General features: G+C 48.1%; 1 protein-coding gene across 1 annotated transcript; it reads left to right on the top strand.

Annotated features, from left to right (window-relative positions):
* Positions 1-881: 881 nt before the first annotated feature.
* On the top strand, positions 882-81,563 carry LOC135572548 (uncharacterized). Its single transcript, XM_065020684.1, has 2 exons — positions 882-998; positions 81,031-81,563. The coding sequence occupies exons 1-2, from the start codon at positions 882-884 to the stop codon at positions 81,511-81,513; spliced, it is 600 nt and encodes a 199-aa protein (XP_064876756.1). The 3' UTR covers positions 81,514-81,563.
* The last annotated feature ends 40,860 nt before the right edge of the window (positions 81,564-122,423 follow it).

Raw genomic sequence — 122,423 nt, 5'->3', positions numbered from 1 at the left:
GACACAGACACAGAAACAGAGAGAGAGACAGAGACAGACAGACACAGAGACAGAGCCAGACAGACAGAGAGAGAGACACAGAAACAGAGACAGACAAAGAGAGAGAGACAGACACAGAAAGAGTGACAGACACAGGTAGACAGGCAGACAGACACAGCCACAGAGAGAGAGAGAGGGGGGGGGGGGACAGACAGACATAGAAACAGGGACAGACAGAGACAGACACAGAAACAGCCAGACAGCCAGCCAGCCAGACAGACAGACAGACAGACAGACAGACAGACTGTGCAGAAGATCTAGATGCTGCTGTAGGCTCTCCTTGGTTGGGGACAGAAGCACCAGATCATCAGCAAACAGTAGACATTTGACTTCAGATTCTAGTAGGGTAAGACCGGGTGTTGCATACTGTTCTAGTGCCCTGCCCTATTTGTTTTTTTTTGCCAATTTTAACCGCACACTTGATGTTTGTGTACATGTATTTTATGATGTCATATGCTTTTCCCCCAACACCACTTTCCATCAGTTTGTATAGCAGGCCCTCATGCCAAATTGAGTCAAACGCTTTTTTGAAATCAACAAAGCATGAGAAGACTGCCTTTGTTTTGTTTTGTTTGTTTGTCAATTAGGGTGTGCAGGGTGAATAAGTGGTCTGTGTAACGAGTGTACTGACAGTCAGGAAGCAAGTTCAGGGAGTGAGTGTTTTAAGAACTAAACACAACTAAATACAAAACAAGAAACACGACCAACGCACAGACATTAAACTGGAACAGAAACCATAACGCCTGGGGAAGGAACCAAAGGAAGTGACATACATAAGGAAAGTAAATCAGGGAGGTGATGGAGTCCAGGGTGAGTCTAATGACGCGCAGGTGTTCGTAACGATGGTGACAGGTGTGCGCCATAACGAGCAGCCTGGTGACCTAGAGGCCGGAGAGGGAGCACACGTGACAGTCTGTCAAGAGGATTTTTCCAAGGTTTCTGTTGATGCATATCCCACGGTAGTTATTGGGGTCAAATTTGTCTCCACTTTTGTGGAACGGGGAGGATCAGTCCTTGGTTCCAAATATTGGGGAAGATGCCAGAGCCAATTGGAATTTGTGGTCTTTATATTTTATAATTTCATTTAGGATTCCATCAACCCTACAGGCCATTTTAGGTTGGAGGGTTTGTATTTTGTCCTGTATTTCATTCAATGTAATTGGAGAATCCAGTGGGTTCTGGTCGTCTTTATTTAATAGTTGATTCTAAGATTTGTATTTGATCATGTATATGTGTTTGCTGTTTGTTATTTGTTATAAAACCCAAAAGGTTGGAGAAGTGGTTTATCCATACATCTCCCTACTGGATAGAAACTCTTTGTGTTGTTGTTTGTCCTTTGTTATAGGACCCAAAAGGTTGGAGAAGTGGTTTATCCATACATCTCCCTACTGGATAGAAACTCTTTGTGTTGCTGTTTGTTCTTTGTTATAGAACCCAAAAGGTTGGAGAAGTGGTTTATCCATACATCACCCTACTGGATAGAAACTCTTTGTGTTGCTGTTTGTTATTTGTTATAGAACCCAAAAGGTTTGTTTATCCATACATCACCCTACTATAGAAACTCTTTGTGTTGCTGTTTGTTCTTTGTTATAGAACCCAAAAGGTTGGAGAAGTGGTTTATCCATACATCACCCTACTGGATAGAAACTCTTTGTGTTGCTGTTTGTTCTTTGTTATAGAACCCAAAAGGTTGGAGAAGTGGTTTATCCATACATCACCCTACTGGATAGAAACTCTTTGTGTTGCTGTTTGTTCTTTGTTATAGAACCCAAAAAAAGGTTGGAGAAGTGGTTTATCCAGGTTACATCATCCCTATTGGATAGAAACTCTTTGTGTTGCTGTTTGTTCTTTGTTATAGAACCCAAAAGGTTGGAGAAGTGGTTTATCCATACATCTCCCTACTGGATAGAAACTCTTTGTGTTGCTGTTTGTTCTTTGTTATAGAACCCAAAAGGTTGGAGAAGTGGTTTATCCATACATCTCCCTACTGGATAGAAACTCTTTGTGTTGCTGTTTGTTCTTTGTTATAGAACCCAAAAGGTTGGAGAAGTGGTTTATCCATACATCACCCTACTGGATAGAAACTCTTTGTGTTGCTGTTTGTTCTTTGTTATAGAACCCAAAAGGTTGGAGAAGTGGTTTATCCATACATCTCCCTACTGGATAGAAACTCTTTGTGTTGTTGTTTGTTCTTTGTTATAAAACCCAAAAGGTTGGAGAAGTGGTTTATCCATACATCTCCCTACTGGATAGAAACTCTTTGTGTTTGCTGTTTGTTCTTTGTTATAGAACCCAAAAGGTTGGAGAAGTGGTTTATCCATACATCTCCCTACTGGATAGAAACTCTTTGTGTTGCTGTTTGTCCTTTGTTATAGGACCCAAAAGGTTGGAGAAGTGGTTTATCCATACATCTCCCTATTGGATATAAACTCTTTGTGTTGTTGTTTGTTCTTTGTTATAAAACCCAAAAGGTTGGAGAAGTGGTTTATCCATACATCTCCCTACTGGATAGAAACTCTTTGTGTTGCTGTTTGTTATTTGTTATAGAACCCAAAAGGTTGGAGAAGTGGTTTATCCATACATCTCCCTACTGGATAGAAACTCTTTGTGTTGTTGTTTGTTCAGAGTTTTACAGTTTTCCCAGAAGTGGTTAGATTCTATGGATTCTTCAATTACATTGAGCTGATTTCTGACGTGCTGTTCCTTCTTTTTCCGTAGTGTATTTCTGTATTGTTTTAGTGATTCACCTTAGTGAAGTTGGCTTAGGTTTTCTCTGTCTCTATATTTTTGGTTGATAGGTTTCTCAATTTCTTTCTTAGGTTTTTGCATTCTTCATCAAACCATTTGTCATTGTTGTTCATTTTCTTAGGTTGTCTGCTTGATTTGATAGGAAAACTGAGAGGTCAAATATACTGTTTAGGTTTTTCACTGCCAAGTTTACACCTTCACTATTACAGTGAAACATTTTGTCCAGGAAATTGTCTAGGAGGGATTTAATTTGTTGTTGCCCAATAGTTTTGTGGTGGATTTCCACACTACATTCCTTCCACCTATAGCATTTCTTAATATTATTCCATTCCTTTGGCTTTAATGCTTCATGATTGAGCATAGCTCTGTTCGAGTAGAGTGTGATTTTGCTGTGATCTGATAGGGGTGTGAACGCTCTAACAGACTCTGGGTTGAGGTCAGTGATAAAGTAGTCTACAGTACTACTGCCAAGAGATGAGCTGTAGGTGCACCTACCCTAGGAGTCCCCTCCAAGCCGACCATTGACTATCTACATACCCAGCGTCTGACAGAGCTGCAGGAGTTGGAACCCGTTTTTGTTGCTTATGTTGTCATTTTAGTTTTTATTTTATTTCACCTTTATTTAACCAGGTAGGCAAGTTGAGAACAAGTTCTCATTTACAATTGCGACCAGGCCAAGATAAAGCAAAGCAGTTCGACACATACAACAACACAGAGTTACACATGGAGTAAAACAAACATACAGTCAATAATACAGTAGAAAAAATAAGTCTATATACGAAGTGAGCAAATGAGGTAAGATAAGGGAGGTAAAGGCAAAAAAAGGCCATGGTGGCAAAGTAAATACAATATAGCAAGTAAAGCACTGGAATGGTATATTTGCAGTGGAAGAATGTGCAAAGTAGAAATAAAAATAATGGGGTGCAAAGGAGCAAAATAAATAAATAAATACAGTAGGGGAAGAGGTAGTTGTTTGGGCTAAATTATAGATGGGCTATGTACAGGTGCAGTAATCTGTAAGATGCTCTGACAGCTGGTGCTTATAGCTAGTGAGGGAGATAAGTGTTTCCAGTTTCAGAGATGTTTGTACTTCGTGCCAGTCATTGGCAGCAGAGAACTGGAAGGAGAGGCGGCCAAAGGAAGAATTGGTTTTGGGGGTGACCAGAGAGATATACCTGCTGGAGCGCAGGTGGGTGCTGCTATGGTGACCAGCGAGGTGAGATAAGGGGGACTTTACCTAGCAGGGTCTTGTAGATGACCTGGAGCCAGTGGGTTTGGTGACAAGTATGAAGCGAGGGCCAGCCAACGAGAGCGTACAGGTCGCAGTGGTGGGTAGTATATGGGGCTTTGGTGACAAAACGGATGGCACTGTGATAGACTGCATCCAATTTATTGAGTAGGGCATTGGAGGATATTTTGTAAATGACATCGCCGAAGTCGAGGATCGGTAGGATGGTCAGTTTTACGAGGGTATGTTTGGCAGCATGAGTGAAGGATGCTTTGTTGCGAAATAGGAAGACAATTCTAGATTTAACTTTGGATTGGAGATGTTTGATGTGAGTCTGGAAGGAGAGTTTACAGTCTAACCAGACACCTAGGTATTTGTAGTTGTCATAGTTGTCATAGAAATGCTGTCACCTCCAGGTAGGTGTTTGTGCCCCTGTGTGCTGAGGGTGTCGGGTTCTTGTCCAGTTCTGGCATTTAGTTCGCCACAGACTAGTACATGTATCTGGCCTGGAAATTGTTGATCTCCCCCTCTAGGATGGAGAAGCTGTCATCGTTAATAAAGTATGGGGATTCTAGTGGGAGGATATAGGTAGCACACGAGGACATTCTTCTCTGTTGAGATCATTTCCTTATTCATTTCTAGTCAGATGTAAAATGTTCCTGTTTTTTGACAAATTGAATAGAGTGAGTTAGGTCTGCTCTATACCAAATGATCATACCCCTTGAGTCTCTTCCCTGTTTCACACCTGGTAGTTTGGTGAATGGGACTACCAGCTCTCTGTTACCTAGAGGGCAACCAGTAGGTCTGTCTCTTTTACACCAGGTTTCTTAGGATGTAGGATGACAATGTCTGTATTTCCATTTCTTTGATGAAGTCTGTGTTCCTGCTCTTCAGGCAAAGGCAGATGACCTCAGACCTTGTATATTCCAGGATGAGATAGTAAAAGCGTTGTGTTCCATAGTGTCTAGTGTTGTTTTTGTGTGGTTTAGGCCTGGACCATCACAGTAGGTGTGAGAAGAGCATGTCGAGCCTCTGATACATACCTCATAAGTCGCAGGATGGGGCTTGGTAGAGTGTAATAGTGGGGGTTGGGCCTGTTGCTCTGCTCGCTGCCTGGGCATACACACCACCAGCCCGTCTGTGGCACACATGTCAACTCACAGGAGCATATTCATGAATATTTAACAGGCTTCAGTCTGCATGTGCTCTATTTATGTCACCCCAGCGTCTCGTGAGTTGGGAGGAGGGCAGGGGGCTGATGGAAAGGGAAGACATGGTGGGGGTTGTGTGTGTGTGTGTGTGTGTGTGTGTGTGTGTGTGACACTTTCTGCATTTTGAAAGTTCTGTGTCTTAAACTGTATTGTTGATATGCAAAAATGTGTGGGTCTGTAACCACAGTGGTCTAATGAAACAATGACCAAAAGCGTGTTTCTGAGTGGTATTTTTGTTTAGTAACCTGACACACTCACTCACACAGCAGAGAGAGCAGAGAAGGTGTCGGAGTTTCGCACTTTCCACTACAGTGCATGATGGGTAAAACGCTCTCACATCCCTGCTGCTATTCACAGGTACTAGCACACACACACACACACACACACACACACACATACACATACACATACACATACACATACACATACACATACACATACACATACACACACACATACACACACACACACACAGAGACACACAACACACACACACACACACACATACATACATACACACACACAGAGAGACACACAACACGCACACATACACCTCAACCAGAAACCGTGGATTGATGGCAGCATTCGTGCAAAACTGAGAGCTCGAACCACTGCTTTTAATCAGGGTAAGGCGACCGGAAACATGACCGAATACAAACAGTGTAGCTATTCCCTCCGCAAGGCAATCAAACAAGCTAAGCGTCAGTATAGAGACAAAGTAGAGTCACAATTCAACGGCTCAGACACGAGAGGTATGTGGCAGGGTCTACAGTCAATAACGGACTACAAAAAGAAAACCAGTCCCGTCGCAGACACCGATGTCTTACTCCCAGACAGACTAAACAACTTCTTTGCTCGCTTTGAGTACAATACAGTGCACTGACACGGCCCGCGACCAAAACCTGCGGGCTGTATCACCGCCTGGTACGGCAACTGCTCCGGCCACAACCGTAAGGCTCTCCAGAGGGCAGTGAGGTCTGCACAATGCATCCCCGATGGCAAACTACCTGCCCTCCAGGACACCTACACCACCTGATGTCACAGGAAGGCCAAAAAGATCATCAAGGACAACAACCACCCGAATCTCTGCCTGTTCCCCTCGCTATCATCTAGAAGGTGAGGTCAGTACAGGTGCATCAAAGCGGGGACCGAGAAGCTGTTTTTCAGTCTCTATCTCAAGGCCATCAGACTGTTAAACAGCCATCACTAACATTGAGTGGCTTCTGCCAACATACAGACTCAATCTCTAGCCACTTTTATAATTAACATTTGGATGCAATAAATGTATCACTAGTCACTTAAACACTGCCACTTTATATAATGTTTACATACCCTACATTACTCATCTCATATGTATATACTGTACTCTATACCATCTACTGCATCTTGCCTATGCTGCGCGGCCATCGCTCATCCATATATTTATATGTACATATTCTTATTCATTCCTTTACACTTGTGTGTATAAGGTAGTTGTTGTGAAATTGTTAGATTACTTGTTAGATATTACTGCACGACCTGAACTAGAAGCATAGGCAATTCGCTACACTATCATTAACATCTGCTAACCATGTGTATGTGACCAATACAATTTGATTTGATTTGGTACAGGCAGTTTTTGCCGATGCAGAAAGCCATGTTAATTCTTCTTTGGGTCTACGAGCTTTTGTTCCTATGGTGTGTGTGTGTGTGTGTGTATGTGCATTTCTTCTCCTGTGGGTTATGGTCTTCTGTACCAGAGACGTCTGGAAACCAGAGCCCTCAACACAATGCTGTTCAAGATGTGTGCATTGAAGCGTTCAACATTGTCCCCCTTTGAAAATGCGCCACTTCCTGACACCAAGCGAAATGAGCACGTGACACGTTGTGGCAAAAACCGTGAGGATACACTGTGACTCTTGCAAGCTTTTTATGTTACAGAACATTCTAGAACTACTTAGCCACTGAAGAAATTAACTGCTCTGGTGAATGCAGAATGGACAAATCATTCTGGGGCCTGTATGCTTCCATGCACCTATGTAATTGCAATTTTTTTAATGTGCCCCAGCAATAGAGGTGGTGATACACACACACACACACACACACACACACACACACACACACACACACACACACACACACAGTACAAAGCAACACACACACACACACTCTTCCCCTATCCCATTCATCCCCACAGCCTCTTAGCACTTCAGCGCTAGCTGTGCAGCGAGGCCGCATGGCACACCACAGCTACACTCATTACTCCATGATTATGCAGAGGAGTGGGGGAAATCAAAGATGTTATTGTAGATGAGTGAGTCCTAAGTGTCCCAGCCTCCCTGTATCTGCCAGGGATGATTAGAAAACGTGTTCCTCTATCTCGCAATAATCACATTCTCTCTTTGTTAGCCTGGGTTGGATGTCTCAGAATGAATTTCTTTGATGGACAGCTGTCGAGTCTTATCTCGGGGTTAACAGATCCCTCCCTTCATTATATATGCATGACGGGGGTGGCGACCATGTTGGGAAGGGATGAGTAAGAGAGGTAACAGATTGACATGCTCATTTAGATCTGGAGAGGTGAGAACGAGGAGTGGGTTGATATCCAGTCAGTATATTCAGTGAGAGAAGGAATGGATGTCAAATAGAACGGGGAGAATGATCTTCTATTCTCTTCCACATCCTCTCTGTTTCCGCCTTTCAATCGCTGTGCAACTACCTTGCATTCACCACAAACTTAGAGATACGTTGAGGATAAGTCAGAGATGAGTCGGATATGAGTCAGAGATAAGTCAGAGGTGAGTCGGATATGAGTCAGAGATAAGTTAGAGATGAGTCGGATATGAGTCCGAGATAAGTCAGAGATAAGTCAGAGATAAGTCGGAGGTAACCTTTTCAGTTTAATAATAGTGACAGGAATAACATTGGGGGTTCAATAAGCAATGCAATTAAGGAGTACTGAGCAACAGAGTCAACAGTCAGAGAGAAAATCCAAAATAACTGAAAACTTTACCAGAACCTCTGGATGAGACTTTGAATGGAAGTCCAAGTGAAAGGAAATATACAATCCAACAGAAAAACATGTATATAAACAAATCCCAGGCATTAAGGCTGTGTTCACATCTGGTCATTTCGTAAATACCAGAATATGACTGGTGGGAAACTCATCTATCATCCCCGTGCTCCGAGTTTCCCACTTGCTCAACTCTTTGAGAGACCGAAAACATGGCGGCAAACATGGCGGCATCTTCAGCAGTTGTTGTTTACGGTAAAAACACAATACAAATTCTTGAAAAAATGTATTCTGTTCATCTTCCTTTTGATTTAGAGAGCAAATCTGGATGTATTTTCTGAAAGCAATCTATTAATATTGTTTTTGAAAACTATAATTTGATTACAAGCATGATAGCTATACTTTAGTTTTTTGTTGACACAGCTTGTTGGTAATTAGCCAATCAGCATTTCTCAATGAGTTCAAAGCGCATGAATGCATTCAACTGGTAATTACCAGCTTCCCACTTGGTTATGAATGCAGCATAATTCAAGATGGCGTCTGTGGTTTGGACTCGCCTCTAACCACACCCATACCTGCAACCTTAAAGGGCTACTGCTTCATAGGCAATGATCAACACAATACAGTTTGTTAACATATTTTTGGCCAAGTATACACACTGTTTTCAGAGTTCCACATTTCATAAATGTTTCAGTTTTCTTTTAGGGGAAATGTTGTGTTTTATTCCACTTTATTCTTTCATAGTAACATGTTACAGCTGATTGTGTACACACACACACACACACAGCAGCTGTCTTCCCTCTAGTTATGGCCTATAGGGCCCTTGTAATGTCAGTAGGAAATCCATTTGGGGAGAATCTGGAGGGTGGAGGAGAGAACCAGAAGAAGGAAGAAAAGAGAAGGAAGAGAAGAGAAGACAAGAGAAGAAGAGAGGAGAAGAAGACAAGAGAAGAAGAGAGGAGAAGAAGACAAGAGAAGAAGAGAGGAGAAGAAGACAAGAGAAGAAGACAAGAGATGAAGACAAGAGAAGAAGAGAGGAGAAGAAGACAAGAGAAGAAGAGAGGAGAAGAAGACAAGAGGATTGGAGAAGAAGAGAGGAGAAGAAGACAAGAGGAGAGGATAAGAAGAGAGGAGAAGAAGACAAGAGAAGAAGAGAGGAGAAGACAAGAGAAGAAGAGAGGGCTCCGGGCAGCCGAGCGGAAATGGAGGAAAACTCGCCTCCCTGCGGACCTGGCATCCTTTCACTCCCTCCTCTCTACATTTTCCTCTTCTCTCTCTGCTGCTAAAGCTACTTTCTACCACTCTAAATTCCAAGCATCTGCCTCTAACCCTAGGAAGCTCTTTGCCACCTTCTCCTCCCTCCTGAATCCTCCTCCCCCTCCCCCCCTCCTCCCTCTCTGCAGATGACTTCGTCAACCATTTTGAAAACATTTACATCATTTACATTTACATTTAAGTCATTTAGCAGACTGCTCTTACCCAGAGCTCTGGGACGGACACAATGGAGTTGTCAACCCCGTGATGGCGAGATCATGAAGTCCTTTGAGCAGCTCCGTCTTGCCGGAGTTCAGCTTGAGGTGTGTCATCACACTGATATGTCTGACCTCAGAGCCCTGGGGACACCAGTGGTGAATGGAGTTGCCACGCCACCTGGTGACCTGTCAGGTAGGACGCAATCCACCTGTGAAGGAGGATCTGATGGGCAGTATTTCCCGGGAGGATGAGAGCAGAGGAGAGTCACGGAATTAGCTGGAGAGAGAGGAGGGGATAGGGTCCTCTCTCTCCAGATGAAATCTCAGTCTTGGAACAGCCACTTTACAATAGTGCATCTAGGTCTTTTCCAGGGGAGGGGAGAGAAGATTAACTTTTATCCTATCCTAGGTATCATCCTGAAAGAGGTGGGGTTTCAGGTGTCTCCGGGAAGGTGAGTGATTGACTCCCTTCTGTCCTGGCGTCGTGAGGGAGTTTGTTCCACCATTCAAGGGGGCCAGACCAGTGAGCGAACATCCTGTCTTCCTCAGTCTCCAAAACAGAGAGGGAGGAGGGGGGAGGGAGGCGATTCAGAGCAGGCCAGGGTCCGCAGTGCCCTTGTTTGGGTGTAGGGCCTCTCAGAGCCTGGAGGTAGTGAGGTGCCGTTCCCCTCACAGCTCCGTGATGCAAGCAAATCAGTCTTGTAGCGGGTTTCACTGGAGACTGGAGAGTGCATTCAACTGAGACTTGGGATCAGGGAGGCGCTCCGCACTGCTACGGGCTAACTCTCTCTCCTCTGCTCTCATCCTTCTAGACCTATCGGCTGCCTTCGATACTGTGAACCATCAGATCTTCCTCTCCACCCTCTCCGAGTTGGGCATCTCCGGGAGATGACAAGTGCCTGGATTAGGACCTGCGCCCTCCCTGACAGGTCGCTCCTACCAGGTGGCGTCCAAAGCGATGAACCTGTCCCGTCTCCACCACGTGCTCTCACCACTGGTGTCCCCAGGGCTCTGTTCAGGCCCTCTCCTAAGGTTCTTACACTCTGTCACTTGGCTCTGTCATAACCTCACATGGTCTCTCCTATCATTGTCCTCCCGGCAGGAACACACAATTCATCTTTCCTTTCCCCCTTTGAGGTGACCAGGATCCGTCATCGCATCACTGCATGTCTGGCAGACATATCAGTGTGGATGACGGATCACCACCTCAAGCTGAACCTCGGCAAGACGGAGCTGCTCTTCCTCCCGGGAAGGACTGCCCGTTCCATGATCTCGCCATCACGGTTGACAACTCCATTTTGTCCTCCTCCCAGAGCGCTAAGAACCTTGGCGTGATCCTGGACAACACCCTGTCGTTCTCAACTAACATCAAGGCGGTGGCCCGTTCCTGTAGGTTCATGCTCTACAACACAGAGCCAACGACCCTGCCTCACACAGGAAGTGGCGCAGGTCCTAATCCAGGCACTTGTCATCTCCCGTCTGGATTACTGCAACTCGCTGTTGGCTGGGCTCCCTGCCTGTGCCATTAAACCCCTACAACTCATCCAGAACGGCAGCCCGTCTGGTGTTCAACCTTCCCAAGTTCTCTCACGTCACCCCGCTCCTCCGCTCTCTCCACTGGCTTCCAGTTGAAGCAGCATCCGTTACAAGACCATGGTGCTTGCCTACGGAGCTGTGAGGAGAACGGCACCTCAGTACCTCCAGGCTCTGATCAGGCCCTACACCCAAACAAGGGCACTGCGTTCATCCACTGGCCTGCTCGCCTCCCTACCACTGAGGAAGTACAGTTCCCGCTCAGCCCAGTCAAAACTGTTCGCTGCTCTGGCCCCCAATGGTGGAACAAACTCCCTCACGACGCCAGGACAGCGGATCAATCACCACCTTCCGGAGACACCTGAAACCCCACCTCTTTAAGGAATACCTAGGATAGGATAAAGTAATCCCTCTCACCCCCCTTAAAAGATTTAGATGCACTATTGTAAAGTGGCTGTTCCACTGGATGTCATAAGGTGAATGCACCAATTTGTAAGTCGCTCTGGATAAGAGCGTCTGCTAAATGACTTAAATGTAAAATGTAAATGAGAAGACAAGAGAAGAAGAGAGGAGAAGAAGAGAGGAGAAGACAAGAGAAGAAGAGAGGAGAAGAAGACAAGAGAAGAAGAGAGGAGAAGAAGACAAGAGAAGAACATTTACATTTAAGTCATTTAGCAGACGCTCTTATCCAGAGCGACTTACAAATTGGTGCGTTCACCTTAGAGAGGAGAAGAAGACAAGAGAAGAAGAGAGGAGGAGAAGACAAGAGAAGAAGAGAGGAGGAGAAGACAAGAGAAGAGAGGAGAAGAAGACAAGAGAAGAAGAGAGGAGAAGAGAGGAGAAGAAGACAAGAGAAGAAGAGAGGAGGAGAAGACAAGAGAAGAAGAGAGGAGAAGAAGAAGTAATGGAAGAATGTCTTCCCTCTCTCTGTAACACTGACCGTCTATATGATGGGAGTTAAGCCTCTACTCTTATCAATGGGCTGCTACATCCCAGCCTTTTTGCATTGGCAGAACATGAAACACTGTTGTGTGGAAGAGAACCATACATACATTGAACCAGCGACCGTCACTATCTAATCCAAACACGATGCCTGGTTCATATATATTTATAAAGCAGTACAAGGTGAGATTTAAAGGTGGGGCAGCTTGTTCCCAGGGGCACACACACACACACACAGAGAGATCTGCATCAGTAATCCCTCTTAAGTGACGGCTGCAGGTTAAGTGTCAATTTGTATGCATTTCCCTGCGCCTTATGCTTCCTCTTCCCACCACACTCGTCCATGGCAACCATACTTTATTGCAGCTGACAGGGGCCTCATCCCTTTAGCCTTTAATCCAGATTTACATTCAGCACATCCACTTTGTATCCCAACAAAGGTATTAACGTCCCCCCAATGCAAATAACATCCACTTTAATGTGCCCTGGGAGGCATAGGGAGACTAGTCCTTTTAGTCGTTGTGGCATTGGCTACATGGGTAAGACCCATAGACAGTCTGAAGGTGTTAGCTACATGGGTAAGGCCCATAGACAGTCTGAAGGTGTTAGCTACATGGGTAAGGCCCATAGACAGTCTGAAGGCATTGGCTACATGGGTAAGACCCATAGACAGTCTGAAGGCATTGGCTACATGGGTAAGACCCATAGACAGTCTGAAGGCATTGGCTACATGGGTAAGACCCAAAGACAGTCTGAAGGCATTGGCTACATGGGTAAGACCCATAGACAGTCTGAAGGCATTGGCTACATGGGTAAGACCCATAGACCGTCTGAAGGCATTGGCTACATGGGTAAGACCCATAGACAGTCTGATGGCATTAGCTACATGGGTAAGACCCATAGACAGTCTGAAGGCATTAGCTACATGGGTAAAACCATTAGAGAGTCTGAAGGCATTAGCTACATGGGTAAGACCCATAGACAGTCTAAAAGGCATTAGCTACATGGGTAAGGCCCATAGACAGTCTGAAGGTGTTAGCTACATGGGTACAACCATTAGACAGTCTGAAGGTGTTAGCTACATGGGTAAGACCCATAGACAGTCTGAAGGTGTTAGCTACATGGGTAAGGCCCATAGACAGTCTGAAGGTGTTAGCTACATGGGTAAGGCCCATAGACAGTCTGAAGATGTTAGCTACATGGGTAAGGCCCATACACAGTCTGAAGGTGTTAGCTACATGGGTAAGGCCCATAGACAGTCTGAAGGTCTTAGCTACATGGGTAAAACCATTAGACAGTCTGAAGGTGTTAGCTACATGGGTAAGGCCCATAGACAGTCTGAAGGCGGTAGCTACATGGGTAAGGCCCATAGACAGTCTGAAGGCGTTAGCTACATGGGTAAAACCATAGACAGTCTGAAGGCGTTAGCTACATGGGTAAAACCATAGACAGTCTGAAGGCGTTAGCTACATGGGTAAACCCATAGACAGTCTGAAGGTGTTTACATGGGTAATGGGACAAGGCCCATAGACAGTCTGAAGGTGTTAGCTACATGGGTAAGGCCCATAGACAGTCTGAAGGCGTTAGCTACATGGGTAAGGCCCATAGACAGTCTGAAGGCGTTAGCTACATGGGTAAGGCCCATAGACAGTCTGAAGGTGTTAGCTACATGGGTAAGCCCATAGACCCATAGACAGTCTGAAGACAGTTAGCTACATGGGTAAGGCCCATAGACAGTCTGAAGGCGTTAGCTACATGGGTAAGGCCCATAGACAGTCTGAAGGCGTTAGCTACATGGGTAGTCTGAAGGCCTACATAGACAGTCTGAAGGCGTTAGCTACATGGGTAAACCCATAGACAGTCTGAAGGCGTTAGCTACATGGGTAAGACCCAGACAGTCTGAAGTGGGTAAGGCCCATAGAAGGCGTTAGCTACATGGGTAAAACCCATAGACAGTCTGAAGGTGTTAGCTACATGGGTAAGGGACAGTCTACATGGGACCCATAGACAGTCTGAAGGTGTTAGCTACATGGGTAAACCCATAGACAGTCTGAAGGCATTAGCTACATGGGTAAGGCCCATAGACAGTCTGAAGGCGTTAGCTACATGGGTAAGGCCCATAGACAGTCTGAAGGCGTTAGCTACATGGGTAAAACCATAGACAGTCTGAAGGTGTTAGCTACATGGGTAAGACCCATAGACAGTCTGAAGGCGTTAGCTACATGGGTAAGGCCCATAGACAGTCTGAAGGCGTTAGCTACATGGGTAAGGCCCATAGACAGTCTGAAGGTGTTAGCTACATGGGTAAAACCATTAGACAGTCTGAAGGTGTTAGCTACATGGGTAAGGCCCATAGACAGTCTGAAGGTGTTAGCTACATGGGTAAGGCCCATAGACAGTCTGAAGGTGTTAGCTACATGGGTAAGGCCCATAGACAGTCTGAAGGTGTTAGCTACATGGGTAAGGCCCATAGACAGTCTGAAGGTGTTAGCTACATGGGTAAGGCCCATAGACAGTCTGAAGGCGTTAGCTACATGGGTAAAACCATAGACAGTCTGAAGGTGTTAGCTACATGGGTAAGGCCCATAGACAGTCTGAAGGTGTTAGCTACATGGGTAAGGCCCATAGACAGTCTGAAGGTGTTAGCTACATGGGTAAGGCCCATAGACAGTCTGAAGGCGTTAGCTACATGGGTAAGGCCCATAGACAGTCTGAAGGCGTTAGCTACATGGGTAAGGCCCATAGACAGTCTGAAGGTGTTAGCTACATGGGTAAGACCCATAGACAGTCTGAAGGTGTTAGCTACATGGGTAAGGCCCATAGACAGTCTGAAGGCGTTAGCTACATGGGTAAGGCCCATAGACAGTCTGAAGGTGTTAGCTACATGGGTAAGGCCCATAGACAGTCTGAAGGCGTTAGCTACATGGGTAAGGCCCATAGACAGTCTGAAGGCGTTAGCTACATGGGTAAGGCCCATAGACAGTCTGAAGGTGTTAGCTACATGGGTAAAACCATTAGACAGTCTGAAGGTGTTAGCTACATGGGTAAGGCCCATAGACAGTCTGAAGGGGTACAGGCCCATAGACAGTCTGAAGGTGTTAGCTACATGGGTAAGGCCCATAGACAGTCTGAAGGTGTTAGCTACATGGGTAAGGCCCATAGACAGTCTGAAGGCGTTAGCTACATGGGTAAGGCCCATAGACAGTCTGAAGGTGTTAGCTACATGGGTAAAACCATAGACAGTCTGAAGGTGTTAGCTACATGGGTAAGGCCCATAGACAGTCTGAAGGCGTTAGCTACATGGGTAAAACCATAGACAGTCTGAAGGTGTTAGCTACATGGGTAAGGCCCATAGACAGTCTGAAGGCGTTAGCTACATGGGTAAGGCCCATAGACAGTCTGAAGGCGTTAGCTACATGGGTAAGGCCCATAGACAGTCTGAAGGCGTTAGCTACATGGGTAAGGCCCATAGACAGTCTGAAGGCGTTAGCTACATGGGTAAAACCATAGACAGTCTGAAGGTGTTAGCTACATGGGTAAGGCCCATAGACAGTCTGAAGGCGTTAGCTACATGGGTAAGGCCCATAGACAGTCTGAAGGCGTTAGCTACATGGGTAAAACCATAGACAGTCTGAAGGCGTTAGCTACATGGGTAAAACCATAGACAGTCTGAAGGCGTTAGCTACATGGGTAAAACCATAGACAGTCTGAAGGCATTAGCTACATGGGTAAGGCCCATAGACAGTCTGAAGGCGTTAGCTACATGGGTAAAACCATAGACAGTCTGAAGGTGTTAGCTACATGGGTAAACCATAGACAGTCTGAAGGTGTTAGCTACATGGGTAAACCCATAGACAGTCTGAAGGTGTTAGACAGTCATGGGTAAGGTAAGGCCCATAGACAGTCTGAAGGCCCATAGACAGTTAGCTACATGGGTAAGGCCCATAGACAGTCTGAAGGTGTTAGCTACATGGGTAAGGCCCATAGACAGTCTGAAGGTGTTAGCTACATGGGTAAGGCCCATAGACAGTCTGAAGGCGTTAGCTACATGGGTAAAACCATAGACAGTCTGAAGGTGTTAGCTACATGGGTAAGGCCCATAGACAGTCTGAAGGCGTTAGCTACATGGGTAAGGCCCATAGACAGTCTGAAGGCGTTAGCTACATGGGTAAAACCATAGACAGTCTGAAGGTGTTAGCTACATGGGTAAGGCCCATAGACAGTCTGAAGGTGTTAGCTACATGGGTAAGGCCCATAGACAGTCTGAAGGCGTTAGCTACATGGGTAAGGCCCATAGACAGTCTGAAGGTGTTAGCTACATGGGTAAGGCCCATAGACAGTCTGAAGGTGTTAGCTACATGGGTAAGGCCCATAGACAGTCTGAAGGCATTAGCTACATGGGTAAAAGGCCCATAGACAGTCTGAAGGTGTTAGCTACATGGGTAAACCCATAGACAGTCTGAAGGTGGGTTAGCTACATGGGTAAACCCAGCTACATGGGTAAGACCCATAGACAGTCTGAAGGCATTAGCTACATGGGTAAAACCATTAGAGAGTCTGAAGGCATTAGCTACATGGGTAAGACCCATAGACAGTCTGAAGGCATTAGCTACATGGGTAAGGCCCATAGACAGTCTGAAGGTGTTAGCTACATGGGTACAACCATTAGACAGTCTGAAGGTGTTAGCTACATGGGTAAGACCCATAGACAGTCTGAAGGTGTTAGCTACATGGGTAAGGCCCATAGACAGTCTGAAGGTGTTAGCTACATGGGTAAGGCCCATAGACAGTCTGAAGGTGTTAGCTACATGGGTAAGGCCCATAGACAGTCTGAAGGTGTTAGCTACATGGGTAAGGCCCATAGACAGTCTGAAGGTGTTAGCTACATGGGTAAAAGGCCCATAGACAGTCTGAAGGTGTTAGCTACATGGGTAAGGCCCATAGACAGTCTGAAGGCGTTAGCTACATGGGTAAAACCATAGACAGTCTGAAGGCGTTAGCTACATGGGTAAAGACACCATGGGTAAGGCCCAGTCTGAAGGTGTTAGCTACATGGGTAAGGCCCATAGACAGTCTGAAGGTGTTAGCTACATGGGTAAGGCCCATAGACAGTCTGAAGGTGTTAGCGTTACATGGCTAAGGCCCATGGGTAAGGCCCATAGACAGTCTGAAGGTGTTAGCTACATGGGTAAAACCATAGACAGTCTGAAGGTGTTAGCTACATGGGTAAGGCCCATAGACAGTCTGAAGGCGTTAGCTACATGGGTAAGGCCCATAGACAGTCTGAAGGCGTTAGCTACATGGGTAAGGCCCATAGACAGTCTGAAGGTGTTAGCTACATGGGTAAGGCCCATAGACAGTCTGAAGGTGTTAGCTACATGGGTAAAACCATTAGACAGTCTGAAGGTGTTAGCTACATGGGTAAGGCCCATAGACAGTCTGAAGGTGTTAGCTACATGGGTAAGGCCTACATGGGTAATAGACAGTCTGAAGGTGTTAGCTACATGGGTAAAACCATTAGACAGTCTGAAGGTGTTAGCTAGTCTGAAGGTGTTAGCTACCATGGGTAAGGCCCATAGACAGTCTGAAGGTGTTAGCTACATGGGTAAGGCCCATAGACAGTCTGAAGGCGTTAGCTACATGGGTAAAACCATAGACAGTCTGAAGGTGTTAGCTACATGGGTAAGGCCCATAGACAGTCTGAAGGCGTTAGCTACATGGGTAAGGCCCATAGACAGTCTGACATGGGGTTAGCTACATGGGTAAAACCATAGACAGTCTGAAGGTGTTAGCTACATGGGTAAGGCCCATAGACAGTCTAAAGGCGTTAGCTACATGGGTAAGGCCCATAGACAGTCTGAAGGCGTTAGCTACATGGGTAAGGCCCATAGACAGTCTGAAGGCGTTAGCTACATGGGTAAAACCATAGACAGTCTGAAGGCGTTAGCTACATGGGTAAAACCATAGACAGTCTGAAGGTTAGCTACATTAGCTAGTCATGGGTAAGGCCCATAGACAGTCTGAAGGCGTTAGCTACATGGGTAAGGCCCATAGACAGTCTGAAGGTGTTAGCTATGGGTAAGGCCCATAGACAGTCTGAAGGTGTTAGCTACATGGGTAAGGCCCATAGACAGTCTGAAGGCAGTTAGCTACATGGGTAAACCCATAGACAGTCTGAAGGTGTTAGCTACATGGGTAAGGCCCATAGACAGTCTGAAGTGTTTAGCTACATGGGTAAGACCCATAGACAGTCTGAAGGCATGGGTTAGCTACATGGGTAAGACCCATAGACAGTCTGAAGGTGTTAGCTACATGGGTAAGGCCCATAGACAGTCTGAAGGTGTTAGCTACATGGGTAAAACCATTAGACAGTCTGAAGGCGTTAGCTACATGGGTAAAACCATAGACAGTCTGAAGGCGTTAGCTACATGGGTAAAACCATAGACAGTCTGAAGGTGTTAGCTACATGGGTAAAACCATTAGACAGTCTGAAGGTGTTAGCTACATGGGTAAGACCCATAGACAGTCTGAAGGTGTTAGCTACATGGGTAAGGCCCATAGACAGTCTGAAGGTGTTAGCTACATGGGTGAAGGCCCATAGACAGTCTGAAGGTGTTAGCTACATGGGTAAGGCCCATAGACAGTCTGAAGGTGTTAGCTACATGGGTAAGGCCCATAGACAGTCTGAAGGCGTTAGCTACATGGGTAAAACCATAGACAGTCTGAAGGTGTTAGCTACATGGGTAAGGCCCATAGACAGTCTGAAGGCGTTAGCTACATGGGTAAGGCCCATAGACAGTCTGAAGGTTAGCTACATGGGTAAACCCATAGACAGTCTGAAGGTGTTAGCTACATGGGTAACATGGGTAAAACCATAGACAGTCTGAAGGTGTTAGCTACATGGGTAAGGCCCATAGACAGTCTGAAGGCGTTAGCTACATGGGTAAGGCCCATAGACAGTCTGAAGGCATTAGCTACATGGGTAAGGCCCATAGACAGTCTGAAGGTGTTAGCTACATGGGTAAGGCCCATAGACAGTCTGAAGGCGTTAGCTACATGGGTAAGGCCCATAGACAGTCTGAAGGCGTTAGCTACATGGGTAAAACCATAGACAGTCTGAAGGTGTTAGCTACATGGGTAAGGCCCATAGACAGTCTGAAGGTGTTAGCTACATGGGTAAGGCCCATAGACAGTCTGAAGGTGTTAGCTACATGGGTAAAACCATTAGACAGTCTGAAGGTGTTAGCTACATGGGTAAGGCCCATAGACAGTCTGAAGGCGTTAGCTACATGGGTAAGGCCCATAGACAGTCTGAAGGCGTTAGCTACATGGGTAAAACCATAGACAGTCTGAAGTTAGCTACATGGGTTAGACAGTCTGAAGGTGTTAGCTACATGGGTAAGGCCCATAAACAGTCTGAAGGTGTTAGCTACATGGGTAAGGCCCATAGACAGTCTGAAGGCGTTAGCTACATGGGTAAAACCATAGACAGTCTGAAGGTGTTAGCCACATGGGTAAGGCCCATAGACAGTCTGAAGGCGTTAGCTACATGGGTAAGGCCCATAGACAGTCTGAAGGCGTTAGCTACATGGGTAAGACCCATAGACAGTCTGAAGGCGTTAGCTACATGGGTAAAACCATAGACAGTCTGAAGGCGTTAGCTACATGGGTAAAACCATAGACAGTCTGAAGGCATTAGCTACATGGGTAAGGCCCATAGACAGTCTGAAGGCGTTAGCTACATGGGTAAAACCATAGACAGTCTGAAGGTGTTAGCTACATGGGTAAGGCCCATAGACAGTCTGAAGGCGTTAGCTACATGGGTAAGGCCCATAGACAGTCTGAAGGCGTTAGCTACATGGGTAAGGTAAGGCCCATAGACAGTCTGAAGGTGTTAGCTACATGGGTAAAACCATAGACAGTCTGAAGGTGTTAGCTACATGGGTAAAGGCCCATAGACAGTCTGAAGGCGTTAGCTACATGGGTAAGGCCCATAGACAGTCTGAAGGCAGTTAGCTACATGGGTAAAACCATAGACAGTCTGAAGGTGTTAGCTACATGGGTAAGGCCCATAGACAGTCTGAAGGCGTTAGCTACATGGGTAAGGCCCATAGACAGTCTGAAGGCGTTAGCTACATGGGTAAAACCATAGACAGTCTGAAGGTGTTAGCTACATGGGTAAGGCCCATAGACAGTCTGAAGGCGTTAGCTACATGGGTAAGGCCCATAGACAGTCTGAAGGCGTTAGCTACATGGGTAAGGCCCATAGACAGTCTGAAGGCGTTAGCTACATGGGTAAGGCCCATAGACAGTCTGAAGGCGTTAGCTACATGGGTAAGGCCCATAGACAGTCTGAAGGCGTTAGCTACATGGGTAAGGCCCATAGACAGTCTGAAGGTGTTAGCTACATGGGTAAGGCCCATAGACAGTCTGAAGGTGTTAGCTACATGGGTAAGGCCCATAGACAGTCTGAAGGCGTTAGCTACATGGGTAAGGCCCATAGACAGTCTGAAGGTGTTAGCTACATGGGTAAAACCATTAGACAGTCTGAAGGTGTTAGCTACATGGGTAAGGCCCATAGACAGTCTGAAGGTGTTAGCTACATGGGTAAGGCCCATAGACAGTCTGAAGGTGTTAGCTACATGGGTAAGGCCCATAGACAGTCTGAAGGTGTTAGCTACATGGGTAAGGCCCATAGACAGTCTGAAGGTGTTAGCTACATGGGTAAGGCCCATAGACAGTCTGAAGGTGTTAGCTACATGGGTAAAACCATAGACAGTCTGAAGGTGTTAGCTACATGGGTAAGGCCCATAGACAGTCTGAAGGCGTTAGCTACATGGGTAAGGCCCATAGACAGTCTGAAGGCGTTAGCTACATGGGTAAAACCATAGACAGTCTGAAGGCGTTAGCTACATGGGTAAAACCATAGACAGTCTGAAGGCGTTAGCTACATGGGTAAACCCATAGACAGTCTGAAGGTGTTAGCTACATGGGTAAGGCCCATAGACAGTCTGAAGGTGTTAGCTACATGGGTAAGGCCCATAGACAGTCTGAAGGTGTTAGCTACATGGGTAAGGCCCATAGACAGTCTGAAGGCGTTAGCTACATGGGTAAGGCCCATAGACAGTCTGAAGGTGTTAGCTACATGGGTAAGGCCCATAGACAGTCTGAAGGCGCTACATGGGTAAGGCCCATAGACAGTCTGAAGGCGTTAGCTACATGGGTAAGGCCCATAGACAGTCTGAAGGTGTTAGCTACATGGGTAAGGCCCATAGACAGTCTGAAGGCGTTAGCTACATGGGTAAGGCCCATAGACAGTCTGAAGGCGTTAGCTACATGGGTAAGGCCCATAGACAGTCTGAAGGCGTTAGCTACATGGGTAAGGCCCATAGACAGTCTGAAGGCGTTAGCTACATGGGTAAAACCATAGACAGTCTGAAGGTGTTAGCTACATGGGTAAAACCATTAGACAGTCTGAAGGTGTTAGCTACATGGGTAAGGCCCATAGACAGTCTGAAGGTGTTAGCTACATGGGTAAAACCATTAGACAGTCTGAAGGTGTTAGCTACATGGGTAAGGCCCATAGACAGTCTGAAGGTGTTAGCTACATGGGTAAAACCATTAGACAGTCTGAAGGTGTTAGCTACATGGGTAAGGCCCATAAACAGTCTGAAGGTGTTAGCTACATGGGTAAGGCCCATAGACAGTCTGAAGGCGTTAGCTACTACCATGAAGGGGTAAAGACCCATAGACAGTCTGAAGGTGTTAGCTACATAGTAAAACCAGTCTGAGCTACAGGCGTTAGCTACATGGGTAAGTCTGAAGGTGCCCATAGACAGTCTGAAGGCGTTAGGTGTTAGCTACATGGGTAAATGGGTAAAACCATAGACAGTCTGAAGGCGTTAGCTACATGGTTAGACAAAACCATAGACAGTCTATGGGACAGTCTGAAGGCGTTAGCTACATGGGTTAGACAGCTACATGGGTAAAAACCCCAGTCTTAAGACAGTCTAGCCATAAAACCATAGACAGTAAAGTTAGTCATCACCACCTTCCGGAGACACCTGAAACCCCACCTCTTTAAGGAATACTACATGGATAAAGTTAAAAGATTTAAGATGCACTACTGTTCCACTGGATGTCATAAGGTGAGTGCACCAATTTGTAAGTCGCTCTGGATAAGAGCGTCTGCTAAATGACTTAAATGTAAATGTAAATGTACATGGGTAAGGCCCATAGACAGTCTGAAGGCGTTAGCTACATGGGTAAAACCATAGACAGTCTGAAGGCGTTAGCTACATGGGTAAAACCATAGACAGTCTGAAGGCGTTAGCTACATGGGTAAAACCATAGACAGTCTGAAGGCGTTAGCTACATGGGTAAAACCATAGACAGTCTGAAGGCGTTAGCTACATGGGTAAAACCATAGACAGTCTGAAGGTGTTAGCTACATGGGTAAGGCCCATAGACAGTCTGAAGGCGTTAGCTACATGGGTAAGGCCCATAGACAGTCTGAAGGCGTTAGCTACATGGGTAAGACCCATAGACAGTCTGAAGGCATTAGCTACATGGGTAAAACCATTAGAGAATCTGAAGGCATTAGCTACATGGGTAAGACCCATAGACAGTCTGAAGGCATTAGCTACATGGGTAAGGCCCATAGACAGTCTGAAGGTGTTCAAATCAAATCAAATCAAATGTTATTTGTCACATACACATGGTTAGCAGATGTTAATGCGAGTGTAGCGAAATGCTTGTGCTTCTAGTTCCGACAATGCAGTGATAACCAACAAGTAATCTAACTAACAATTCCAAAACTACTGGCTTATACACAGTGTAAGGGGATAAGGAATATGTACATAAGGATATATGAATGAGTGATGGTACAGAGCAGCATACAATAGATGGTATCGAGTACAGTATATACATAAGCGATGAGTATGTAGACAAAGTAAACAAAGTGGCATAGTTAAAGTGGCTAGTGACATAAGAATGCAGTCGATGATCTAGAGTACAGTATATACATATGCATATGAGATGAATAATGTAGGGTAAGTAACATTATATAAGGTAGCATTGTTTAAAGTGGCTAGTGATATATTTACATCATTTCCCATCAATTCCCATTATTAAAGTGGCTGGAGTTGGGTCAGTGTCAATGACAGTGTGTTGGCAGCAGCCACTCAATGTTAGTGGTGGCTGTTTAACAGTCTGATGGCCTTGAGATAGAAGCTGTTTTTCAGTCTCTCGGTCCCAGCTTTGATGCACCTGTACTGACCTCGCCTTCTGGATGATAGCGGGGTGAACAGGCAGTGGTTCGGGTGGTTGATGTCCTTGATGATCTTTATGGCCTTCCTGTAACATCGGGTGGTGTAGGTGTCCTGGAGGGCAGGTAGTTTGCCCCGGTGATGCGTTGTGCAGACCTCACTACCCTCTGGAGAGCCTTACGGTTGAGGGCGGAGCAGTTGCCGTACCAGGCGGTGATACAGCCCGCCAGGATGCTCTCGATTGTGCATCTGTAGAAGTTTGTGAGTGCTTTTGGTGACAAGCCGAATTTCTTCAGCCTCCTGAGGTTGAAGAGGCGCTGCTGCGCCTTCTTCACGACGCTGTCAGTCTGAGTGGACCAATTCAGTTTGTCTGTGATGTGTATGCCGAGGAACTTAAAACTTGCTACCCTCTCCACTACTGATCCATCGATGTCTGATAGGGGGTGTTCCCTCTGCTGTTTCCTGAAGTCCACAATCATCTCCTTAGTTTTGTTGACGTTGAGTGTGAGGTTATTTTCCTGACACCACACTCCGAGGGCCCTCACCTCCTCCCTGTAGGCCGTCTGTCGTTGTTGGTAATCAAGCCTACCACTGTTGTGTAAGTCCCATAAACTTGATGATTGAGTTGGAGGCGTGCATGGCCCACGCAGTCGTGGGTGAACAGGGAGTACAGGAGAGGGCTCAGAACGCACCCTTGTGGGGCCCCGTGTTGAGGATCAGCGGGGAGGAGATGTTGTTGCCTACCCTCACCACCTGGGGGCGGCCCGTCAGGAAGTCCAGTACCCAGTTGCACAGGGCGGGGTCGAGACCCAGGGTGGAGGGTACTATGGTGTTGAATGCCGAGCTGTAGTCGATGAACAGCATTCTCACATAGGTATTCCTCTTGTCCAGGTGGGTTAGGGCAGTGTGCAGTGTGGTTGAGATTGCATCGTCTGTGGACCTATTTGGGCTGTAAGCAAATTGGAGTGGGTCTAGGGTGTCAGGTAGGGTGGAGGTGATATGGTCCTTGACTAGTCTCTCAAAGCACTTCATGATGACGGAAGTGAGTGCTACGGGCGGTAAAAGTCGTTTAGCTCAGTTACCTTAGCTTTCTTGGGAACAGGAACAATGGTGGCCCTCTTGAAGCATGTGGGAACAGCAACTGGTATAGGGATGGATTGAATATGTCCGTAAACACAGCCACAGTCATGCTCTGAGGCGCGGCTGGGGATGCCGTCTGGGGGCAGCCTTGCAGAGGGTTAACACGTTTAAATGTCTTACTCACCTCGGCTGCACATGTTTTCGTTGCAGGCCGTAAAGTGGCACTGTATTGTCCTCAAAGCGGGCAAAAGTTATTTAGTCTGCCTGGGAGCAAGACATCCTGGTCCGTGACTGGGCTGGGTTTCTTCTTGTAGTCCGCGATTGACTGTAGACCCTGCCACATGCCTATTGTGTCTGAGCCATTGAATTGAGATTCCACTTTGTCTCTGTACTGACCGCTTAGCTTGTTTAATAGCCTTGCGGAGGGAATAGCTGCATTGTTTATATTCGGACATATTACCAGACACCTTGCCCTGATTAAAAGCACGCTTTCAGTTTCATGCGAATGCTGCCATCAATCCACGGTTTCTGGTTTGGGAATGTTTTTATCGTTGCTATGGGAACGACATCTTCGAAGCACGTTCTAATGGCACAGAATCAGCGTTCGTCAATATTTCCATCTGACGCAAAACGAAACATGTCCCAGTCCACGTGATGGAAGCAGTCTTGGAGTGTGGAGTCAGCTTGGTCTGACCAGCGTTGGACAGACCTCAGCGTGGGAGCCTCTTGTTTTAGTTTCTGCCTGTAGGCAGGGATCAGCAAAATGGAGTCGTGGTCAGCTTTTCCGATGTCCCAGTCCGACAGTCTGGGGGCGGGGCAGGGCCTTATATAGGCAGGGCGTCGCGGAAGTTAGAGTAACAATGATCCAAGGTTTTACCACCCCTGGTTGCGCAATCGATATGCTGGTAAAATTTAGGAGTCTTGTTTTCAGATTAGCTTTGTTAAAATCCCCAGCTACAATGAATGCAGCCTCCGGAAAAATGGTTTCCAGTTTGCAAAGAGTTAAATAAAGTTGGTTCAGAGCCATCGATGTGTCTGCTTGGGGGTTATATACGGCTGTGATTATAATCGAGGAGAATTCTCTTGAAGATAATGCGGTCTACATTTGATTGTGAGGAATTCTAAATCAGGTGAACAGAAGGATTTGAGTTCCTGTATGTTTCCTTCATCACACCATGTCTCGTTAGTCATGAGGCATACGCCCCCGCCACTCTTCTTACCAGAAAGATGTTTGTTTCTGTGGCGCGATGCGTGGAGAAACCCGTTGGCTGCATCGCATCGGATAGCGTCTTCAGTAAGCCATGTTTCTGTGAAGCAGAGAACGTTGCAGTCTCTGATGTCCCTCTGGAATGCTACCCTTGCTCGGATTTCGTCAACCTTGTTGTCAAGAGACTGGACATTGGCAAGAAGAATGCTGGGGAGTGGTGCGCGATGTGCCCTTTTTGAGTCTGACCAGAACACCGCCTCGTTTCCCTCTTTTTCGGAGTCGTTTCCTTGGGGCTGCATGCGATCCATTCCGTTGTCCTGTTGTAAGGCAGAACACCGGAGGCGTCCAAAACATATTCTTGGTCGTACTGATGGTGAGTTGGCACTGATCTTATATTCAGTAGTTCTTCTCGACTGTATGGGTAATGAAAGGCGACCTGGGGTACTACTGTAAGAAATAACACGTAAAAAAAAAAAACTGCATAGTTTCTAGGAAGCGTTAGCTACATGGGTAAGGCGGCCATCTCAGTCGGTGCCGGAAGTTATATGTTAGCTACATGGGTACAACCATTAGACAGTCTGAAGGTGTTAGCTACATGGGTAAGGCCCATAGACAGTCTGAAGGTGTTAGCTACATGGGTAAAACCATAGACAGTCTGAAGGTGTTAGCTACATGGGTAAGGCCCATAGACAGTCTGAAGGCGTTAGCTACATGGGTAAGGCCCATAGACAGTCTGAAGGCGTTAGCTACATGGGTAAAACCATAGACAGTCTGAAGGCGTTAGCTACATGGGTAAAACCATAGACAGTCTGAAGGTGTTAGCTACATGGGTAAGGCCCATAGACAGTCTGAAGGTGTTAGCTACATGGGTAAGACCCATAGACAGTCTGAAGGCGTTAGCTACATGGGTAAGACCCATAGACAGTCTGAAGGTGTTAGCTACATGGGTAAGACCCATAGACAGTCTGAAGGCATTAGCTACATGGGTAAGGCCCATAGACAGTCTGAAGGCGTTAGCTACATGGGTAAGGCCCATAGACAGTCTGAAGGCGTTAGCTACATGGGTAAGACCCATAGACAGCATTAGCTACATGGGTAAGGCCCATAGACAGTGCTGAAGGTGTTAGCTACATGGGTAAAACCATAGACAGTCTGAAGGTGTTAGCTACATGGGTAAACCCATAGACAGTCTGAAGGTGTTAGCTACATGGGTCTAAGTTAGCCCATAGACAGTCTGAAGGTGTTAGCTACATGGGTAAAACCATAGACAGTCTGAAGGTGTTAGCTACATGGGTAAAGGCCCATAGACAGTCTGAAGGTGTTAGCTACATGGGTAAGGTCCCATAGACAGTCTGAAGGTGTTAGCTACATGGGTAAGGCCCATAGACAGTCTGAAGGTGTTAGCTACATGGGTAAGGCCCATAGACAGTCTGAAGGTGTTAGCATGGGTTAGACAGTCTACATGGGTAAGGCCCATAGACAGTCTGAAGGCGTTAGCTACATGGGTAAAACCATAGACAGTCTGAAGGCGTTAGCTACATGGGTAAAACCATAGACAGTCTGAAGGTGTTAGCTACATGGGTAAAACCCATAGACAGTCTGAAGGTGTTTACATGGGCTACAAGGCCCATAGACAGTCTGAAGGCGTTAGCATGGGTAAACCATGGGTAAAACCATTAGACAGTCTGAAGGTGTTAGCTACATAAGGCCCATAGACAGTCTAATGGGTAAGGCCCCAGTCTAGACAGTCTGAAGGCGTTAGCTACATGGGTAAAACCATAGACAGTCTGAAGGCGTTAGCTACATGGGTAAAACCCATAGACAGTCTGAAGGTGTTAGCTACTAGACAGTCTGAAGGGTTAGCTACCCATAGACAGTCTGAAGGTGTTAGCTACATGGGTAAGGCCCATAGACAGTCTGAAGGCGTTAGCTACATGGGTAAGGCCCATAGACAGTCTGAAGGCGTTAGCTACATGGGTAAAACCATAGACAGTCTGAAGGCGTTAGCTACATGGGTAAGGCCCATAGACAGTCTGAAGCTACATGGGTAAGGCCCATAGACAGTCTGAAGGTGTTAGCTACATGGGTAAGGCCCATAGACAGTCTGAAGGTGTTAGCTACATGGGTAAGGCCCATAGACAGTCTGACAGGTGTTAGCTACATGGGTAAGGCCCATAGACAGTCTGAAGGTGTTAGCTACATGGGTAAAACCATAGACAGTCTGAAGGTGTTAGCTACATGGGTAAAACCATAGACAGACAGTCTGAAGGTGTTAGCTACATGGGTAAAGACAGTCAGGTGTTAGACAGTCATAGACAGTCTGAAGGTGTTAGCTACATGGGTAAAACCATAGACAGTCTGAAGGCGTTAGCTACATGGGTAAGGCCCATAGACAGTCTGAAGGCGTTAGCTACATGGGTAAGGCCCATAGACAGTCTGAAGGCGTTAGCTACATGGGTAAGACAGTCTGAAGGTGTTAGCCATGGGTAAGGCCCATAGACAGTCTGAAGGTGTTAGCTACATGGGTAAGGCCCATAGACAGTCTGAAGGTGTTAGCTACATGGGTAAAACCATAGACAGTCTGAAGGTGTTAGCTACATGGGTAAGGCCCATAGACAGTCTGAAGGTGTTAGCTACATGGGTAAAACCATAGACAGTCTGAAGGTGTTAGCTACATGGGTAAGGCTGAAGGTGTTAGCTACATAGACAGTCTGAAGGTGTTAGCTACATGGGTAAGGCCCATAGACAGTCTGAAGGCGTTAGCTACATGGGTAAAACCATAGACAGTCTGAAGGTGTTAGCTACATGGGTAAGCCCATAGACAGTCTGAAGGCGTTAGCTACATGGGTAAAACCATAGACAGTCTGAAGGTGTTAGCTACATGGGTAAAACCATTAGACAGTCTGAAGGTGTTAGCTACATGGGTAAGGCCCATAGACAGTCTGAAGGCGTTAGCTACATGGGTAAACCCATAGACAGTCTGAAGGTGTTAGCTACATGGGTAAAACCATTAGACAGTCTGAAGGCAGTCTGAAGGTGTTAGCTACATGGGTAAGCCCATAGACAGTCTGAAGGGCTACATGGGTAAGCCCATAGACAGTCTGAAGGGTAATGGGGCCCATAGACAGTCTGAAGGCGTTAGCTACATGGGTAAAACCATAGACAGTCAGTCTGAAGGTGTTAGCTACATGGGTAAGGCCCATAGACAGTCTGAAGGTTAGTTAAGGCCCATAGACAGTCTGAAGGCGTTAGCTACATGGGTAAGGCCCATAGACAGTCTGAAGGCGTTAGCTACATGGGTAAAACCAGTCTAGACAGTCTGAAGGCAGTTAGCTACATGGGTAAAACCATAGACAGTCTGAAGGTGTTAGCTACATGGGTAAGGCCCATAGACAGTCTGAAGGCGTTAGCTACATGGGTAAGGCCCATAGACAGTCTGAAGGTGTTAGCTACATGGGTAAGGCCCATAGACAGTCTGAAGGTGTTAGCTACATGGGTAAAAGGCCCATAGACAGTCTGAAGGTGTTAGCTACATGGGTAAGGCCCATAGACAGTCTGAAGGCATTAGCTACATGGGTAGACAGTCTGAAGGCATTAGCTACATGGGTAAGGCCCATAGACAGTCTGAAGGTGTTAGCTACATGGGTACAACCATTAGACAGTCTGAAGGTGTTAGCTACATGGGTAAGACCCATAGACAGTCTGAAGGTGTTAGCTACATGGGTAAGGCCCATAGACAGTCTGAAGGTGTTAGCTACATGGGTAAGGCCCATAGACAGTCTGAAGGTGTTAGCTACATGGGTAAGGCCCATAGACAGTCTGAAGGCGTTAGCTACATGGGTAAAACCATAGACAGTCTGAAGGTGTTAGCTACATGGGTAAGGCCCATAGACAGTCTGAAGGCGTTAGCTACATGGGTAAGGCCCATAGACAGTCTGAAGGCGTTAGCTACATGGGTAAGGCCCATAGACAGTCTGAAGGCGTTAGCTACATGGGTAAAACCATAGACAGTCTGAAGGCGTTAGCTACATGGGTAAGGCCCATAGACAGTCTGAAGGCGTTAGCTACATGGGTAAGGCCCATAGACAGTCTGGTTAGCTACATGGGTAAGGCCCATAGACAGTCTGAAGGCGTTAGCTACATGGGTAAGGCCCATAGACAGTCTGAACCATGACAGTCTGAAACCATGGGTAAAACCATAGACAGTCTGAAGGTGTTAGCTACATGGGTAAGGCCCATAGACAGTCTGAAGGACAGTCTGAAGGCGTTAGCTACATGGGTAAGGCCCATAGACAGTCTGAAGGCGTTAGCTAGACATGGGTAAACCATGGGTAGACAGTCTGAAGGTGTTAGCTACATGGGTAAGGCCCATAGACAGTCTGAAGGCGTTAGCTACATGGGTAAGGCCCATAGACAGTCTGAAGGTGTTAGCTACATGGGTAAGGCCCATAGACAGTCTGAAGGTGTTAGCTACATGGGTGAGACCCATAGACAGTCTGAAGGTGTTAGCTACATGGGTAAGGCCCATAGACAGTCTGAAGGTGTTAGCTACATGGGTAAGGCCCATAGACAGTCTGAAGGCGTTAGCTACATGGGGGCCCATAGACAGTCTGAAGGCGTTAGCTACATGGGTAAAACCATAGACAGTCTGAAGGCGTTAGCTACATGGGTAAAACCATAGACAGTCTGAAGGCGTTAGCTACATGGGTAAAACCATAGACAGTCTGAAGGTGTTAGCTACATGGGTAAGGCCCATAGACAGTCAGTCTGATAGACAGTCGTTAGCTACATGGGTAAGACAGCCCATAGACAGTCTGAAGGCGTTAGTAAGGTAAAACCATAGACAGTCTGAAGGCGTTAGCTACATGGGTAAGACCCATAGACAGTCTGAAGGCAGTTAGCTACATGGGTAAGGCCCATAGACAGTCTGAAGGTGTTAGCTACATGGGTAAACCCATAGACAGTCTGAAGGCGTTAGCTACATGGGTAAGGCCCATAGACAGTCTGAAGGTGTTAGCTACATGGGTAAACCAATTAGACAGTCTGAAGGTGTTAGCTACATGGGTAAGACCCATAGACAGTCTGAAGGTGTTAGCTACATGGGTAAGGCCCATAGACAGTCTGAAGGTGTTAGCTACATGGGTAAGGCCCATAGACAGTCTGAAGGTGTTAGCTACATGGGTAAGGCCCATAGACAGTCTGAAGGTGTTAGCTACATGGGTAAAACCATAGACAGTCTGAAGGTGTTAGCTACATGGGTAAGGCCCATAGACAGTCTGAAGGCGTTAGCTACATGGGTAAGGCCCATAGACAGTCTGAAGGTGTTAGCTACATGGGTAAAAGCCCATAGACAGTCTGAAGGTGTTAGTCTGAAAAACCATAGACAAGTTAGCATGGGTAAAGGCCCTAGACAGTCTGAAGGTGTTAGCTACATGGGTAAGGCCCATAGACAGTCTGAAGGCGTTAGCTACATGGGTAAGGCCCATAGACAGTCTGAAGACAGTCTGTTAGCTACATGGGTAAGGCCCATAGACAGTCTGAAGGTGTTAGCTACATGGGTAAGGCCCATAGACAGTCTGAAGGTGTTAGCTACATGGGTACAACCATTAGACAGTCTGAAGGTGTTAGCTACATGGGTAAGACCCATAGACAGTCTGAAGGTGTTAGCTACATGGGTAAGGCCCATAGACAGTCTGAAGGTGTTAGCTACATGGGTAAGGCCCATAGACAGTCTGAAGGTGTTAGCTACATGGGTAAGGCCCATAGACAGTCTGAAGGCGTTAGCTACATGGGTAAAACCATAGACAGTCTGAAGGTGTTAGCTACATGGGTAGAAGGCCCATGGGTAAACCATAGACAGTCTGAAGGCGTTAGCTACATGGGTAAGGCCCATAGACAGTCTGAAGGCGTTAGCTACATGGGTAAGGCCCATAGACAGTCTGAAGGCGTTAGCTACATGGGTAAAACCATAGACAGTCTGAAGGCGTTAGCTACATGGGTAAGGCCCATAGACAGTCAGTTCTGGGAAAGACCCACAGTCTGAAGGTGTTAGCTACATGGGTAAGGCCCATAGACAGTCTGAAGGTGTTAGTCATGGGTAAGGCCCATAGACAGTCTGAAGGTGTTAGCTACATGGGTAAGGCCCATAGACAGTCTGAAGGTGTTAGCTACATGGGTTAGACAGTCTGAAGGTGTTAGCTACATGGGTAAGACCCATAGACAGTCTGAAGGCATTAGCTACATGGGTAAAACCATTAGAGAGTCTGAAGGCATTAGCTACATGGGTAAGACCCATAGACAGTCTGAAGGCATTAGCTACATGGGTAAGGCCCATAGACAGTCTGAAGGTGTTAGCTACATGGGTACAACCATTAGACAGTCTGAAGGTGTTAGCTACATGGGTAAGACCCATAGACAGTCTGAAGGTGTTAGCTACATGGGTAAGGCCCATAGACAGTCTGAAGGTGTTAGCTACATGGGTAAGGCCCATAGACAGTCTGAAGGTGTTAGCTACATGGGTAAAACCATAGACAGTCTGAAGGTGTTAGCTACATGGGTAAGGCCCATAGACAGTCTGAAGGCGTTAGCTACATGGGTAAGGCCCATAGACAGTCTGAAGGCGTTAGCTACATGGGTAAGGCCCATAGACAGTCTGAAGGTGTTAGCTACATGGGTAAGGCCCATAGACAGTCTGAAGGCGTTAGCTACATGGGTAAAGGCGTTAGCCCATAGACAGTCTGAAGGCGTTAGCATGGGTAAAACCATAGACAGTCTGAAGGTGTTAGCTACATGGGTAAAACCATAGACAGTCTGAAGGTGTTAGCTACATGGGTAAGGCCCATAGACAGTCTGAAGGTGTTAGCTACATGGGTAAGGCCCATAGACAGTCTGAAGGTGTTAGCTACATGGGTAAGAAGTCCCATAGACAGTCTGAAGGTGTTAGCTACATGGGTAAACCCATAGACAGTCTGAAGGTGTTAGCTACATGGGTAAGGCCCATAGACAGTCTGAAGGTGTTAGCTACATGGGTAAGCCCATAGACAGTCTGAAGGCGTTAGCTACATGGGTAAAACCATAGACAGTCTGAAGGTGTTAGCTACATGGGTAAAGCCCATAGACAGTCTGAAGTTAGCATTAGCTACATGGGTAAGGCCCATAGACAGTCTGAAGGTGTTAGCTACATGGGTAAGGCCCATAGACAGTCTGAAGGTGTTAGCTACATGGGTAAGGCCCATAGACAGTCTGAAGGTGTTAGCTAGACATGGGTACAACCATAGACAGTCTGAAGGTGTTAGCTACATGGGTAAGACCCATAGACAGTCTGAAGGTGTTAGCTACATGGGTAAGGCCCATAGACAGTCTGAAGGTGTTAGCTACATGGGTAAGGCCCATAGACAGTCTGAAGGTGTTAGCTACATGGGTAAGGCCCATAGACAGTCTGAAGGCGTTAGCTACATGGGTAAGGCCCATAGACAGTCTGAAGGTGTTAGCTACATGGGTAAAGGCCCATAGACAGTCTGAAGGCGTTAGCTACATGGGTAAGGCCCATAGACAGTCTGAAGGCGTTAGCTACATGGGTAAGGCCCATAGACAGTCTGAAGGCGTTAGCTACATGGGTAAGACCCATAGCCCATAGACAGTCTGAAGGCGTTAGCTACATGGGTTAGACAGTCTACATGGGTAAAACCATAGACAGTCTGAAGGTGTTAGCTACATGGGTAAAACCATAGACAGTCTGAAGGTGTTAGCTACATGGGTAAGGCCATAGACAGTCTGAAGGCGTAGCTACAGCCCTAGACAGTCTGAAGGGGCTAATGGGTAAAACCATAGACAGTCTGAAGGCGTTAGTTAGCTACATGGGTAAACCCATAGACAGTCTGAAGGTGTTAGCTACATGGGTAAGGCCCATAGACAGTCTGAAGGCGTTAGCTACATGGGTAAGGCCCATAGACAGTCTGAAGGCGTTAGCTACATGGGTAAACCCATAGACAGTCTGAAGGTGTTAGCTACATGGGTAAGGCCCATAGACAGTCTGAAGGCGTTAGCTACATGGGTAAGGCCCATAGACAGTCTGAAGGTGTTAGCTACATGGGTAAGGCCCATAGACAGTCTGAAGGCGTTAGCTACATGGGTAAAACCATAGACAGTCTGAAGGCGTTAGCTACATGGGTAAGGCCCATAGACAGTCTGAAGGCGTTAGCTACATGGGTAAAACCATAGACAGTCTGAAGGTGTTAGCTACATGGGTAAGGCCCATAGACAGTCTGAAGGTGTTAGCTACATGGGTAAGGCCCATAGACAGTCTGAAGGTGTTAGCTACATGGGTAAAACCATAGACAGTCTGAAGGTCTGTTAGCTACATGGGTAAGGCCCATAGACAGTCTGAAGGACAGTCGTTAGCTACATGGGTAAAACCATAGACAGTCTGAAGGTGTTAGCTACATGGGTAAGGCCCATAGACAGTCTGAAGGTGTTAGCTACATGGGTAAAACCATAGACAGTCTGAAGGCGTTAGCTACATGGGTAAGGCCCATAGACAGTCTGAAGGTGTTAGCTACATGGGTAAGGCCCATAGACAGTCTGAAGGTGTTAGCTACATGGGTAAGGCCCATAGACAGTCTGAAGGCGTTAGCTACATGGGTAAGGCCCATAGACAGTCTGAAGGTGTTAGCTACATGGGTAAGGCCCATAGACAGTCTGAAGGTGTTAGCTACATGGGTAATGGGTAAGACCCATAGACAGTCTGAAGGTGTTAGCTACATGGGTAGTCTGAAGTGTTAGCTACATGGGTAAGCTAGACAGTCTGAAGGGTTAAGGCCCATAGACAGTCTGAAGGCGTTAGCTACATGGGTAAAACCAGTCTAGACAGTCTGAAGACAGTCGTTAGCTACATGGGTAAGGCCCATAGAGTCAGTCTGAAGCCCATGCAGTCTAGGTGTTAGCTACATGGGTAAAACCATAGACAGTCTGAAGGTGTTAGCTGGCGTTAAAACCATAGACATAGACAGTCTGTAAAACCATAGACAGTCTGCATGGCTAAAACCATAGACAGTCTGAAGGCGTTAGCTACATGGGTAAAACCATAGACAGTCTGAAGATGCCGATCACTGTGTGGAGTCTGTAGACTATAGAGGCTTTATCAGATGCACGGATGGTGCATGAATAATTCTGAGTCCCCTTCCATATAACAGCATGCCCAGGATATGCAGGGGGTTTGCTGAATCAATATCCATGAGGAGTTTGTCCCCATGCCTTCAAGAAACACCGCCGGCGGCCCACCATCCGCCTTTGCCACCATAAGTTAATGAGCTATTTAGCCCATGCTGTTAGAACTGGCGCTGAATAAAGCCTGCTGGTCTGTGGATGACTGTTAAAACATACAGCGTATTAAAACACTAATGTGGTGGGTGAGCCTCGGTCAGGGGTACATAGAGAGAGAGGGACAGAGAGAGAGGGAGAGAGGGACAGAGAGGGAGAGGGAGAGAGGGACAGAGAGAGGGAGAGAGGGACAGAGAGGGAGAGGGAGAGAGGGACAGAGAGGGAGAGGGAGAGAGGGACAGAGAGGGAGAGGGAGAGAGGGACAGAGGCCCATAGACAGAGAGAGAGGGAGGAGAGAGGGAGAGAGGGATAGAGTAAGGGAGAGGGAGAGGGTAAAACCATAGAGAGGGAGCTACATGGGTAAGGAGAGTCTGAGGGAGATGGGAAAGGGAGGGAGAGAGGGACAGAAAGGGAGAGGGAGACAGAGGGAGAGGGAGGAGGTCTGAGAGAGGGGGAAATTGAGAGAGGGAGAAAGGGAGAGGGGAGAGAGGGGGAAATTGAGGGAGCTACAAAGGGAGAGAAGGGAGAGAGGGAAAACCATTAGAGAGGGAGAAAGGGAGAGAGGGAGAGAAGGGAGAGGGAGAGAGGGGAGAGGGAGAGAGGGGAGAGGGGGAGAGGGAGAGAGGAGGGAGAGGGAGAGAGGGGGAGAGGGGGAGAAGGGAGTAAAAAAGGGGAGAGGGGGACAGAGAGGGAGAGGGAGAGAGGGAGAGAGGGATAGAGGGAGAGAGGGAGAGAGGGGGAGAGAGGGGAGAGGGAGGGGGAGAGGGAGAAAGGGAGAGAGAGAGAGAGAGGGAGAGGGAGAGAGTCTGAGGGGAGAGGGAGAGAGGGAGAGGGAGAAAGGGGAGAGAGGAGAGAGGGAGAGGGAGAGACAGGAAGGGAGAGAGGGGAGAGGGAGAAATGGAGAGAGGGAGAAAGGGAGAGAGGGAGAAATGGAGAGAGGGAGAAATGGAGAGACGGATGGGGAGAAAGGGAGAGAGGAGAGGGGGAGAGAGGGAGAGAGAGGGGAGAGGGAGAGGGAGAGAGGGGAGAGAGAGGGGAGAGAGGGGGAGAGAGAGGGAGAGAGAGAGGGAGAGAGGGGGGGGAGAGGGAGAGAGGAGAGAGAGAGGGAGAGAGAGGGAGAGGGACAGAGAGGGGAGAGGGGAGAGGGAGAGAGGGGAGAGGGAGAGAGGGAGAGGGAGAAAGGGAGAGAGGGGGAGGGAGAGGAGAGGGAGAAAGGGAGAGAGAGGGGAGAGGGAGAAATGGAGAGAGGGAGAAAGGGAGAGAGGGAGAAATGGAGAGAGGGAGAAAGAGGGAGAGAGGGAGAGAGGGGAGAGGGAGAGGGGAGAGAGAGGGGAGAGGGGAGGGAGAGAGGGGAGAGAGGGGAGAGGGGGAGAGGGAGAAAGGAGAGAGAGGGAGAGAGAGGGAGAGAGGGGAGAGGGAGAGAGGGAGAGGGAGAGAGGGAGAGAGGGGGAGGGAGAGGAGAGAGAGGGAGAGGAGGGAGAGGGGGAGAGGGAGAGGGGAGAGGGAGAAAGGGAGAGAGGGAGAGGAGGGAGAGGGAGAAAGGGAGAGAGGGGGGAGAGGGAGAAAGGGAGAGAGGGAGAAATGGAGAGAGGGAGAAAGGGAGAGAGGGAGAGAGGGAGAGAGGGGAGAGAGGGAGAGAGGAGAGAGGGAGAGAGGGGAGAGGGAGAGGGGGGGAGAGGGAGAAAGGGAGAGGGGGAGAGGGAGAGAGGGGAGAGGGGGAGAGGGAGAGGGGAGAGGGAGAAAGGGAGAGAGGGAGAGGGAGAGGGAGAAAGGGAGAGAGGGAGGGAGAAATGGAGAGAGGGAGAGAGAGGGAGAGGGAGAAAGAGAGAGGGAGAGAGGGAGAAAGGGAGAGAGGGAGAAAGAGAGAGGGAGAGAGGGAGAAAGGGAGAGAGAGGGAGAGAGGGAGAGAGGGGAGAAATGGAGAGGGAGAGAGAGAGGGAGAGAGGGAGAGAGGGAGAGAGGGGGAGAGGGAGAGAGGGGGAGAGGGAGAGGGAGAGGGGGAGAGGAGGGAGAGAGGGAGAAAGGGAGAGAGGAGAGAGAGGGAGAGAGGGAGAAAGGGAGAGAGGGGGAGGGAGAGAGGGAGAAAGGGAGAAAGGGAGAGAGGGGAGAGAGGGAGAGAGGGAGAGGGAGAAAGGGAGAGAGGGGGAGAGGGAGAGAGGGAGAGAGGGAGAGAGAGGGGAGAGGGAGAGAGGGGGAGAGGGAGAGGGAGAAAGGGAGAGAGGGGGAGAGGGAGAAATGGAGAGAGGGGAGAGAGGGAGTGAGGGAGAGAGGGGAGAGGGAGAGGGAGAAAGGGAGAGAGGGAGAGAGGGGAGAGGGAGAAAGGGAGAGAGGGAGAAAGGGAGAGAGGGAGAGAGAGGGGAGAGAGAGGGAGAGAGGGGGAGGGGGAGAGGGGAGAGGGAGAAATGGAGAGAGGGAGAGAGGGGAGAGGGAGAGAGGGAGAAATGGAGAGAGGGAGAAATGGAGAGAGGGAGAAATGGAGAAAGGGAGAGAGGGAGAAAGGGAGAGAGGGAGAGAGGGGTTGAGGGAGAGGGAGAAAGGGAGAGAGGGGGAGAGGGAGAGAGGGAGAGAGGCAGAAAGGGAGAGAGGCAGAAAGGGAGAGAGGGAGAGAGGGGGAGAGGGAGAGGGGGAAAGGGAGAGAGGGAGACATGGAGAGAGGGGAGGGAGAGGGGGGAGAGGGAGAGAGGGAGAGAGGGAGAAAGGGAGGGAGGCAGAAAGGGAGAGAGGCAGAAAGGGAGAGAGGGAGAGAGGGGGAGAGGGAGAGGGGGAAAGGGAGAGAGGGAGAGAGGGGGAGAGGGAGAGAGGGAGAAATGGAGAGAGGGGGAGAGGGAGAGAGGGGGAGAGGAAGAAGGAAAGAGCGACAGAAGGAGAGAGGGTTAGAGGGTTAGAGGGAGAGGGAGAAGGCCTGAGTAGAACAAAGCTATGCATTTATAATGCTAATTATTTATGAATGTCTGAAATGTTAATGACAGGATTAAAACTCTTGAGATGCGCTATCTCATCCTTAGTGCAAACTCTAAACCCATACTATCATCCCCATCCACAGCCCCATCCCAATCCCCAGCCTCATACCCATACCCATCCCCATCCTCATATCCATCCCCAGCCTTATATCCATCCCCAGCCTCATACCCATCCCCAGCCTTATATCCATCCCCAGACTCATATCCATCCCCATCCACAGCCCCATCCCAATCCCCAGCCTCATACCCATCCTCAGCCTCATACCAATCTCCAGCCTCATACCCATCCCCAGCTTCATACCCATCCCCAGCCTTATATCCATCCCCAGACTCATCCCCATCCCCAGCCTTATATCCATCCCCAGCCTCATACCCATCCCCAGCCTTATATCCATCCCCAGACTCATATCCACCCCCAGCCCCATCCCAATCCCCAGCCTCATACCCATCCCCAGCCTTATATCCATCCCCAGACTCATATCCACTCCCAGCCCCATCCCAATCCCCAGCCTCATACCCATCCCCAGACTCATCCCCAGCCTCATATCCATCCCAGCCTCATATCCATCCCCAGCCTCATACCCATCCCCAGTCTCATATCCACCCCCAGCCTCATCCCCAGCCTCATATCCATCCCCAGCCTCAGCCTCATACCCATGCCCAGCCTCATACCCATCCCCAGTCTCATACCCATACCCAGCCTCATACCCATCCCCAGCCTCATATCCAGCCCCAGCCTCATATCCATCCCCAGCCTCATACCCATGCCCAGCCCCATCCCAATCCCCAGCCACAACCCCATCCCCAGAGTCATCCCCAGCCTCATATCCATCCCCAGCCTCATATCCATCCCCAGACTCATATCCACCCCCTGCCCCATCCCAATCCCAATCCCCAGCCACAAACCCATCCCCAGACTCATCCCCAGCCTCATACCCATCCCCAGAATCATCCCCAGACTCATATCCATCCCCAGCCACAAACCCATCCCCAGACTCATCCCCAGCCTCATATCCATCCCCAGCCTCATACCCATCCCCAGCCTCATATCCACCCTCAGCCCCATCCCACTCCCCAGCCTCAGCCTCATACCCATGCCCAGTCTCATACCCATCCCCAGCCCCATCCCAATCCCCAGCTTCATACCCATCCCCAGCCTCATACCCATGCCCAGCCTCATACCCATCCCCAGCCTCATATCCATCCCCAGCCTCATACCCATGCCCAGCCCCATCCCAATCCCCAGCCACAAACCCATCCCCAGACTCATCCCCAGTCTCATACCCATCCCCAGCCCCATCCCCAGCCTCAGCCCCATCCCCAGCCTCAGCCCCATCCCCAGCCTCAGCCCCATCCCCAGACTCATATCCATCCCCAGCCTCATATCCATCCCCAGCCTCAGCCCCATCCCCAGCCTCAGCCCCAGCCTCAGCCCCATCCCCGTCCCCAGCCTCATACCCATCCCCAGCCTCAGCCCCATCCCCAGCCTCATACCAATCCCCTTCCCCAGCCTCATACCCATCCCCAGCCTCATACCCATCCCCTTCCCCAGCCTCATCCCCATCCCCAGCCTCAGCCCCATCCCCAGCCTCATACCCATCCCCAGCATCAGCCCCATCCCCAGCCTCATACCCATCCCCAGCATCAGCCCCATCCCCAGCCTCATACCCATCCCCAGCCTCATACCCATCCCCAGGCTCAAACCCATCCCCAGCCGCAGTCTCAGCCCCAACCTCATCCTCATCACCTTTAATGTATTCAGAGTGATGGTTCCCCCTGGACAGTACTCTTCCTCTCCAGAACCAGGCTGGGGCCCCTAATGGTGTCAGGCCCGGGCCAGATCAATACAGGTCTGCTCCCAGCTGCTCCCTGACCAGAGGACCTGGTGTTAACTATCTGTGGTGAAGCAAAGAGAGGTTGAGAACATGAGAGTCAGTGTATTGTTGAGGTAGAGAGAACATGAGGGTCAGTGTATTGTTAAGGTAGAGAGAACATGAGGGTCAGTGTATTGTTAAGGTAGAGGGAACATGAGGGTCAGTGTATTGTTAAGGTAGAGGGAACATGAGGGTCAGTGTATTGTTAAGGTAGAGGGAACATGAGGGTCAGTGTATTGTAGAAAGAACATGAGGGTCAGTATATTGTTAAGGTAGAGGGAACATGAGGGTCAGTGTATTGTAGAAAGAACATGAGGGTCAGTGTATTGTTAAGGTAGAGAGAACATGAGGGTCAGTGTATTGTAGAAAGAACATGAGGGTCAGTGTATTGTTAAGGTAGAGGGAACATGAGGGTCAGTGTATTGTTAAGGTAGAGGGAACATGAGGGTCCGTGTATTGTTATGGTAGAGAGAACATGAGGGTCAGTGTATTATTAAGGTAGAGAGAACATGAGGGTCCATGTATTGTTAAGGTAGAGAGAACATGAGGGTCAGTGTATTGTTAAGGTAGAGAGAACATGAGGGTCAGTGTATTGTTAAGGTAGAGAGAACATGAGGGTCAGTGTATTGTTACGTAGAGGGAACATGAGGGTCAGTGTATTGTTACGGTAGAGAGAACATGAGGGTCAGTGTATTGTTACGGTAGAGCGAACATGAGGGTCTGTGTATTGTTACGGTAGAGAGAACATGATGGTCAGTGTATTGTTAAGGTAGAGGGAACATGAGGGTCAGTGTATTGTTACGGTAGAGGGAATATGAGGGTCAGTGTATTGTTACGGTAGAGAGAACATGAGGGTCTGTGTATTGTTACGGTAGAGAGAACATGAGGGTCAGTGTATTGTTACGGTAGAGAGAACACACCTCTGAACCAGGGATCACCAGGGATGATCAGACAGTCATTGATGAAGAGTCTGCACCAGGGATCAGCAGGGATGATCAGACAGTCATTGATGAAGAGTCTGAACAGCAGTTGAATTATTGATACCTGTCTGCTGTGTTCTCCCTAACGCTTTGTCTGTGTTCCAAATGGCACCCTATTCTCTTTCTAGGGCCCATAAGACTCTGGTCAAAGTAGTGCACTGTGAAGGGAATAGGATGCCATTTGGGACGTTGCCTTGGTGATCCTCAATCTTCCCATCCTAGCAGAGAAACAGGAAGAAACATGGAGGAGTGCTCACAGCCGTTTGTCATGATACCCCACTGGTCACAGGGCTATACGATTGGCTTCCTGCCTAGCAGTGGGAATGGTCCTTTCAGGTGGTGTTTCACTACCTGTTAATGAGGTGATTGTTACGTATTGAAGGAATATCCATTCCAATTTAGAATGAAACATTGTCATGTTTTGGGGGATATTGATATTGAAATTTTCACATGACTGTGTGTGTGTGTGTGTGTGTGTGTGTGTGTGTGTGTGTGTGTGTGTGTGTGTGTGTGTGTGTGTGTGTGTGTGTGTGTGTGTGTGTGTGTGTGTGTGTGTGTGTGTGTGTGTGTGTGTTTTATGTGCTAAAGGCTCATGTATGACCCACAGCAGCAGCAGTAATACTGTCTTTATGACAATATAGACTGACCACTGATGTCTAACACTGAGCCATAGACTGCTGTTAACACTGACCCATAGACTGCTGTTAACACTGACCCATATACTGCTGTTAACACTGACCCATAGACTGATGTCTAACACTGACCCATAGACTGCTGTTAACACTGACCCATATACTGCTGTTAACACTGACCCATAGACTGATGTCTAACACTGACCCATAGACTGATGTCTAACACTGACCCATAGACTGATGTTAACACTGACCCATAGACTGCTGTTTACAGAGATGATGATATCTAACACTGACACATAGACTGCTGTTATTAACAGAGATGATGATATCTAACACTGACCCATAGACTGCTGTTAACAGAGATGATGATATCTAACACTGACCCATAGACTGCTGTTAACAGAGATGATGATATCTAACACTGACCCATAGACTGCTGTTAACAGAGATGATGATATCTAACACTGACACATAGACTGCTGTTAATAACAGAGATGATGATATCTAACACTGACCCATAGACTGCTGTTAACAGAGATGATGATATCTAACACTGACCCATAGACTGCTGTTAATAACAGAGATGATGATATCTAACACTGACCCATAGACTGCTGTTAACAGAGATGGTGATATCTAACACTGACCCATAGACTGCTGTTAACAGAGATGATGATATCTAACACTGACCCATAGACTGCTGTTAACAGAGATGATGATATCTAACACTGACCCATAGACTGATGTTAACAGAGATGATGATATCTAACACTGACACATAGACTGCTGTTAATAACAGAGATGATGATATCTAACACTGACCCATAGACTGCTGTTAACAGAGATGATGATATCTAACACTGACCCATAGACTGCTGTTAACAGAGATGATGATATCTAACACTGACCCATAGACTGATGTTAACAGAGATGATGATATCTAACACTGACACATAGACTGCTGTTAATAACAGAGATGATGATATCTAACACTGACCCATAGACTGCTGTTAACATAGATGATGATATCTAACACTGACCCATAGACTGCTGTTAACAGAGATGATGATATCTAACACTGACACATAGACTGCTGTTAATAACAGAGATGATGATATCTAACACTGACACATAGACTGCTGTTAACAGAGATGATGATATCTAACACTGACCCATAGACTGCTGTTAATAACAGAGATGATGATATCTAACACTGACCCATAGACTGCTGTTAACAGAGATGGTGATATCTAACACTGACCCATAGACTGCTGTTAACAGAGATGATGATATCTAACACTGACCCATAGACTGCTGTTAACAGAGATGGTGATATCTAACACTGACCCATAGACTGCTGTTAACAGAGATGATGATATCTAACACTGACACATAGACTGCTGTTAACAGAGATGATGATATCTAACACTGACCCATAGACTGCTGTTAACAGAGATGATGATATCTAACACTGACCCATAGACTGCTGTTAACAGAGATGATGATATCTAACACTGACCCATAGACTGCTGTTAACAGAGATGATGATATCTAACACTGACCCATAGACTGCTGTTTACATTTAACATTTACATTTAAGTCATTTAGCAGACGCTCTTATCCAGAGCGACTTACAAATTGGTGCATTCACCTTATGACATCCAGTGGAGCAGCCACTTTACGATAGTGCATCTAAATATTTTAAGGGGGGGGGGGGTGATAAGGATTACTTTATCCTATCCTAGGTATTCCTTAAAGAGGTGGGGTTTCAGGTGTCTCCGGAAGGTGGTGATTGACTCCGCTGTCCTGGCGTCGTGAGGGAGTTTGTTCCACCATTGGGGGGCCAGAGCAGCGAACAGTTTTGACTGGGCTGAGCGGGAACTGTACTTCCTCGGTGGTAGGGAGGCGAGCAGGCCAGAGGTGGATGAACGCAGTGCCCTTGTTTGGGTGTAGGGCCTGATCAGAGCCTGGAGGTACTGAGGTGCCGTTCCCCTCACAGCTCCGTAGGCAAGCACCATGGTCTTGTAGCGGATGCGAGCTTCAACTGGAAGCCAGTGGAGAGAGCGGAGGAGCAGGGTGACGTGAGAGAACTTGGGAAGGTTGAACACCAGACGGGCTGCGGCGTTCTGGATGAGTTGTAGGGGTTTAATGGCACAGGCAGGGAGCCCAGCCAACAGCGAGTTGCAGTAATCCAGACGGGAGATGACAAGTGCCTGGATTAGGACCTGCGCCGCTTCCTGTGTGAGGCAGGGTCGTACTCTGCGGATGTTGTAGAGCATGAACCTACAGGAACGGGCCACCGCCTTGATGTTAGTTGAGAACGACAGGGTGTTGTCCAGGATCACGCCAAGGTTCTTAGCGCTCTGGGAGGAGGACACGATGGAGTTGTCAACCGTGATGGCGAGATCATGGAACGGGCAGTCCTTCCCGGGAGGAAGAGCAGCTCCGTCTTGCCGAGGTTCAGCTTGAGGTGGTGATCCGTCATCCACACTGATATGTCTGCCAGACATGCAGAGATGCGATTCGCCACCTGGTCATCAGAAGGGGGAAAGGAGAAGATTAATTGTGTGTCGTCTGCATAGCAATGATAGGAGAGACCATGTGAGGTTATGACAGAGCCAAGTGACTTGGTGTATAGCGAGAATAGGAGAGGGCCTAGAACAGAGCCCTGGGGGACACCAGTGGTGAGAGCATGTGGTGAGGAGACGGATTCTCGCCACGCCACCTGGTAGGAGCGACCTGTCAGGTAGGACGCAATCCAAGCGTGGGCCGCGCCGGAGATGCCCAACTCGGAGAGGGTGGAGAGGAGGATCTGATGGTTCACAGTATCGAAGGCAGCCGATAGGTCTAGATGGATGAGAGCAGAGGAGAGAGAGTTAGCTTTAGCAGTGCGGAGCGCCTCCGTGATACAGAGAAGAGCAGTCTCAGTTGAATGACTAGTCTTGAAACCTGACTGATTTGGATCAAGAAGGTCATTCTGAGAGAGATAGCGGGAGAGCTGGCCAAGGACGGCACGTTCAAGAGTTTTTGGAGAGAAAAGAAAGAAGGGATACTGGTCTGCAGTTGTTGACATCGGAGGGATCGAGTGTAGGTTTTTTCAGAAGGGGTGCAACTCTCGCTGTCTTGAAGACGGAAGGGACGTAGCCAGCGGTCAGGGATGAGTTGATGAGCGAGGTGAGGTAAGGGAGAAGGTCTCCGGAAATGGTCTGGAGAAGAGAGGAGGGGATAGGGTCAAGCGGGCAGGTTGTTGGGCGGCCGGCCGTCACAAGACGCGAGATTTCATCTGGAGAGAGAGGGGAGAAAGAGGTCAGAGCACAGGGTAGGGCAGTGTGAGCAGAACCAGCGGTGTCGTTTGACTTAGCAAATGAGGATCGGATGTCGTCGACCTTCTTTTCAAAATGGTTGACGAAGTCATCTGCAGAGAGGGAGGAGGGGGGGGGGAGGATTCAGGAGGGAGGAGAAGGTGGCAAAGAGCTTCCTAGGGTTAGAGGCAGATGCTTGGAATTTAGAGTGGTAGAAAGTGGCTTTAGCAGCAGCGACAGAAGAGGAAAATGTAGAGAGGAGGGAGTGAAAGGATGCCAGGTCCGCAGGGAGGTGAGTTTTCCTCCATTTCCGCTTGGCTGCCCGGAGCCCTGTTCTGTGAGCTCGCAATGAGTCGTCGAGCCACGGAGCGGGAGGGGAGGACCGAGCCGGCCTGGAGGATAGGGGACATAGAGAGTCAAAGGATGCAGAAAGGGAGGAGAGGAGGGTTGAGGAGGCAGAATCAGGAGATAGGTTGGAGAAGGTTTGAGCAGAGGGAAGAGATGATAGGATGGAAGAGGAGAGAGTAGCGGGGGAGAGAGAGCGAAGGTTGGGACGGCGCGATACCATCCAGTAGGGGCAGTGTGGGAAGTGTTGGATGAGAGCGAGAGGGAAAAGGATACAAGGTAGTGGTCGGAGACTTGGAGGGGAGTTGCAATGAGGTTAGTGGAAGAACAGCATCTAGTAAAGATGAGGTCGAGCGTATTGCCTGCCTTGTGAGTAGGGGGAAGGTGAGAGGGAGAGGTCAAAAGAGGAGAGGAGTGGAAAGAAGGAGGCAGAGAGGAATGAGTCAAAGGTAGACGTGGGGAGGTTAAAGTCGCCCAGAACTGTGAGAGGTGAGCCGTCCTCAGGAAAGGAGCTTATCAAGGCATCAAGCTCATTGATGAACTCTCCGAGGAACCTGGAGGGCGATAAATGATAAGGATGTTAAGCTTGAAAGGGCTAGTAACTGTGACAGCATGGAATTCAAAGGAGGCGATAGACAGATGGGTAAGGGGAGAAAGAGAGAATGACCACTTGGGAGAGATGAGGATCCCGGTGCCACCACCCCGCTGACCAGAAGCTCTCGGGGTGTGCGAGAACACGTGGGCGGACGAAGAGAGAGCAGTAGGAGTAGCAGTGTTATCTGTGGTGATCCATGTTTCCGTCAGTGCCAAGAAGTCGAGGGACTGGAGGGAGGCATAGGCTGAGATGAACTCTGCCTTGTTGGCCGCAGATCGGCAGTTCCAGAGGCTACCGGAGACCTGGAACTCCACGTGGGTCGTGCGCGCTGGGACCACCAGATTAGGGTGGCCGCGGCCACGCGGTGTGGAGCGTTTGTATGGTCTGTGCAGAGAGGAGAGAACAGGGATAGACAGACACATAGTTGACAGGCTACAGAAGAGGCTACGCTAATGCAAAGGAGATTGGAATGACAAGTGGACTACACGTCTCGAATGTTCAGAAAGTTGAGCTTACGTAGCAAGAATCTTATTGACTAAAATGATTAAAAATGATACAGTACTGCTGAAGTAGGCTAGCTGGCAGTGGCTGCGTTGTTGACTTTGTAGGCTAGCTGGCAGTGGCTGCGTTGTTGATTCGGGGCTAGCTGGCTAGCTAGCAGTGTTGATTACGTTACGTTGCGTTAAAAGAACGACAATAGCTGGCTAGGTAACCTAGAAAATCGCTCTAGACTACACAATTATCTTTGATACAGAGACGGCTATGTAGCTAGCTATGTAGCTAGCTACGATCAAACAAATCAAACCGTTGTACTGTAATGAAATGAAATGAAAATGTGATACTACCTGTGGAGCGAGGCGGAATGCGACCGGGTTGTTAAGTTCTATTCGGTAGACGTTGGCTAGCTGTTGGCTAGCTAGCAGTGTCTCCTACGTTAAGGACGACAAATAGCTGGCTAGCTAACCTCGGTAAATTAAGATAATCACTCTAAAACTACACACTCTAAACTACACAATTATCTTGGATACGAAGACAGCAAAGACAACGATGTAGCTAGCTAACACTACACTAATCAAGTCGTTCAGTTGAGGGTAATAGTTACTACAGTGCTGCTATACGGTAGACGGTGGACGTTAGCTAGCTGGCTAGCTGCTGGGCAGATAGCAGTGTAGGCTACGTTAGGACGACGAAATAAGATAATTACGCAATTATCTTTGATACAGAGACGGCTATGTAGCTAGCTAAGAAGAAATTGCTAAGATTAGACAAATCAAACCGTTGTACTATAATGAAATGTAATGAAATGTAATGAAAAGTTATACTACCTGCAGACCGAAGTGCGTATGCGACTGCTCGCTCCAACCCGGAAGTACTTGGAAGTACTGTTATGTTAACAGAGATGATGATATCTAACACTGACCCATAGACTGCTGTTAACAGAGATGATGATATCTAACACTGACCCATAGACTGCTGTTAACAGAGATGATGATATCTAACACTGACCCATAGACTGCTGTTATTAACAGAGATGATGATATCTAACACTGACCCATAGACTGCTGTTAACAGAGATGATGATATCTAACACTGACCCATAGGCTATGGCTTACATGTTGGGTGAGTAATGCTGCTTGCTTATTAGCCTTGATACATAGCTTCAACACACACACACAGAGGGATGCACACATACACACACATAAGCACACAAGCACACACACACAAAATCTCTCACATACACACATGCACACACACCCTCCTCCCCAACACACACACACCTCTCCTGTATCCCATGTGGACTGTTGCATGGCCAGCGAGAGTCCCTGTTGTTTTGGTGTGAAACAGACCCCTAGGGCCGTGTGTGTGTGTGTATTGAACAGACTGACTCTGGTTCGTATAGACGACAGACTGCTGCCTATCCAGCCTGCGTCTCCACAGGTGATCTAGTGTTGTTTACATGAGACCAGTGGGACATAGAGACAACACGCACACACACACACACACACACACACACACACACACACGCACACACACGCACACACACACACACGATGGGTTTTCTCTGACTGGGCAGATCATAGAATCGACGTTGTTGCTTCCTTGTTTATCTGTAACTGCCTGCAGAGGATATAATAGAATATATATCTCCAGCTTTGAGTGGCCAATAGGAATCAGGTCAGATGTCAGATCAACAGGGGAACTCTGTGGGTTGCTATGGTGACACTGTAGCCTGTGTGGCATCAACAAACGGAATTTGGACAGACAGGACCTAAAATATCTGTCAAAAATATCAGCATTTTATCTGAACGTTGAGACGAAACAACACCTGTTATCTCATCTCTTCCATTCCTCGTTGCCTCATCGTAGCAGGTGGATGCTTATTGTAATTCCATCCCTTTGAAACCATTATGAAATTGCTTGTTGAATATCCCCACCACTCATACTGTAGTGAAACTGTTACTACACAGAGAGTGTAGGGTGAAGTTGCCCCTAGACGCTGATCTTGGGTCAGTTTTGCATTTCCCCCACTAATGATTGAGGTTAGAATTGGAGGAGGGCAAGCTGATTCTAGATCTGTACCTGGGGGAAACTTCCACCCGGAACTACATAGACAGAGGGTTGATCATATTACAAAAGCATCTGATCCTCATCAGGAAAGTCATCACAGCACTGCACCATCTGGCCAACCACCACCAACCACCACCAACCAACCACCACCAACCAACCACCAACCATCAACCACCACCAACCAACCACCACCAACCAACCACCAACCACCACCACCAACCACCATCAACCACCACCAACCAACCATCAACCACCACCAACTATCAACCACCACCAACAACTATCAACCACCACCAACCACCACCAACCACCAACCATCAACCACCACCAACCATCAACCATCAACCATCAACCACCACCAACCACCAACCACCACCAACCACCAACCACCACCAACCACCAACCACCACCAACCACCACCAACCACCAACCAACCATCAACCACCAACCACCAACCAACCATCAACCACCACCAACCACCACCAACCACCAACCAACCATCAATCATCAACCACCACCAACCACCAACCACCAACCACCACCAACCACCAACCACTACCAACCACTACCAACCACCAACCACCACCAACCACCACCCACCAACCATCAACCACCAACCAACCATCAACCACCACCAACCACCAACCACAATCCACCACCAACCATCAACCACCAACCATCAACCATCAACCACCACCAACCAACAACCACCACCAACCACCAACCACCAATATGAAGGTGTGAGGCTGATGTCTGACTCTGAAGGAGCGAAGGCTATCGGGTCGTTGTGAATGCTATCTGTGTGTGTGTTTGTGTGTGTGTGTGTTTCCCCTAGGACACAGATAAACAGGTAAACACAGACAGTTGTCTCTCATCTCCTCTCGGCCGTGCTGCACGACGGTGGGGTGATAACATCTCTCATGTCTGTTAGACGTTATTTCCAACCAGGACTAAGCCCCCAGATTGCATTCTGACAAGCTCCCGTCATCTCACTCCATCCCCAGAACACTGCTGAGAGGAGAGATGAGACCACCGGCTGGTTTCTTATTAAACAGAGGGAGACATGAAGAAGGGGGGAAGAGGGGGGTAGGGGGAGTGTGTGTGTGTGTGTGTGTGTGTGTGTGTGTGTGTGTGTGTGTGTGTGTGTGTGTGTGTGTGTGTGCGTGTGTGTGCGCGTGCGTGCGTGCGTGCGTGCGTGCGTGCGTGCGTGCGTGCGCTGGTGGCAGTTGGATTGGAAATGGGACATGACCAGACTTCCAGCATCATCAGAAGGAGATGGGAGAAGCTGGGATCGTCGTGGTAACCACGTGTAAAACATGAGCAGATCAGACGAATGAAACCCAGCTTGTAAAAAGATGCCGGTGAGTAAATTGAGAGCTTTATGGAAGGTTTAAAATATTTTTTAGGATGCGGATTCGGATACACCTCTGTCCACCTGGTGATTGAAAATAGGCACCTGGTAACCCAAAAGTAAAAATACGGTTCTAAGTGCATTTACCGGACTTCCTAACATTCATGCCCACTATGTGAGCACCCTACTACGGGCCTCTTTCTCAATGGGGGCCGTCCTGAGTGCTTTTTGGAAGGTTTCAAAAAATGTTCAAGAAAACAGCTATGTTTAATGTGCAACTGGTAACCCAAAATGGATGAATAAATCAAAGAAATTTCACTATGTCCAACTCTGGGCCTGGTGATTGGGGAAATGGGCCCCAAAAAAAGGGGGACAGAGCAGCTAACCTCCACAGAGGCTGACTGCTCTGCCCCCCTTAAGGACAGTGGAACTATGGACCTTCAGGCCTAAAGGCCCTCACTGCCTATCCAGGAACAGGCCTCTCTCTCTGGGCATGAGAGTACACATACAGGCAGTTAGGCCCTCACTCGCCATCCGGGTAACACCCCTCTATTTCCGGCCATGAGAATAGAGCTTACCCCCTGGAGCAATGGACCTCCAGGCATGTAGGCCCTTACTCACCACCCGGGTAACACCCCTCTATTTCCGGCCATGAGAATAGAGCTTACCCCCTGGAACTATGGACCTCCAGGCATGTAGGCCCTTACTCACCACCCGGGTAACACCCCTCTATTTCCGGCCATGAGAATAGAGCTTACCCCCTGGAACTATGGACCTCCAGGCATGTAGGCCCTTACTCACCACCCGGGTAACACCCCTCTATTTCCGGGGATGATTCCAGCAGGGGACCCCTCCACAACCTCGCACACCAGGTGAACCAGGGCACCCACACTTAAGCACCCTTCCACGGATTATAAAGCATATAGCCGCGCTGTTACGAACCGCGTGCAACTGGTGACCCAAAATGGACGTCGTGCACCTGGTGACCTGAAAAGGCCCATGTGCACCTGGTCACCCGGCTGCTTTCCGCCCAGAGCCGAAGTCCACACTGGGTTACCAGGTGCCGGTGGTACTTTTCAGCCTGGTACCCACCTTCCTTAGTCCGATTGCCCACTCTCTCTTTTTGGGTAAAGGTAGGAATGGAAGAGGATCAAGGCAGTGTAAAGGTAGGAATGGAGGGGGATCAAGGCAATGTAAAGGTAGGAATGGAGGGGGATCAAGGCAATGTAAAGGTAGGAATGGAGGGGGATCAAGGCAATGTAAAGGTAGGAATGGAAGAGGATCAAGGCAATGTAAAGGTAGGAATGGAAGGGGGATCAAGGCAATGTAAAGGTAGGAATGGAAGGGGGATCAAGGCAATGTAAAGGTAGGAATGGAGGGGGATCAAGGCAATGTAAAGGTAGGAATGGAAGAGGATCAAGGCAGTGTAAAGGTAGGAATGGAAGAGGATCAAGGCAATGTAAAGGTAGGAATGGAAGAGGATCAAGGCAATGTAAAGGTAGGAATGGAGGGGGATCAAGGCAATGTAAAGGTAGGAATGGAAGAGGATCAAGGCAATGTAAAGGTAGGAATGGAAGAGGATCAAGGCAATGTAAAGGTAGGAATGGAAGAGGATCAAGGCAATGTAAAGGTAGGAATGGAAGAGGATCAAGGCAATGTAAAGGTAGGAATGGAAGAGGATCAAGGCAGTGTAAAGGTAGGAATGGAAGAGGATCAAGGCAATGTAAAGGTAGGAATGGAAGAGGATCAAGGCAGTGTAAAGGTAGGAATGGAAGAGGATCAAGGCAATGTAAAGGTAGGAATGGAAGAGGATCAAGGCAATGTAAAGGTAGGAATGGAAGAGGATCAAGGCAGTGTAAAGGTAGGAATGGAAGAGGATCAAGGCAGTGTAAAGGTAGGAATGGAAGAGGATCAAGGCAATGTAAAGGTAGGAATGGAAGAGGATCAAGGCAATGTAAAGGTAGGAATGGAAGGGGGATCAAGGCAATGTAAAGGTAGGAATGGAAGAGGATCAAGGCAGTGTAAAGGTAGGAATTGAAGAGGATCAAGGCAATGTAAAGGTAGGAATGGAAGGGGGATCAAGGCAATGTAAAGGTAGGAATGGAAGAGGATCAAGGCAATGTAAAGGTAGGAATGGAAGAGGATCAAGGCAATGTAAAGGTAGGAATGGAAGGGGGATCAAGGCAATGTAAAGGTAGGAATGGAAGAGGATCAAGGCAGTGTAAAGGTAGGAATGGAAGAGGATCAAGGCAATGTAAAGGTAGGAATGGAAGGGGGATCAAGGCAATGTAAAGGTAGGAATGGAAGAGGATCAAGGCAATGTAAAGGTAGGAATGGAAGAGGATCAAGGCAATGTAAAGGTAGGAATGGAAGAGGATCAAGGCAATGTAAAGGTAGGAATGGAAGAGGATCAAGGCAGTGTAAAGGTAGGAATGGAAGAGGATCAAGGCAATGTAAAGGTAGGAATGGAAGAGGATCAAGGCAATGTAAAGGTAGGAATGGAAGAGGATCAAGGCAGTGTAAAGGTAGGAATGGAAGAGGATCAAGGCAGTGTAAAGGTAGGAATGGAAGAGGATCAAGGCAATGTAAAGGTAGGAATGGAAGAGGATCAAGGCAATGTAAAGGTAGGAATGGAAGAGGATCAAGGCAGTGTAAAGGTAGGAATGGAAGAGGATCAAGGCAGTGTAAAGGTAGGAATGGAAGAGGATCAAGGCAGTGTAAAGGTAGGAATGGAAGAGGATCAAGGCAGTGTAAAGGTAGGAATGGAAGAGGATCAAGGCAATGTAAAGGTAGGAATGGAAGAGGATCAAGGCAGTGTAAAGGTAGGAATGGAAGGGGGATCAAGGCAGTGTAAAGGTAGGAATGGAGGGGGATCAAGGCAGTGTAAAGGTAGGAATGGAAGGGGGATCAAGGCAGTGTAAAGGTAGGAATGGAGGGGGATCAAGGCAATGTAAAGGTAGGAATGGAAGAGGATCAAGGCAATGTAAAGGTAGGAATGGAAGAGGATCAAGGCAATGTAAAGGTAGGAATGGAAGAGGATCAAGGCAGTGTAAAGGTAGGAATGGAAGAGGATCAAGGCAATGTAAAGGTAGGAATGGAAGAGGATCAAGGCAGTGTAAAGGTAGGAATGGAAGAGGATCAAGGCAATGTAAAGGTAGGAATGGAAGAGGATCAAGGCAATGTAAAGGTAGGAATGGAAGAGGATCAAGGCAGTGTAAAGGTAGGAATGGAAGAGGATCAAGGCAGTGTAAAGGTAGGAATGGAAGAGGATCAAGGCAGTGTAAAGGTAGGAATGGAAGAGGATCAAGGCAGTGTAAAGGTAGGAATGGAAGAGGATCAAGGCAGTGTAAAGGTAGGAATGGAAGAGGATCAAGGCAGTGTAAAGGTAGGAATGGAAGAGGATCAAGGCAGTGTAAAGGTAGGAATGGAAGAGGATCAAGGCAGTGTAAAGGTAGGAATGGAAGAGGATCAAGGCAATGTAAAGGTAGGAATGGAAGAGGATCAAGGCAATGTAAAGGTAGGAATGGAAGAGGATCAAGGCAATGTAAAGGTAGGAATGGAAGAGGATCAAGGCAGTGTAAAGGTAGGAATGGAAGAGGATCAAGGCAGTGTAAAGGTAGGAATGGAAGAGGATCAAGGCAGTGTAAAGGTAGGAATGGAAGAGGATCAAGGCAGTGTAAAGGTAGGAATGGAAGAGGATCAAGGCAATGTAAAGGTAGGAATGGAAGAGGATCAAGGCAATGTAAAGGTAGGAATGGAAGAGGATCAAGGCAGTGTAAAGGTAGGAATGGAAGAGGATCAACAAAGAAAGTGATTATTTTACTGTAATACTGTATTCTCTATTTGCTCTGCAGTGATGCTCCACTCCACTCTTGAGAAAGCAGTCATCATACTCATGTGTTATGGAGTTGACAGAACTCAAATTATATCATGCATATTATACACACCCATGGGCAACTATGCCAACTGGGCCAGAGAGTGTCTGAAAGATATCATATTATCAATTAGAGCTGCTAGGTCAGTGAGAGACACACACACAGACACACACACGCAGACACACACAGAGAGAGACACAGACACACACACAGAGACAGACACACACAGACACACACAGAGAGAGTGACACACACAGACACACAAACATACACAGACACACACAGATACACACACAGATGCACACAGATACACACACAGACACACACAGAGAGAGACTCAGACACACACAGAGACACACACACACACACACACAGAGACACACAGAGAGAGACACACACACACAGAGACACACAGAGAGAGACACAGACACACACAGAGACACACACACACACACACACAGAGACACACAGAGAGAGACACACACACACAGAGACACACAGAGAGAGACACAGACACACACACAGAGACACAAACACACAGAGACACACACACAGAGACACACAGAGAGAGACACAGACACACACAGATACACACACACACAGAGAGACACAGACACACACAGAGACACAAACACACAGAGACACACACACACACAGAGACACACACAGAGGGACACAGACACATACAGAGACACACACAGAGGGACACAGTCCCACACAGAGACACACACAGAGAGACACGGACACACACAGAGAGAGATACAGACACACACAGAGACACACACACAGAGACACACACAGAGGGACACAGACACACACAGATACATTTGTGTAAAGTAACTAAGTAAAAATAGTTTTTTTCTTTATCTGCACTTCACTATTTATATTTTTGACAACTTTTACTTTTACTTCACTAGATTCCCAAATAAAGAATGTACCTTTTACTCCATACATTTTCTTTGACACCAAAAAGTAGCTGTTATATTTCGAATGCTTAGCAGGACAGGCAAATTGTCCAATTCAAGCACTTGTCAAGAGAACATCCCTAGTCATCCTTTCTGCCACTGATCTGGCGGACTCACTAAACACAAATGCTTTGGTTGTAAATTATGTCTGAGTGTTGGAGTGTGCCTCAGGGTACCGTAAAGGAATCAAATATAAGAAATAAAATGGTGCCGTCTGGTTTGCTTAATTTAAGGAATTTGAAATGATTTATACTTTTACTTTTGATACTTAAGTATATTTCAAACTAAACACTTTTAGACTTTTACTCAAGTAATATTTTACTGGGTGACTTTCACTTTCACAAAAGTCCTTTTCTATGAAGGTATCTTTACTTTTACTCAAGTATGACAATTGGGTACTTTTCCCACAACTGCACAGAGACACACAAACACACACAAAGACACAGACCCACAAACAAACACACCCTCACACACAAACACACACACAATTCCCACAGTCAATCTGGAGTACAGCTGGGCTATCCCCTCTACCTCTCCCATTGCTTTTCTCTATTCTCCTTCTCTTGTATTTATCTTCCATCTCACCCTCCTCTCCTCCTCTACCTCCCCTCCTCCTCTTCATCTAAGACAATAAACCATTGTCTTAATATCATTCGTATAAACCAACTGTAAAGTTGATCACAAACTGTAGACTGACTGTTGCCTCTGTATCAGTATTGGTGCTGTTTCTATATCTCTGTATCAGTGCGGTTTCTATATCTCTGTATCAGTATCAGTGTTGTTCTATATCTCTATATCGGTATCAGTGCTGTTTCTATATCTCTATATCAGTATCAGTGCTGTTCTATATCTCTATATCAGTATCAGTGCTGTTCTATATCTCTATATCAGTGCTGTTTCTATATCTCTGTATCAGTATCAGTGCTGTTTCTATATCTCTATATCAGTATCAGTGCTGTTTCTATATCTCTGTATCAGTATCAGTGCTGTTCTATATCAGTATCAGTGCTGTTCTATATCTCTATATCAGTATCAGTGCTGTTTCTATATCTCTATATCAGTGCTGTTTCTATATCTCTGTATCAGTATCAGTGCTGTTTCTATATCTCTATATCAGTATCAGTGCTGTTTCTATATCTCTGTATCAGTATCAGTGCTGTTTCTATATCTCTATATCAGTGCTGTTTCTATATCTCTATATCAGTGCTGTTTCTATATCTCTGTATCAGTATCAGTGCTAACTAAAGGGGTTGGAGCGAGCCGGTCGCATCCGCGCTTCGGTCTCCTTCGGTCTGCAGGTTGTATAACTTTTTCATTACATTTCATTACATTTCATTATAGTACAACGGTCTGATTTGTCTAATCTTAGCAATTTCTTCTTAGCTAGCTACATAGCCGTCGTTGTATCAAAGATAATTGCGTAATTATCGTATTTCGTCATCCTCCTATCTGCCCAACACGTTCACCGTCTACCGTAGCACTGTAGTAACTATCACACTCAACTGAACGACTTGATTAGTGTAGTGTTAGCTAGCTACATAGTTGTCTTTGCTGTCTTCGTATCCAAGATAATTATGTAGTTTAGAGTGTGGAGTCTTAGAGTGATAATTGCGTTATTATCGTATTTCGTCGTCCTCCTATCTGCCTAGCAGCTAGCCAGCTAGCATACGTTCACCGGCTACCGTAGCACTGTAGTAACTATCACACTCAACTGAACGACTTGATTAGTGTAGTATTAGCTAGCTACATAGTTGTCTTTGCTGTCTTCGTATCCAAGATAATTGTGTAGTTTAGAGTGTGTAGTCTTAGAGTGATTATCTTAATTTACCGAGGTTAGCTAGCCAGCTATTTTGTCGTCCTTAACGTAGGAGACACTCCTAGCTAGCCAACAGCCAGCCAACGTCTACTGAATAGAACTTTCGCATTCCGGTCGCATTCCGCTTCGCTCCACAGGTAGTATCACATTTTCATTTCATTTCATTACAGTCCCAACGGTGTGATTTGTTTGATCGTAGCTAGCTACATAGCTAGCTACATAGCCGTCTTTGTTTCAAAGATAATTGTGTAGTCTAGAGCGATTTTCTAGGTTAGCTAGCCAGCTATTGTCGTTCTCCTAACGCAACGTAACGTAACCAACACTGCTAGCTAGCCAGCTAGCCCCGAATAGCAGCATTGTAGAAACTTCACACTCAACGGAACGACTTGATTAGGGTAGTGTCAACAACGCAGCTAGCCTACCTCAGCAGTACTGTATCATTTTAATCATTTTAGTCAATTAGATTCTTGCTACGTAAGCTTAACTTTCTGAACATTCGAGACGTGTAGTCCACTTGTCATTCCAATCTCCTCTGCATTAGCGTAGCCTCTTCTCTAGCCTGTCAACTATGTGTCTGTCTATCCCTGTTCTCTCCTCTCTGCACAGACCATACAAACGCTCCACACCGCATGGCCGCGGCCACCCTAATCTGGTGGTCCCAGCGCGCACGACCCACGTGGAGTTCCAGGTCTCCGGTAGCCTCTGGAACTGCCGATCTGCGGCCAACAAGGCAGAGTTCATCTCAGCCTATGCCTCCCTCCAGTCCCTCAACTTCTTGGCACTGACGGAAACATGGATCACCACATACAACACCGCTACTCCTACTGCTCTCTCTTCGTCCGCCCACGTGTTCTCGCACACCCCGAGAGCTTCTGGTCAGCGGGGTGGTGGCACCGGGATCCTCATCTCTCCCAAGTGGTCATTCTCTCTTTCTCCCCTTACCCATCTGTCTATCGCCTCCTTTGAATTCCATGCTGTCACAGTTACCAGCCCTTTCAAGCTTAACATCCTTATCATTTATCGCCCTCCAGGTTCCCTCAGAGAGTTCATCAATGAGCTTGATGCCTTGATAAGCTCCTTTCCTGAGGACGGCTCACCTCTCACAGTTCTGGGCGACTTTAACCTCCCCACGTCTACCTTTGACTCATTCCTCTCTGCCTCCTTCTTTCCACTCCTCTCCTCTTTTGACCTCACCCTCTCACCTTCCCCCTACTCACAAGGCAGGCAATACGCTCGACCTCATCTTTACTAGATGCTGTTCTTCCACTAACCTCATTGCATCTCCCCTCCAAGTCTCCGACCACTACCTTGTATCCTTTTCCCTCTCGCTCTCATCCAACACTTCCCACACTGCCCCTACTCGGATGGTATCGCGCCGTCCCAACCTTCGCTCTCTCTCCCCCGCTACTCTCTCCTCTTCCATCCTATCATCTCTTCCCTCTGCTCAAACCTTCTCCAACCTATCTCCTGATTCTGCCTCCTCAACCCTCCTCTCCTCCCTTTCTGCATCCTTTGACTCTCTATGTCCCCTATCCTCCAGGCCGGCTCGGTCCTCCCCTCCCGCTCCGTGGCTCGACGACTCATTGCGAGCTCACAGAATAGGGCTCCGGGCAGCCGAGCGGAAATGGAGGAAAACTCGCCTCCCTGCGGACCTGGCATCCTTTCACTCCCTCCTCTCTACATTTTCCTCCTCTGTCTCTGCTGCTAAAGCCACTTTCTACCACTCTAAATTCCAAGCATCTGCCTCTAACCCTAGGAAGCTCTTTGCCACCTTCTCCTCCCTCTTGAATCCTCCTCCCCCTCCCCCTCCTCCCTCTCTGCAGATGACTTCGTCAACCATTTTGAAAAGAAGGTCGACGACATCCGATCCTCGTTTGCTAAGTCAAACGACACCGCTGGTTCTGCTCATACTGCCCTACCCTGTGCTCTGACCTCTTTCTCCCCTCTCTCTCCAGATGACATCTCGCGTCTTGTGACGGCCGGCCGCCCAACAACCTGCCCGCTTGACCCTATCCCCTCCTCTCTTCTCCAGACCATCTCCGGTGACCTTCTCCCTTACCTCACCTCGCTCATCAACTCATCCCTGACCGCTGGCTACGTCCCTCCCGTCTTCAAGAGAGCGAGAGTTGCACCCCTTCTGAAAAAACCTACACTCGATCCCTCCGATGTCAACAACTACAGACCAGTATCCCTTCTTTCTTTTCTCTCCAAAACTCTTGAACGTGCCGTCCTTGGCCAGCTCTCCCGCTATCTCTCTCAGAATGACCTTCTTGATCCAAATCAGTCAGGTTTCAAGACTAGTCATTCAACTGAGACTGCTCTTCTCTGTATCACGGAGGCACTCCGCACTGCTAAAGCTAACTCTCTCTCCTCTGCTCTCATCCTTCTAGACCTATCGGCTGCCTTCGATACTGTGAACCATCAGATCCTCCTCTCCACCCTCTCCGAGTTGGGCATCTCCGGCGCGGCCCATGCTTGGATTGCGTCCTACCTGACAGGTCGCTCCTACCAGGTGGCGTGGCGAGAATCTGTCTCCTCACCACGCGCTCTCACCACTGGTGTCCCCCAGGGCTCTGTTCTAGGCCCTCTCCTATTCTCGCTATACACCAAGTCACTTGGCTCTGTCATAACCTCACATGGTCTCTCCTATCATTGCTATGCAGACGACACACAATTAATCTTCTCCTTTCCCCCCTCTGATGACCAGGTGGCGAATCCCATCTCTGCATGTCTGGCAGACATATCACCACCTCAAGCTGAACCTCGGCAAGACGGAGCTGCTCTTCCTCCCGGGGAAGGACTGCCCGTTCCATGATCTCGCCATCACGGTTGACAACTCCATCGTGTCCTCCTCCCAGAGCGCTAAGAACCTTGGCGTGATCCTGGACAACACCCTGTCGTTCTCAACTAACATCAAGGCGGTGGCCCGTTCCTGTATGTTCATGCTCTACAACATCCGCAGAGTACGACCCTGCCTCACACAGGAAGCGGCGCAGGTCCTAATCCAGGCACTTGTCATCTCCCGTCTGGATTACTGCAACTCGCTGTTGGCTGGGCTCCCTGCCTGTGCCATTAAACCCCTACAACTCATCCAGAACGCCGCAGCCCGTCTGGTGTTCAACCTTCCCAAGTTCTCTCACGTCACCCCGCTCCTCCGCTCTCTCCACTGGCTTCCAGTTGAAGCTCGCATCCGCTACAAGACCATGGTGCTTGCCTACGGAGCTGTGAGGGGAACGGCACCTCAGTACCTCCAGGCTCTGATCAGGCCCTACACCCAAACAAGGGCACTGCGTTCATCCACCTCTGGCCTGCTCGCCTCCCTACCACTGAGGAAGTACAGTTCCCGCTCAGCCCAGTCAAAACTGTTCGCTGCTCTGGCCCCCCAATGGTGGAACAAACTCCCTCACGACGCTAGGACAGCGGAGTCAATCACCACCTTCCGGAGACACCTGAAACCCCACCTCTTTAAGGTATACCTAGGATAGGATAAAGTAATCCTTCTCACCCCCCCTTAAAAGACCTAGATGCACTATTGTAAAGTGGCTGTTCCACTGGATGTCATAAGGTGAAAGCACCAATTTGTAAGTCGCTCTGGATAAGAGCGTCTGCTAAATGACTTAAATGTAAATGTAATGTAAATGTTTCTATATCTCTGTATCAGTGCTGTTTCTATATCTCTGTATCAGTATCAGTGCTGTTCTATATCTCTATATCAGTATCAGTGCTGTTTCTATATCTCTATATCAGTATCAGTGCTGTTCTATATCAGTATCAGTGCTGTTTCTATATCTCTGTATCAGTGCTGTTTCTATATCTCTGTATCAGTATCAGTGCTGTTTCTATATCTCTGTATCAGTATTGGTGCTGTTTCTATATCTCTATATCAGTATCAGTGCTGTTTCTATATCTCTATATCAGTGCTGTTTCTATATCTCTGTATCAGTGCTGTTTCTATATCTCTATATCAATGTTGTTTCTATATCTCTGTATCAGTGCTGTTTCTATATCTCTGTATCAGTGCTGTTTCTATATCTCTGTATCAGTATCAGTGCTGTTTCTATATCTCTGTATCAGTATCAGTGCTGTTTCTATATCTCTGTATCAGTATCAGTGCTGTTTCTATATCTCTATATCAGTATCAGTGCTGTTTCTATATCTCTATATCAGTGTTGTTTCTATATCTCTGTATCAGTGCTGTTTCTATATCTCTATATCAGTATCAGTGCTGTTTCTATATCTCTATATCAGTATCAGTGCTGTTTCTACAGTGCCTTGCGAAAGTATTCGGCCCCCTTGAACTTTGCGACCTTTTGCCACATTTCAGGCTTCAAACATAAAGATATAAACTGTATTTTTTTGTGAAGAATCAACAACAAGTGGGACACAATCATGAAGTGGAACGACATTTATTGGATATTTCAAACTTTTTTAACAAATCAAACACTGAAAAATTGGGCGTGCAAAATTATTCAGCCCCTTTACTTTCAGTGCAGCAAACTCTCTCCAGAAGTTCAGTGAGGATCTCTGAATGATCCCATGTTGACCTAAATGACTAATGATGATAAATACAATCCACCTGTGTGTAATCAAGTCTCCGTATAAATGCACCTGCACTGTGATAGTCTCAGAGGTCCGTTAAAAGCGCAGAGAACATCATGAAGAACAAGGAACACACCAGGCAGGTCCGAGATACTGTTGTGAAGAAGTTTAAAGCCGGATTTGGATACAAAAAGATTTCCCAAGCTTTAAACATCCCAAGGAGCACTGTGCAAGCGATAATATTGAAATGGAAGGAGTATCAGACCACTGCAAATCTACCAAGACCTGGCCGTCCCTCTAAACTTTCAGCTCATACAAGGAGAAGACTGATCAGAGATGCAGCCAAGAGGCCCATGATCACACTGGATGAACTGCAGAGATCTACAGCTGAGGTGGGAGACTCTGTCCATAGGACAACAATCAGTCGTATATTGCACAAATCTGGCCTTTATGGAAGAGTGGCAAGAAGAAAGCCAATTCTTAAAGATATCCATAAAAAGTGTTGTTTAAAGTTTGCCACAAGCCACCTGGGAGACCAAACATGTGGAAGAAGGTGCTCTGGTCAGATGAAACCAAAATTGAACTTTTTGGCAACAATGCAAAACGTTATGTTTGGCGTAAAAGCAACTCAGCTCATCACCCTGAACACACCATCCCCACTGTCAAACATGGTGGTGGCAGCATCATGGTTTGGGCCTGCTTTTCTTCAGCAGGGACAGGGAAGATGGTTAAAATTGATGGGAAGATGGATGGAGCCAAATACAGGACCATTCTGGAAGAAAACCTGATGGAGTCTGCAAAAGACCTGAGACTGGGAGGGAGATGTGTCTTCCAACAAGACAATGATCCAAAACATAAAGCAACATCTGCAATGGAATGGTTCAAAAATAAACATATCCAGGTGTTAGAATGGCCAAGTCAAAGTCCAGACCTGAATCCAATCGAGAATCTGTGGAAAGAACTGAAAACTGCTGTTCACAAATGCTCTCCATCCAACCTCACTGAGCTCGAGCTGTTTTGCAAGGAGGAATGGGAAAAAATGTCAGTCTCTCGATGTGCAAAACTGATAGAGACATACCCCAAGCGACTTACAGCTGTAATCGCAGCAAAAGGTGGCGCTAAAAAGTATTAACTTAAGGGGGCTGAATAATTTTGCACGCCCAATTTTTCAGTTTTTGATTTGTTAAAAAAGTTTGAAATATCCAATAAATGTCGTTCCACTTCATGATTGTGTCCCACTTGTTGTTGATTCTTCACAAAAAAATACAGTTTTATATCTTTATGTTTGAAGCCTGAAATGTGGCAAAAGGTCGCAAAGTTCAAGGGGGCCGAATACTTTCGCAAGGCACTGTATATCTCTGTATCAGTATCAGTGCTGTTCCTATATCTCTATATCAGTATCAGTGCTGTTTCTATATCTCTATATCAGTGTTGTTTCTATATCTCTGTATCAGTGCTGTTTCTATATCTCTATATCAGTATCAGTGCTGTTTCTATATCAGTATCAGTGCTGTTTCTATATCTCTGTATCAGTATCAGTGCTGTTTCTATATCTCTGTATCAGTATCAGTGCTGTTTCTATATCTCTGTATCAGTGTTGTTTATATATCTCTGTATCGGTGCTGTTTCTATATCTCTATATCAGTATCAGTGCTGTTTCTATATCTCTGATTCAGTATCAGTGCTGTTTCTATATCTCTATATCAGTATCAGTGCTGTTTCTATATCTCTATATCAGTGTTGTTTCTATATCTCTATATCAGTGTTGTTTCTATATCTCTGTATCAGTGCTGTTTCTATATCTCTATATCAGTATCAGTGCTGTTTCTATATCTCTGTATCAGTATCAGTGCTGTTTCTATATCTCTATATCAGTATCAGTGCTGTTTCTATATCTCTGTATCAGTGCTGTTTCTATATCTCTATATCAGTATCAGTGCTGTTTCTATATCTCTGTATCAGTGTTGGTTATATATCTCTGTATTGGTGCTGTTTCTATATCTCTATATCAGTATCAGTGCTGTTTATATATCTCTGTATCAGTATCAGTGCTGTTCTATATCTCTATATCAGTATCAGTGTTGTTTCTATATCTCTGATTCAGTATCAGTGCTGTTTCTATATCTCTGTATCAGTATCAGTGCTGTTTCTATATCTCTGTATCAGACCTAGTGGAATGTCTCACTGCAGTGTGAGCTACAGTCCCTTAGATCAGGAAGAGAACAGTTCAGAATAGTGTCCTATAGACAGCAGAACACAGTATCTTCATGACTCCAGCTCTTCCTCTGTTCTCCGACTGTGAGAAGTAATTACCACTGTCTCACACACACGCGCACATGGAAGCACACACACATGGAAGCACGCACCCACACATGGTCACACACACACAAATGGAAGCACACATTCACACATGCGCGCATACACACACACCACACACACTATCAGAAATGTCGGGAAGATTACAATTATTGATTCAATTACATCATTGATGGGACATTTCACTGGGGTGGGAGCCATACTAAAATAATGGGGAATTGGCCAAGATTTACAATGGTGGCTGGGCTGGGACATTTCCAAGACGCTAGCTAGGTCCCCCCCACACAATTTCCACTTTACCAAATGGAAGATGGTGGAGAGATATCCCAAGTAAATTAGATGGGTTTTTTCTTTGTATAAAGAGACTGCAATCATATAGAGGTTCTCGTTCCAATCAAGAGTTGGTCTGCGTCCCAAATGACACCCCTACTACTAACATAGTACACTACCTTTGACCAGGGCCCTATGGACCCTCATCAAAAGTAGTGCACTATGTAGAGAATAGGCTGCCATTTGCGACTCAAGTTGGTTCGGCGTGATAGAGCGGTGATGGAGGAGAAACATTAGCATTGAGACAACAGTGTTAACTAACCTCCAAACGAGCTTCAATGCCATACGACACTCCTTCTGTGGCCTCCAACTGCTCTTAAACGCCAGTAAAACCAAATCTATGCTTTTCAACCGTTCGCTGCCCGCACTCGACCGCCCGACTAGCATCAATACTCTGGACGGTTCTGACCTAGAATACGTGGACAACTACAAATACCTATGTGTCTGGCTAGACTGTAAACTCTCCTTCCAGACTCATATCAAACATCTCCAATCCAAAATCAAAACTAGAATCGGCTTTCTATTTCACAATAAAGCCTCCTTCACTCACGCCGCCAAACTTACCCTAGTAAAACTGACTATCCTACCGGCCCTCGAATTCGGCGATGTAATCTACAAAATAGCTTCCAATACTCTACTCAGCAAATTGGATGCAGTCTATCACAGTGCCATCCATTTTGTTACCAAAGCGCCTTATACCACCCACCACTGCGACCTGTATGCTCTAGTAGGCTGGCCCTCGCTACATATTCGTCGCCAGACCCACTGGCTCCAGGTCATCTAAAAGTCTATGCTAGGTAAAGCTCTGCCTTATCTCAGTTCACTGGTCACGATAACAACACCCACCCGTAGCACACGCTCCAGCGGGTATATCTCACTGGTCATCCCCAAAGCCAACACCTCCTTTGGCCGCCTTTCCTTCCAGTTCTCTGCTGCCAGCGACTGGAACGAATTGCAAAAATCGCTGAAGCTGGAGACTTATATTTCCCTCACTAACTTTAAACATCAGCCATCTGAGCAGCTCACCGATCGCTGCAGCTGTACATAGTCCATCTGTAAATAGCCCACCCAATCTACCTACCTCATCCTGATATTGTTTTTATTCACTTTATTGCTCTTTTGCACACCAGTATCACTACTTACACATCATCATCTGATCATCATCATCTGCTCATCTATCACTCCAGTGTTAATCTGCTAAATTGTAATTACTCCGCTACTATGGCCTATTAATTGCCTACCTCCTCACAACATTTGCACACACTGTATATAGACTTTATTTTTTTTCTATTGTGTTATTGACTGTACGCTTGTTAATTACATGTAACTCTGTGTTGTTGTTTGTGTCACACTGCTTTGCTTTATCTTGGCCAGGTTGCAGTTGTAAATGAGAACTTGTTCTCAACTAGCTTACCTGGTTAAATAAGGTGAAATAAAAAAATAAAAACAGCTAGGAGATTCATGCTCTTTCTACAAAGTCACTCTTATTCACATTCACATGGGAGCCTTGAACAGCATGACCCCACAGCCTGTGTCTGGCTCAGCATCACCCCACAGCCTGTGTCTGGCTCAGCATCACCCCACAGCCTGTGTCTGGCTCAGCCTTGAACAGCATCACCCCACAGCCTGTGTCTGGCTCAGCCTTGAACAGCATCACCCCACAGCCTGTGTCTGGCTCAGCATCACCCCACAGCCTGTGTCTGGCTCAGCATCACCCCACAGCCTGTGTCTGGCTCAGCCTTGAACAGCATCACCCCACAGCCTGTGTCTGGCTCAGCCTTGAACAGCATCACCCCACAGCCTGTGTCTGGCTCAGCATCACCCCACAGCCTGTGTCTGGCTCAGCCTTGAACAGTATCACCCCACAGCCTGTGTCTGGCTCAGCCTTGAACAGCATCACCCCACAGCCTGTGTCTGGCTCAGCATCACCCCACAGCATGTGTCTGGCTCAGCCTTGAACAGCATCACCCCACAGCCTGTGTCTGGCTCAGCATCACCCCACAGCCTGTGTCTGGCTCAGCATCACCCCACAGCATGTGTCTGGCTCAGCCTTGAACAGCATCACCCCACAGCCTGTGTCTGGCTCAGCCTTGAACAGCATCACCCCACAGCATGTGTCTGGCTCAGCCTTGAACAGCATCACCCCACAGCATGTGTCTGGCTCAGCCTTGAACAGCATCACCCCACAGCATGTGTCTGGCTCAGCCTTGAACAGCATCACCCCACAGCCTGTGTCTAGCTCAGCCTTAAACAGCATCAGGTTTGATTGGTATTAATCCACTAACTGTCAATCACTCAATGTGACCATTGTGAAGGTCCACAGTTAAGGCTTGATATCATGTGACCATTGGGAGGGAGCGTCCACAGTTATGGCTTGATATCATGTGACCATTGGGAGCATCCACAGTTAAGGCTTGATATCATGTGACCATTGGGAGCATCCACAGTTATGGCTTGATATCATGTGACCATTGGGAGCATCCACAGTTAAGGCTTGATATCATGTGACCATTGGGAGCGTCCACAGTTAAGGCTTGATATCATGTGACCATTGGGAGCGTCCACAGTAAAGGCTTGATATCATGTGACCATTGGGAGCGTCCACAGTTAAGGCTTGATATCATGTGACCATTGAGACGGTCTATAGTTGAGACTAAATATCATTTAACTATTATCAGGGTTCCTAGCTTCGTAGACAACAGGTGTTGACTAACAGTGAAATGTTTACTTGTGGGTCCTTTTTCAACAATGCAGAGTTACAAGATAAAAAATCAAATAATAGAGATAGTGACAGAAAGAATATATACACAGTGAATAATGAATTAATAAAAACAATGGCTATATATAGAGAGTACCAGTACTGAATCGCTGTGCAGGGGTACGAGGTAATTGAGGTAGCTATATACTGTACATATAGGCAAGGTGACTAGGCAACAGGACAGATAATAAACAGTGGCATCAGCGTATGTGGGGTGTCAGTGTAAGTACAGTATGTGTGAGTGTGTAGGTAGAGTCCAGTGTGTGGGTAGAGTCCAGTGTGTGTGTGTGTGTGTTGGGGTGTCAGTGTGAGTAGGTGTGATTGTGTGGGTAGAGTCCAGTGTGTGGGTAGAGTCCAGTGTGTGGGTAGAGTCCAGTGTGTGTGTGTGTGTGTGTGTGTGTGTGTGTGTGTGTGTGTGTGTTTGTTGAGGTGTCAGTGTAAGTAGGTGTGATTGTGTGGGTAGAGTCCAGTGTGTGTGTGTGTGTTGGGGTGTCAGTGTAAGTATGTGTGACTGTGTGGGTAGAGTGCAGTGAGTGTGCATAGTCTCAAAAAAGTTGAGACTATATCATGTGACCAATGGGAGGGTCCTTCTGTCAAGTGTTGTATGGATTGAGTGAGGTGGTTTAGATGTCTCACTGGAGAAATGTGTGTGTGTGTGTGTGTGTGTGTGTGTGTGTGTGTGTGTGTGTGGTGTGTGTGATCATGGAAGCCAGCTAATCCATCTCTCTCCCTCCGTCTCTCTCTCTCCATCTCCCTCTCCACCTCTCATTCCATTCTCTCTCTCTCCCTCCGTCTCCCTCTCTCTCTTTCCCTTTCTCTCTCTCTCAGCTAGCTATGTGCAGAATTACCTTCCTAATAGCCGTTCTGCAGCTTCCTGCTAACGGTACCATGGAGAACCATAGACAGACAGACAATCCCATTCAGAGGCATTCAAACAGCAGTCACATAAGATATGAGAGGACATTTTTGTAGCGTCCCACTGTGAAAGAAGTCCCCATCTGGATCAATGACTGAAGGTGGAACAAGTAGAGCAGTAAAGAGCAGCTATGTGTCGTTCGCAAATGCCGTTTCCTTGATGGTTGGTCGTAGAAAATGAATAGTTGAAAGCAAACAGCTGTTAGTTGGTCTGTTGGTCTGTGGACAATCAGACTGCTCCAAGAGATCTATTGAGGAAACCACATAGCTCATACCATTCCATTTGTAATGGAACATCCAAAAACCAAACATGCAGGTTACATGGCACACACACACACTCACCATTAGCATCCTGAGCAGACCCATTACTCTCTATCTGTTGTGTGGGCCCCAGCCATAATGAGTCTAGTCCCAGTGGCCTTTACTCAGGTGCAGTACAGTGAAGGGTTCCTCCTGAATGGACAGCACTGGCCTTTTTAAAGGAAAGGAGAAGAATGAGGGTAGGTTATACTACCCAATATGGAGACCAGTGTAGTCTTTCAGCAGGAGCTAGCCTCACTACCCAATATGGAGGCCAGTGTTGTCTTTCAGCAGGAGCTAGCCTCACTACCCAATATGGAGGCCAGTGTTGTCTTTCAGCAGGAGCTAGCCTCACTACCCAATATGGAGGCCAGTGTTGTCTTTCAGCAGGAGCTAGCCTCACTTCCCAATATGAAGACCAGCGTGTCTTTCTGCAGGAGCTAACCTCGCTACCCAATATGGAGACCAGTGTTGTCTTTCAGCAGGAGCTAACCTCACTACCCAATATGGAACCAGTGTTGTCTTTCAGCAGGAGCTAGCCTCACTACCCAATATGGAGACCAGTGTTGTCTTTCAAGAGGAGCTAGCCTCACAACCCAATATGGAGACCAGTGTTGTCTTTCAGCAAGAGCTAGCCTCACTACCCAATATGGAGACCAGTGTGTCTTTCAACAGGAGCTAGCCTCACTGCCCAATATGGAGACCAGCGTGTCTTTTAGCAGGAGCTAGCCTCACTACCCAATATGGAGACCAGTGTTGTCTTTCAGCAGGAGCTAGCCTCACTACCCAATATGGAGACCAGTGTGTCTTTTAGCAGGAGCTAGCCTCACTGCCCAATATGGAGACCAGTGTTGTCTTTCAGCAGGAGCTATCCTCACTACCCAAAATGGAGACCAGTGTGTCTTTCAGCAGGAGATAGACTCACTACCCAATATGGAGGCCAGTGTGTCTTTCAGCAGGAGCTAGCCTCACTACCCAATATGGAGACCAGTGTTGTCTTTCAGCAGGAGCTAGCCTCACTACCCAATATGAAGACCAGTGTGTCTTTCTGCAGGAGCTAGCCTCACTGCCCAATATGGAGACCAGTGTGTCTTTCTGCAGGAGTTAGCCTCACTACCCAATATGGAGACCAGTGTTGTCTTTCAAGAGGAGCTAGCCTCACAACCCAATATGGAGACCAGTGTTGTCTTTCAGCAGGAGCTAGCCTCACTACCCAATATGGAGACCAGTGTTGTCTTTCAGCAGGAGCTAACCTCACTACCCAATATGGAGACCAGTGTTGTCTTTCAGCAGGAGCTAGCCTCACTACCCAATATGGAGACCAGTGTGTCCTTCGGCAGGAGCTAGCCTCACTACCCAATATGGACGCCAGTGTTGTCTTTCAGCAGGAGCTAGCCTCACTTCCCAATATGAAGACCAGCGTGTCTTTCTGCAGGAGCTAACCTCACTGCCCAATATGGAGACCAGTGTTGTCTTTCAGCAGGAGCTAGCCTCACTACCCAATATGGAGGCCAGTGTTGTCTTTTAGCAGGAGCTAGCCTCACTACCCAATATGGAGACCAGTGTTGAATTTCAGCAGGAGCTAGCCTCACTACCCAATATGGAGACCAGTGTTGTCTTTCAGCAGGAGCTAGCCTCACTACCCAATATGGAGCCCAGTGTGTCCTTCGGCAGGAGCTAGCCTCACTACCCAATATGGAGACCAGTGTGTCTTTCAGCAGGAGTTAGCCTCACTACCCAATATGGAGACCAGTGTGTATTTCAGCAGGAGATAGCCTCGCTACCCAATATGGAACCAGTGTTGTCTTTCAGCAGGAGCTAGCCTCACTACCCAATATGGAGACCAGTGTTGTCTTTCAGCAGGAGCTAGCCTCACTACCCAATATGGAGACCAGTGTTGTCTTTCAGCAAGAGCTAGCCTCACTACCCAATATGGAGACCAGTGTGTCTTTCAACAGGAGCTAGCCTCACTGCCCAATATGGAGACCAGCGTGTCTTTTAGCAGGAGCTAGCCTCACTACCCAATATGGAGACCAGTGTTGTCTTTCAGCAGGAGCTAGCCTCACTACCCAATATGGAGACCAGTGTGTCTTTTAGCAGGAGCTAGCCTCACTACCCAATATGGAGACCAGTGTGTCTTTCAGCAGGAGCTAGCCTCACTGCCCAATATGGAGACCAGTGTTGTCTTTCAGCAGGAGCTAGCCTCACTACCCAATATGGAGACCCATGTGTCTTTCAGCAGGAGCTAGCCTCACTACCCAAAATGGAGACCAGTGTGTCTTTCTGCAGGAGCTAGCCTCACTGCCCAATATGGAGACCAGTGTTGTCTTTCAGCAGGAGTTAGCCTCACTACCCAATATGGAGACCAGTGTTGTCTTTCAAGAGGAGCTAGCCTCACAACCCAATATGGAGACCAGTGTTGTCTTTCAGCAGGAGCTAGCCTCACTACCCAATATGGAGACCAGTGTGTCTTTCAGCAGGAGCTAGCCTCACTACCCAATATGGAGACCCATGTGTCTTTCTGCAGGAGCTAGCCTCACTACCCAAAATGGAGACCAGTGTCTCTTTCAGCAGGAGATAGACTCACTACCCAATATGGAGGCCAGTGTGTCTTTCAGCAGGAGCTAGCCTCACTACCCAATATGGAGACCAGTGTTGTCTTTCAGCAGGAGCTAGCCTCACTACCCAATATGAAGACCAGTGTGTCTTTCTGCAGGAGCTAGCCTCACTGCCCAATATGGAGACCAGTGTGTCTTTCTGCAGGAGTTAGCCTCACTACCCAATATGGAGACCAGTGTTGTCTTTCAAGAGGAGCTAGCCTCACAACCCAATATGGAGACCAGTGTTGTCTTTCAGCAGGAGCTAGCCTCACTACCCAATATGAAGACCAGTGTGCCTTTGAGCAGGAGCTAGCCTCACTACCCATTATGGAGACCAGTGTTGTCTTTCAGCAGGAGCTAGCCTCACTACCCACTATGGAGACCAGTGTGTCTTTCAGCAGGAGCTAGTCCCACTACCCAAGATGGTGACCAGTGTGTCTTTCAGCAGGAGCTAGCCTCACTACCCATTATGGAGACCAGTGTTGTCTTTCAGCAGGAGCTAGCCTCACTACCCAATATGGAGACCAGTGTGAATTTCAGCAGGAGCTAGCCTCACTACCCAATATGGAGACCAGTGTTGTCTTTCAGCAGGAGCTAGCCTCACTACCCAATATGGAGACCAGTGTTGTCTTTCAGCAGGAGCTAGTCTCACTGCCCAGTATGGAGACCAGTGTGTCTTTCAGCAGGAGCTAGCCTCACTACCCAATATGGAGACCAGTGTTGTCTTTCAGCAGGAGCTAGCCTCACTACCCACTATGGAGACCAGTGTGTCTTTCAGCAGGAGCTAGTCCCACTACCCAAGATGGAGACCAGTGTGTCTTTCAGCAGGAGCTAGCCTCACTACCCATTATGGAGACCAGTGTTGTCTTTCAGCAGGAGCTAGCCTCACTACCCAATATGGAGACCAGTGTGTCTTTCAGCAGGAGCTAGCCTCACTACCCAATATGGAGACCAGTGTTGTCTTTCAGCAGGAGCTAGCCTCACTACCCAATATGAAGACCAGTGTGCCTTTGAGCAGGAGCTAGCCTCACTACCCAATATGGAGACCAGTGTGTCTTTCAGCAGGAGATAGCCTCACTACCCAATATGGAGGCCAGTGTGTCTTTCAGCAGGAGCTAGCCTCACTACCCATTATGGAGACCAGTGTTGTCTTTCAGCAGGAGCTAGCCTCACTACCCAATATGGAGACCAGTGTTGTCTTTCAGCAGGAGCTAGCCTCACTACCCAATATGGAGACCCGTGTTGTCTTTCAGCAGGAGCTAGCCTCACTACCCAATATGAAGACCAGTGTGCCTTTGAGCAGGAGCTAGCCTCACTACCCAACATGGAGCCCAGTGTGTCTTTCAGCAGGAGATAGCCTCACTACCCAATATGGAGGCCAGTGTGTCTTTCAGCAGGAGCTAGCCTCACTACACATTATGGAGACCAGTGTTGTCTTTCAGCAGGAGCTAGCCTCACTACCCACTATGGAGACCAGTATGTCTTTCAGCAGGAGCTTGTCTCACTGCCCAATATGGAGACCAGTGTTGTCTTTCAGCAGGAGCTAGCCTCACTACCCACTATGGAGAACCAGTGTGTCTTTCAGCAGGAGCTAGTCTCACTGCCCAATATGGAGACCAGTGTGTCTTTCAGCAGGAGCTAGCCTCACTACCCAATATGGAGACCAGTGTTGTCTTTCAGCAGGAGCTAGCCTCACTACCCAATATGAAGACCAGTGTTGTCTTTCAGCAGGAGCTAGCCTCACTGCCCAATATGGAGACCAGTGTGTCTTTCGGCAGGAGCTAGCCTCACTACCCAACATGGAGGCCAGTGTGTCTTTCAGGAGGAGCTAGCCTCACTACCCATTATGGAGACCAGTGTTGTCTTTCAGCAGGAGCTAGCCTCACTACCCACTATGGAGACCAGTGTGTCTTTCAGCAGGAGCTAGTCTCACTGCCCAATATGGAGACCAGTGTGTCTTTCAGCAGGAGCTAGCCTCACTTCCCAATATGGAGTCCAGTGTTGTCTTTCAGCAGGAGCTAGCCTCACTGCCCAATATGGAGACCAGTGTGTCTGTCAGCAGGAGCTAGCCTTACTGCCCAATATTTAGACCAGTGTTGTCTTTCAGCAGGAGCTAGCCTCACTAGCCAATATGGAGACCAGTGTGTCTTTCGGCAGGAGCTAGCATCACTACCCAATATGGAGACCAGTGTGTCTTTCAGAAGGAGCTAGCCTCACTTCCCAATATGGAGACCAGTGTGTCTTTGTCTTTCAGCAGGAGCTAGCCTCACTACCCAATATGGAGGCCAGTGTGTCTTTCAGCAGGAGCTAGCCTCACTACCCATTATGGAGACCAGTGTTGTCTTTCAGCAGGAGCTAGCATCACTACCCAATATGGAGACCCGTGTGTCTTTCAGCAGGAGCTAGCCTCACTACCCAATATGAAGACCAGTGTGCCTTTGAGCAGTAGCTAGCCTCACAACCCAATATGGAGACCAGTGTGTCTTTCGGCAGGAGCTATCCTCACTACCCAATATGGAGGCCAGTGTTGTCTTTCAGCAGGAGCTAGCCTCACTACCCATTATGGAGACCAGTGTTGTCTTTCAGCAGGAGCTAGCCTCACTACCCACTATGGAGACCAGTGTGTCTTTCAGCAGGAGCTAGTCTCACTACCCACTATGGAGACCAGTGTTGTCTTTCAGCAGGAGCTAGCCTCACTACCCAATATGGAGACCAGTGTTGTCTTTCAGCAGGAGCTAGCCTCACTACCCAATATGAAGACCAGTATGCCTTTGAGCAGGAGCTAGCCTCACTACCCAACATGGAGACCAGTGTGTCTTTCAGCAGGAGATAGCCTCACTACCCAATATGGAGGCCAGTGTGTCTTTCAGCAGGAGCTAGCCTCACTACCCATTATGGAGACCAGTGTTGTCTTTCAGCAGCAGCTAGCCTCACTACCCAATATGGAGACCAGTGTTGTCTTTCAGCAGGAGCTAGCTTCACTACCCACTATGGAGACCAGTGTGTCTTTCAGCAGGAGCTTGTCTCACTGCCCAATATGGAGACCAGTGTTGTCTTTCAGCAGGAGCTAGCCTCACTACCCACTATGGAGAACCAGTGTGTCTTTCAGCAGGAGCTAGTCTCACTGCCCAATATGGAGACCAGTGTGTCTTTCAGCAGGAGCTAGCCTCACTACCCAATATGGAGACCAGTGTTGTCTTTCAGCAGGAGCTAGCCTCACTACCCAATATGAAGACCAGTGTTGTCTTTCAGCAGGAGCTAGCCTCACTGCCCAATATGGAGACCAGTGTGTCTTTCGGCAGGAGCTAGCCTCACTACCCAACATGGAGGCCAGTGTGTCTTTCAGGAGGAGCTAGCCTCACTACCCATTATGGAGACCAGTGTTGTCTTTCAGCAGGAGCTAGCCTCACTACCCACTATGGAGACCAGTGTGTCTTTCAGCAGGAGCTAGTCTCACTGCCCAATATGGAGACCAGTGTGTCTTTCAGCAGGAGCTAGCCTCACTTCCCAATATGGAGTCCAGTGTTGTCTTTCAGCAGGAGCTAGCCTCACTGCCCAATATGGAGACCAGTGTGTCTTTCAGCAGGAGCTAGCCTTACTGCCCAATATTTAGACCAGTGTTGTCTTTCAGCAGGAGCTAGCCTCACTAGCCAATATGGAGACCAGTGTGTCTTTCGGCAGGAGCTAGCATCACTACCCAATATGGAGACCAGTGTGTCTTTCAGAAGGAGCTAGCCTCACTTCCCAATATGGAGACCAGTGTGTCTTTGTCTTTCAGCAGGAGCTAGCCTCACTACCCAATATGGGAACCAGTGTTTCTTTCAGCAGGAGATAGCCTCACTACCCAATATGGAGGCCAGTGTGTCTTTCAGCAGGAGCTAGCCTCACTACCCATTATGGAGACCAGTGTTGTCTTTCAGCAGGAGCTAGCATCACTACCCAATATGGAGACCCGTGTGTCTTTCAGCAGGAGCTAGCCTCACTACCCAATATGAAGACCAGTGTGCCTTTGAGCAGTAGCTAGCCTCACAACCCAATATGGAGACCAGTGTGTCTTTCGGCAGGAGCTATCCTCACTACCCAATATGGAGGCCAGTGTTGTCTTTCAGCAGGAGCTAGCCTCACTACCCATTATGGAGACCAGTGTTGTCTTTCAGCAGGAGCTAGCCTCACTACCCACTATGGAGACCAGTGTGTCTTTCAGCAGGAGCTAGTCTCACTACCCACTATGGAGACCAGTGTGTCTTTCAGCAGGAGCTAGCCTCACTACCCAATATGGAGACCAGTGTTGTCTTTCAGCAGGAGCTAGCCTCACTACCCAATATGGAGACCAGTGTTGTCTTTCAGCAGGAGCTAGCCTCACTACCCAATATGAAGACCAGTATGCCTTTGAGCAGGAGCTAGCCTCACTACCCAACATGGAGACCAGTGTGTCTTTCAGCAGGAGATAGCCTCACTACCCAATATGGAGGCCAGTGTGTCTTTCAGCAGGAGCTAGCCTCACTACCCATTATGGAGACCAGTGTTGTCTTTCAGCAGCAGCTAGCCTCACTACCCAATATGGAGACCAGTGTTGTCTTTCAGCAGGAGCTAGCCTCACTACCCACTATGGAGACCAGTGTGTCTTTCAGCAGGAGCTAGTCTCACTGCCCAATATGGAGACCAGTATGTCTTTCAGCAGGAGCTAGCCTCACTACCCAATATGGAGACCAGCGTTGTCTTTCAGCAGGAGCTAGCCTCACTACCCAATATGAAGACCAGTGTTGTCTTTCAGCAGGAGCTAGCCTCACTGCCCAATATGGAGACCAGTGTGTCTTTCAGCAGGAGCTAGCCTTACTGCCCAATATTTAGACCAGTGTTGTCTTTCAGCAGGAGCTAGCCTCACTAGCCAATATGGAGGCCAGTGTGTCTTTCGGCAGGAGCTAGCCTCACTACCCAATATGAAGACCAGTGTGCCTTTGAGCAGGAGCTAGCCTCACTACCCAATATGGAGACCAGTGTGTCTTTCAGCAGGAGATAGCCTCACTACCCAATATGGAGGCCAGTGTGTCTTTCAGGAGGAGCTAGCCTCACTACCCATTATGGAGACCAGTGTTGTCTTTCAGCAGGAGCTAGCCTCACTACCCACTATGGAGACCAGTGTGTCTTTCAGCAGGAGCTAGTCTCACTGCCCAATATGGAGCCCAGTGTGTCTTTCAGCAGGAGCTAGCCTCACTACCCACTATGGAGACCAGTGTGTCTTTCAGCAGGAGCTAGTCTCACTACCCAAGATGGAGACCAGTGTGTCTTTCAGCAGGAGATAGCCTCACTACCCACTATGGAGACCAGTGTGTCTTTCAGCAGGAGCTAGTCTCACTGCCCAATATGGAGACCAGTGTTGTCTTTCAGCAGGAGCTAGCCTCACTACCCAATATGAAGACCAGTGTTGTCTTTCAGCAGGAGCTAGCCTCACTGCCCACTATGGAGACCAGTGTGTCTTTCAGCAGGAGCTAGTCTCACTACCCAAGATGGAGACCAGTGTGTCTTTCAGCAGGAGCTAGTCTCACTGCCCAATATGGAGACCAGTGTGTCTTTCAGCAGGAGCTAGCCTCACTACCCAATATGGAGACCAGTGTTGTCTTTCAGCAGGAGCTAGCCTCACTACCCAATATGAAGACCAGTGTTGTCTTTCAGCAGGAGCTAGCCTCACTGCCCAATATGGAGACCAGTGTGTCTTTCGGCAGGAGCTAGCCTCACTACCCAACATGGAGGCCAGTGTGTCTTTCAGGAGGAGCTAGCCTCACTACCCATTATGGAGACCAGTGTTGTCTTTCAGCAGGAGCTAGCCTCACTACCCACTATGGAGACCAGTGTGTCTTTCAGCAGGAGCTAGTCTCACTGCCCAATATGGAGACCAGTGTGTCTTTCAGCAGGAGCTAGCCTCACTTCCCAATATGGAGTCCAGTGTTGTCTTTCAGCAGGAGCTAGCCTCACTGCCCAATATGGAGACCAGTGTGTCTTTCAGCAGGAGCTAGCCTTACTGCCCAATATTTAGACCAGTGTTGTCTTTCAGCAGGAGCTAGCCTCACTAGCCAATATGGAGACCAGTGTGTCTTTCGGCAGGAGCTAGCATCACTACCCAATATGGAGACCAGTGTGTCTTTCAGAAGGAGCTAGCCTCACTTCCCAATATGGAGACCAGTGTGTCTTTGTCTTTCAGCAGGAGCTAGCCTCACTACCCAATATGGGAACCAGTGTTTCTTTCAGCAGGAGATAGCCTCACTACCCAATATGGAGGCCAGTGTGTCTTTCAGCAGGAGCTAGCCTCACTACCCATTATGGAGACCAGTGTTGTCTTTCAGCAGGAGCTAGCATCACTACCCAATATGAAGACCAGTATGCCTTTGAGCAGGAGCTAGCCTCACTACCCAACATGGAGACCAGTGTGTCTTTCAGCAGGAGATAGCCTCACTACCCAATATGGAGGCCAGTGTGTCTTTCAGCAGGAGCTAGCCTCACTACCCATTATGGAGACCAGTGTTGTCTTTCAGCAGCAGCTAGCCTCACTACCCAATATGGAGACCAGTGTTGTCTTTCAGCAGGAGCTAGCCTCACTACCCACTATGGAGACCAGTGTGTCTTTCAGCAGGAGCTAGTCTCACTGCCCAATATGGAGACCAGTATGTCTTTCAGCAGGAGCTAGCCTCACTACCCAATATGGAGACCAGCGTTGTCTTTCAGCAGGAGCTAGCCTCACTACCCAATATGAAGACCAGTGTTGTCTTTCAGCAGGAGCTAGCCTCACTGCCCAATATGGAGACCAGTGTGTCTTTCAGCAGGAGCTAGCCTTACTGCCCAATATTTAGACCAGTGTTGTCTTTCAGCAGGAGCTAGCCTCACTAGCCAATATGGAGGCCAGTGTGTCTTTCGGCAGGAGCTAGCCTCACTACCCAATATGAAGACCAGTGTGCCTTTGAGCAGGAGCTAGCCTCACTACCCAATATGGAGACCAGTGTGTCTTTCAGCAGGAGATAGCCTCACTACCCAATATGGAGGCCAGTGTGTCTTTCAGGAGGAGCTAGCCTCACTACCCATTATGGAGACCAGTGTTGTCTTTCAGCAGGAGCTAGCCTCACTACCCACTATGGAGACCAGTGTGTCTTTCAGCAGGAGCTAGTCTCACTGCCCAATATGGAGCCCAGTGTGTCTTTCAGCAGGAGCTAGCCTCACTACCCACTATGGAGACCAGTGTGTCTTTCAGCAGGAGCTAGTCTCACTACCCAAGATGGAGACCAGTGTGTCTTTCAGCAGGAGATAGCCTCACTACCCACTATGGAGACCAGTGTGTCTTTCAGCAGGAGCTAGTCTCACTGCCCAATATGGAGCCCAGTGTGTCTTTCAGCAGGAGCTAGCCTCACTGCCCAATATGGAGACCAGTGTTGTCTTTCAGCAGGAGCTAGCCTCACTACCCAATATGAAGACCAGTGTTGTCTTTCAGCAGGAGCTAGCCTCACTGCCCACTATGGAGACCAGTGTGTCTTTCAGCAGGAGCTAGTCTCACTACCCAAGATGGAGACCAGTGTGTCTTTCAGCAGGAGCTAGTCTCACTGCCCAATATGGAGACCAGTGTGTCTTTCAGCAGGAGCTAGCCTCACTACCCAATATGGAGACCAGTGTTGTCTTTCAGCAGGAGCTAGCCTCACTACCCAATATGAAGACCAGTGTTGTCTTTCAGCAGGAGCTAGCCTCACTGCCCAATATGGAGACCAGTGTGTCTTTCGGCAGGAGCTAGCCTCACTACCCAACATGGAGGCCAGTGTGTCTTTCAGGAGGAGCTAGCCTCACTACCCATTATGGAGACCAGTGTTGTCTTTCAGCAGGAGCTAGCCTCACTATCCACTATGGAGACCAGTGTGTCTTTCAGCAGGAGCTAGTCTCACTGCCCAATATGGAGACCAGTGTGTCTTTCAGCAGGAGCTAGCCTCACTTCCCAATATGGAGTCCAGTGTTGTCTTTCAGCAGGAGCTAGCCTCACTGCCCAATATGGAGACCAGTGTGTCTTTCAGCAGGAGCTAGCCTTACTGCCCAATATTTAGACCAGTGTTGTCTTTCAGCAGGAGCTAGCCTCACTAGCCAATATGGAGACCAGTGTGTCTTTCGGCAGGAGCTAGCATCACTACCCAATATGGAGACCAGTGTGTCTTTCAGAAGGAGCTAGCCTCACTTCCCAATATGGAGACCAGTGTGTCTTTGTCTTTCAGCAGGAGCTAGCCTCACTACCCAATATGGGAACCAGTGTTTCTTTCAGCAGGAGATAGCCTCACTACCCAATATGGAGGCCAGTGTGTCTTTCAGCAGGAGCTAGCCTCACTACCCATTATGGAGACCAGTGTTGTCTTTCAGCAGGAGCTAGCATCACTACCCAATATGGAGACCCGTGTGTCTTTCAGCAGGAGCTAGCCTCACTACCCAATATGAAGACCAGTGTGCCTTTGAGCAGTAGCTAGCCTCACAACCCAATATGGAGACCAGTGTGTCTTTCGGCAGGAGCTATCCTCACTACCCAATATGGAGGCCAGTGTTGTCTTTCAGCAGGAGCTAGCCTCACTACCCATTATGGAGACCAGTGTTGTCTTTCAGCAGAAGCTAGCCTCACTACCCACTATGGAGACCAGTGTGTCTTTCAGCAGGAGCTAGTCTCACTACCCACTATGGAGACCAGTGTGTCTTTCAGCAGGAGCTAGCCTCACTACCCAATATGGAGACCAGTGTTGTCTTTCAGCAGGAGCTAGCCTCACTACCCAATATGGAGACCAGTGTTGTCTTTCAGCAGGAGCTAGCCTCACTACCCAATATGAAGACCAGTATGCCTTTGAGCAGGAGCTAGCCTCACTACCCAACATGGAGACCAGTGTGTCTTTCAGCAGGAGATAGCCTCACTACCCAATATGGAGGCCAGTGTGTCTTTCAGCAGGAGCTAGCCTCACTACCCATTATGGAGACCAGTGTTGTCTTTCAGCAGCAGCTAGCCTCACTACCCAATATGGAGACCAGTGTTGTCTTTCAGCAGGAGCTAGCCTCACTACCCACTATGGAGACCAGTGTGTCTTTCAGCAGGAGCTAGTCTCACTGCCCAATATGGAGACCAGTATGTCTTTCAGCAGGAGCTAGCCTCACTACCCAATATGGAGACCAGCGTTGTCTTTCAGCAGGAGGTAGCCTCACTACCCAATATGAAGACCAGTGTTGTCTTTCAGCAGGAGCTAGCCTCACTGCCCAATATGGAGACCAGTGTGTCTTTCAGCAGGAGCTAGCCTTACTGCCCAATATTTAGACCAGTGTTGTCTTTCAGCAGGAGCTAGCCTCACTAGCCAATATGGAGGCCAGTGTGTCTTTCGGCAGGAGCTAGCCTCACTACCCAATATGAAGACCAGTGTGCCTTTGAGCAGGAGCTAGCCTCACTACCCAATATGGAGACCAGTGTGTCTTTCAGCAGGAGATAGCCTCACTACCCAATATGGAGCTAGTCTCACTGCCCAATATGGAGACCAGTGTTGTCTTTCAGCAGGAGCAGCCTCACTACCCACTATGGAGACCAGTGTGTCTTTCAGCAGGAGCTAGTCTCAGCCCAAGATGGAGACCAGTGTGTCTTTCAGCAGGACTAGCCTCACATTATGGAGACCAGTGTTGTCTTTCAGCAGGAGCTAGCCTCACTACCCAATATGAAGACCAGTGTTGTCTTTCAGCAGGAGCTAGCCTCACTGCCCACTATGGAGACCAGTGTGTCTTTCAGCAGGAGCAAGATGGAGACCCTTACTGCCCAACCCATTTAGACCAGTGTTGTCTTTCAGCAGGAGCTAGCCTCACTAGCCAATATGGAGGCCAGTGTGTCTTTCGGCAGGAGCTAGCCTCACTACCCAATATGAAGACCAGTGTGCCTTTGAGCAGGAGCTAGCCTCACTACCCAAGATGGAGACCAGTGTGTCTTTCAGCAGGAGCTAGTCTCACTGCCCAATATGGAGCCCAGTGTGTCTTTCAGCAGGAGCTAGCCTCACTACCCAATATGGAGACCGGTGTTGTCTTTCAGCAGGAGCTAGCCTCACTACCCACTATGGAGACCAGTGTGTCTTTCAGCAGGAGCTAGTCTCACTGCCCAATATGGAGACCAGTGTGTCTTTCAGCAGGAGCTAGCCTCACTACCCAATATGGAGAGCCAGCGTTGTCTTTCAGCAGGAGCTAGCCTCACTACCCAATATGAAGACCAGTGTTGTCTTTCAGCAGGAGCTAGCCTCACTGCCCAATATGGAGACCAGTGTGTCTTTCAGCAGGAGCTAGCCTTACTGCCCAATATTTAGACCAGTGTTGTCTTTCAGCAGGAGCTAGCCTCACTAGCCAATATGGAGGCCAGTGTGTCTTTCGGCAGGAGCTAGCCTCACTACCCAATATGAAGACCAGTGTGCCTTTGAGCAGGAGCTAGCCTCACTACCCAATATGGAGACCAGTGTGTATTTCAGCAGGAGATAGCCTCACTACCCAATATGGAGGCCAGTGTGTCTTTCAGGAGGAGCTAGCCTCACTACCCATTATGGAGACCAGTGTTGTCTTTCAGCAGGAGCTAGCCTCACTACCCACTATGGAGACCAGTGTGTCTTTCAGCAGGAGCTAGTCTCACTGCCCAATATGGAGCCCAGTGTGTCTTTCAGCAGGAGCTAGCCTCACTACCCACTATGGAGACCAGTGTGTCTTTCAGCAGGAGCTAGTCTCACTACCCAAGATGGAGACCAGTGTGTCTTTCAGCAGGAGCTAGCCTCACTACCCAAGATGGAGACCAGTGTGTCTTTCAGCAGGAGCTAGCCTCACTACCCAATATGGAGACCAGTGTGTCTTTCAGCAGGAGCTAGCCTCACTACCCAATATGGAGACCAGTGTGTCTTTCAGAAGGAGCTAGCCTCACTACCCAATATGGAGATCAGTGTGTCTTTCTCCACAGGTTCCCGCGCCCCAGCCAGCCCTCACAGGTTCCCGCGCCCCAGCCGGCTCCACAGGTTCCCGCGCCCCAGCCGGCTCCACAGGTTCCCGCGCCCCAGCCGGCTCCACAGGTTCCCGCGCCCCAGCCGGCTCCACAGGTTCCCGCGCCCCAGCCGGCTCCACAGGTTCCCGTGCCCCAGCCGGCTACACAGGTTCTCGCGCCCCAGCTGGCTTTACAGGTCCCCGCACCTCAGCAGAAGCGTCCGGCCCGCTCCTGGTCCTCGGGACCGTCCCTCTGGTCAACGTCCTGCAGCTGGAGTCTCGCATCAGGGAGGGGGTCTCTTCTAGTCCCGCTCCCCGGCGGCAGTTTATTCATTATTACACACACCTGCCACCATTATTACGCGCACCTGTGCCTCAGGAGACTCACCCGGACTCCATCACCTTCCTGATTACCTCCCCTATATCTGTCACTCCCTTTGGTTCATTCCCCAGGCGTTATTGACTCTGTTTTATGTCTGTACGCTACTCGTGTTGCATTCCATGTGCCGTTATTTATTAAATTCACTCCATGTACTTGCTTCCCAATTCTTAGCGTTACAGTTTCACCTTTATAATCACTTAGCGCCAATTAATGCTAGGAAATGTATGTGTCCTAACCACGGTTGAGATTGAACTCCAAGAGATTACAAATATCTTTATTTCTATATTATTAAATGTAATAACTATATTGTCGTGCCTCTCCCGGCAGTGTATCCCTCCTCCTGAGGGCACAGGATGGAAGGAAACGCCTGCCAGCGCCGGCAGTGTCAGTGTCGAGGCTCCGGGCTGCCAGCTGCATATGATTCATCCTCTCTGGTTGTAATGGGTGAAAGTCATCCTTGATTAACCCCTGCAGAATGAGTCTAATTACTTGAAATTAGCCCAGGCACAATGGAGCCGCTCTTCATGCAGATGCAAAGTGGAGGGGTGGAGGGCACTAGCCTGCCCTGCAGCTTTATACAATACCTAACTCCTCGACAATCCCCTCTCCAAGCCCAACTCCTCGACAATCCCCTCTCCAAGCCCCCCTCCTCTCCTCTCTGAGAGGTCAGTCTGAACAGGCCCATTTACACCACAGAGGATGCCATAATTGTTCTAGTTTATCAGCGACCCCATTTCTATTATTCCAGCCTGATGATGGGTTTGTCTGCCAGCCCTGGACAACAAGGGCTACGTCCCAAATGGAACCCTGTGCCCTACATACTCCACTTATTTTGACCAGGGCCTATAGGGCACTATGTAGGGCATAGGGATCCATTTGGAATGTAGCCCTTGTTTGCCAGGGATGCAGAAAAGTCATTTTAGGCCCATGCCAGGGGAGCGAGACAGCGTATTCAAGTTCGGGGACGACAAATTGAAAAGGAGATTTTGTAATGTGCCGAAAGCGCGTCTGAAAATCAAAACAGACCCAACAACCGTCTACCTCGCAGCTATTCACCTCATTATGCAGACAGCGGAAGATGAGGTGGTTATGTAGAATGTACACTGACTACATCCCAAATGGCACCCTATTCCCTATATAGTGCACTACTTGACCTCTATCCGTTTAGCAACCAGGAATTGTACACACCAGACCAGAATCACTGAGGAAGTAAAGTACATTGTTCCTGAATGTGTCTAAGGAGGGGCGGATTGTTTGCGTTTCAGGCAATTTAATTTATTTATTATTTATTTATTTAATTAATTGATAGAATGATTTTCATGTGACTATACGTACTAGTCTAAAAGTGAGTATGAATGAAGTGAGGCCAGTTCAGAAGGAGCACGCCAGTGTGGTGCCACCAGCTGATCACATCAGCGGATATCACACCAACTGGATTCATACAACTCACATGCGGTCTATTTAAGTTGACCAGTTCTACACATGCTACTGCTGTAAATAGCTGTTAGTCGCTATGCTGGTTGTTTTCTGAGATCCACTCCAGCCTCCACCAGTCTGTGTTCTGGGTTTCTTCCTTCAGACTATTGTGCTCATTGCCTGTAGATGTTTGATCATCTTTATATGATGCTTGGCTCTGGCAGTGAGCTACCCTGAAGGAGCAGAGCCTAACGTCAAGACTATGCATTGTAATCTTTTCTAATAAATGGTTGAATGTACACGTGGCGTTTCCTTTCTGAACTTGTTCTGAGGGATAACAAGATAAACGTGTCTGTCCACCGTAACTGTGCAATGACTGTTGAAAGAAAGGTGGTAACTTCCACTGTTTAGTTCACTAACAACTATTGTGTCTAAGTATTTGCCTTGACTGGACATCAGAGGTGTTAGTGGAGAGGTTTACTGGTGTGGAGAGGTTTACTGGTGTGGAGATGTTTACTGGTGTGGAGGTGTTAGTGGAGAGGTTTACTGGTGTGGAGATATTTACTGGTGTGGAGGTGTTAGTGGAGAGGTTTACTGGTGTGGAGATATTTACTGGTGTGGAGAGGTTTACTGGTGTGGAGAGGTTTACTGGTGTGGAGAGGTTTACTGGTGTGGAGAGGTTTACTGGTGTGGAGAGCTTTACTGGTGTGGAGAGGTTTACTGGTGTGGAGAGGTTTACTGGTGTGGAGTGGTTTACTGGTGTGGAGGTGTTAGTGGAGAGGTTTACTGGTGTGGAGGTGTTAGTGGAGAGGTTTACTGGTGTGGAGAGGTTTACTGGTGTGGAGGTGTTAGTGGAGAGGTTTACTGGTGTGGAGAGGTTTACTGGTGTGGAGAGGTTTACTGGTGTGGAGGTGCTAGTGGAGAGGTTTACTGGTGTGGAGGTGTTAGTGGAGAGGTTTACTGGTGTGGAGGTGTTAGTGGTGAGGTTTACTGGTGTGGCGATGTTAGTGGAGGGGTTTACTGGTGTGGAGAGGTTTACTGGTGTGGAGAGGTTTACTGGTGGGGAGGTGTTAGTGGAGAGGTTTACTGGTGTGGAGGTGTTAGTGAAGAGGTTTACTGGTGTGGAGGTGTTAGTGGAGAGGTTTACTGGTGTGGAGGTGTTAGTGGAGAGGTTTACTGGTGTGGAGGTGTTAGTGGAGAGGTTTACTGGTGTGGAGATATTTACTGGTGTGGAGGTGTTAGTGGAGATGTTTACTGGTGTGGAGGTGTTAGTGGAGAGGTGTACTGGTGTGGAGGTGTTAGTGGAGAGGTTTACTGGTGTGGAGGTGTTAGTAGAGGTTTACTGGTGTGGAGATGTTTACTGGTGTGGAGGTGTTAGTGGAGAGGTTTACTGGTGTGGAGGTGTTAGTGGAGAGGTTTACTGGTGTGGAGAGGTTTACTGGTGTGGAGGTGTTAGTGGAGAGGTTTACTGGTGTGGAGATATTTACTGGTGTGGAGAGGTTTACTGGTGTGGAGAGGTTTACTGGTGTGGAGAGGTTTACTGGTGTGGAGAGGTTTACTGGTGTGGAGAGGTTTACTGGTGTGGAGAGGTTTACTGGTGTGGAGTGGTTTACTGGTGTGGAGAGGTTTACTGGTGTGGAGAGGTTTACTGGTGTGGAGAGGTTTACTGGTGTGGAGGTGTTAGTGGAGAGGTTTACTGGTGTGGAGGTGTTAGTGGAGAGGTTTACTGGTGTGGAGAGGTTTACTGGTGTGGAGAGGTTTACTGGTGTGGAGGTGCTAGTGGAGAGGTTTACTGGTGTGGAGGTGTTAGTGGAGGGGTTTACTGGTGTGGAGAGGTTTACTGGTGTGGAGAGGTTTACTGGTGGGGAGGTGTTAGTGGAGAGGTTTACTGGTGTGGAGCTGTTAGTGGAGAGGTTTACTGGTGTGGAGGTGCTAGTGGAGAGGTTTACTGGTGTGGAGGTGTTAGTGGAGAGGTTTACTGGTGTGGAGGTGTTAGTGGAGAGGTTTACTGGTGTGGAGGTGTTAGTGGAGAGGTGTACTGGTGTGGAGATATTTACTGGTGTGGAGGTGTTAGTGGAGAGGTTTACTGGTGTGGAGATATTTACTGGTGTGGAGGTGTTAGTGGAGAGGTTTACTGGTGTGGAGATATTTACTGGTGTGGAGAGGTTTACTGGTGTGGAGAGGTTTACTGGTGTGGAGAGGTTTACTGGTGTGGAGAGGTTTACTGGTGTGGAGTGGTTTACTGGTGTGGAGTGGTTTACTGGTGTGGAGAGGTTTACTGGTGTGGAGAGGTTTACTGGTGTGGAGTGGTTTACTGGTGTGGAGGTGTTAGTGGAGAGGTTTACTGGTGTGGAGAGGTTTACTGGTGTGGAGAGGTTTACTGGTGTGGAGGTGTTAGTGGAGAGGTTTACTGGTGTGGTTTACTGGTGTGGAGAGGTTTACTGGTGTGGAGGTGCTAGTGGAGAGGTTTACTGGTGTGGAGGTGTTAGTGGAGAGGTTTACTGGTGTGGAGGTGTTAGTGGTGAGGTTTACTGGTGTGGCGATGTTAGTGGAGGGGTTTACTGGTGTGGAGAGGTTTACTGGTGTGGAGAGGTTTACTGGTGGGGAGGTGTTAGTGGAGAGGTTTACTGGTGTGGAGGTGTTAGTGAAGAGGTTTACTGGTGTGGAGGTGTTAGTGGAGAGGTTTACTGCTGTGGAGGTGTTAGTGGAGAGGTTTACTGGTGTGGAGGTGTTAGTGGAGAGGTTTACTGGTGTGGAGGTGTTAGTGAAGAGGTTTACTGGTGTGGAGGTGTTAGTGGAGAGGTTTACTGGTGTGGAGGTGTTAGTGGAGAGGTTTACTGGTGTGAAGATGTTAGTGGAGAGGTTTACTGGTGTGGAGGTGTTAGTGGAGAGGTTTACTGGTGTGGCGGTGTTAGTGGAGAGGTTTACTGGTGTGGAGCTGTTAGTGGAGAGGTTTACTGGTGTGGAGGTGTTAGTGGAGAGGTTTACTGGTGTGGAGAGGTTTACTGGTGTGGAGGTGCTAGTGGAGAGGTTTACTGGTGTGGAGGTGTTAGTGGAGAGGTTTACTGGTGTGGAGGTGTTAGTGGTGAGGTTTACTGGTGTGAAGATGTTAGTGGAGGGGTTTACTGGTGTGGAGAGGTTTACTGGTGTGGAGAGGTTTACTGGTGGGGAGGTGTTAGTGGAGAGGTTTACTGGTGTGGAGCTGTTAGTGGAGAGGTTTACTGGTGTGGAGGTGTTAGTGGAGAGGTTTACTGGTGTGGAGGTGTTAGTGGAGAGGTTTACTGGTGTGGAGAGGTTTACTGGTGTGGAGATGTTTACTGGTGTGGAGGTGTTAGTGGAGAGGTTTACTGGTGTGGAGATATTTACTGGTGTGGAGGTGTTAGTGGAGAGGTTTACTGGTGTGGAGATATTTACTGGTGTGGAGAGGTTTACTGGTGTGGAGAGGTTTACTGGTGTGGAGTGGTTTACTGGTGTGGAGAGGTTTACTGGTGTGGAGAGGTTTACTGGTGTGGAGTGGTTTACTGGTGTGGAGGTGTTAGTGGAGAGGTTTACTGGTGTGGAGAGGTTTACTGGTGTGGAGAGGTTTACTGGTGTGGAGGTGTTAGTGGAGAGGTTTACTGGTGTGGAGAGGTTTACTGGTGTGGAGAGGTTTACTGGTGTGGAGTGGTTTACTGGTGTGGAGGTGTTAGTGGAGAGGTTTACTGGTGTGGAGAGGTTTACTGGTGTGGAGAGGTTTACTGGTGTGGAGGTGTTAGTGGAGAGGTTTACTGGTGTGGAGAGGTTTACTGGTGTGGAGGTGCTAGTGGAGAGGTTTACTGGTGTGGAGGTGTTAGTGGAGAGGTTTACTGGTGTGGAGGTGTTAGTGGTGAGGTTTACTGGTGTGGCGATGTTAGTGGAGGGGTTTACTGGTGTGGAGAGGTTTACTGGTGTGGAGAGGTTTACTGGTGGGGAGGTGTTAGTGGAGAGGTTTACTGGTGTGGAGGTGTTAGTGAAGAGGTTTACTGGTGTGGAGGTGTTAGTGGAGAGGTTTACTGGTGTGGAGGTGTTAGTGGAGAGGTTTACTGGTGTGGAGGTGTTAGTGGAGAGGTTTACTGGTGTGGAGGTGTTAGTGAAGAGGTTTACTGGTGTGGAGGTGTTAGTGGAGAGGTTTACTGGTGTGGAGGTGTTAGTGGAGAGGTTTACTGGTGTGGAGGTGTTAGTGGAGAGGTTTACTGGTGTGGAGATATTTACTGGTGTGGAGGTGTTAGTGGAGATGTTTACTGGTGTGGAGGTGTTAGTGGAGAGGTGTACTGGTGTGGAGAGGTTTACTGGTGTGGAGGTGTTAGTGGAGAGGTTTACTGGTGTGGAGGTGTTAGTAGAGGTTTACTGGTGTGGAGATGTTTACTGGTGTGGAGGTGTTAGTGGAGAGGTTTACTGGTGTGGAGGGGTTAGTGGAGAAGTTTACTGGTGTGGAGAGGTTTACTGGTGTGGAGGTGTTAGTGGAGAGGTTTACTGGTGTGGAGATATTTACTGGTGTGGAGAGGTTTACTGGTGTGGAGAGGTTTACTGGTGTGGAGTGGTTTACTGGTGTGGAGTGGTTTACTGGTGTGGAGAGGTTTACTGGTGTGGAGAGGTTTACTGGTGTGGAGAGGTTTACTGGTGTGGAGAGGTTTACTGGTGTGGAGGTGTTAGTGGAGAGGTTTACTGGTGTGGAGAGGTTTACTGGTGTGGAGAGGTTTACTGGTGTGGAGGTGCTAGTGGAGAGGTTTACTGGTGTGGAGGTGTTAGTGGAGAGGTTTACTGGTGTGGAGGTGTTAGTGGTGAGGTTTACTGGTGTGAAGATGTTAGTGGAGGGGTTTACTGGTGTGGAGAGGTTTACTGGTGTGGAGAGGTTTACTGGTGGGGAGGTGTTAGTGGAGAGGTTTACTGGTGTGGAGCTGTTAGTGGAGAGGTTTACTGGTGTGGAGGTGTTAGTGGAGAGGTTTACTGGTGTGGAGGTGTTAGTGGAGAGGTTTACTGGTGTGGAGGTGTTAGTGGAGAGGTTTACTGGTGTGGAGAGGTTTACTGGTGTGGAGATGTTTACTGGTGTGGAGGTGTTAGTGGAGAGGTTTACTGGTGTGGAGATATTTACTGGTGTGGAGGTGTTAGTGAAGAGGTTTACTGGTGTGGAGATATTTACTGGTGTGGAGAGATTTACTGGTGTGGAGAGGTTTACTGGTGTGGAGAGGTTTACTGGTGTGGAGAGGTTTACTGGTGTGGAGATGTTTACTGGTGTGGAGAGGTTTACTGGTGTGGAGAGGTTTACTGGTGTGGAGAGGTTTACTGGTGTGGAGAGGTTTACTGGTGTGGAGTGGTTTACTGGTGTGGAGGTGTTAGTGGAGAGGTTTACTGGTTTGGAGAGGTTTACTGGTGTGGAGAGGTTTACTGGTGTGGAGGTGTTAGTGGAGGGGTTTACTGGTGTGGAGAGGTTTACTGGTGTGGAGAGGTTTACTGGTGTGGAGAGGTTTACTGGTGGGGAGGTGTTAGTGGAGAGGTTTACTGGTGTGGAGGTGTTAGTGAAGAGGTTTACTGGTGTGGAGGTGTTAGTGGAGAGGTTTACTGGTGTGGAGTTGTTAGTGGAGAGGTTTACTGGTGTGGAGGTGTTAGTGGAGAGGTTTACTGGTGTGGAGATGTTTACTGGTGTGGAGGTGTTAGTGGAGAGGTTTACTGGTGTGGAGGTGTTAGTGGAGAGGTTTACTGGTGTGGAGAGGTTTACTGGTGTGGAGGTGTTAGTGGAGATGTTTACTGGTGTGGAGGTGTTAGTGGAGAGGTGTACTGGTGTGGAGAGGTTTACTGGTGTGGAGGTGTTAGTGGAGAGGTTTACTGGTGTGGAGGTGTTAGTAGAGGTTTACTGGTGTGGAGATGTTTACTGGTGTGGAGGTGTTAGTGGAGAGGTTAACTGGTGTGGAGAGGTTTACTGGTGTGGAGGTGTTAGTGGAGAGGTTTACTGGTGTGGAGATATTTGCTGGTGTGGAGAGGTTTACTGGTGTGGAGAGGTTTACTGGTGTGGAGAGGTTTACTGGTGTGGAGAGGTTTACTGGTGTGGAGTGGTTTACTGGTGTGGAGATGTTTACTGGTGTGGAGATGTTTACTGGTGTGGAGAGGTTTACTGGTGTGGAGAGGTTTACTGGTGTGGAGTGGTTTACTGGTGTGGAGGTGTTAGTGGAGAGGTTTACTGGTGTGGAGGTGTTAGTGGAGAGGTTTACTGGTGTGGAGAGGTTTACTGGTGTGGAGAGGTTTACTGGTGTGGAGGTGCTAGTGGAGAGGTTTACTGGTGTGGAGGTGTTAGTGGAGAGGTTTACTGGTGTGGAGGTGTTAGTGGTGAGGTTTACTGGTGTGAAGATGTTAGTGGAGGGGTTTACTGGTGTGGAGAGGTTTACTGGTGTGGAGAGGTTTACTGGTGGGGAGGTGTTAGTGGAGAGGTTTACTGGTGTGGAGCTGTTAGTGGAGAGGTTTACTGGTGTGGAGCTGTTAGTGGAGAGGTTTACTGGTGTGGAGGTGTTAGTGGAGAGGTTTACTGGTGTGGAGGTGTTAGTGGAGAGGTTTACTGGTGTGGAGGTGTTAGTGGAGAGGTTTACTGGTGTGGAGAGGTTTACTGGTGTGGAGATGTTTACTGGTGTGGAGGTGTTAGTGGAGAGGTTTACTGGTGTGGAGATATTTACTGGTGTGGAGGTGTTAGTGGAGAGGTTTACTGGTGTGGAGATATTTACTGGTGTGGAGAGGTTTACTGGTGTGGAGAGGTTTACTGGTGTGGAGAGGTTTACTGGTGTGGAGTGGTTTACTGGTGTGGAGATGTTTACTGGTGTGGAGAGGTTTACTGGTGTGGAGAGGTTTACTGGTGTGGAGAGGTTTACTGGTGTGGAGTGGTTTACTGGTGTGGAGGTGTTAGTGGAGAGGCTTACTGGTGTGGAGAGGTTTACTGGTGTGGAGAGGTTTACTGGTGTGGAGGTGTTAGTGGAGAGGTTTACTGGTTTGGAGAGGTTTACTGGTGTGGAGAGGTTTACTGGTGTGGAGGTGTTAGTGGAGGGGTTTACTGGTGTGGAGAGGTTTACTGGTGTGGAGAGGTTTACTGGTGTGGAGAGGTTTACTGGTGGGGAGGTGTTAGTGGAGAGGTTTACTGGTGTGGAGGTGTTAGTGAAGAGGTTTACTGGTGTGGAGGTGTTAGTGGAGAGGTTTACTGGTGTGGAGTTGTTAGTGGAGAGGTTTACTGGTGTGGAGGTGTTAGTGGAGAGGTTTACTGGTGTGGAGATGTTTACTGGTGTGGAGGTGTTAGTGGAGAGGTTTACTGGTGTGGAGGTGTTAGTGGAGAGGTTTACTGGTGTGGAGAGGTTTACTGGTGTGGAGGTGTTAGTGGAGATGTTTACTGGTGTGGAGGTGTTAGTGGAGAGGTGTACTGGTGTGGAGAGGTTTACTGGTGTGGAGGTGTTAGTGGAGAGGTTTACTGGTGTGGAGGTGTTAGTAGAGGTTTACTGGTGTGGAGATGTTTACTGGTGTGGAGGTGTTAGTGGAGAGGTTAACTGGTGTGGAGAGGTTTACTGGTGTGGAGGTGTTAGTGGAGAGGTTTACTGGTGTGGAGATATTTGCTGGTGTGGAGAGGTTTACTGGTGTGGAGAGGTTTACTGGTGTGGAGAGGTTTACTGGTGTGGAGAGGTTTACTGGTGTGGAGTGGTTTACTGGTGTGGAGATGTTTACTGGTGTGGAGATGTTTACTGGTGTGGAGAGGTTTACTGGTGTGGAGAGGTTTACTGGTGTGGAGTGGTTTACTGGTGTGGAGGTGTTAGTGGAGAGGTTTACTGGTGTGGAGGTGTTAGTGGAGAGGTTTACTGGTGTGGAGAGGTTTACTGGTGTGGAGAGGTTTACTGGTGTGGAGGTGCTAGTGGAGAGGTTTACTGGTGTGGAGGTGTTAGTGGAGAGGTTTACTGGTGTGGAGGTGTTAGTGGTGAGGTTTACTGGTGTGAAGATGTTAGTGGAGGGGTTTACTGGTGTGGAGAGGTTTACTGGTGTGGAGAGGTTTACTGGTGGGGAGGTGTTAGTGGAGAGGTTTACTGGTGTGGAGCTGTTAGTGGAGAGGTTTACTGGTGTGGAGCTGTTAGTGGAGAGGTTTACTGGTGTGGAGGTGTTAGTGGAGAGGTTTACTGGTGTGGAGGTGTTAGTGGAGAGGTTTACTGGTGTGGAGGTGTTAGTGGAGAGGTTTACTGGTGTGGAGAGGTTTACTGGTGTGGAGATGTTTACTGGTGTGGAGGTGTTAGTGGAGAGGTTTACTGGTGTGGAGATATTTACTGGTGTGGAGGTGTTAGTGGAGAGGTTTACTGGTGTGGAGATATTTACTGGTGTGGAGAGGTTTACTGGTGTGGAGAGGTTTACTGGTGTGGAGAGGTTTACTGGTGTGGAGTGGTTTACTGGTGTGGAGATGTTTACTGGTGTGGAGAGGTTTACTGGTGTGGAGAGGTTTACTGGTGTGGAGAGGTTTACTGGTGTGGAGTGGTTTACTGGTGTGGAGGTGTTAGTGGAGAGGCTTACTGGTGTGGAGAGGTTTACTGGTGTGGAGAGGTTTACTGGTGTGGAGGTGTTAGTGGAGAGGTTTACTGGTGTGGAGGTGTTAGTGGAGAGGTTTACTGGTGTGGAGGTGTTAGTGGAGAGGTTTACTGGTGTGGAGAGGTTTACTGGTGTGGAGAGGTTTACTGGTGTGGAGGTGTTAGTGGAGAGGTTTACTGGTGTGGAGATATTTACTGGTGTGGAGGTGTTAGTGGAGAGGTTTACTGGTGTGGAGATATTTACTGGTGTGGAGAGGTTTACTGGTGTGGAGAGGTTTACTGGTGTGGAGAGGTTTACTGGTGTGGAGAGGTTTACTGGTGTGGAGATGTTTACTGGTGTGGAGAGGTTTACTGGTGTGGAGAGGTTTACTGGTGTGGAGAGGTTTACTGGTGTGGAGTGGTTTACTGGTGTGGAGGTGTTAGTGGAGAGGTTTACTGGTGTGGAGAGGTTTACTGGTGTGGAGAGGTTTACTGGTGTGGAGGTGTTAGTGGAGAGGTTTACTGGTGTGGAGAGGTTTACTGGTGTGGAGAGGTTTACTGGTGTGGAGGTGCTAGTGGAGAGGTTTACTGGTGTGGAGGTGTTAGTGGAGAGGTTTACTGGTGTGGAGGTGTTAGTGGTGAGGTTTACTGGTGTGGCGATGTTAGTGGAGGGGTTTACTGGTGTGGAGAGGTTTACTGGTGTGGAGAGGTTTACTGGTGGGGAGGTGTTAGTGGAGAGGTTTACTGGTGTGGAGGTGTTAGTGAAGAGGTTTACTGGTGTGGAGGTGTTAGTGGAGAGGTTTACTGGTGTGGAGGTGTTAGTGGAGAGGTTTACTGGTGTGGAGGTGTTAGTGGAGAGGTTTACTGGTGTGGAGGTGTTAGTGAAGAGGTTTACTGGTGTGGAGGTGTTAGTGGAGAGGTTTACTGGTGTGGAGGTGTTAGTGGAGAGGTTTACTGGTGTGGAGGTGTTAGTGGAGAGGTTTACTGGTGTGGAGATATTTACTGGTGTGGAGGTGTTAGTGGAGAGGTTTACTGGTGTGGAGGTGTTAGTGGAGAGGTTTACTGGTGTGGAGGTGTTAGTGGAGAGGTTTACTGGTGTGGAGGTGTTAGTGGAGAGGTTTACTGGTGTGGAGGTGTTAGTGGAGAGGTTTACTGGTGTGGAGGTGTTAGTGAAGAGGTTTACTGGTGTGGAGGTGTTAGTGGAGAGGTTTACTGGTGTGGAGGTGTTAGTGGAGAGGTTTACTGGTGTGGAGGTGTTAGTGGAGAGGTTTACTGGTGTGGAGAGGTTTACTGGTGTGGAGATGTTTACTGGTGTGGAGGTGTTAGTGGAGAGGTTTACTGGTGTGGAGAGGTTTACTGGTGTGGAGGTGTTAGTGGAGAGGTTTACTGGTGTGGAGATATTTACTGGTGTGGAGAGGTTTACTGGTGTGGAGAGATTTACTGGTGTGGAGTGGTTTACTGGTGTGGAGATGTTTACTGGTGTGGAGATGTTTACTGGTGTGGAGAGGTTTACTGGTGTGGAGAGGTTTACTGGTGTGGAGTGGTTTACTGGTGTGGAGGTGTTAGTGGAGAGGTTTACTGGTGTGGAGGTGTTAGTGGAGAGGTTTACTGGTGTGGAGAGGTTTACTGGTGTGGAGAGGTTTACTGGTGTGGAGGTGCTTAGTGGAGAGGTTTACTGGTGTGGAGGTGTTAGTGGAGAGGTTTACTGGTGTGGAGGTGTTAGTGGTGAGGTTTACTGGTGTGAAGATGTTAGTGGAGGGGTTTACTGGTGTGGAGAGGTTTACTGGGTGTGGAGAGGTTTACTGGTGGGGAGGTGTTAGTGGAGAGGTTTACTGGTGTGGAGGTGTTAGTGGAGAGGTTTACTGGTGTGGAGGTGTTAGTGGAGAGGTTTACTGGTGTGGAGGTGTTAGTGGAGAGGTTTACTGGTTGTGGAGAGGTTTACTGGTGTGGAGATGTTTACTGGTGTGGAGGTGTTAGTGGAGAGGTTTACTGGTGTGGAGATATTTACTGGTGTGGAGGTGTTAGTGGAGAGGTTTACTGGTGTGGAGATATTTACTGGTGTGGAGAGGTTTACTGGTGTGGAGAGGTTTACTGGTGTGGAGAGGTTTACTGTGTGTGGAGAGGTTTACTGGTGTGTAGATGTTTACTGGTGTGGAGAGGTTTACTGGTGTGGAGAGGTTTACTGGTGTGGAGAGGTTTACTGGTGTGGAGTGGTTTACTGGTGTGGAGGTGTTAGTGGAGAGGTTTACTGGTGTGGAGAAGTTTACTGGTGTGGAGAGGTTTACTGTGTGGAGGTGTTAGTGGAGAGGTTTACTGGTGTGGAGAGGTTTACTGGTGTGGAGAGGTTTACTGGTGTGGAGGTGCTAGTGGAGAGGTTTACTGGTGTGGAGGTGTTACTGGTGTGGAGAGGTTTACTGGTGTGGAGGTGTTAGTGGTGAGGTTTACTGGTGTGGCGATGTTAGTGGAGGGGTTTACTGGTGTGGAGAGGTTTACTGGTGTGGAGAGGTTTACTGGTGGGGAGGTGTTAGTGGAAAGGTTTACTGGTGTGGAGGTGTTAGTCAAGAGGTTTACTGGTGTGGAGGTGTTAGTGGAGAGGTTTACTGGTGTGGAGGTGTTTACTGGTGTGGAGAGGTTTACTGGTGTGGAGAGGTTTACTGGTGTGGAGGTGTTAGTGGAGAGGTTTACTGGTGTGGAGGTGTTAGTGGAGAGGTTTACTGGTGTGGAGGTGTTAGTGGAGAGGTTACTGGTGTGGAGAGGTTTATTGGTGTGGAGGTGTTAGTGGAGAGGTTTACTGGTGTGGAGGTGTTAGTAGAGGTTTACTGGTGTGGAGATGTTTACTGGTGTGGAGGTGTTAGTGGAGAGGTTTACTGGTGTGGAGGTGTTAGTGGAGAGGTTTACTGGTGTGGAGAGGTTTACTGGTGTGGAGGTGTTAGTGGAGAGGTTTACTGGTGTGGAGATGTTTACTGGTGTGGAGGTGTTAGTGGAGAGGTTTACTGGTGTGGAGGTGTTAGTGGAGAGGTTTACTGGTGTGGAGGTGTTAGTGGAGAGGTTTACTGGTGTGGAGGTGTTAGTGGAGATGTTTACTGGTGTGGAGGTGTTAGTGGAGAGGTGTACTGGTGTGGAGAGGTTTACTGGTGTGGAGGTGTTAGTGGAGAGGTTTACTGGTGTGGAGGTGTTAGTAGAGGTTTACTGGTGTGGAGATGTTTACTGGTGTGGAGGTGTTAGTGGAGAGGTTTACTGGTGTGGAGGTGTTAGTGGAGAGGTTTACTGGTGTGGAGAGGTTTACTGGTGTGGAGAGGTTTACTGGTGTGGAGGTGTTAGTGGAGAGGTTTACTGGTGTGGAGATATTTACTGGTGTGGAGGTGTTAGTGGAGAGGTTTACTGGTGTGGAGGTGTTAGTGGAGAGGTTTACTGGTGTGGAGATATTTACTGGTGTGGAGAGGTTTACTGGTGTGGAGAGGTTTACTGGTGTGGAGAGGTTTACTGGTGTGGAGTGGTTTACTGGTGTGGAGATGTTTACTGGTGTGGAGATGTTTACTGGTGTGGAGATGTTAGTGGAGAGGTTTACTGGTGTGGAGAGGTTTACTGGTGTGGAGATGTTTACTGGTGTGGAGGTGTTAGTGGAGAGGTTTACTGGTGTGGAGATATTTACTGGTGTGGAGGTGTTAGTGGAGAGGTTTACTGGTGTGGAGATATTTACTGGTGTGGAGAGGTTTACTGGTGTGGAGAGGTTTACTGGTGTGGAGAGGTTTACTGGTGTGGAGAGGTTTACTGGTGTGTAGATGTTTACTGGTGTGGAGAGGTTTACTGGTGTGGAGAGGTTTACTGGTGTGGAGAGGTTTACTGGTGTGGAGTGGTTTACTGGTGTGGAGGTGTTAGTGGAGAGGTTTACTGGTGTGGAGAAGTTTACTGGTGTGGAGAGGTTTACTGGTGTGGAGGTGTTAGTGGAGAGGTTTACTGGTGTGGAGAGGTTTACTGGTGTGGAGAGGTTTACTGGTGTGGAGGTGCTAGTGGAGAGGTTTACTGGTGTGGAGGTGTTAGTGGAGAGGTTTACTGGTGTGGAGGTGTTAGTGGTGAGGTTTACTGGTGTGGATGTTAGTGGAGGGGTTTACTGGTGTGGAGAGGTTTACTGGTGTGGAGAGGTTTACTGGTGGGGAGGTGTTAGTGGAAAGGTTTACTGGTGTGGAGGTGTTAGTCAAGAGGTTTACTGGTGTGGAGGTGTTAGTGGAGAGGTTTACTGGTGTGGAGGTGTTAGTGGAGAGGTTTACTGGTGTGGAGATGTTTACTGGTGTGGAGGTGTTAGTGGAGAGGTTTACTGGTGTGGAGGTGTTAGTGGAGAGGTTTACTGGTGTGGAGGTGTTAGTGGAGAGGTTTACTGGTGTGGACGTGTTAGTGGAGAGGTGTACTGGTGTGGAGAGATTTATTGGTGTGGAGGTGTTAGTGGAGAGGTTTACTGGTGTGGAGGTGTTAGTAGAGGTTTACTGGTGTGGAGATGTTTACTGGTGTGGAGGTGTTAGTGGAGAGGTTTACTGGTGTGGAGGTGTTAGTGGAGAGGTTTACTGGTGTGGAGAGGTTTACTGGTGTGGAGGTGTTAGTGGAGAGGTTTACTGGTGTGGAGATGTTTACTGGTGTGGAGGTGTTAGTGGAGAGGTTTACTGGTGTGGAGGTGTTAGTGGAGAGGTTTACTGGTGTGGAGGTGTTAGTGGAGAGGTTTACTGGTGTGGAGGTGTTAGTGGAGATGTTTACTGGTGTGGAGGTGTTAGTGGAGAGGTGTACTGGTGTGGAGAGGTTTACTGGTGTGGAGGTGTTAGTGGAGAGGTTTACTGGTGTGGAGGTGTTAGTAGAGGTTTACTGGTGTGGAGATGTTTACTGGTGTGGAGGTGTTAGTGGAGATGTTTACTGGTGTGGAGGTGTTAGTGGGAGGTGTACTGGTGTGGAGAGGTTTACTGGTGTGGAGGTGTTAGTGGAGAGGTTTACTGGTGTGGAGGTGTTAGTAGAGGTTTACTGGTGTGGAGATGTTTACTGGTGTGGAGGTGTTAGTGGAGAGGTTTACTGGTGTGTGTTGTGGAGAGGTTTACTGGTGTGGAGAGGTTTACTGGTGTGAGAGGTTTACTGGTTTACTGTGTGGAGAGGTTTACTGGTGTGGAGAGGTTTACTGGTGTGGAGGGTTAGTGGAGAGGTTTACTGGTGGAGGTGTTAGTGGAGAGGTTTACTGGTTGGAGATATTTACTGGTGTGGAGAGGTTTACTGGTGTGGAGAGGTTTACTGGTGTGGAGGTTTACTGGTGTGGAGAGGTTTACTGGTGTGGAGAGGTTTACTGGTGTGGAGTGGTTTACTGGTGTGGAGATGTTTACTGGTGTGGAGAGGTTTACTGGTGTGGAGAGGTTTACTGGTGTGGAGTGGTTTACTGGTGTGGAGGTGTTAGTGGAGAGGTTTACTGGTGTGGAGGTGTTAGTGGAGAGGTTTACTGGTGTGGAGAGGTTTACTGGTGTGGAGAGGTTTACTGGTGTGGAGGTGCTTAGTGGAGAGGTTTACTGGTGTGGAGGTGTTAGTGGAGAGGTTTACTGGTGTGGAGGTGTTAGTGGTGAGGTTTACTGGTGTGAAGATGTTAGTGGAGGGGTTTACTGGTGTGGAGAGGTTTACTGGTGTGGAGAGGTTTACTGGTGGGGAGGTGTTAGTGGAGAGGTTTACTGGTGTGGAGCTGTTAGTGGAGAGGTTTACTGGTGTGGAGGTGTTAGTGGAGAGGTTTACTGGTGTGGAGGTGTTAGTGGATGGAGGTTTACTGGTGTGGAGGTGTTAGTGGAGAGGTTTACTGGTGTGGAGGTGTTAGTGGAGAGGTTTACTGGTGTGGAGAGGTTTACTGGTGTGGAGATGTTTACTGGTGTGGAGGTGTTAGTGGAGAGGTTTACTGGTGTGGAGATATTTACTGGTGTGGAGGTGTTAGTGGAGAGGTTTACTGGTGTGGAGATATTTACTGGTGTGGAGAGGTTTACTGGTGTGGAGAGGTTTACTGGTGTGGAGAGGTTTACTGGTGTGGAGTGGTTTACTGGTGTGGAGATGTTTACTGGTGTGGAGAGGTTTACTGGTGTGGAGAGGTTTACTGGTGTGGAGAGGTTTACTGGTGTGGAGTGGTTTACTGGTGTGGAGGTGTTAGTGGAGAGGTTTACTGGTGTGGAGAGGTTTACTGGTGTGGAGAGGTTTACTGGTGTGGAGGTGTTAGTGGAGAGGTTTACTGGTGTGGAGAGGTTTACTGGTGTGGAGAGGTTTACTGGTGTGGAGGTGCTAGTGGAGAGGTTTACTGGTGTGGAGGTGTTAGTGGAGAGGTTTACTGGTGTGGAGGTGTTAGTGGTGAGGTTTACTGGTGTGGCGATGTTAGTGGAGGGGTTTACTGGTGTGGAGAGGTTTACTGGTGTGGAGAGGTTTACTGGTGGGGAGGTGTTAGTGGAAAGGTTTACTGGTGTGGAGGTGTTAGTCAAGAGGTTTACTGGTGTGGAGGTGTTAGTGGAGAGGTTTACTGGTGTGGAGGTGTTAGTGGAGAGGTTTACTGGTGTGGAGGTGTTAGTGGAGAGGTTTACTGGTGTGGAGATGTTTACTGGTGTGGAGGTGTTAGTGGAGAGGTTTACTGGTGTGGAGGTGTTAGTGGAGAGGTTTACTGGTGTGGAGGTGTTAGTGGAGAGGTTTACTGGTGTGGAGGTGTTAGTGGAGAGGTGTACTGGTGTGGAGAGATTTACTGGTGTGGAGGTGTCAGTGGAGAGGTTTACTGGTGTGGAGGTGTTAGTAGAGGTTTACTGGTGTGGAGATGTTTACTGGTGTGGAGGTGTTAGTGGAGAGGTTTACTGGTGTGGAGGTGTTAGTGGAGAGGTTTACTGGTGTGGAGAGGTTTACTGGTGTGGAGGTGTTAGTGGAGAGGTTTACTGGTGTGGAGATGTTTACTGGTGTGGAGGTGTTAGTGGAGAGGTTTACTGGTGTGGAGGTGTTAGTGGAGAGGTTTACTGGTGTGGAGGTGTTAGTGGAGATGTTTACTGGTGTGGAGGTGTTAGTGGAGAGGTGTACTGGTGTGGAGAGGTTTACTGGTGTGGAGGTGTTAGTGGAGAGGTTTACTGGTGTGGAGGTGTTAGTAGAGGTTTACTGGTGTGGAGAGGTTTACTGGTGTGGAGGTGTTAGTGGAGAGGTTTACTGGTGTGGAGGTGTTAGTGGAGAGGTTTACTGGTGTGGAGAGGTTTACTGGTGTGGAGGTGTTAGTGGAGAGGTTTACTGGTGTGGAGATATTTACTGGTGTGGAGAGGTTTACTGGTGTGGAGAGGTTTACTGGTGTGGAGAGGTTTACTGGTGTGGAGTGGTTTACTGGTGTGGAGATGTTTACTGGTGTGGAGAGGTTTACTGGTGTGGAGAGGTTTACTGGTGTGGAGTGGTTTACTGGTGTGGAGGTGTTAGTGGAGAGGTTTACTGGTGTGGAGGTGTTAGTGGAGAGGTTTACTGGTGTGGAGAGGTTTACTGGTGTGGAGAGGTTTACTGGTGTGGAGAGGTTTACTGGTGTGGAGGTGTTAGTGGAGAGGTTTACTGGTGTGGAGAGGTTTACTGGTGTGGAGAGGTTTACTGGTGTGGAGGTGCTAGTGGAGAGGTTTACTGGTGTGGAGGTGTTAGTGGAGAGGTTTACTGGTGTGGAGGTGTTAGTGGTGAGGTTTACTGGTGTGGCGATGTTAGTGGAGGGGTTTACTGGTGTGGAGAGGTTTACTGGTGTGGAGAGGTTTACTGGTGTGGAGTGGTTTACTGGTGTGGAGATGTTTACTGGTGTGGAGAGGTTTACTGGTGTGGAGAGGTTTACTGGTGTGGAGTGGTTTACTGGTGTGGAGGTGTTAGTGGAGAGGTTTACTGGTGTGGAGAGGTTTACTGGTGGGGAGGTGTTAGTGGAAAGGTTTACTGGTGTGGAGGTGTTAGTCAAGAGGTTTACTGGTGTGGAGGTGTTAGTGGAGAGGTTTACTGGTGTGGAGGTGTTAGTGGAGAGGTTTACTGGTGTGGAGGTGTTAGTGGAGAGGTTTACTGGTGTGGAGATGTTTACTGGTGTGGAGGTGTTAGTGGAGAGGTTTACTGGTGTGGAGGTGTTAGTGGAGAGGTTTTTACTGGTGTGGAGGTTTACTGGTGTGGAGTGGAGGTTTACTGGTGTGGTTGTGGAGGTGTTGGTGGAGAGGTTTACTGGTGTGGAGGTGGTGTTAGTGGAGAGGTTTACTGGTGTGGAGGTGTTAGTGGAGAGGTTTACTGGTGTGGAGGTGTTAGTGGAGAGGTTTACTGGTGTGGAGAGGTTTACTGGTGTGGAGGTGTTAGTGGAGAGGTTTACTGGTGTGGAGAGGTTTACTGGTGTGGAGGTGTTAGTGGAGAGGTTTACTGGTGTGGAGGTGTTTGGAGAGGTTGGTGTGGAGGTGTTAGTGGAGAGGTTTACTGGTGTGGAGGTGTTAGTGGAGAGGTTTACTGGTGTGGAGGTGTTAGTGGAGAGGTTTACTGGTGTGGAGAGGTTTACTGGTGTGGAGGTGTTAGTGGAGAGGTTTACTGGTGTGGAGGTGTTAGGTTTACTGGTGTGGAGAGGTTTACTGGTGTGGAGGTGTTAGTGGAGAGGTTTACTGGTGTGGAGGTGTTAGTGGAGAGGTTTACTGGTGTGGAGAGGTTTACTGGTGTGGAGGTGTTAGTGGAGAGGTTTACTGGTGTGAGAGGTTTACTGGTGTGGAGAGGTTTACTGGTGTGGAGAGGTTTACTGGTGTGGAGAGGTTTACTGGTGTGGAGTGGTTTACTGGTGTGGAGATGTTTACTGGTGTGGAGAGGTTTACTGGTGTGGAGAGGTTTACTGGTGTGGAGGTTTACTGGTGTGGAGGTGTTAGTGGAGAGGTTTACTGGTGTGGAGGTGTTAGTGGAGAGGTTTACTGGTGTGGGAGGTTTACTGGTGTGGAGAGGTTTACTGGTGTGGAGAGGTTTACTGGTGTGGAGGTGTTAGTGGAGAGGTTTACTGGTGTGGAGAGGTTTACTGGTGTGGAGAGGTTTACTGGTGTGGAGGTGTTAGTGGAGAGGTTTACTGGTGTGGAGGTGTTAGTGGAGAGGTTTACTGGTGTGGAGGTGTTAGTGGTGAGGTTTACTGGTGTGGAGATGTTAGTGGAGGGGTTTACTGGTGTGGAGAGGGAGAGGTTTACTGGTGTGGAGAGGTTTACTGGTGTGGAGTGGTTTACTGGTGTGGAGATGTTTACTGGTGTGGAGAGGTTTACTGGTGTGGAGAGGTTTACTGGTGTGGAGAGGTTTACTGGTGTGGAGGTGTTAGTGGAGAGGTTTACTGGTGTGGAGGTGTACTGGTGGAGAGGTTTACTGGTGTGGAGAGGTTTACTGGTGTGGAGAGGTTTACTGGTGTGGAGAGGTTTACTGGTGTGGAGGTGTTACTGGTGTGGAGAGGTTTACTGGTGTGGAGAGGTTTACTGGTGTGGAGGTGTTAGTGGAGAGGTTTACTGGTGTGGAGGTGTTAGTGGAGAGGTTTACTGGTGTGGAGGTGTTAGTGGAGAGGTTTACTGGTGTGGAGGTGTTAGTGGAGAGGTTTACTGGTGTGGAGAGGTTTACTGGTGTGAGAGGTTTACTGGTGTGGAGGTGTTAGTGGAGAGGTTTACTGGTGTGGAGGTGTTAGTGGAGAGGTTTACTGGTGTGGAGGTGTTAGTGGAGAGGTTTACTGGTGTGGAGGTGTTAGTGGAGAGGTTTACTGGTGTGGAGGTGTTAGTGGAGAGGTTTACTGGTGTGGAGGTGTTAGTGAAGAGGTTTACTGGTGTGGAGGTGTTAGTGAGAGGTTTACTGGTGTGGAGGTGTTAGTGGAGAGGTTTACTGGTGTGGAGGTGTTAGTGGAGAGGTTTACTGGTGTGGAGATATTTACTGGTGTGGAGGTGTTAGTGGAGAGGTTTACTGGTGTGGAGGTGTTAGTGGAGAGGTTTACTGGTGTGGAGATGTTTACTGGTGTGGAGGTGTTAGTGGAGAGGTTTACTGGTGTGGAGGTGTTAGTGGAGAGGTTTACTGGTGTGGAGAGGTTTACTGGTGTGGAGGTGTTAGTGGAGAGGTTTACTGGTGTGGAGGTGTTAGTAGAGGTTTACTGGTGTGGAGATGTTTACTGGTGTGGAGGTGTTAGTGGAGAGGTTTACTGGTGTGGAGGTGTTAGTGGAGAGGTTTACTGGTGTGGAGAGGTTTACTGGTGTGGAGGTGTTAGTGGAGAGGTTTACTGGTGTGGAGATATTTACTGGTGTGGAGAGGTTTACTGGTGTGGAGAGGTTTACTGGTGTGGAGAGGTTTACTGGTGTGGAGAGGTTTACTGGTGTGGAGAGGTTTACTGGTGTGGAGAGGTTTACTGGTGTGGAGTGGTTTACTGGTGTGGAGTGGTTTACTGGTGTGGAGAGGTTTACTGGTGTGGAGAGGTTTACTGGTGTGGAGTGGTTTACTGGTGTGGAGGTGTTAGTGGAGAGGTTTACTGGTGTGGAGGTGTTAGTGGAGAGGTTTACTGGTGTGGAGAGGTTTACTGGTGTGGAGAGGTTTACTGGTGTGGAGGTGCTTAGTGGAGAGGTTTACTGGTGTGGAGGTGTTAGTGGAGAGGTTTACTGGTGTGGAGGTGTTAGTGGTGAGGTTTACTGGTGTGAAGATGTTAGTGGAGGGGTTTACTGGTGTGGAGAGGTTTACTGGTGTGGAGAGGTTTACTGGTGGGGAGGTGTTAGTGGAGAGGTTTACTGGTGTGGAGCTGTTAGTGGAGAGGTTTACTGGTGTGGAGGTGTTAGTGGAGAGGTTTACTGGTGTGGAGGTGTTAGTGGAGAGGTTTACTGGTGTGGAGGTGTTAGTGGAGAGGTTTACTGGTGTGGAGAGGTTTACTGGTGTGGAGAGGTTTACTGGTGTGGAGAGGTTTACTGGTGTGGAGAGGTTTACTGGTGTGGAGAGGTTTACTGGTGTGGAGAGGTTTACTGGTGTGGAGAGGTTTACTGGTGTGGAGAGGTTTACTGGTGTGGAGGTGTTAGTGGAGAGGTTTACTGGTGTGGAGGTGTTAGTGGAGAGGTTTACTGGTGTGGAGAGGTTTACTGGTGTGGAGAGGTTTACTGGTGTGGAGGTGCTTAGTGGAGAGGTTTACTGGTGTGGAGGTGTTAGTGGAGAGGTTTACTGGTGTGGAGGTGTTAGTGGTGAGGTTTACTGGTGTGAAGAGGTTTACTGGTGTGGAGAGGTTTACTGGTGTGGAGAGGTTTACTGGTGTGGAGAGGTTTACTGGTGTGGAGAGGTTTACTGGTGTGGAGAGGTTTACTGGTGTGGAGTGGTTTACTGGTGTGGAGGTGTTAGTGGAGAGGTTTACTGGTGTGGAGGTGTTAGTAGAGGTTTACTGGTGTGGAGATGTTTACTGGTGTGGAGGTGTTAGTGGAGAGGTTTACTGGTGTGGAGGTGTTAGTGGAGAGGTTTACTGGTGTGGAGAGGTTTACTGGTGTGGAGGTGTTAGTGGAGAGGTTTACTGGTGTGGAGATGTTTACTGGTGTGGAGGTGTTAGTGGAGAGGTTTACTGGTGTGGAGGTGTTAGTGGAGAGGTTTACTGGTGTGGAGGTGTTAGTGGAGAGGTTTACTGGTGTGGAGGTGTTAGTGGAGATGTTTACTGGTGTGGAGGTGTTAGTGGAGAGGTTTACTGGTGTGGAGAGGTTTACTGGTGTGGAGGTGTTAGTGGAGAGGTTTACTGGTGTGGAGGTGTTAGTAGAGGTTTACTGGTGTGGAGAGGTTTACTGGTGTGGAGGTGTTAGTGGAGAGGTTTACTGGTGTGGAGGTGTTAGTGGAGAGGTTTACTGGTGTGGAGAGGTTTACTGGTGTGGAGGTGTTAGTGGAGAGGTTTACTGGTGTGGAGATATTTACTGGTGTGGAGAGGTTTACTGGTGTGGAGGGTTTACTGGTGTGGAGAGGTTTACTGGTGTGGAGTGGTTTACTGGTGTGGAGATGTTTACTGGTGTGGAGAGGTTTACTGGTGTGGAGAGGTTTACTGGTGTGGAGTGGTTTACTGGTGTGGAGGTGTTAGTGGAGAGGTTTACTGGTGTGGAGGTGTTAGTGGAGAGGTTTACTGGTGTGGAGAGGTTTACTGGTGTGGAGAGGTTTACTGGTGTGGAGAGGTTTACTGGTGTGGAGGTGTTAGTGGAGAGGTTTACTGGTGTGGAGAGGTTTACTGGTGTGGAGAGGTTTACTGGTGTGGAGGTGCTAGTGGAGAGGTTTACTGGTGTGGAGGTGTTAGTGGAGAGGTTTACTGGTGTGGAGGTGTTAGTGGTGAGGTTTACTGGTGTGGCGATGTTAGTGGAGGGGTTTACTGGTGTGGAGAGGTTTACTGGTGTGGAGAGGTTTACTGGTGTGGAGTGGTTTACTGGTGTGGAGATGTTTACTGGTGTGGAGAGGTTTACTGGTGTGGAGGTGCTAGTGGAGAGGTTTACTGGTGTGGAGGTGTTAGTGGAGAGGTTTACTGGTGTGGAGGTGTTAGTGGTGAGGTTTACTGGTGTGGAGGTGTTAGTGGAGGGGTTTACTGGTGTGGAGAGGTTTACTGGTGTGTTAGAGGTTTACTGGTGGGAGGTGTTAGTGGAGAGGTTTACTGGTGTGGAGGTGTTAGTGAAGAGGTTTACTGGTGTGGAGGTGTTAGTGGAGAGGTTTACTGGTGTGGAGGTGTTAGTGGAGAGGTTTACTGGTGTGGAGGTGTTAGTGGAGAGGTTTACTGGTGTGGAGGTGTTAGTGAAGAGGTTTACTGGTGTGGAGGGAGGTGTTAGTGAAGAGGTTTACTGGTGTGGAGGTGTGGAGAGGTTTACTGGTGTGGAGGTGTTAGTGGAGAGGTTTACTGGTGTGGAGAGGTTTACTGGTGTGGAGGTGTTAGTGGAGAGGTTTACTGGTGTGGAGGTGTTAGTGGAGGGGTTTACTGGTGTGGAGAGGTTTACTGGTGTGAGAGGTTTACTGGTGTGGAGGTGTTTACTGGTGTGGAGAGGTTTACTGGTGTGGAGGTGTTAGTGAAGAGGTTTACTGGTGTGGAGGTGTTAGTGGAGAGGTTTACTGGTGTGGAGGTGTTAGTGGAGAGGTTTACTGGTGTGGAGGTGTTAGTGGAGAGGTTTACTGGTGTGGAGGTGTTAGTGAAGAGGTTTACTGGTGTGGAGGTGTTAGTGAAGAGGTTTACTGGTGTGGAGGTGTTAGTGGAGAGGTTTACTGGTGTGGAGGTGTTAGTGGAGAGGTTTTACTGGTGTGGAGATAGGTTTACTGGTGTGGAGGTGTTAGTGGAGAGGTTTACTGGTGTGGAGGTGTTAGTGGAGAGGTTTACTGGTGTGGAGATGTTTACTGGTGTGGAGGTGTTAGTGGAGATGTTTACTGGTGTGGAGGTGTTAGTGGAGAGGTTACTGGTGTGGAGAGGTTTACTGGTGTGGAGGTGTTAGTGGAGAGGTTTACTGGTGTGGAGGTGTTAGTAGAGGTTTACTGGTGTGGAGATGTTTACTGGTGTGGAGGTGTTAGTGGAGAGGTTTACTGGTGTGGAGGTGTTAGTGGAGAGGTTTACTGGTGTGGAGAGGTTTACTGGTGTGGAGGTGTTAGTGGAGAGGTTTACTGGTGTGGAGATATTTACTGGTGTGGAGAGGTTTACTGGTGTGGAGAGGTTTACTGGTGTGGAGAGGTTTACTGGTGTGGAGAGGTTTACTGGTGTGGAGAGGTTTACTGGTGTGGAGAGGTTTACTGGTGTGGAGTGGTTTACTGGTGTGGAGTGGTTTACTGGTGTGGAGAGGTTTACTGGTGTGGAGAGGTTTACTGGTGTGGAGTGGTTTACTGGTGTGGAGGTGTTAGTGGAGAGGTTTACTGGTGTGGAGGTGTTAGTGGAGAGGTTTACTGGTGTGGAGAGGTTTACTGGTGTGGAGAGGTTTACTGGTGTGGAGGTGCTTAGTGGAGAGGTTTACTGGTGTGGAGGTGTTAGTGGAGAGGTTTACTGGTGTGGAGGTGTTAGTGGTGAGGTTTACTGGTGTGAAGATGTTAGTGGAGGGGTTTACTGGTGTGAGAGGTTTACTGGTGTGGAGAGGTTTACTGGTGGGGAGGTGTTAGTGGAGAGGTTTACTGGTGTGGAGCTGTTAGTGGAGAGGTTTACTGGTGTGGAGGTGTTAGTGGAGAGGTTTACTGGTGTGGAGGTGTTAGTGGAGAGGTTTACTGGTGTGGAGGTGTTAGTGGAGAGGTTTACTGGTGTGGAGAGGTTTACTGGTGTGGAGAGGTTTACTGGTGTGGAGAGGTTTACTGGTGTGGAGAGGTTTACTGGTGTGGAGTGGTTTACTGGTGTGGAGAGGTTTACTGGTGTGGAGAGGTTTACTGGTGTGGAGTGGTTTACTGGTGTGGAGGTGTTAGTGGAGAGGTTTACTGGTGTGGAGGTGTTAGTGGAGAGGTTTACTGGTGTGGAGAGGTTTACTGGTGTGGAGAGGTTTACTGGTGTGGAGGTGCTTAGTGGAGAGGTTTACTGGTGTGGAGGTGTTAGTGGAGAGGTTTACTGGTGTGGAGGTGTTAGTGGTGAGGTTTACTGGTGTGAAGATGTTAGTGGAGGGGTTTACTGGTGTGGAGAGGTTTACTGGTGTGGAGAGGTTTACTGGTGGGGAGGTGTTAGTGGAGAGGTTTACTGGTGTGGAGCTGTTAGTGGAGAGGTTTACTGGTGTGGAGGTGTTAGTGGAGAGGTTTACTGGTGTGGAGGTGTTAGTGGAGAGGTTTACTGGTGTGGAGGTGTTAGTGGAGAGGTTTACTGGTGTGGAGGTGTTAGTGGAGAGGTTTACTGGTGTGGAGAGGTTTACTGGTGTGGAGATGTTTACTGGTGTGGAGGTGTTAGTGGAGAGGTTTACTGGTGTGGAGGTTTACTGGTGTGGAGGTGTTAGTGGAGAGGTTTACTGGTGTGGAGATATTTACTGGTGTGGAGAGGTTTACTGGTGTGGAGGTTTACTGGTGTGGAGAGGTTTACTGGTGTGGAGAGGTTTACTGGTGTGGAGTGGTTTACTGGTGTGGAGATGTTTACTGGTGTGGAGAGGTTTACTGGTGTGGAGAGGTTTACTGGTGTGGAGTGGTTTACTGGTGTGGAGGTGTTAGTGGAGAGGTTTACTGGTGTGGAGAGGTTTACTGGTGTGGAGAGGTTTACTGGTGTGGAGGTGTTAGTGGAGAGGTTTACTGGTGTGGAGAGGTTTACTGGTGTGGAGAGGTTTACTGGTGTGGAGGTGCTAGTGGAGAGGTTTACTGGTGTGGAGGTGTTAGTGGAGAGGTTTACTGGTGTGGAGGTGTTAGTGGTGAGGTTTACTGGTGTGGCGATGTTAGTGGAGGGGTTTACTGGTGTGGAGAGGTTTACTGGTGTGGAGAGGTTTACTGGTGGGGAGGTGTTAGTGGAGAGGTTTACTGGTGTGGAGGTGTTAGTGAAGAGGTTTACTGGTGTGGAGGTGTTAGTGGAGAGGTTTACTGGTGTGGAGGTGTTAGTGGAGAGGTTTACTGGTGTGGAGATGTTTACTGGTGTGGAGGTGTTAGTGGAGAGGTTTACTGGTGTGGAGGTGTTAGTGGAGAGGTTTACTGGTGTGGAGGTGTTAGTGGAGAGGTTTACTGGTGTGGAGGTGTTAGTGGAGATGTTTACTGGTGTGTTAGTGGAGAGGTTTACTGGTGTGGAGAGGTTTACTGGTGTGGAGGTGTTAGTGGAGAGGTTTACTGGTGTGGAGGTGTTAGTAGAGGTTTACTGGTGTGGAGATGTTTACTGGTGTGGAGGTGTTAGTGGAGAGGTTTACTGGTGTGGAGGTGTTAGTGGAGAGGTTTACTGGTGTGGAGAGGTTTACTGGTGTGGAGGTGTTAGTGGAGAGGTTTACTGGTGTGGAGATATTTACTGGTGTGGAGAGGTTTACTGGTGTGGAGAGGTTTACTGGTGTGGAGAGGTTTACTGGTGTGGAGAGGTTTACTGGTGTGGAGTGGTTTACTGGTGTGGAGATGTTTACTGGTGTGGAGAGGTTTACTGGTGTGGAGTGGTTTACTGGTGTGGAGGTGTTAGTGGAGAGGTTTACTGGTGTGGAGGTGTTAGTGGAGAGGTTTACTGGTGTGGAGAGGTTTACTGGTGTGGAGAGGTTTACTGGTGTGGAGGTGCTAGTGGAGAGGTTTACTGGTGTGGAGGTGTTAGTGAAGAGGTTTACTGGTGTGGAGGTGTTAGTGGAGAGGTTTACTGGTGTGGAGGTGTTAGTGGAGAGGTTTACTGGTGTGGAGGTGTTAGTGGAGAGGTTTACTGGTGTGGAGGTGTTAGTGAAGAGGTTTACTGGTGTGGAGGTGTTAGTGAAGAGGTTTACTGGTGTGGAGGTGTTAGTGGAGAGGTTTACTGGTGTGGAGGTGTTAGTGGAGAGGTTTACTGGTGTGGAGAGGTTTACTGGTGTGGAGGTGTTAGTGGAGAGGTTTACTGGTGTGGAGGTGTTAGTGGAGAGGTTTACTGGTGTGGAGATGTTTACTGGTGTGGAGGTGTTAGTGGAGATGTTTACTGGTGTGGAGGTGTTAGTGGAGAGGTGTACTGGTGTGGAGAGGTTTACTGGTGTGGAGGTGTTAGTGGAGAGGTTTACTGGTGTGGAGGTGTTAGTAGAGGTTTACTGGTGTGGAGATGTTTACTGGTGTGGAGGTGTTAGTGGAGAGGTTTACTGGTGTGGAGGTGTTAGTGGAGAGGTTTACTGGTGTGGAGAGGTTTACTGGTGTGGAGGTGTTAGTGGAGAGGTTTACTGGTGTGGAGATATTTACTGGTGTGGAGAGGTTTACTGGTGTGGAGAGGTTTACTGGTGTGGGAGGTTTACTGGTGTGGAGAGGTTTACTGGTGTGGAGAGGTTTACTGGTGTGGAGAGGTTTACTGGTGTGGAGTGGTTTACTGGTGTGGAGTGGAGAGGTTTACTGGTGTGGAGAGGTTTACTGGTGTGGAGAGGTTTACTGGTGTGGAGGTTTACTGGTGTGGAGGTGTTAGTGGAGAGGTTTACTGGTGTGGAGGTGTTAGTGGAGAGGTTTACTGGTGTGGAGAGGTTTACTGGTGTGGAGAGGTTTACTGGTGTGGAGGTGCTTAGTGGAGAGGTTTACTGGTGTGGAGGTGTTAGTGGAGAGGTTTACTGGTGTGGAGGTGTTAGTGGTGAGGTTTACTGGTGTGAAGATGTTAGTGGAGGGGTTTACTGGTGTGGAGAGGTTTACTGGTGTGGAGAGGTTTACTGGTGGGGAGGTGTTAGTGGAGAGGTTTACTGGTGTGGAGCTGTTAGTGGAGAGGTTTACTGGTGTGGAGGTGTTAGTGGAGAGGTTTACTGGTGTGGAGGTGTTAGTGGAGAGGTTTACTGGTGTGGAGGTGTTAGTGGAGAGGTTTACTGGTGTGGAGAGGTTTACTGGTGTGGAGAGGTTTACTGGTGTGGAGAGGTTTACTGGTGTGGAGAGGTTTACTGGTGTGGAGTGGTTTACTGGTGTGGAGGTGTTAGTGGAGAGTTTACTGGTGTGGAGGTGAGGTGTTAGTGGAGAGGTTTACTGGTGTGGAGAGGTTTACTGGTGTGGAGAGGTTTACTGGTGTGGAGGTGCTTAGTGGAGAGGTTTACTGGTGTGGAGGTGTTAGTGGAGAGGTTTACTGGTGTGGAGGTGTTAGTGGTGAGGTTTACTGGTGTGAAGATGTTAGTGGAGGGGTTTACTGGTGTGGAGAGGTTTACTGGTGTGGAGAGGTTTACTGGTGGGGAGGTGTTAGTGGAGAGGTTTACTGGTGTGGAGCTGTTAGTGGAGAGGTTTACTGGTGTGGAGGTGTTAGTGGAGAGGTTTACTGGTGTGGAGGTGTTAGTGGAGAGGTTTACTGGTGTGGAGGTGTTAGTGGAGAGGTTTACTGGTGTGGAGGTGTTAGTGGAGAGGTTTACTGGTGTGGAGAGGTTTACTGGTGTGGAGATGTTTACTGGTGTGGAGGTGTTAGTGGAGAGGTTTACTGGTGTGGAGATATTTACTGGTGTGGAGGTGTTAGTGGAGAGGTTTACTGGTGTGGAGATATTTACTGGTGTAGAGAGGTTTACTGGTGTGGAGAGGTTTACTGGTGTGGAGAGGTTTACTGGTGTGGAGAGGTTTACTGGTGTGGAGTGGTTTACTGGTGTGGAGATGTTTACTGGTGTGGAGAGGTTTACTGGTGTGGAGAGGTTTACTGGTGTGGAGTGGTTTACTGGTGTGGAGGTGTTAGTGGAGAGGTTTACTGGTGTGGAGAGGTTTACTGGTGTGGAGAGGTTTACTGGTGTGGAGGTGTTAGTGGAGAGGTTTACTGGTGTGGAGAGGTTTACTGGTGTGGAGAGGTTTACTGGTGTGGAGGTGCTAGTGGAGAGGTTTACTGGTGTGGAGGTGTTAGTGGAGGTTTACTGGTGTGGAGGTGTTAGTGGTGAGGTTTACTGGTGTGGAGATGTTAGTGGAGGGGTTTACTGGTGTGGAGAGGTTTACTGGTGTGGAGAGGTTTACTGGTGGGGAGGTGTTAGTGGAGAGGTTTACTGGTGTGGAGGTGTTAGTGAAGAGGTTTACTGGTGTGGAGGTGTTAGTGGAGAGGTTTACTGGTGTGGAGGTGTTAGTGGAGAGGTTTACTGGTGTGGAGATGTTTACTGGTGTGGAGGTGTTAGAGGAGAGGTTTACTGGTGTGGAGGTGTTAGTGGAGAGGTTTACTGGTGTGGAGGTGTTAGTGGAGAGGTTTACTGGTGTGGAGGTGTTAGTGGAGATGTTTACTGGTGTGGAGGTGTTAGTGGAGAGGTGTACTGGTGTGGAGAGGTTTACTGGTGTGGAGGTGTTAGTGGAGAGGTTTACTGGTGTGGAGGTGTTAGTAGAGGTTTACTGGTGTGGAGATGTTTACTGGTGTGGAGGTGTTAGTGGAGAGGTTTACTGGTGTGGAGGTGTTAGTGGAGAGGTTTACTGGTGTGGAGAGGTTTACTGGTGTGGAGGTGTTAGTGGAGAGGTTTACTGGTGTGGAGATATTTACTGGTGTGGAGAGGTTTACTGGTGTGGAGAGGTTTACTGGTGTGGAGAGGTTTACTGGTGTGGAGAGGTTTACTGGTGTGGAGTGGTTTACTGGTGTGGAGATGTTTACTGGTGTGGAGAGGTTTACTGGTGTGGAGTGGTTTACTGGTGTGGAGGTGTTAGTGGAGAGGTTTACTGGTGTGGAGGTGTTAGTGGAGAGGTTTACTGGTGTGGAGAGGTTTACTGGTGTGGAGAGGTTTACTGGTGTGGAGGTGCTAGTGGAGAGGTTTACTGGTGTGGAGGTGTTAGTGGAGAGGTTTACTGGTGTGGAGGTGTTAGTGGTGAGGTTTACTGGTGTGAAGATGTTAGTGGAGGGGTTTACTGGTGTGGAGAGGTTTACTGGTGTGGAGAGGTTTACTGGTGGGGAGGTGTTAGTGGAGAGGTTTACTGGTGTGGAGCTGTTAGTGGAGAGGTTTACTGGTGTGGAGCTGTTAGTGGAGAGGTTTACTGGTGTGGAGGTGTTAGTGGAGAGGTTTACTGGTGTGGAGGTGTTAGTGGAGAGGTTTACTGGTGTGGAGGTGTTAGTGGAGAGGTTTACTGGTGTGGAGAGGTTTACTGGTGTGGAGAGGTTTACTGGTGTGGAGGTGTTAGTGGAGAGGTTTACTGGTGTGGAGATATTTACTGGTGTGGAGGTGTTAGTGGAGAGGTTTACTGGTGTGGAGATATTTACTGGTGTGGAGAGGTTTACTGGTGTGGAGAGGTTTACTGGTGTGGAGAGGTTTACTGGTGTGGAGTGGTTTACTGGTGTGGAGAGGTTTACTGGTGTGGAGAGGTTTACTGGTGTGGAGAGGTTTACTGGTGTGGAGGTGTTAGTGGAGAGGTTTACTGGTGTGGAGAGGTTTACTGGTGTGGAGGTGTTAGTGGAGAGGTTTACTGGTGTGGAGAGGTTTACTGGTGTGGAGAGGTTTACTGGTGTGGAGGTGCTAGTGGAGAGGTTTACTGGTGTGGAGGTGTTAGTGGAGAGGTTTACTGGTGTGGAGGTGTTAGTGGTGAGGTTTACTGGTGTGATGTTAGTGGAGGGGTTTACTGGTGTGGAGAGGTTTACTGGTGTGGAGAGGTTTACTGGTGGGGAGGTGTTAGTGGAGAGGTTTACTGGTGTGGAGGTGTTAGTGAAGAGGTTTACTGGTGTGGAGGTGTTAGTGGAGAGGTTTACTGGTGTGGAGGTGTTAGTGGAGAGGTTTACTGGTGTGGAGGTGTTAGTGGAGAGGTTTACTGGTGTGGAGAGGTTTACTGGTGTGGAGGTGTTAGTGGAGAGGTTTACTGGTGTGGAGGTGTTAGTGGAGAGGTTTACTGGTGTGGAGGTGTTAGTGGAGAGGTTTACTGGTGTGGAGGTGTTAGTGAAGAGGTTTACTGGTGTGGAGGTGTTAGTGGAGAGGTTTACTGGTGTGGAGGTGTTAGTGGAGATGTTTACTGGTGTGGAGGTGTTAGTGGAGAAGTGTACTGGTGTGGAGAGGTTTACTGGTGTGGAGGTGTTAGTGGAGAGGTTTACTGGTGTGGAGGTGTTAGTAGAGAGGTTTACTGGTGTGGAGATGTTTACTGGTGTGGAGGTGTTAGTGGAGAGGTTTACTGGTGTGGAGAGGTTTACTGGTGTGGAGGTGTTAGTGGAGAGGTTTACTGGTGTGGAGATATTTACTGGTGTGGAGAGGTTTACTGGTGTGGAGAGGTTTACTGGTGTGGAGAGGTTTACTGGTGTGGAGTGGTTTACTGGTGTGGAGAGGTTTACTGGTGTGGAGAGGTTTACTGGTGTGGAGAGGTTTACTGGTGTGGAGTGGTTTACTGGTGTGGAGGTGTTAGTGGAGAGGTTTACTGGTGTGGAGAGGTTTACTGGTGTGGAGAGGTTTACTGGTGTGGAGGTGCTAGTGGAGAGGTTTACTGGTGTGGAGGTGTTAGTGGAGAGGTTTACTGGTGTGGAGGTGTTAGTGGTGAGGTTTACTGGTGTGGCGATGTTAGTGGAGGGGTTTACTGGTGTGGAGAGGTTTACTGGTGTGGAGAGGTTTACTGGTGGGGAGGTGTTAGTGGAGAGGTTTACTGGTGTGGAGGTGTTAGTGGAGAGGTTTACTGGTGTGGAGGTGTTAGTGGAGAGGTTTACTGGTGTGGAGGTGTTAGTGGAGAGGTTTACTGGTGTGGAGGTGTTAGTGGAGAGGTTTACTGGTGTGGAGAGGTTTACTGGTGTGGAGATGTTTACTGGTGTGGAGGTGTTAGTGGAGAGGTTTACTGGTGTGGAGATATTTACTGGTGTGGAGGTGTTAGTGGAGAGGTTTACTGGTGTGGAGATATTTACTGGTGTGGAGAGGTTTACTGGTGTGGAGAGGTTTACTGGTGTGGAGAGGTTTACTGGTGTGGAGTGGTTTACTGGTGTGGAGATGTTTACTGGTGTGGAGAGGTTTACTGGTGTGGAGAGGTTTACTGGTGTGGAGAGGTTTACTGGTGTGGAGTGGTTTACTGGTGTGGAGGTGTTAGTGGAGAGGTTTACTGGTGTGGAGAGGTTTACTGGTGTGGAGGTGTTAGTGGAGAGGTTTACTGGTGTGGAGAGGTTTACTGGTGTGGAGAGGTTTACTGGTGTGGAGAGGTTTACTGGTGTGTAGGTGCTAGTGGAGAGGTTTACTGGTGTGGAGGTGTTAGTGGAGAGGTTTACTGGTGTGGAGGTGTTAGTGGTGAGGTTTACTGGTGTGGCGATGTTAGTGGAGGGGTTTACTGGTGTGGAGAGGTTTACTGGTGTGGAGAGGTTTACTGGTGGGGAGGTGTTAGTGGAGAGGTTTACTGGTGTGGAGGTGTTAGTGAAGAGGTTTACTGGTGTGGAGGTGTTAGTGGAGAGGTTTACTGGTGTGGAGGTGTTAGTGGAGAGGTTTACTGGTGTGGAGGTGTTAGTGGAGAGGTTTACTGGTGTGGAGAGGTTTACTGGTGTGGAGGTGTTAGTGGAGAGGTTTACTGGTGTGGAGGTGTTAGTGGAGAGGTTTACTGGTGTGGAGATGTTTACTGGTGTGGAGGTGTTAGTGGAGATGTTTACTGGTGTGGAGGTGTTAGTGGAGAAGTGTACTGGTGTGGAGAGGTTTACTGGTGTGGAGGTGTTAGTGGAGAGGTTTACTGGTGTGGAGGTGTTAGTAGAGAGGTTTACTGGTGTGGAGATGTTTACTGGTGTGGAGGTGTTAGTGGAGAGGTTTACTGGTGTGGAGATATTTACTGGTGTGGAGAGGTTTACTGGTGTGGAGAGGTTTACTGGTGTGGAGAGGTTTACTGGTGTGGAGAGGTTTACTGGTGTGGAGAGGTTTACTGGTGTGGAGAGGTTTACTGGTGTGGAGAGGTTTACTGGTGTGGAGTGGTTTACTGGTGTGGAGGTGTTAGTGGAGAGGTTTACTGGTGTGGAGAGGTTTACTGGTGTGGAGAGGTTTACTGGTGTGGAGGTGCTAGTGGAGAGGTTTACTGGTGTGGAGGTGTTAGTGGAGAGGTTTACTGGTGTGGAGGTGTTAGTGGTGAGGTTTACTGGTGTGGCGATGTTAGTGGAGGGGTTTACTGGTGTGGAGAGGTTTACTGGTGTGGAGAGGTTTACTGGTGGGGAGGTGTTAGTGGAGAGGTTTACTGGTGTGGAGGTGTTAGTGGAGAGGTTTACTGGTGTGGAGGTGTTAGTGGAGAGGTTTACTGGTGTGGAGGTGTTAGTGGAGAGGTTTACTGGTGTGGAGGTGTTAGTGGAGAGGTTTACTGGTGTGGAGGTGTTAGTGGAGAGGTTTACTGGTGTGGAGAGGTTTACTGGTGTGGAGATGTTTACTGGTGTGGAGGTGTTAGTGGAGAGGTTTACTGGTGTGGAGGTGTTAGTGGAGAGGTGTACTGGTGTGGAGAGGTTTACTGGTGTGGAGGTGTTAGTGGAGAGGTTTACTGGTGTGGAGGTGTTAGTAGAGAGGTTTAGTTGTGTGGAGATGTTTACTGGTGTGGAGGTGTTAGTGGAGAGGTTTACTGGTGTGGAGGTGTTAGTGGAGAGGTTTACTGGTGTGGAGAGGTTTACTGGTGTGGAGGGGTTAGTGGAGAGGTTTACTGGTGTGGAGAGGTTTACTGGTGTGGAGGTGTTAGTGGAGAGGTTTACTGGTGTGGAGAGTTTTACTGGTGTGAAAGGTTAGTGGAGAGGTTTACTGGTGTGGAGAGGTTTACTGGCGTGGAGGTGTTAGTGGAGAGGTTCACTGGTGTGGAGAGGTTTACTGGTGTGGAGGTGTTAGTGGAGAGGTTCACTGGTGTGGAGAGGTTTACTGGCGTGGAGTTAGTGGAGAGGTTTACTGGTGTGGAGGTGTTAGTGGAGAGGTTTACTGGTGTGGAGATGTTTACTGGTGTGGAGGTGTTAGTGGAGAGGTTTACTGGTGTGGAGGTGTTAGTGGAGAGGTTTACTGGTGTGGAGAGGTTTACTGGTGTGGAGGTGTTAGTGGAGAGGTTTACTGGTGTGGAGAGGTTTACTGGTGTGGAGGTGTTAGTGGAGAGGTTTACTGGTGTGGAGAGTTTTACTGGTGTGAAAGGTTAGTGGAGAGGTTTACTGGTGTGGAGAGGTTTACTGGCGTGGAGGTGTTAGTGGAGAGGTTCACTGGTGTGGAGAGGTTTACTGGTGTGGAGGTGTTAGTGGAGAGGTTCACTGGTGTGGAGAGGTTTACTGGCGTGGAGTTAGTGGAGAGGTTTACTGGTGTGGAGGTGTTAGTGGAGAGGTTTACTGGTGTGGAGGTGTTAGTGGTGAGGTTTACTGGTGTGGCGATGTTAGTGGAGGGGTTTACTGGTGTGGAGAGGTTTACTGGTGTGGAGAGATTTACTGGTGTGGAGGTGTTAGTGGAGAGGTTTACTGGTGTGGAGAGGTTTACTGGTGGGGAGGTGTTAGTGGAGAGGTTTACTGGTGTGGAGGTGTTAGTGGAGAGGTTTACTGGTGTGGAGGTGTTAGTGGAGAGGTTTACTGGTGTGGAGGTGTTAGTGGTGAGGTTTACTGGTGTGGCGATGTTAGTGGAGAGAATTACTGGTGTGTAGAGGTTTACTGGTGTGGAGAGGTTTACTGGTGTGGAGAGGTTTACTGGTGTGGAGAGGTGTACTGGTGTGGAGATGTTTACTGGTGTGGAGGTGTTAGTGGAGATGTTTACTGGTGTGGAGGTGTTAGTGGAGAGGTTTACTGGTGTGGAGGTGTTAGTGGAGAGGTTTACTGGTGTGGAGAGGTTTACTGGTGTGGAGGTGTTAGTGGAGAGGTTTACTGGTGTGGAGAGGTTTACTGGTGTGGAGGTGTTAGTGGAGAGGTTTACTGGTGTGGAGAGTTTTACTGGTGTGAAAGGTTAGTGGAGAGGTTTACTGGTGTGGAGAGGTTTACTGGCGTGGAGGTGTTAGTGGAGAGGTTCACTGGTGTGGAGAGGTTTACTGGTGTGGAGGTGTTAGTGGAGAGGTTCACTGGTGTGGAGAGGTTTACTGGCGTGGAGTTAGTGGAGAGGTTTACTGGTGTGGAGGTGTTAGTGGAGAGGTTTACTGGTGTGGAGGTGTTAGTGGTGAGGTTTACTGGTGTGGCGATGTTAGTGGAGGGGTTTACTGGTGTGGAGAGGTTTACTGGTGTGGAGAGATTTACTGGTGTGGAGGTGTTAGTGGAGAGGTTTACTGGTGTGGAGAGGTTTACTGGTGGGGAGGTGTTAGTGGAGAGGTTTACTGGTGTGGAGATGTTAGTGGAGAGGTTTACTGGTGTGGAGGTGTTAGTGGAGAGGTTTACTGGTGTGGAGGTGTTAGTGGTGAGGTTTACTGGTGTGGCGATGTTAGTGGAGAGAATTACTGGTGTGTAGAGGTTTACTGGTGTGGAGAGGTTTACTGGTGTGGAGAGGTTTACTGGTGTGGAGAGGTGTACTGGTGTGGAGATGTTTACTGGTGTGGAGGTGTTAGTGGAGATGTTTACTGGTGTGGAGGTGTTGGTGGAGAGGTTTACTGGTGTGGAGAGGTTTACTGGTGTGGAGATGTTAGTGGAGAGGTTTACTGGTGTGGAGAGGTTTACTGGTGTGGAGGTGTTAGTGGAGAGGTTTACTGGTGTGGCGATGTTAGTGGAGAGAATTACTGGTGTGGAGAGGTTTACTGGTGTGGAGAGGTTTACTGGTGTGGAGAGTTTTACTGGTGTGGGGGTGTTAGTGGAGAGGTTTACTGGTGTGGAGGTGTTGGTGGAGAGGTTTACTGGTGTGGAGAGGTTTACTGGTGTGGAGGTGTTAGTGGAGAGGTTTACTGGTGTGGAGGTGTTAGTGGAGAGGTTTACTGGTGTGGAGATGGTTGTGGAGAGGTTTACTGGTGTGGAGAGGTTTACTGGTGTGGAGGTGTTAGTGGAGAGGTTTACTGGTGTGGAGATGTTAGTGGAGAGGTTTACTGGTGTGGAGGTGTTAGTGGAGAGGTTTACTGGTGTGGAGAGGTTTACTGGTGTGGAGGTGTTAGTGGAGATGTTACTGGTGTGGAGAGGTTTACTGGTGTGGAGATGTTAGTGGAGAGGTTTACTGGTGTGGAGAGTTTTACTGGTGTGAAAGGTTAGTGGAGAGTTTTACTGGTGTGGAGAGGTTTACTGGCATGGAGGTGTTAGTGGAGAGGTTCACTGGTGTGGAGAGTTTTACTGGTGTGAAAGGTTAGTGGAGAGCTTTACTGGTGTGGAGAGGTTTACTGGCATGGAGGTGTTAGTGGAGAGGTTCACTGGTGTGGAGAGATTTACTGGTGTACGGTAGAGACTGGCGACATAGTTAAGAAGGGAATATATGAGAGACTTGATTTACCCTCAACCATTTCTTTATCTCACAGTGTTAGTCTGAGTCTCTCTCATGTGTGCACGCGAACACACACATACACACATGCACTCTCTATCCCACTCCCTCTCCCTCTGTTATGTTTATCCAGATAAGGCTCTTTGAACCTCACAGTGTTAGTGTGTTCTGAGACTCTGCGGTGGCATCTGTTAATGTCACTGGTAATGACGTGCGGCCTGCTGGCTGACTGGTGATGCACCTTGAAAGAGCAGTGGGGAACTGAGGCTCAATCATTCTCACACTCTTCACAGAAATATATAAATGTATTCATGAAAGGGTGAAAAACAAAGAGCGAGAGAGAGTAAGAGAGAGAGAGAGAGAGAGAGAGAGAGAGAGAGAGAGAGAGAGAGAGAGAGAGAGAGAGAGAGAGAGAGAGAGAGAGAGAGACTTTCAGAATCTGAGAATCTGAGAACTGCGAATGCAGACACTTCTTTTCTCGTAAATCATTTTCACACATGCCTTTGAAACGGCAAAGCCCCTTGAAAAAGATGAGGGAAGCTCCAATATTATGAACAACAATCCAGAGATGAAAGAAGTTCATCCTTCCCCGTCACCTTTTCACCTCGGTCTATCTACTGATCAGGGATCAGGTGACAGGGTTGATTCCTCCTGGGGTCAGAGCAGGTTACCCAGAGAGAATGTGATCGTCAGCCTCGTGGAGAGAGGACCTATGGTGAGCATCATTACGCCTCTCGCTGATGAAGACGGCAGTTGGAAATGGTTCCAGCACCAACCTTTCCCATCTCTTTAGCAAAGAAACATTTAGCACTTCATCAGATGATGCACGACTAATTACACTATAGAGTTACAAGATACAAAAAAATGCACCTATCGGATAGGATTAAATACATAGAAACAGAATGAACAGAACGGACAAATCATTGACTTGAATGGGGACTCCCGTTCTCTTCATTCTATTTCTACGCTTTTAATCCCATCCGATAGGCGAAATCCAGATAGCTAACTTTTGAAAATCTGGGTCCAGATCCCACAAGCTACCCTCCCTCCCTCTATATGTTATATATAAAAAGTATTTATCCTACTTTCTCATTAGGTTTCTGTTAATGTTATTTCCACACTGAACAGATAGGAACTAGTCTAAAGAACACCTTTTGGATTGTCTTGATATACATTAACATGAATTACCATAGGATAAAACACACTTTCCCCCAGAATGATTCCAGCTGCGTCTCAGAGGGAGGGCTTTCTCTGTTCTCTGCACAGCAACACTGCTCATTGATGCAGGAGGTGTCCTGTCAATATTGGACCGAGCGGGCAGATCTCTCCTGACAGAGTCAGACGGCCACCTGGGTACCAAATAGGATTAAGAGAGGAAGGTACACACATTAATATACAGATGCAATACGGTCACCTCTCACATGCCTCCCAAATGGCATGCCTCCCAAATGGTATCCTATTCATTATATAGTGCACTACAATTGACCAGGGCCCTATTCACTTTATAGTGCACAACATTTGACCAGGGCCCTATTCACTTTATAGTGCACTACAATTGACCAGGACCCATGAAGATTAGGGTGCCATTTGGGACACAAGATAGGACAATCAGGGGAAATCAAGTTGTTGAAGACACATAGCAACCAGCTAGACTAGACTATCAGACCATATTCCAATGGATTGTTCACAGACAGCGACTAGGAATGCATTGCAATGACACACGCCCTGACTATCAACGTCGATATATCAATGAAAGCATATTGGAAACAGCACATTGACTTTCAAATCCTATTCAATCCATTCAGATTCAATCAAATGTACAGCCCATAGAAAACGTCATGTGTTAATATTGAATCAATGCAGATCTTACTGTAACCACATTGAAAATCACACAAAAAAATGTTTAAACACACACAATAATCACAATCCTATTCAAAACTGGGATTGCTATGCTGGTGTGCAGTGTACTGCATATGTAGGCCTATGTGCAGAGTAGTATATCTGTCCCAGGCAGTTCTGTGTTTTGTGGAGAGGTGTTAGATGGTAATAAATGATAAATGTTTTTTTGCTTTGGGTTGCTCCGGGTCTTCTTTTCTCCCTCTGTGGAGGTCAATACCTGACAGCTGCTGATTGGCTATGTGCTGTGGAGGTCAATACCTGACAGCTGCTTGGCTGTGTGCTGTTGCCATGGCTCCCCAGTGGATGGCCTAGTTTCTTTGACCTCTTGTCTTCTCTTTTATGCCCACTCACCTCACGGAGAAGCTGCAATCAAATCAAACACACACAACTAGAGAGAGAGAGTGTGTGTGAGAGAAAACACACACCACTAGAGAGAGAGAGTGTGTGTGAGAGAAAACACACACCACTAGAGAGAGAGAGTGTGAGAGAAAACACACACCACTAGAGAGAGAGAGTGTGAGAGAAAACACACACCACTAGAAAGAGAGTGTGTGTGAGAGAAAACACACACAGCTAGAGAGAGAGTGTGTGTGAGAGAAAGCGAGAGAGAAAGGTCACACACATGAACACACACACACAGACAGACACACATCAAAATCACTGCTTCATTTTTGACAAGATAATACATGGCGTTCAGCATCTGTGGATGAATACCTTCCAGTCTCTATTCATGCTCCAAAACCAAGCGGCTATTAGAGTTTCCTGTGTCTCATCACACCTTGTCATGTTTGTCACTGAGCAGAAGACAAGTCATGAATGCCATTAGGAATTCACCCATTGAGAATTCAAAGCTACAGATGTAGGATGTTTTTTTGATCACTCTTTTGTTGCTGAGAATTTTCACTGCACCACAGGAAGTGCCGATGAGCTTCGTGATTTACCTAAATTCACTGAAAACCCCCATTAACACACGGTTATATTAATTCTAACCAGCGATCAAGCAACATTATGGACTAAACATTCAAATCCTGTTGCTGCCAGATTATTTTGCTTTGACAACCAAATCAAATTCCAAATCAAATCCAATTTGATTGGTCACATGCACATATTTAGCAGATGTTATTGGTCACATACACATATTTAGCAGATGTTATTGGTCACATACACATGGTTAGCAGATGTTATTGGTCCCATACACATGGTTAGCAGATGTTATTGGTCACATACACATGGTTAGCAGATGTTATTGGTCACATACACATGGTTAGCAGATGTTATTGGTCACATGCACATATTTAGCAGATGTTATTGGTCACATACACATATTTAGCAGATGTTATTGGTCACATACACATATTTAGCAGATGTTATTGGTCACATACACATGGTTAGCAGATGTTATTGGTCACATACACATGGTTAGCAGATGTTATTGGTCACATACACATGGTTAGCAGATGTTATTGGTCACATACACATGGTTAGCAGATGTTATTGGTCACATACACATGGTTAGCAGATGTTATTGGTCACATACACATATTTAGCAGATGTTATTGGTCACATACACATGGTTAGCAGATGTTATTGGTCACATACACATGGTTAGCAGATGTTATTGGTCACATACACATATTTAGCAGATGTTATTGGTCACACACATGGTTAGCAGATGTTATTGGTCACATACACATATTTAGCAGATGTTATTGGTCACATACACATATTTAGCAGATGTTATTGGTCACATACACATGGTTAGCAGATGGTATTGGTCCCATACACATGGTTAGCAGATGTTATTGGTCACATACACATGGTTAGCAGATGTTATTGGTCCCATACACATGGTTAGCAGATGTTATTGGTCACATACACATGGTTAGCAGATGTTATTGGTCCCATACACATGGTTAGCAGATGTTATTGGTCCCATACACATGGTTAGCAGATGTTATTGGTCCCATACACATGGTTAGCAGATGTTATTGGTCACATACACATGGTTAGCAGATGTTATTGGTCACATACACATGGTTAGCAGATGTTATTGGTCACATACACATGGTTAGCAGATGTTATTGGTCACATACACATATTTAGCAGATGTTATTGGTCACATACACATATTTAGCAGATGTTATTGGTCACATACACATATTTAGCAGATGTTATTGGTCACATACACATATTTAGCAGATGTTATTGGTCACATACACATATTTAGCAGATGTTATTGGTCACATACACATGGTTAGCAGATGTTATTGCGGGTGTAGCTAAATGCTTGTGTTCCTCACTCCAACAGTGCAGTAGTATCTAACAATTCACATCAATACACAAATCTAAAAATAAAAGAATGTAATTAAGAAATATATAAATATTAGGACGAGCAATGTCGGTGTGGTATTGACTAAAATATAGTAGAATATAATATAGTATATACATACAGTATGAGATGAGTAAAGCAGTATGTAAACATTACTAAAGTGACTAACGTTCCATTATTAAGGTGGCCAGTGATTCCATGTCTATGCGTAAATGGCAGCAGCCTCAAAAGGTGCAGGGTTGAGTAACCGGGTGGTAGCCGGCTAGTGATGGCTATTTAACAGTCAATACAGGTCAAATTAAGATCCTACACCTGTATGACATGATATGACAAGGCTGTACCACCAATGGCACAAACGGGCCCTTTCCCACTCCTTTTCATTGCCATTCAGGTTGAGGCTAGACAGACAAACCTGAATGGTACCGTATTCACACTGTCGTGTCCACACAAAGCATAGGAAGCTGGCTTGTGTATTTTCATAGAGTATCATGGACATAACCTTCAACAGACTGGCAGGCCCAGACCCAGACAGTGGTATGTATAAAAAGTCTGTTTCACACTGTCACTTTCTCATTATACTGTTACAAATTATATTTAATCAATTTAGATAAAACCAATTCATACCCTACTGAAAACTGCTCCTTTTACTGTCACAAATCATATTTAATCAATGCAGATCTCACTGCAACCAAAAACCACACATTTTCTTTCACAATCCTCACAATCTTTATTTCAAAACTGGATCGCCATGCTGTTGAATTGCTGGTCTACTCCATTAGTTGGATTGGCCTCGGATCGGCTCTGCTAGTGTGAAAAGGACATGGGTGTCGCCAATCATGGCCACACTCAGCACAGAAGGGCCACAGTATCCTGGAGATAACCTTCAACAGACTGGCAGGCCTAGACAATGCTAGAAACAGTCCGTTTCACACACTGTCACTCTCTCTCTCTTTCTCTCACACTCAACGGGCTTTAATTGGTTCTAAACAGCTGGCCACGGTGGCCTTGTCTATGTTCTATTTCCTCTGCGTGTTCTGGCTTAGGAAGGACCAGCGCAGCACTAAATATCACCCAGCTAAAAGG

The sequence above is a fragment of the Oncorhynchus nerka genome, linkage group LG2, assembly GCF_034236695.1.
Source record: "Oncorhynchus nerka isolate Pitt River linkage group LG2, Oner_Uvic_2.0, whole genome shotgun sequence".
In the NCBI taxonomy this organism is placed as follows: domain Eukaryota; kingdom Metazoa; phylum Chordata; class Actinopteri; order Salmoniformes; family Salmonidae; genus Oncorhynchus; species Oncorhynchus nerka.
This window is presented reverse-complemented; position numbering and strand designations above follow the sequence as displayed.

Coding starts and splice junctions, on each gene's coding strand:
- LOC135572548 (XM_065020684.1), top strand. CDS start 882: ATGGTGACAGGTGTGCGCCATAACGAGCAGCCTGGTGACCTAGAGGCC. Junction 999..81,030: donor CTGTTGATGCATATCCCACG/GTAGTTATTGGG, acceptor CTTTCTCCACAG/GTTCCCGCGCCCCAGCCAGC.